Genomic DNA, 142,080 nt, shown 5'->3' with positions numbered 1-142,080 from the left:
GGTGCATGCCTAAGTTATTGCTTATGCAAACACATAAACACACTTTGTCAGGACCAGCCTCTCACCCCGAGGCCATATCATATCATTAATAGTGTTAAAATTCTAAACAATGACTTTCCTATTTGGGAGCTGTCACAGCAGTCAGTATCCCTTCATTTCAACACAAGCAGTTGTCAAAACACTGTGCAATTCTCCTTCTTTTGCTTTCTTCTGCAGTTGGAAGGAGTTTACTGAGTCTAATCCCTCCAGACAAGCTCCACATAAAAAAGGACAGATGAAGAAAAAGAGAATAAGCACAACGGGGATAATGTGCTTTTGCTGTTGCTGGTGTCACCATCTGACAACTGCTGAGCTCACAGTGTGGCGTCATGACACACTTGTCTTCGCCAGTCTTATTAGTGAAGCAGTTTGGAGGAGGAACTAGGTGCGAGTCAGTGTTTCTGCCAGGATTGTTTAGCGTGACGCACCACAGCTTGTTCCAGTGTTCTGCCCAAGGCAATGTTTAATTCATGTGTTTCCTAAAAGCTGGATGCAGACGTCTACAAGCCATTAGTGTCATCCTCTTGTGTCCGCTCAGCGTCATCCATCCATTTTCACTTCCTCTCTTTCAGTCACCATCTCAATTCACCAACTTTCAATCAGTCATTTTCTGGCCTTCCCTTCATGCTTTTCTTCTCCCTCAGTCCTCTTACCATACTTGATTTTCTTTACTTCTCTCATTCACCCATCTCCTTTCACCTCGTGCTTTTTTCCTCTGCACTTGCTCTCATTCATATAACGTACACTGGTGCCATCTCTCTTCCTCCAGTGAAACATAACACAAAAATATCTATCTCCCTCGCTACAACTTTTAGACCATGTTGAATTATTCACATTCACATATCTGCGCCAAATCCCTTCAACCTGAGAAAAGTGCTTTTATTTTCAACCCTAAGTAATGAAATCTGGATTGCCCTTTTCTACTCTCTCTGGCGTGGTCGTCTTGCAGAGGTGGGTTTAATGGAGCAGAGATGATCAGAGTTTCTGGAAGCTGCCCAGACGCAGGGAGGTGGATATCATGTCTTCCCTATATTGTGAGAAAGAAAGAGCAGTATAGTATGGTACAGTAAAGAGGTCAGGGCTGCAGAGAGTACAGTTTCTAAGAAGTTCAGTTCTGCTAAAGAAACAGCAATAGCCTTTCCTGCAATGGCCTGCATGCTAAAATAATGCATAACACATGTACATTGTGATGTTGTAATGCAATAGATGCAGTGAGTCAGTTAAAAAATGACTAAAAGTGGAAAATTGTTTACATTTTGGACTATCCAAAATCTTTTATATGCACTACGTGAAGTTACTCTTCTTTTCATGTGTCTGAACTATTATAGCAATATGGCTTCTTTTTTTTATTTCCACATCAACAGTTCTGCAATTGTGCTGTTTTATATCGGTTTGCCAGTTTGTTAGGTACACTTGTATCACAAAAGTACAAGAAGTTCTGATCAAATATTTGCATCTAACAATATATAAGAAGATAAGAACTGTGGCCTATCCATAGATTTACTGACTCATTGGACACTTAGTTAGGTATACTTGTCCGAATACTTGTTAAGGGAAATAACTAGTCAGCCAGTCACAGCAACTCAAAGCATTTAAGTATGTAGGTATAGTCATGACAACCTACTGCAGTTCAAAGCAAGCATCAGAATGAGAAATGAGATGTAAGTGACTCTAAATGAGGTTTGTGTGTTGTTGTCTGATGGGCTGGGGGTAGTATGTCAGAAACTCCTGATCGACTGGGCTTTTCTTGCCATCTTTAGGGTTTATACAGGATGGTCCAACAAAAACAAATATCCAGTGAGTGGAGTTTATTGAGCAAAAATTACTTATTGATGTCAGAGATCAGAGGAGAATTGCAAGACTGCTTCAACCTTATAGAAAGGCAACACTCACTCAAATAACCACTTGGTATAGCCATGTGCCACTCATGTTAGCTAAGAGAAGGAAATTGAGGGTTTTTACATGGCCTCACCAAAATTGGATGGTAGAAGATTGGAAAAACATTGCTTGGTCTGATGAGTCTCAGTTTCTGCTGAGACGTTCAGACGGTGTGGTAAGAATTTGCCCTAAATAACATGAAATTTTGACTCTATCCTAGTTTGTACCAATGGTTCAAGCGGCCAGTGATGTTAATGGTGTGGGGGATATTTTCTTGACACACTTTGTCTCCCTTAATGTCATATTAATGTCATTTAAATACCACAGCCTGCTTCAATACTCAGAAGATGGGTACATTTTGTGACATGGCACATTATCCTTCTGGAAATAACCATCAGAAGATGGGCACACTGTGGTCATAAGGTTCAAATGATCTCAAACTGGTTTCTTGAACATGACAGTGCATTTAAATAGCCTCCAGATTCACCAGACCTCCATCGAATTGAGCACTTTAGGAATATGATGGAGCTATATGTGGAGAAAACAAATCAGCAGCAACTGTGTGATAGTATCATGTCAACATCGAACAAAATCTCTGAGGAACCATTTCAGTACCTTTTCAAATTAAAGGCAGTTCAGAAGGCAAAGGCAGGGGCTCCAACCTGGTACTAGTAAGGTGTACCAAATAAAGTGTCAGTAAATGTATGTACAAATATTAAATAAGAATTAAAAAAGAATTTCTTGAAAGTGAACCCTTTTTTTATATTATGTTCAGCAATTTTTTCTGCATTCCTTAATTATCTCTTTATATAATCAGAATCAGAATATAGAAAGATACAGAATGTAGACTAAAGTAGATTTTGTTGAGACTGAAATCACAGTGCTGAAATATTCTGTGCAATTTTTAAAAAGCCCCATTATTTAGCGGTTTCCCATGAAATTGTGTTAAAGCTGAATTAAGTTACTTCTTGTGTGCAAACAGAACATTTCCTACTGCTGAAACAGACTTCCACACTGCTGCTGTGTAAATGAAATAAAACCAAAAAATGCCGCGTGAACAAACTTGTTCATGGTTGTTATCCTTAATTATTTCTAACCGATTTTTAAAAAAAAAATTATTCATGCAATCTTTTGCATCCTGTTTTATCTGAAACGTATAAAATAAATATACAAATGTTCAACTACATCAAGCGGTTTTAAGAAGATGTTTACCTGTAATCTATCAAAACAACTGGCTGCATCTTAATCAAATTTCACTACCAGTGCCAATGAAAGCAATCTCATATTCGAATAAAAGATTAAAGGCTTAATGCATACACCTACACATACCTACAAACGAACATCTGTTCATTTGTCTTCAGTCATTTGATTGACTTACACAGATGTAGAGCTTTACATGGTGAGTGTGCTGTTATGTAGCTGTGTGGTGTGTAATAGACCTGCATAGGGAGACTTCATGCCATCTGCAGAAGTCATACTGTATGCTGGAGCCAAACGTTTGCTGGACAGAAACATGTTCATACTCCTGTGGTTTTGTGCTGTTTTTGCAAAACTAATTTCCCCAAGGACAGTAAAATGTCATGTGGTCTGGTACATTATGTCAAAAAAAGGGGGTTGCATATACTGAGCGTAATTGCAGTGAATCAAATTAAGGGCAGTCATTTTTGCCCCAGTTTATCCATGTAAAAACTGAGCTTTCCAATTTAAAAGTGATATTCTTTCCACAGTGTGATACTCTTCAAGTGGGCACGCGTAAACACACACACACGTCTTTGTGTGATGGGATAACAGTTCAGAGAATGTAAACTGATTGGAACAAGTTTGAAATAAGTGTGGCAGCTCACCAGTTGGCCAACAATTTGAATGTTACAGCTTGTGATTGCGAAGAAAAAAGTATCTGACACTCACTTGTACTCAAGCCACAGGCAAGAGGAATGCTTAAACAAGCTCAAACCTCTGTTAGTACATCATAAGTGCTGTCTAACAGCACGGCACTCATTACCAACTGCAGAGCTGGGTATCTTTTATTCATCGCTGTGGCTGCAAAAGGGGATAGGAGTGTAATTAGAGCTCAAATGTACTGTCAACACTGGGGATGTTTTCATATGTGCTGGTTATCCAAAATGAACCGGAAAGCTAAAATTAAAACTTGGCTGCCAAGTACAGAGATGCAGACTGTGAAGTATCACGATGGATATGTCTTTTAAATATTCCGATTATGCTCTGGCATTTGTTCTAACACAGAACAACTGGGCGTCCAGTTTTCACCATGAATTTACTGCTCAGTGGGGTGTTTTCTGTGTTTGTGTCCTTTTGGTCATCTCCAGCCAGCACAACCATACTCACATGCACAACCACAAGCATGCAAGCTGACACATAGGCCGATCAAATATTGTGCGCTGCTGGAAGCGGGTTATCCGGTGCGACAAGCTGACTTAAGCCATCAAGCTTAGGATGCGATATGTAGTGGAGTCACAAAGACACAGAGAAAACACTAAAAATATTATACTGCAGGGTCATCTGGGAGTGACCCATTGTTGCACTGGCACAAGTTGATTGTGCTGGCTGTTCTCCAGCTAACATTTGCACTAAATTGTAGAATATGCTGCACTTGTGTACTGCAAAATTAATAATTCTAGCAGTACTGACTGTTTCATTTTCTTAAGTGTGACCAGTTGATTTGCAGCTCCACAGCAGTAAAGCCAAATTGTTAAATTAGTTTGCTGAACAGCACAACATACAGGTGCAAGCGTGCAAACACAGGAATTCACGCTGAAGGCTGGTTTCTGGCACACAGCTTGTCCCATGTTCTTAGCGATTTGGGCGTGTAGCGTGAAAAAGGACAGATAATTGGGTTTATCACCGGTGTATTTTTAGTTCCTATTTCTCCACACGCAATTTACAAAAGAATGAAAAAGGGTGGAGGAGGGCTCAGAGCAGAAATAGAGAGAGGGGAGGATAAGGAGGAGGGGGAGAAGAGGAATGGAGGTTAATAAATGGAAGTAGAAGAGACAGGGAGAAAACAGAGAGAAGGAATTGGCCACAAAGATGGAGTCTGGCATGTGTCCAAGTTTGGTGGAGTGTGTGTAAAGGAGCAGCGGCGTTTCCGCCTACAGGCACTAGTGCAGGTAGACAGAGCAGAACAAGCCCTCTGCATGACTACAAGGGGGCCTGACAAACCGTGCTTATTTAGGAGAGCAACCGGAGGAAACTTTGGCAACAGAGGGAGACAGATTTTCCACCGTGATGTAGACCTCAGCTAATACTGCCAAACATCACACGGCATAGAAGTGGAAATATGCTGGTCACTGCATGCTTTGAGACACCTCATCATAGATGAGATGATGAAGCAGGTAAAAGTAAATGCTGGAGATTTTTTTTCAAGAGATGTCCTGGATAAGAAAGGCGGAAAGAGAAAATATACAAAAAAATATTAATTTAAATTTTAACTATAGAATAACAGCATTGCTTAAAGTTTGTGTTAAGTAATAGGTACTAAGTAAGTAGTAATAGTAAGCTGCCAGTAACAGTCAACAGATCCTTCAGGTAGCCACAGGTGTGATTTGTATAAGATACCATAAAGTAAATTCCTTGCATGTTTAAATACTGAAAATATTGTTGCAATTTTATGTTGACGGACAGCTGTTGCTGTTGTGAGAAATGCATCTTACCAAATAAAAAAATGGACAAAAGGCTTGGCGTGTATGGGTGTGTGTGCTGGACAAAAAAAAAACTGCTGATCTGAAAAGCTGGCTTCACTTAAATCTGCTGTGGGCTAGCTCAGGACAGCTCAGGCCAGCTCTGCCAGCGAAGATGGGATAGGGTGAGCAGTGGCTGATGGAGAATGGCATGAAACGAAAGACATGGAATCAGTTCGGATAAAAGGCACTGTCCTGGGAAAGTGCTGGTCTGTTAAAAATAGTGATTCTGTTAAGAAGTCAGAGCAATAGCAGGAAGTGAAGTTCAAGGAAGAATTCAGCTCATATCATCCATGTCATGTATGTATAATAATTCATAATTACAGTTAAAAATGTCTCATTCTGTATAATTTCTTTTCTAATACATAAAATACATAAAATATGTATGTCAACATTGCGTGTTGGCCTTATTAAGCTCCAGAGTAGTTACATCAAATGAAATTCATTCATCTGAACTGTTTTCATATTTAAATTTCTACAAATAGATGTTTTTGTATAAATGACATCTACGGTTCCTCCCCCAGGGAAATTTTGAGCATCAGACCCTTCATTTCCTGCATTCTGGTGACTCGTTGTGCATCAGTTTGTTTCTCTTCTGCATCATTTCATGAAAGAAATGTTTAGTTATATTAAGGGAAACACAAAAATCAGGCGCCATAACAGCTGAAGATATGCTGGTGTATAACGCAATGGAAATCTCTGCAATTCTTTATTGTTTTCAAAGACGTATTCTTAACTATCTTAGCCCTATCCTATTTTTGCCTGATCCAGATGTTAGATCACATGCTCAGAGTCCTGTCTTTATTTCAGATTAGTTTTGGTCTGTTGCCAAACCAACATGATAATAGTTATCCTGACTGAAGCGGTGTTCTTGGTGTGTGTTCTGCGCTTTAGAAGCTGCAGTTCCAGCAGTCTAAAAGAGATTCACAGTTAGCAGTGCTGTAACTTTACGGCTGGGCATCATTTGTGATGTTAGCGAGGTACAGTCTAACAAATTGCACATATAAAATCAGAATCAGAATCAGAATCAGAATACTTTATTGATCCCTGGGGGAAATTATTTTTTGTTACAGTGCTCCATTTTAAACCAACATTAAGACAAAACAGACAATACGCTAACTAAGAAACTCATTCCCCTGACAGAGAATTTATATTGCTTAAAACATGCTGGAAATAAAAGAATCAGTAAAAATGTGACCCTTCCAGCATCAGCATAGGCTACTACGGTTATTTAGCCAGAAATGAGAGATGCTTTCATGATACTGAAGGCTCTGGCTTTAAGTTTGACATAGCTCACTAAACTACGAATCTTGCATCATAGTTTAGCCCTCAAGAAATGTGAAAAAAAGTCATAAAAAGGAACCAAAAACAAAGACAAAGAAGGAAGCACAGCCGACCAAACACTAAAACTCCAGAAAAACTATAAAAATGAAACAGCACCAGTCTCCCAGGCACAGTTTACACAGTTACTGCATTTCATGCCAATCATCTGGATAAGCCACAGATGTTCTGGAAAAAAAAATAGGTGTGGACAAATTTATGTAAGCATTAAGGCATATTTAGGAAAAAGGTAATAAAATCTTTAAAAAAAAAAAAAAAAAGAAGTGTGTTGAAAAGATGTTTGCATGTGGTGTTGTGTTATTACCAGTGGTACAGGAACATCTACGGGGATAGAGAGTAGACAGGATTCCACTAAATCTGGATGCAAATGTCATGCAGTCAGTTAATGTGGAGCTAAAAAGAGCATCTCTGCAACCTCAAAATCCACAATGAACTTTTAAATGGCACTTACAGCCCTCAGATTTGTGTAGGCAAGACTTGTCTGCTTTCTTATGAAATATGTAGCCTAACGTGCTTTTTACTCTTGCTGTAATGGTTTTGCAGACTGTGTAAATGATAAAATCTTTTGAAAGGCAAGCCATTTCATTTAGGCTGAAGGAGCAAAAACACAAAATCCAAAACAAAGTCAAAACGAAATAAAACCACAAAATCCACAGGGCTACACAAAGGAACTGTACCAGAGAGGATAAGAGATGCTGCAATAAACAAGAGGAGAAGACAGGTTTCAGGAATGGCAATCACAATCACATAAACTCACAATACACTGGAATAAAAAAAACCAGGGATTCAAAGGCTCCACAAAGAAAAACATCTAAAGTTTAAAACACCAGTGAAACAGAAACCCAAAGTTAAATATTAAGTAAGAATACAAAATTACACTGAATCCATCTATTTGTTTGGTTGTTGCTTTTTAACCACAATACAATACCCTCTTCTTTTCTATTGATTTGTTTCCATTTTCTGCCACTTATCCAGATCCAGGTTGCAGGGGCAACAGTCTAATCCAGAGGTAGGCAACTCCAGGCCTCGAGGGCCAGTGTCCTGCAGGTTTTAGATGTGTCCTTGATCCAGATGACAGATGATTTAAATGGCTAAATGACCTCCTCAACATGTCTTGGAGTTCTCCAGAGGCCTGGTAATGAACTAATCATTTGATTCAGGTGTATTGACCCAGAGTGAGATCTAAAACCTGCAAGACACCGACATTCGAGGCCTGAAGTTGCCTACCCCTGGTCTAAGCAGTGATACCGTGACCTCCTTGTCCCCAGCCACTCCTCCGAGGGACAGTAAGGCATTCCCAAGCCAGCCAAGAGACATAATCTCTCAAGTGTGTCCTGAGCCTACCCCAGAGTATATTCCCAGTTGGACATGCCCAGAAGACCTAACCGAGGAGGCATCCAAGAGGCATCCTAGTTATGTTCCAAAACTGCCTCTAGTGCAGGGGTGTTGAACTCCAGGTCTCGAGGGCCAGTGTCCTGCAGGTTTTAGATCTCACCTTGGGTCAGCACACCTGAATTAAATGATTAGTTCATAACCAGGCCTTTGGAGAACTTCAAGACATGTTGAGGAGGTCATTTAACCATTTAAATCAGCTGTGCTGGATCAAGGACACATCTAAAACCTGCAGGACACCGTCCCTCGAGGTCTGGAGTTCGACACTCCTGCTCTAGTGTGTGGGTATGCAACTCCAGGCCTCAAGGGCCTTTTGTTATTGAGGAGTAGAAGCTCTACTCTGACTGAGTTCCACGCTGGGCAACAACACACAATACTTAAACATACTGAAGAGTAAAAGTTTTCATATTCACTAATAAAATCCTAAAACATGACCACTTCATTACATTTCCATTTACAGCACATTTATTAAATTGCACTGAGCATCATTACATTACACAGTCGAAATCTATAGAATGACTGCTGGCCTGCTCCATCCTTGTTTTTGTTTATCACACGTCTGTCACCGTCATGCTCCAGTCAACCACATATAGGTATTGCTTAAACACACATAGGCGCACGCACAAAAACACACAAACCAGAGAGGCAGAGTAAATATGTGTTTTGTCGATAACTGTCCACCAGAGCAGACTCACAGCATTGCTGATGTGCTGACTTCAGGACTTCAGTGCTTCACTTTTGCTGAGATAAAGAATTTGGGCCAGTTAAATCTTATCGTTGTCTATTATGTGTGTGTGTGTCAGTGTGTGTGTTCATTCATGTTGTAGCGCACTAAGAGTGACTGCGCACGCTGTCTTCAGAGGCTCCTGGTTGTTAGCTGGTTATGTTATTTTTACCTGATATTACCTTTTTGTTGCCAGATGTTGTTCACAAATTTAGGCATATGCTGTCAGCAACACACACATACACGCACACCCTCAGCAGAACAAAAGCACATTAGTGTATTAGCAAAGCAGCTTTTCTCTTTTTTCAGGCTGAGGAAGGCGGTGCACTCTAATACACAACAATCAGAATGTCCATTAACAGGATGTGATCCTGCATGTGGATTCACTTACGGTTTGAGCTAAGTTTTAAAAAGGGTTTTAACTCAAGTAATTGTGTATTTGTGTGTGGATATGCACAAAAAATGTCACAGTGGTTTGCTTTATATCAGCAGTGATACAGAATAAAAATAATCAAGTCTTAAAGAGAAAATTGGTCTGAATATGTATTTTTCACATAGACACAGAAGACTGCTGTCCTCTGGCACTGTTTGATCAAAACATGAAGAAAACAAGTTTGAGAAAATGTTCACCACATTAGTGTCACTGTAGCAACTTTTGAAATGTATAAAAATACTTGGGCCACTTTCTGTCAACCTTGCCTGCCCCCTTTCTGAGTACAGAAAACCTCCTTTTATGTTATACTGTCAGGGCTCTGCTTGAGAATGTCAGCCATCCCATCTACAAAAGCAAAGAAAACCCACTGTTTTTCACCTCCGCTCTCTTACGTTGAGTGCTTCTATTACTTTTACCCTGAAGTGCAAAGCTCCTGCTGTCAGTTTTCAGCTCAGAAGAAGTCTGGACAGGCAGCTGAATCCTGTTCTGTAAAGTAAAGCCTTGGTTATGATATGAAGGTTATGAAAGACTCAGTGTAAAATGATGTTTGGACATATTTTCACAGCTTGTGGTTATATTATACCTTTACCTGCAAGGTAACATATGACATACTAATGTACATGGGTGTAAATAATATTTGTGTAAATGAGTTACTGTCAGGCATGAAGGCATTTTACATTATTTAAACTGCAGGTGGGGTCATAATAGAAAAAAGGTACTTTGTGTTTTGTGTTGCCCAACTAATTCAGCAGGCAAACATGGTGTTACACGCGATTTGATAGGCCAATGTGCAAGTAGGGGTGAAATGTCAGCAGGCACAGAGAGAATGTCTCCTGTAAGGGTTTGTATATTGTTGTACTCTGTTGTGAACATGGAAGTACAGCTCAAATCCAGCTCAAAATTCCCAGAGCTCGTCAATCACAGCGTGAAGGCGGTGTGATTTTAGTTTAAGTTCTGATGACATTTCTAACAGCATACATTAGACTACTGGCTTTAACAACAAACCAAGTCCATACAGATTTTTATTTGTTTGTATTTTTTATTCTCTGACATTTCCTTCCCTGACACCATGACAAGGAAAGAATGAAATCTGAAATCTCCTAAACCAAATTACAGTTTTTATCAGTAAATTTAACCAAACTACAGTAAATATCTGATGAAGTGAGAGTGGAAAACTTATCCCAATTAAGTGTAAATATCATTGTTCTCGTGTGAGATCTGACCAATGTGAGTGACTTACAGAAAATAAACCAAATATGAATAATAACCGAAAATGAAAGTCATACTTACTATATTTGCATCCAATGTATTTTGACTTCTAACCATCACATTTTGAAATGTCTTCTACTAGAAAAGCCAATCTAAGAAGTGACCTTCTAGCAAATGGATGAGGAAACAGCACAGGTCAAACTAAAGTTGACAGCATTTTTTATTCAACATATTGAATTTGAATACAGTCAGTGTCAGATCATTAACATATAACATGGTGCAGCTACAGGTTTTTAATCTTCTGGTGTCCAACAAAGGTTTAAGGCAGTTAAAAAGTGAAGGGTGGAAATGAGCTGTTGGACAGGGAAACAGACACACAACTAGAATTAATGTTGTCTTTTCATATGAAATAAAATGCGTGATGTGTACAGCACTCGCTCCATCTGTCACATCTATTTGAAATTTCATCCATATTTTCAAGACTTCTATCAATATTTCTCAAACTCTGTCAGGCCTTGTGATTGTGGAATAGAAAGACAGACAAGAAGAGAATACACAAGCATGTGAGAAAAAACACAATGAGAGAAACCAAGAGCAGAACACACATTTCTCAAAATAAGACACTGCATTAGAGTTACAACGTTACTTGGGAGGTGGATTGTGGAAATGAAACACAGTGCTCTGAAGTGGAACAGGAAAAAGACAGAAAGAGAAATGGTGCGTTAATACTTCCACAAAGACAAAAGGTGGGCAGAACAAAATCCTCTTCCTATTACAGTAAAGGCTGATGTAGAGAAAAAAGAAATTATGTTCCGCTTTTGTACCACTGTTATAAATGTTCATACAATTTTCATATCAGCGATGCTGGAGAGGAGAGGCCTCATTGGAGCAGCAACATGGGAGAAAAACAGTCACAGTTAAAACCTTAAACACTTTCATCAGCAGTGCAGTCAGTCCAAAATGAAACAGGGACTGCAAATCATCTATCATTTTCATCACCTTTGTGTTTTTTACATTGTACAATTTTCTGGAACAACTGTCCACAGGCACTGTCTTCATCATCTTGGCAGAAACTGCTCGACTTTGAGGGGTAGAGTTTCTTCGATGAAGGTGGGGAAACGCACAGGCAAACATTAAGCAACTGGTTTGATTCCATGTTCATTTGAAGTTCATCACCGGATGGTTATGTGTCAGATTTAATCATTAGGAGTAGATCACAGCCAGACATTGTAATGCTTCTCAAAGTTGCAGTCACAGAAAACCTAGAAATCTCCATATCTACAGGGAGAAAAACACACAAAGTAAAGCAAGTGTAGATGAAGATATACCTGAATCCTACAAATCACCCGGTGCATGAATGCTGTGCTGTGCGTGAACTATCCTTTATGTTTGTGTGTGTGTGTGTATGGGTTCTTACTATCTTGGTGGAGACCAAATGTGAAATTTACTATACTGATGGGGACCAAAATCCAGGTGCCCACGGGGTTGAAGGCATTTTTCACACTCAAAATGTGGTTTTAGTGTCACGAAATTGTTATGTCAATGGGATGTCCCCATGAGAATAGGAAACCAGACATGTGTGTGTGTCAATGAGTGTGTGTGTGATAGAAAAAAGCATGTCACACAAATAAAAAAAGGGGGGGATGGGACATTTCTGGTATGTAAAGAAAACTGACAGTTTCTTTTATTTTTAGAATTTTAAATACGAGCCCATGCCAGGCTCAAACATGTGTTGCTCTGTATGTTAATGTGTATTTCACAGTGTGTATGACTCACTCTGTCTCATCAGCAGTGGGCGTGTTATAGCTCTGGAACAGTGGCTGCATGAAGAGTCCCAGAGTTCCCACCACACACACCAAGATGAAGATCCACAGAAACAGACGGTCTATCACCATTGCTACGTACTTCCAGTCTTCTATGATCTAGAACCACATTAACAGATTCAGACCTTTGCGGTTAAGGTTTGTATGTTTGGGTCAAAAGAAAATCAGCTTGTTAAATCTACCTTTTGGCAGTTCAGTGTTTGTCACACCTAAACACTGTAAAGCAGGAATGTCAAACTCATTTTACATTTAAGCCACATACAGACCACTTAAGGCCAGTGAAACTCCCATTTCCGTCAGTGTAAACTTTTAATCCCTGAAATATTTCAATGCAGGAAAAAGAAGTGCAACTTCAACTACACAATAAAGAAATGCTGTTCTCTTTCATGAAATAAATCTTTCACCACAACTCTTTGTGCTTAAATTGTAAAAAATAAATGTAAAATGACAGAAGACGTTCTGGTAGCTCATGACACAGACTGTCCTGTAATTATAAAGCAGAATGTTTTTGTTAATTTCCTATTTTATTTCATTATTTTACCATTGACATGGTGTGTAAAAAAACAAAGTTTCTATGGTAGCTAGTTGAAAAAACAAGAACTTTTCTGTCATTTATTTGTCTTTTACTTCATTACTTTGGTGTAGTATGAATGGCTGTGGGGTGGTTTTTATCACTAGGACTGTAAAATGTGTGGAAATAAAACCTATGCTCTCCTTCACATCACTAGACATCTAGTGGGCTGGATTGGAGTCTTTGACTGGCCGATTCTGGCCCCCGGGCCTTATGTTTGACACCCCCTGGAGCTATGGGTTAGCATGTCATTCAGAAAGAGTACAATTACAGATGCTAAGCATGTTTGTAATATTTATTAAATCTGTGAGGTTTATGATTTGTGCTTCAGTCAGTGTGTGTTTTACACAAAAGTATGTGGAGAGCTTTCTGATGACATTAGAAATGTCTATAGTAAAATATATAGCTGACAGATTCCAATTGTATGACAAGAGAACAAAAGCAAACACTGAGATATGGCTCGTCTCACATCTGATTTTGCCCTGGTAATCTTTCCTTTCCACCTTGTCGCTTGTCTGACATCATGCATCTCCATAATCTGTTTTTGTATGGCTTTCCTTTCCTCTTTATGTCTCTGCAAGAATATATTTTATCTTCTATTCCTTTCAATTTTTTGGTGTCGCCCTATCTCCCCTATTCATCATTACCTATCAATTTTTTTCTTACCCCTTCATCATCGTCTTCTGTCTTCATGTGCTCAGCTATGTATCTCACTCCATCCACTGCCTCCTCCAGATCTGCATCTAACTGATTGGCCAAAGGCCTCTGGAAGTCTGAAAAGCCACCGCCACCATCCGGGATGTCACCAGCCGTCCAGCAACACCGCTGCGCCAAATCCTCATTCACGTAGAAAGCGTCGGCGTCGGTTCTGATCCCACCGAGTCTGATGTTTGAGTACTGCTTTTTGTTTGTGCTGCTTTGGGTGTTATTTTTACAGACAATACTCCGACTGGTGTATTTCCGGCGCAGTTTATCACGAACATTGGAAGAGCCTGGACGCCTCATGAGGAGGAAGGTAGGTAGACGGACTAAGAAGAGCCGTTTGACCCAGTCAGGCATGTAGTGAGTGGACGGTGAGCGATGGTGCACGTTGAGGACGCAGACGGTGCTTACAATCGAGAACGTGACCAGCACCATGGTGAACATTAAGTATTTACCTTTAACAGAATGAGACACAGAAAAATGATCAGATGTTGTCATTTACCAACACTACTTCATGTCAGTCATGTGTTATTCAATAATCAAATAATAGCTGGGTCTCAAATAACAACCAGCAGCATCTCTAACACGTTTTTAATAAAGACTGTTTTAAAAGGCTAACTGGAAGGTGTTAATATGCAATACTAAGCAATTTTAAATTCAAAATGATGAAAGAATATATTAGAAATTAAAATGGTTTATAGCTAGAATAAAAGTACATCAAATATAATTTAAGAAAAAGAGAAAATAGAATAATAAAACCAATTTAAAAATAGTAAGGTTTGATCAGTCCAGTCATTGAAAACAAATAAATTAAATAATGTAATGCTAAGTAAAAAACTACAATTTTAAAATGGTTATAAAAGTAGATATTATTTAAAACAAAGAGTGGTGATAGCTTTCACTTTCATTTGCACCAAAGCAGGTGAAATACATTTGCATGACACTGGGGTGTGCTTCCCAGATCGTGTTATACTATTACAATTAACCATTTCCTTCATTTTTTTGAATGGCGCAGTACTCTGCTAGAATGAAGTATATTTCATCACTTTCAGCTGTTTGGTTTCCCTTATACTGTTCCATTAGTGTTCCTACTGAAATCTCCAAAAGCAGTATATTAATGTTAAGCGCAGGTACACGTATAACACTAGTAATTTAATGGGTTGAACTTAAACATTTATTATCTGGTGAGTCTTCGTGTTCACCGGAGTGAAACTGTCCATAATCTGAGCAGCTGCCTCTTCAGGCAGCTATAATATTTTTCACTTTTTTTTAATTTCCTTGTGTTGACTTTGTGCTGAGGTTGTAAACAGCATAATAAAAAATTAGGTGAAGGGCAAGCAGAAAAAGGACTGACCTGTCATAAAGCACATTTACAAATCATATATGAAAAATGAAATGTGAAGACCCATCATTTATATAAGACTATTTCAAATGCGGTGTAGCGCTTTCAGTTGTAAATAAATGGCATTAATCCATAATTGAAAAACTACTTTTTTCTTGTTTTATGTTTTCTTACACACATCACCAAACTATTATATTTATATAAAGTGTCTGTACATATAGTAAAAACCCAAATATTCGTTGCCCTAGGCTACAAACTGTTGCAAATAGACAAATATGGATATGACTAACCTATGAGTGGCACTGCTAGAGAGGTAGGTGGCACTATCTTTGATATGAGCAGCAGGAACACAGTGAGTGCCAGCAGCACTGAGATGCAAAGCGTCATTTTCTCCCCACAGTCTGACGGCAGGTAGAACACCAGGATAGCTAATGATGTGATCAGCACACAGGGGATAATCAGATTGATGGTATAGAAAAGAGGCTTCCTCTTGATGACAAAATCATAGGTGATGTCCAGATAGGTTATGTCGTTGGGGTCCTCGTTTTTGCGTGCTGGGAGCGAGACGATGTCCCACTCTCCACTTGGAGTAAAGTCGTCACGGCTGGCGAAATCACTGGTGAGGATAAGATCTACTTCTGTGTGGTCGTAGGTCCAAGAGCGGAACTTGAGAGTGCAGTTCTGCTGGTCAAAGGGGAAGTTCTGCACCTCGATGGCACAGGCTGACTTGTAGATTGCTGGAGGGAGCCAGAAGATGTCCCCGGTGCTTGAGACCACAGCATTGCAATAGAAGGAAACCTCGTACACACCGTCAGCACTATAGGAGGTTTAGAAATAAAGGATTAAAGAGCGTTAAGCACATCAAATGAAGAGGAAAGAAAAATTAGAGTCTGACCAATACAGGATTTTTTTTAAACCAATACGAATACTAATATTTAAAAATCTAATAAATGGGACAACATTTATTTGTACTTTCTAGCATTTGTTATGTGTAGTTATTTAGGAGTGCCAAATAACTGTAAAATGTCAATTCTTGTAAGATGGTTCCTGGGGTGCTTCTTCCATTTATTCTTTACTTGTTTCATTTTCATTAATTTCCTAATAAATTAATATTGTTTGCGATACTTGTATATCAAAAAATAGCAAATATTTGCCCAGACAGTAAATTAGTTGGGCTCAAATTATTAAATGTTGCTTGGCATGTGGTAGAAGAGTTCTATGATAGCACAGGTCATGCTATTATTGTCATCAGCACTGGAATTATTCACATAACTCTATCCTACTAGCAATCATAACTATACACATGAAATTGCTAACTTCCCACAACGAGAGTCAAACCCGGGCCGCCTGGGTGAAAACCAGGAATCCTAGCCACTAGACCATATGGGAATGTTAATATAAAACACTAATAATAAAGAGAAACTGGGTTTGTGGAAATTGTTAATTACACAGCTCCCACTGAAATACTTAGCATTTTAGTAACAACGTGTAAAACATGAGTGGTAATGATCAAAAACCTCATAATATTAAGAACGGTTTAATAAAATAATGGTTTAGTCCATTCATACAAGGCCTCCACAGGAATTAGTTTTCCTGCTTTAAATTGATTTTTTTTATAGTAAAAAAAATGTACAAATCACATAAATTAAACTCAGAAAAGCAGCCAAGTCTCTCTCGGTTGGGATCAAATTTGCATACTTACTTGTTATAGAGCACTATATCAGGAAGCCAGATAAGTTTGGAGGGTATTCGCAATTTCTTGATGCCTTCATATTTCTCAGGATCCCATCTCAACCTGTAGTCATTCCATTCCTGCAGAGGAGCCTTTGTTATTGTAACTGTAGCTATGACCAAAAAGACCAAATACTGACCATACAAGGTACTGTATAAGAACTGGGCAGCAGAGAAAAGACTGTAGGTACCTGAAACAGCCACAGGTTGGTCGTCATTATCTGTTCTCTCTCATTCTAAAAGCAAAGATCAGTCAGCTGTTAAAACTACATAATACTTTCCATAATGCTATTTTTATTTTGAGTAAAGGTCAAAGCAATAAATCAATACACACCTTTAATGAGTGCATGAAATAACACTAACATTTTGGAGCAAAAAACATTTATTTTTAAAGCCTGTTTTACAAATGCCTCAAAGGAAGGACTTACTGTGATACTAAGGTTAGCCTGTTTACTGGCTTGTCTTGAGATGAATGGAAAGGTTAGAATCAAAGTTGTCTGAGACAAATGGTGTTTTAAACCCTCTGGTGAGGCGCACGCAGCCATGGAGCCTAACATGATCATTAGTGAATATGATGAAAATAATGGCTTTAAAACCATATTCTGCAACACTTCAGTGGCTTAGGTGTTGTTCAAGCCGAGGAGCAGAAAGTAGTGCATTAAGTAATGTGAATAAGAAGCTTTTAGAAGCCCATGTCACGAGGTGAAGACCTTAAGTAAAGCTTAGTTGCAGTGACTTATAATAATAGTTCTGTGAAACAGAACAACAGGTGATCAAAAATTCTAAAAACTGAAATAATCCAGAAATGAATTATTCAGGTCACTTATTAACATTTTACAATCCAACCATAAAGAAATATATCCAAATGGTAAAACAAATAGTTTGGAGAAGAGAAGCATAAAACATCACTTGTCGAGCACAGGGCTAACTCAAAGAGACAGATAAATTGATTCAGACCTTCACAATTACAGGCAATTTAAAGTTGCCACTTCTATTCTACAACCTAGAAGCCTCTGAACTGTGACAGTGTCATGAATTATTATTAAGTTATTATTATTACATTATAATGTCAAATTAATTCTGCTCTTTTCTTTAATATTTATGTCGCTATTTTCCTTCTTAAAGGAGACTAACGGAGCATTAAAGCACTACTTAATGGTTACATAGTCACCACATAATAATTATAAAAACTTCTGTAATGCAATTAAAGGTAGAGTTTGGTGTTTAAACAAAAAGATGAATACTCCTAAAAGAGAAAAGAGGAGAGAAACAAAAGACTGCACATCCATACAGGTGCTCTAGCTGATTTCAAGACATAAATAGTTTAGAATAATCCTTTTTTGTGACACATGTATATAAAGGGATGCATGACGGCTGATTTTGGATTCAGAGTCCTGGTACTGTGTACATACAGACTCATATTCATAGCTTCTTGAGACATATAAATAGAACAGATGCTTTATTAGCCTTTATGTCTTTAGCAAGCACCTGTGTAAATGATCCCCTGTGAAAAGCCCTACTGAATCAATACGTGGGAACATATGATGTCACAAAGCTCTACAAACTAATAAAGATCATGCCGTAATCAAGCTGCCACCTCCGTAGCAGGGATATGGTGAAATGCAAACTCCTCAATTCAAATAATCCAGAAGTGAGTCAATCCCCATGTTAACACTTCACTTGAATCACATCAAATACGAACTGCCAGTAATGGGTTTTGATTGCGTCAAATTAAATCGTCACAAGCCCAATTTTTCATTTATTTCAGGTAACGGTGTTTGAGCCCAGTACACTCTGATGCATGATAATCTGGATGCAGTTTGTGTGTACTCACCACACTGATGAGCTGAGACAAAGACACCTGTATGGAGACGGTGACCTGCTGGCTCTTATTGACAGCAGGTCTGATTAGTTTATTGTAGTGCTCTGGACCTAAAAGGTAGTTTACCAGGCGCTCCTCTGCATTCTCTGCCCAGCTGCCTGCAGAGAAAATACAGAATATTGAAAGAAATCCAATTAATCAAAGTGCTTTAAACATAAAATGAATCTATTTAAAATATGTAATATTATAGACATGATTACATGGAACTCCACTGCCTGAAAAGGCAGAGGCAATAACTAATGTCATTCATAAAGGCCATGTGTTTGCCCTGTGGCGATTCACAGCCACTGGTAGGTGTGTAGTGTATCTTTGTATCCTGGGTGTGCAAGTGTCTGTTTCTGAAAACAATGTCTGTTAACAAAGTAAATTTACCAGGGGGCATTACAGCTGAATCACGTGTTATCGGTTAAGTGTGAGCATGTGTACATCTTGCAGTCTGACACTTTACTGCAGGGTTTTAGAGCACAGAAACACACAAGGCTCCAGTCAAGCATCCCGGTGAGACAGCCCTGAAGCTTTATGTTTCCTGAGCCCTAAATTATTGGTTATATAAAAGTAATTGTATGAATAAATCAGAAGCAAAATGCTCCAGCTGCCATTATATCCACATTGTCAAACAAACTGACAACAGCGCAGTGAGGATTGGTTATCTGGACCGCTTCCCTCCCTGTAGCACATGAGTTGTCTGTTTTTGCAAGATTGCATGCAGTGCAGGCTGTGTGAGCATGGATGTTCTTTTTTTTAGCAGCACCCTGCTGCTTCAAGTTTTCATGTCAGAGTGAACATCAGTGGTTTCAGCTGAAGAGAGGCAAGTGAGTCTCTTAGAACTAAATGAGAAATCTTTAGCTCTCAGTTTATTTTAACTTCAGAGGATAAATGGTCTGCCATCAAGTAAGAACCTCAAGTATCTCTTTATGTAAGAGGAAAGCTATTTGTTAAAATGAAAGCTAAACCGCTTGAAGGAAATTGCCTTCCCGGGTTTCCTCCGTGGCGTGAGCGATAAGCAGAGTTCTGTCCTTTCCTTCTAAGATTCCTAATTATTTAAAGTAACACTCAGGTATGCCATTCAGCGTGTTAGTACGAGCTCGGGAGCAGCTTGGGAGAACAAGAAAACAGAGACTGCTTTAGGTTGCCTTCCCAATCGACTCAAAGGTTTATTTGATACACAGCAGTTTATATAGATGAAAAAAAAAGGTTCGTGTGTCAGCTTTCCCAGTTCAAACCGGTACAGACCAAATAAGGAAACGTCTTCCTGCCTTCTGAGCAAAGTATCCCTTGTGTAGTTTATCAGTTCAGCTACAATTTATGATCATCCCAGCAAAATACACTCCTAGACATAGAATACAGAGTTCTTTCATCAGTGAATTCTGAAACAAACCACCTAGCCTTTAACGAGCCTTTTCCAGGAGATAAAGAAAAAGGGAGGATGGGAGTAAGGAAGTGGTCTCATCTCTGTGGTGTTTTCGACCTTCTGGTACCAGCCTGTGAGTCCTACACATTAATTCTTGGGTCACAGAGAAAGAGAAAAACAACTAGTAGATCGGCCTTATTGAGTAACAGTTTTCCTGTATAAAACAATATCCTGTAAATGCTTACCGTGGTATCAAAATATCATAACACCGCTTAATCACATTTATATTTCTTCTGAAGTGGCCCCAGCAGAGTTCAATACGATGTGTTAAATGTATGAACGTGCATAGAAATGTTTAGATTATACGCCCAGCAAATTAGGCTGTCATTAAAGTAGCTATACGAGAACAAATACTGTATGTAAATATAAATCAAGTCGATACCAAGTTTTTCATTTTAACAGAAGATTTGAATAGAAGTTAAAAGGAAAAAAGCAGTAAATGTATTAATATTGCAGTGCTGCTCTGGTATTATTTAACAACTTATTGTCAAAAGTTACCACATGTAAATCTCAACAATAAATATGGAGCTTTAACAAAAGGTCACCTTGCTCAGGTTTGCATGAAGAAAAGGGAAAACAAAGGAAAACGTCTATCAAAAGACACCAAAATGCAGCAGCACCCTGAAGCTCATTTTGTTTAATCTGTTTTACAAGGTATTCCCTGACTGTTTTATGGATATTTCAAAAATGGAAAACTCCTACTCTTTGAACCTCTGGCAAGCGATATAGCTCAATTTTCAGATTTTTTTTTTTTTTTGCACGATTGCAATGGAATACCTCTCTGTAAGTACTGGAGATGTTATGCATCATGATCCACTTTATGGTGCTGGCATTTTGATTTCATGCATCTAACAAGTAGCAGAGAATTTCTTGCCGTGGCAAACTGATAGCATTCATAATCGACCACCGAAACCAGCTGGAATTTGTTACAGATGCTTCTGTCTTGATTTAACCATATTCCCAACATCTGTTGTAGTTACTATCATTTGGAACGGGAACCATTGAGGTAGGATGACTTATTGTAAATCCTAAATTGACACACATTAGCGGAATGCTAGTGTTGTATGGGCAAAATGGGTTTCCCTAAAAGAAAACGTATGTCTGCTAAAACTGTAACAGGATATGAGCATTTGTTTTGAAACAGGTGCTAATCATTTTTAGTAATTTAGATTCACTGAATCTAATTAGTTGAGGAACTCACAAGCACTCTCTGGCCAAATTGCAGCCAATTTCAGCATAATGACATAAGTAGGAAGTGAAAAGGCTCTCCACGGATGGGGTCTCACCAGGATCATTAACTTCCTGGAGTCTCTGACAGGATTTAGTGGGCAACATGCATTTTTTTATGCATGCACGATCAATTGTTGGGGTAATAAGAGTGAGATAATAGCTGCTGCATTCACTAGTATTTACTGTGGTACTGTACTTGTGCAACATTGCTATTCAAACTGAAGCAACAGAGATATTCTTTGTTTCAAGACGTTTCACTTTCCTGTCAAAGGATGGCAGATCAAGAGGATGATACTAGATGTAAGTGACTAAAGCCTCAAACCTATTATGGAGCAATAAACTCTTCTCAGTTTCCTTTTATAAAAAATATTTCAAACATCTAGTATGTTAAAAGTGGGACTGACTCGTGAAATTAGACTTGCGATTATGGCAGCATTAGAGTTTTCACATTCACAAGTATGGAAGGCTTTACTTCAAGGGGGTAGCAGTGACTTATCACTCAAGAGTAACCCCCCCCCCCCTCCCCTTTGTTGATACCTTTTATATTAAGAACAGCTTAGCTACCAGTAATCTGCAGTGATGAGACTCATTAAGATTAAAACACTGACGCTGTGATGGAAGACTGGTGCCACATATCATTGCATAGTACAAGTCCAAGTCAAATCTTTAGGCCTTCAGAGAAATGCAACCACTCACAACAACATGGTGGAAGACACAGAGAAGTGCTATGCCGCTTCTCGATGTTTTACAGCCTTTAAATCAGTTAAAGCTCAATTCCAGGGTCTCCTGCCTTCTCTTGATGGATGCTGCAGACTAATCCTTGACTATGTTACATGCCACAGCTGATCTTTGTCAGAGTTTGTAAGAGAAAATCTACAGATTGATGGCTCAGCTTTTTGGTTGTCTTCATTCTTTTTGGAAAACATTATTGTATTTTAGGTCTAGCTTAAACGGTAAAGCGTAACCTACAAGCTTAACCAGTTTTACATGTATCCAATGCACCACTCTCTGAAATAAAAGCTAAAATCAAGGTCAGGTAAGTAAGAGGAAGTTTTTCTTTTAAGGCAGTGAGAGATCCACATTTTGCCTAAAAAACAGTAGATGGTGCTTTCTTGGTGGTAGACAAAACATGGCTCTTATTTAATTATTCAAGGGCACATCTGCTTTTACTTATGGATATTTTAAGAGTATGAACACCACCCACACTTTCTCAGGACGTTCTTGCAGAGTGCTGTTGTGGTTGCTTTAAATTCCTGTACTCAGAAACACAAATACACATCAAATACACCTCTTCTTCTTCTTCAGTTTTATAGAATCCAAATACAGAAAAGACAGATAATGTAAGATAATTGTAACTGTACCTTTCCAGGGAGGATGATCTGTTGATTATAGATACAGTATATGGACAATATAAGTAGAAAACCCTATACTTTGGGTTGCAGCTACTACTCTACTACTACTACTATTAATATTCTACCTTTAAGAGTGGGGAGGTGGGAGTAGAAGTTTGAGGAAGAGTTTAAATCATACAAATACATACAAATTAGAAAAATGACGTTAGTCAAGTCTGAGCTGGATTATTTGGGATTTTTTTTATTAAATGAAGAAGAAAAAAATTCTGTCATGTGAAGAATGGTTTGAAATATTATTTTAATATTTGCAAAGACTATGGACTTCCAAATACTGACTTTGGTAATATATAAAAGTCTAAAAGCTTTGAATACATTACTATAAAGTGAAATAATAGCATTTATTTGATTAAGCTGAAGTGAAATACAGAAATATGAAGTTTAGTTCTTCAGGATTTTATTTTATGAATCCCTTTGAATAAAAAAAAAACATGTAGATAACTCTCACAACTACCAAAATGTTACATTTAATATAGGTGAGTAGTGGTATTGCACTAATTACATGATAATAAATAGAGAAGTATCAACTAGAAAAGCATCTCTTCTTTTAATTTGTCTTTTAAAAGATTTTCCACACTTTGAAGCACAATCATTTGGATTGTACCCCTGAGATTTGATTTACAGTTAATATAAGATTCTCTTGTGGCACCATTAATGTTATCCTTTGCTACAGGACACCTGAGTCTTCAATCAGGTCAGTTATCTCCTCTGCAGTTCAATGAAACGTGATTAAATCGACTTCTCTGGAAGAGTATCGCGCCTATTTTCAGGCCATAATCACTACCTAAGAGGGTGTGTGTGTGTGTGTGTGTGTGTGTGTGTGTGTGTGTGTGTGTGTGTGTGTGAGAGAGAGAGAGAGAGAGAGAGAGAGAGAGATCAACACCATAGACTTGGACATCTGTTCTTAGCAGTAAACTTCTCACAGGAAATGTTTCCATATTCGTACCAGTTTGGGATATTTAAAAGATAATAACTTACTTGTTAGAGAGAGAATGAGGAGCACAAGAGCAGTGCTGGTAGTCATCTCCTTTCCGCTTCACTACGCTAAGTTGCTTCTTTGTAATGCCTGTCCTCTAAAAAATGTTTTAAATCAAATAAAAAAAAGACCAGAAATATCTTGAATGTCAAAAGTGACAATTTAGCCCAACCTCGCGGCTTTCCCTATTACTTTTGTCCACACAGGTGCTTCAGGTGTTTTCTCCTTTGCTGGAAAACACGCAGAAACTTTGGCTGTTATGGTTTAAAAAATATATATATCACGTGTAAAAAAGTGTCTATTTGCCAAAGGCAACATGATGGTCCTTTACTTCACAGCATCCTGCGGGAGTTGGGCAGCCCATTTTGCGCAGCCGCCTCAGCAAGCAACTCTCGATCCAAATCCAGTAGACTAGTCCACGATGGTGTCCAAAAAAAATCCACATTAAACTTGTTTTCTTTTTTAACTTAATCACCAATATTTGCCTTAAGTTTCTTTTGATGAAGCGCCGATAACTTGAAATTGGCGCAGTTGATGAGACTAGCGCGCATGCAGGCGGGACGCTTGCGCTACATTGACTCCTCGGGGTTAAACCTTGCAGTCAAAGTCCACAAAAAAATCAAGAGCGTTTTTTCCATCAAACTTCGAGGAGAAGCTACGATGAAAAAGCAGGAGGTCGGGGCTCGGAGGGGGAGGTGCGTGTCTCTCTGCTTGTGTGCTCCTCGCGCCTCGGACCGGAGCAGATACACACGTCACGGCGTGGACTGTTGTGCATCTGCCAGTCTCATCTAGATGGGCTCTTTTTCAGCCAGTGGCGCTTCCACAGCCTACTTTTCACAACACTGTGACTAACTAAACTTAAAGCGTTTAAAACCGTAAATCACCGCAAAGTGGCGACTGTAGACCCCATGTTAAAGAATCAAAGATGCAAATTTAAATGAGAAAATGCCATTCAAGTCAGATGAGCTCTGTCATTGTTTTGTACTGGCACACAGTCAGAGTGTAGACTAAACTCACAACCTGATATAGGTCAGACTGATGGAAGAAGACAGTCTACATGTAACGAAGCTAGTGTTGCAGATAATCCAGCATTTAAGCTTCCTCTTTAGGTGGTCTGTAATGTATATAATAGTGTAGACATGGAGATCCTGGTCCTTTTAATCTAAGACAATATACATGTTAGGGTTTTATAACCATGATAATGTGTTACTAAAACGTGTCAGTATAGTCTGCAGCAGAAACACATTAGCACTGCAAATTATTTCTCACTGCAGCTTTGACATATGGCTGTGTAAAGACTTTCTTATCGACTCATAAATTCAAGTTAACATTATTTTACTTTAATTTTGCCTGTCCAAAAGGGGTTACCATGAGTTACAATGTTCTGGTGTTAAACAGACCATAATCATTTGTTTGATGGATGAATGTGACATTTTTAAAAAATAATATGGGATATAATGAGGAGAGTAATATAACCTGATGATTCAAGCTGATTTTGTAACTCAAAGAGGAGATAAGCCATTCCAGCTGACAGCACACCAGTGTGACTACACCACATCTTGATTTCTGCTGTGACATTCAGATGATAGATCGAAAGAAACACGTGGAGTAAACAAGCATGTTCCCTCTGACAGTTTTGACAGGTAGGATGATGGAAACTCTAGGTCCCCTTGCCACATTTTCTAAATCTTATGTCAGGAACCTTGGGATAACTTTTGACTCAGCTCTCACATTGCATGATCACGTTAGACTTGTGATTCTTGCTTTTATAAGAAACATTATTAGTCATGCTTTTGCTTCATCATTTACTTTTCTTAACAAAACCTCTTTGGAGCATCTGCAAGATATTCATAACGATCCTGCAAGGTTTTTAAAAGTCTTCTACTCACATGTCACACTGTTGCTAATTTAGTTGCACTGGCTCCCCATTAACTTAAGGCTCTACTTTTAAGATTCTGGATTTGACTTTTCGAGCTCTGAATGGACAAGCACCAGCATACATCAGCAAGCTTTTACACTGATACATCCCCAGCAGGTCCTGAGGTCATGTGGTCAGGATCTGCTGGGCATCATACAAGGTTGAGAACTAAAGGAGACGGACCTTTTGCAACAGTGGTCGCCAGACTCTGGAATCCTCCCCGTCTTTTTAAAAAATTTGATATTCTAGCATTTTTGTTATGAAGCACTTTGTGATATTTCGATTGAAAGCTGCTAGATAAATACAATTGTGTTTAATTCTATCAATAATTCAGGCTGATGGTGAATGGTTATTTTTTTCCTTTGTTTGCTTGCTTGTTTTACTGTTGATAGTTTTGTTGCTTTGTACCTGTGTGCCACATTTAATTTAAGTTGACTTTTGGACTGACATTTTGAATTTAGACTTCTGCATTAGTAAAATAAAGACTGGTATTTCTGGTACTCTCACACTCAGGTTTTGCCGGAGGTTTCTTCCTGTTAAAAAGGATGTTTTTTTTCTTCCCACTATTTAAACAAGTGCTTGCTCAAATGGGAGCCCATGTCTGTGGTTAACCTTAATGTCTGACCTCAGATAATACTCACATGTTAGTTTAGTACACGTGAATGTATTTTTATTGTTCATGTATTGTTCATGTGGCTATCACAGTAAAAGAATAATCACGTTGCAGCAATATTTAAAACAATGAAAGCCCGGGGTGGGAAAACAATCATATGAAGAAGTCATTAACATTCTGCTCCTCCTTTAGAAATGTATGCTTGTGTCTCATAAATAAACCACTGCAGATTCAGTGATTAACAACGTTATGATTGTTAATCACTGACTTGTCGTGGCGATTCTGGTAGTTTTTTTCCTTTTTGTATCTTTTTATAATCTCGAATTTTCAGCTAAGTTTGATACAAAGCATATGATTTTCTGAGTCCATAGTCCTTCCCACAATCCAGAAATATTCACGTTAAAAATAAAATGGAGAGATTTATCCAAGGTCTATCATTGATGCAGTTAGCATGTGCATAAATCCATCACAGCACAGGCCATATAACTAACACATTACTCCCTTACACGGCCCAGTGGAGATTTCAATCTGCTATAATGGAGGTGACTGTCTGCTTCAGTCAAGTTAACTGGCACAAGAGTGCCACGTTTTACAGCAATTCATAACATCCTTCCTCCCATGCTCTGCTGCTCCATCACTGCTTCTGTCTTACACAGGCAGATTTTAGGGTCATAAAAGTGCTAATAAGATATCTGAAAAAAATGATGTATTTACAGTAAAAGCACAATATTTATTAGAGGCAAAAATAAATCAAAATATTACACAAAGAATGAGTTACACTGTTAGTTTTACATTTTTATTCTTGGTTACTGTATGAGTGCACTGGGAAAGGATCTTCATATTCGTAAACAGACATCTGAGTGACGGCGAAGTTAGCCAGTGAAGAAACTAGTCAGACCATCAGTTTTAACCACTGATTAATAGGTTTATAATTATTTATTAACCAATAAGCTTTTTTCCTGTAATGACACCTTCTGGCCCATGTTAAATATCCCTTGGCGCCTCAGAACATATGAGACTCTAAACTGGACCAGTGATCAAAGGGAGCCTATATTGTGGTTATGATAACAAGAGAACAAGCAGAAAGGGGACTGTAAATACCTCCAGAGGTGTTTCCAAGTATATAACACTGACAAGATCCTAAAATAAAGTGGCTGTGGGAATGTGTTGTAGTACTATGAATGTTGTGTTCAGGAAAGAATCCATTTTCATAAAAGTGCGTCTGAGAGCCTTGGATGGAAGAGAAAAGTAGATTTGCTGAAATAACAATAATCAAACAAAGGTGAAAAGCCAATGAGTCTGGGACTGAGGTCTGAGGAAAGTAGGGTGTGGTTGTCTGGTTCACGGTCAAAACATTAGACCATTGTTTCTTGATGATTTTGTAATTTTTATGTCTACTAACACAAATGTTGTGTCTGAATATTACTGGACTGGTAGTTTTAGAGTTCAGTTCTCAATTGTGAGGAAGATGTTATTGGTGTCTTGCTGTTTTGTCACTAAATTTCTACATGGTGTCCAGATTCTTGATGTTTAAATCAATATTTTTAAAAAAGCAATAAAATAGAGAAATACTAATGTTATGTGAACATTTAAAAATCCAAAGAGACATGCATTATACATGCATTAATATGCTAATAATGCACAGCATGCTTAGACGTGATGGTATAAATTATGGGCAAGCACAACTATGAACACAATAAGAGTGAAAGCCCTGATATGTAACAAATATCACACAGCTTTGGTGTAAAGAAGGACATCAGATGCTTTTGTTTTTGTCCTTTTTAAATATGTGCTTACGTTAAACCTGATCCCACAAAATGTAATCAGCCCATTTGTATTTGATGAGATTTAAAGGCACATTCTTAAAATGTATCTATTTTCTTTACTGGCATGAAAGAGAAGGCGAAGAAGAAGAAGAAGATCCCAACAGTTCAAATATGAGAAAATAAACAAGAGGTTTGTTAAGCTATTTCATAAAACATCTATTAAAGATAAAAGAAAACATTCATCAAAAAAGAGAGTGTTGAAAATAGGCATACAAATTTGCATGCTTGTTTTGAGTGGGATATTTGTATTATTGATGTAATGAGCTACACCTGGGACTTAGGGGTAAATACCTATACATTTTAAATTATCTCACTTTAGTTGAAAGTAACTGTAAAAATAGAGAACCCAAATGATGTGTGCTCAAAGAAAACATCAAGCATTCTTTATTTGCCACATCAGCAAAACGTCATTATGCACCTTTGATAGAAACTTCCATAACCAGCCATTGTAAAACAGTAAGTTTAATGGAGTAAATGGACATCAAACTATAAAACTTTAATTGTAAGCTTTAGTTAGGCCCAATTTTTTTGTTTGTTTTGGAATATCTGTCATCATATGTGGAACTTTTTCTTAAAAAACAATACTTCTGTTTTCCTTAAAATAATTTGCATTGCCACACAATCTAAACCAGCGAACATCACACAGTATTTTCTAGGTGTGGCTCCAGTGTCCTGTTCGGAAGCTTGCAATTTTTACCACCACTAGATGGCAATAGAGACTCAATAGATACTACAAAAACATTTAACGTGGAAATCCTGTAGTGTAAAGGGAAATCGTGTCATGTGACAAATGAGTCAATAATAAACATTTATTTCTGAGTTTCCCATAACAACAGTGTTACCCATAACAAGTCTACTAATTTATATGGAGGCTCATGTTAAGATTAACCTGCTTTACTGTGCAGTCCATGCTGTGGTACAAGAAAGGTAGTAACTTCTACAGGTATACCACCAGAGATCACAGAGTGGACTTTCAGAGGCCATTAGATTAGAGATTTAAAATTATTGCAAGTTTGTTCCAAAAACACACAACCTGTTTGTTTTATTATCCGATTCATCATTATTATATCATTATTTGTTGACATATTATGACATTTCACACATTTGTTGTTCCAGATGGTTTGCAAGGGAAAAAACGTTTTTAAAAGTTATTTTAAAATTCATAAATGTCCTAATATATCAATGTAATCAGAGAACAATACTTTTGTTTTTTAAATTTTTATATAGATATTTATTGAGATCAGCTGAAAACTATAGTAAATCAAGACAACACCTTCTATAAGAAATAAATGCCAATATGCGCATATATCTATCTATCTCTATCTATCTATCTATCTATCTATCTATCTATCTATCTATCTATCTATATATTTTTTTTAAGGGATGTTCTTAAAATGTATAGATTATTATTATTTTTTATTTATATATATATATATAAATAAGAATAATTAACATAATTAATAAATAACCATGAATATCTGATTGTCTGCTTGGTGTAAGTAATAAAACATACATGTTTAAAGCTTGACAGAACCAGGTTTTTTGGCACCATATTTCTGAAAAAGAGTCAAGAAAACAACCATCATAGAAGATAAAAGCTATTAGTTGGTGTTTAGTGTTGAAGCACTTAAAAGAGAAAAGTGGTGCTTTAAAGTTATAATCTAAACCTTTGTTAAACATTAACACATATGTTACTTAAAAGAAAGCCTCACATATAGCTGCTTATGCAACTTAGAGTCACTGCAGGTTGGAGCCAAACAAATTTATTATTGCCAATAATAAACTGCCATTTATTATTGGATTATTGCCATGAGTTTTTTTTGTTGTTGTTTTTTTTAACAATACTGCATATAATGTTTATATAAAACTATGCGAAGGGAGAAAGGGCAAAAGTCCGCGAGAGTAGTTTTCTCCAACAGAAAACAGAAACTGCTTCAAATTTTAACTCTGAAATGTCTCAGGCACAAGCAAAGCATGACAAACTTTAGGACTGAGACATTTCAGAGTCAGGAGTTAACTTTCAGGAGTCTCAAACCCTTACAGCATCTGAGAAAAATATGGGCTTTTATTCTTAGTGGCAATGCTACCAAAACAATATGAAAACTATTACTAATGTTAACATATTAGAGAAGAAATGTGACTAACATTTCTAATCAGCAGATTTGATAGTATTTCCATAGATTCTGCTAAAACTCAATGCTGAGGTACAATGTCAATGTAATTTTATTTATAAATCACCAACTCAGAGCAAGAGTAATCTTAAATTGCTTTATAAAGACCTTATAATATTAGCAACATTAGAGAAAATCCCCTATAAGCAAAGACTTGGCAATGGTGGGAAAAAAAGAACTCCCTTTTAATAGGCCTGCAGCAAAACCAGGCTCAAGGAGGGTGAGTTGTCTGCCTAAACTGTTTGGGGGGTCAGAAGAAAGAAAAGAGAAGAGAGATGTGTTGTTGTGTGATGCTGTGTTTTCATTCCATCTCCTGTGCGACAGTGCAGCTCAACTTTCTTAGGATTGTCTGACGCTACACACACAACGCAAATAATGTTAGAAATGGTAACAACATTCCATTACACCAATATAATGTGGAATTATATAATGTAGCAGTTTCTTCCGTTTCTGTTCCTGGATCTATTGTGCGCCACGAAACACAGATTAAATTTGATTTTTTATTTCCATTATAGCTAGGCCAGCTGACCAATCACAACAGACTCCCCATTTCATCAAAGATGAGCAAAAACCAGTTGTTTCAGACAGAGGGTGAAAATGAGAGCTGCAGCAATGCACATTAAGAGAAAATTTATATTTGTTTGTTTTTATAAAGTTAAAGAAGTTTTTCTCAGATTAAAGGATTTGACTGACTGATCTAAATCATGCTAAACTGGAAAATGACACCTAAATAAATGCAAGAAAAGTAAGAGTTAGGAAGGATTCTGAGAAAACAAATTTTCTTCTTACCTTATTAGATCCAACAAGACATCCACTGTTGAGAAGGCTTCATCATCGTCATCATCAAAAACAGCAACAAAAACAACGCACTCTGCTTAAGCAGGTCTAAATTTATTAGTTTTGCCTCTGTAGACTATCATAGTGGATTGTAAATGAAACAATCAATATGGTGATCAATTACCTTATCTCAACCCAAAAGACCATGCTCTTCCATGACCATGTACAAAAACAGATATAACTTTTTACCTTTTGTAAAATTGATTGTTTGATTTATAATCCCCTGTGGTGGTGAACAGAGGCAAAAAAAATGTGTCATTGTCCCAAACATTATGGAGTGCACAGATATACAGATAATATTTTTGGGAAGTCTAATGCTTTAACATAGAAAAACAAAGGTCTTAAAAGATAAGCAAAGATTCCTGAAGCTAAAACCAAATTTCTCTTACCTACACCTACAGACAAAACAGTGGTTGAGACAAAGTATATTATCGCTCGTGCAGTGATTCTTCTGGATATGCCAACACTTACACCACAAACTCCTGTTAAAGACATGGTATAAAAATAATACAAAGAAAAAAAACAGTCAAATTACTTTACAATACGGCTAAAGAAAATACAAACCATATAATACCTAAAAGAAGAAAAATAATACATTTTCCTGATCATAAATCTTTCTGTGTTGCGTCCACATTGAAACCACTGCAGTTTGTTTGATCAGTGAGCTGTGGAGTGATGTGTCTCAGACAACTGTCAAAATGTAGCTTTGTTAAAAATTTCATATAGGATTGTCATTATGTCAGTTTTCATTGTTAAATTTAAAACCGCAAGGAGAATTATTCTTAGATATATTTATTATTGATTTTTATCAGACATTTGACGAACAACCACTTTGGTCATTTAAAATCCAGGTGTAGAAAATGTGGGAGTTAATGTAATAGTTGGTAGGAAAAGTACTCATGGCTTATCCATAATCACACTTGACACAATGAGAGGAACAGTGACCAACTGAAGCATCCGCATCAGTATTTCTCCTGAGAAACCGATATACACTCAACAAAAATATAAACGCAACACCTTTGTTACTGCTCCCATTCCCCATGGGATGGACGTAGAGACCTAAAATTCATTCCAGATACACAATATAACCATCCCTCCCAAACAGTGGTCACAAATCAGTCCAAATGTGTGGTAGTGGGCACATCTGCTATATTGAGATAATCCATCCCACCTCACAGGTGTGCCACATCAGGATGCTGATCTGACATCATGAGTAGTGCACAGGTGTACCTCAGACTGCCCACAACAAAAGGCCACCCTGGAATGTGCAGTTTTGTCTCACAGCAAAAAGCCACAGATGCCACAAGCAATGAGGGAGCGTGCAATTGGCATGCTGACAGCAGGAATGTCAACCAGATCTGTCGCCCGTGCATTGAATGTTCATTTCTCAACCATAAGCCGTCTCCACAGGCGTTTCAGAGAATATGGCAGCACATCCAACCGGCCTCACAACCGCAGACCTCGTGTAACCACACCAGCCCAGGACCTCCACATCCAGCAGGTTCACCTCCAAGATCGTCTGAGACCAGCCACCCAGACAGCTGCTGGAACAATTGGTTTGCACAACCAAACAATTTCTGCACAAACTGTCAGAAACCGTCTCAGGGACGCTCAACTGCATGCCCGTCGTCCTCATCGGGGTCTTGACCTGACTCCAGCTCGTCGCCGTAACAGACTTGTGTGGGCAAATGCTCACATTCGATGGCGTCCGGCACGTTGGAGAGGTGTGCACTTCACGGATGAATCATGGTTCACATTGTTCAGGGCAGATGGCAGCTGAGAATGTCCCAGTTCTTGCATGGCCAGCATACTCACCGGACATGTCACCCATTGAGCATGTTCGGGATGTGCTTGACCGGCGTATACGACAGCGTGTACCAGTTCCCACGAATATCCAACAACCTCGCACAGCCATTGAAGTGGAGTGGACCAACATTCAACAGGCCACAATTGACAATCTGATAGACTCCATGCGACGATGTGTTGCACTGCATGAGGCAAATGGTGGCCACACCAGATACTGACCGGTTCTGGGTCCCCAGACCCCCAATAGCGCAAAAGACTGCACATTCCAAGGTGGCCTTTTGTTGTGGGCAGTCTGAGGTACACCTGTGCACTACTCATGATGTCAGATCAGCATCCTGATGTGGCACACCTGTGAGGTGGGATGGATTATCTCAATATAGCAGATGTGCCCACTACCACACATTTGGACTGATTTGTGACCACTGTTTGGGAGGGATGGTTATATTGTGTATCTGGAATGAATTTTAGGTCTCTACGTCCATCCCATGGGGAATGGGAGCAGTAACAAAGGTGTTGCGTTTATATTTTTGTTGAGTGTAGATTCTTTGAAACTTTGTCAGCTTGGCGTAGGTCCTCAAAATTGCACCCATACCTACACCTTTGAGATACAGCAATACAGTTGGATCCATAAGCAATTGGACAATGTCACAATTTTTGTAATTGTCTCTTTATATAACACAACACTGAATTTTAAATCAAACAACCAAAATTCAGAGTTTCAGATTTAAATCAATAGGTTTCAGAAAGTTTTTTTTTTAATTCATTAACTAGGAATTACAGTAAGTTTTATACGTAGCCCCCATTTTCAGAGGCTCAAACATAATTGAATATTTGACTGAAAAGCTGTTTTCATGGTCAGGTGAGGCCTGTTCCCATATTATCCCATGAAAAATTAATCATATAAAAGATCTGGAGTTGATTCCAAGTGGTTACTTTGTATTTGGTATTTTTTCACTTGAACTCTCAATACAAGGTCCAAAGAGATGCCGATGCAAGTGAAGGAGGTCATCACTAGGTTTATAACCCAAATGAAATTAAAGAGGTAGCAAAAACTTTATAAAGTGAGATAAAGAAACTGTTTATTCTTTAATGGCCAAGTCAGTCAGCCAATCTCCACCCACCCAGTTAATGAAGGCAAAACTAAAGGGAGAGAGATCCACAAACAAGCAGCAACTGAAAGGCCTGCAGTAAAGGCCTGGCAGACCTCAGGGATACATTAGCTACATCATCCAAGTAAAAAAAAAAGTCTTTATATTTGTAGTTATGTTCATTTGTGGACAGCATGGTGTTGTGGGGGTTAGCACTGTTGCCTTATAGCACAAAAGCGCTGAGTTCGACGCCAGTATCTGTATGGAGTTTGCATGCTCTCCCTATGTTTGTGTGGGTCCTCTCCAGGTACCCCAGTTTCTTCCAAAAAACTTGCTGTTTGTGGGGTTAGGTTAACTGGTGATTCTAAATTGCCCATAGGTGTGGATCTCAGTGTAAATTGTTTCCCGCCTCTCTGTGTTAGCATTGCATCAGATTGGCAGGGTTTATGCTGCATTTTGTCCTATGGTAGCTGGGGAAGGCTCCAACCCCTGTGACCCTGATAAGGATAAGTGGAAGAGAATGAAGTGGTGTTAGTTTTTCCAACTTTTTATTTTACTTCTGATGCTCTGAGAATAAGAGATTTTCTTTAAAACTGCCTGTAATTCCTAAATAGTTAAAGCTTTTCTAAAAGCTGTTTGTTTGTTACAAATCAGACTTTTTCAGTCTTTGGTATAATATGATGGATAAAAATCAGGCACAATCCACGATTTCATCAATTTGAATGTCCGAACCTCCGCTGTACTTTAAAGCTAGCAGGTAGACACACATTGTTGTACCTCTCTCCTGGCCTCTATCATACATACTGACAAAAATTAATCCAAAACCTCACATTTTGATTCATACCACCATACAACCTGTTGTCACAAAGTTTCTGTTCAGTTCTTGTGTAATTTGGCATAAATTAACTTTTTGTCCCATGTTCCTTCCCTTAATAATGAGTTGTTTACAACCACCATTTCTGAAGAGACCTTGGCACACAGTATTTTTGCTTCTTCAGAACATAATGTTCAGATGCTGTTAATTTGCTGTAAATAGCTGCACCAACTATCTTTTCCCCTCCACTTCTACAGTTTTCAGTTTATTGATCATCCACATAATGGCTCTAGTTTTCTAAAGTCATCAATGTAGCTCATACAGGTTCATAAAGCTTGGGTTTTATTCAATGACTGAAGAAAACAGAATAATGTCATCATGGGCTATGTGCACGTTAAAGTGTCACAATTTTTGCTGCTTACACTGATTTGGTGGTCACAACCAAATCCTAAGCTATGTAGATCTTTTGAGTTTCACAAGAAATGTGTGGCTACAAAACAAAATGTGATCATTTATGTAAGCCTCCTTACTAAACCTATGATTGCAAGATAGAACACCAGGTGAAAAAATTAGATAGAGAGAAAAGGTGAATACATAAATCCACAAGAACGAATTCTAGCTTTGTTTTACACCCTTATTATGGTATTTACAATAAAGGAACTGTGTTCGTTGCACTCAAATAGCCCTTAACATGCCAAATGCCACATTTGTCATCTGCAGTCTCCTGTGTTCATTTTTTTAAAGTTTTATATTCTTATTAAAACGTAAATTCTCATAGCATTAACCCCCTGCATATATAAAGAGCCCACACAATCTTGCTCATCATCCCACATTTAATGGGTTGAAGTTTGATTAGCTTAATTCACTGTTAGTTAACAGTTAACACCCATAACTTCCAAAATCAACTTCAAATCAAGGAATGAACTAAATCCACTCTAAAAGAATTTAAGGTGCATTAAAACCCAAAGCCTGTTTGAAATATTTTTAAGCCCCCGTTTTCTTCCTGCTAAGGCTATACATTATTACTGTTTTAGTAAAATTTAACAAGTACCAAAATTAGCATTATATTAGCCCAATTGCTAACTGCTTTATTACTTGTATTTAAAAGTACTGTTAAAGTTTTTTTGCTAGTGTTCTCAAAATAACTTCAACCGGAATGTTCAAATTCAGTTCGGCTTTAATTATTTATTTTATAAAGCCAGTGTATAGAAGTGACCTCAAGATACTTCATATCATAAGTCAAAGACCCATTATAAACTTCGGGATTTAGCATACTGTAGGAAAATTAATAGCCAGCTAGCATTAGCTTTGTCCATGTACAGTTTATGGCCATAAATGGTCAACAGCTGTCGCTATCATTAATTGCAGTAATTAAATAACCGTTTTCACTTACCCAGGAAAACACCTGTCAGACTTAAAAGGGTTAACACATTTCTTCTGTGGATACAAGAATGCCAGCACTTTCCGCAAAAGCTTAGGATGCACTCCATTTTCTTATTTTTTGTAAAGAGGAAACAAATCAGCCAAAATAGTCAACTGATGTCACACCAAACAGGAGCGTAGATGGTGAAAGTACTTGAGTTACTTTGACCACCCTTCAAATAAGCTGTGTACAGCTAGTGCAGCTAGTTTGAAGCTAGTGCTCACAAATATGTAGACCTTATAGCCGTTATAAGGTGTTCAGATGTTCATTAGATCCGGAGGTTTTTGTTTTTTGCTGTCGTTGTTTCTTTGTTTTTTAAATCCTCAAATTACTTGTGACTATAGGGAGCAGTGGCGGTCCTAGCCTGTTTGGCGCCAGAGGAACACTCCCTCTTTTGCTCGTTTCTCCTCCTCTTCTTTTCTATTTTTTCTAAACTGAGCACCTGATGGCTTTGAACTTTTCTTGTCCATCTTCCATTGGTTTTAATTTTGGACTCCAGTATGAACACAAATCCCCCAACTCGAGGATCACCACAACATAACCTAATAGACCTACACCTTAGTTCACAGATTCACTTTGTCTTAGGTGTATTTCTGGGATTTCACACAACCCATGATTCAAATCATGAATACATAATGGGCTTGGATTTACAACATTAAGAACCCGTTCCACGCGTTGTCTATGAGACATTAAATCATCAAAATATAAATTTTAAATTGTTATTGATCCCTTTACCCCGAGTCCTAAAGTGTATATTTATTTTCTTACTCTTCTTATATTTATTGTTTGGTTACTTGCACTGCTGTAACTGGAGCCTCGTCGTCTCTCTATATACTGGACTGTATGTAGCGGAGATGACAATAAAGTTTACTTTGACTTCAGCAGCAAGCAGGCGCAACGAGGGCTCTCGCGCTCACTTTTCGCATATAGAATTTCGAAAAAAAATCGGTCCAAATTGTAAGTGTGTATCATAATGTCTGGTGTTTTCTTGTTTGTTGTTTTGTTTTTATTTTGTTTTATTTTGAGAGTTAGTTATTAGATGCTGCTCCAGCCAGCCACAGAATCCCCCGCAGCCCTGCCCTCTCCTCCCTGTGCCGAAAGCAGCAGGCGCACCTCGCAAACGGAGGGCGCCCTTACTCCCAGGAAATGGGCAATAGAAAACCGATCGGTGCCTATGCCATTCCCAATATGCACTGGCTGATGTCGGGGCAGCATGAGTACGAGCAATTTTTTTATTTTTTTTTGCCGATGCCCGTGATGCCGCCCCCCACCACGATGCCGCCTCGGGCAACCGCCCGTGTCGCCCGTATCAAAAACCACTACTGCTAGGGAGACTCTTATAAAAGCAAAGAAATACAATTTTAAAAACCGTAGAAAAAGAAAAGAAATGTTTGTTGTTAATCCCAGGACCCTAGGACCAGATCCTTGCCCAAGCAAAGGTTTAAATTAACCCCCTGAAAAAAAGAAACTAACATTTCCAAGGCCAAGAAAGCACCGTCTATGGTAAATGTGAGAAGTCACGTGGCTCAGGCAGGAGGATTACCTGGATTGCAGAACTGCACTGCCACCAAGAGGATTGTTGTAAAAAGCACTTCACTTATGTGGACAGTTCATTGGAGATGATAATTTACAGGATGAAGGAAACAAAATGCTGAGGAAAGAGTAATGATACCACAGTGTTTTAGAAGAGCATGTTATACATTTATTATTGAACCAGCTTTTGAAATCCAAAAGACAGGGTAAGGGATTAAAAAAAAAATCATTGCACTACTTAATAAAGTATTACTAGTAACAACTCTCATACAAAATGTACAAATGTTTGTTAAAAATTTCATTATCATCATCAACAGACCTTCAAACGATTTTGGTTACAGATATAATACATAATGAAACTACTATGACACCGCTTTAATGAAAGTTTCATAGAGTTTAAAGGAATATATATCAAACAACCCAACAAATTGCATGGAAAATGAACAGATGCACACTAAGCATACTGGTTGTGCCATTTTCTGAAAAGACATAAATAGTGGGACTGAGGTAATTGCTAGTGTATCAAGCAACGAAAAACTGTCCAACAAAAAACGATTCTAAGACACAAAAGGGATGCGTACAGAAATGAAGAAGAAAAACATTGATTCCCATTGTTTAAATAAGAGTTGTTGTCTTTTTAAAAACGTCTGATAACACTAAAGAAGTGTTTTGGATAAACCAATGTTCTTTCCAGATTCTGGAAAGCAGAAATCCACTTTGAATTAATGTTTCCATCTGATGTGGCAACAGTGAAGAAATACGAGTTCTACCAGGAGAAAATCAGATTGGATAAAAAGGCATGTCAGATGGAAGACACTGCAGGTGCCGCACTGAACTTCCTCTTTACTTTTTATGGCCCATGTTAGCTTGTCATCTTAAAAATATTGACCATTCGGGATTTACATTTGAAAGCCTGATTTGTGCTTGAGGTTTATTAGTTATATCATGACTGATGATCATTATTAAGATACCGAGAATGAACACCTTTGGAAATAAACTGTGGGAATTTGAAAGAACTGATATATTGAGGGTGTAGTAAATACTGGAAAATGATGTTTGAAGAACATCTGTATTTTTTTATGCATTAATGCTTCTTTTTCTTAGAAAAGAGTGTGTATAGGTCATAAATCTACATATTAAAGTGCTGAAGTGAAAAATCCACCAGTGAACCAAAGTAGATTTAACGGTGACCTTATAAGACTCTTTAAACTTCTTCCCCGTGAGTGATGGGGAAAACACTGGAATCGCTACCTGCCAAAAGTATAGAAAGGTACCAAAAACAGACAGTCACATTTTAAATACCATATTCCCATTAAAATTATAATATACTGAGGATTGATGAAATTGTTGAGTTTTAATTAATTCAACCATATTTATCAAATATGTCTTGGAGGAGGAGCTTACTGAGCATGTTGAGATGTTGATAAATATATTTTCTGTTTTTTAAGGGGAAAAAACTAAACCTATACTTGTTTTAGAGAGGAAGGAACAGATGTAGATTCAAAGGTCTAATGTGTGGTTTAAAAAAGAAAGACGCACTGTCAGCTTCCCAAGAACCTTGGTTGTGAAGATCTGAAGTTACCCTTGACCTTCACTGGGTCTAAATCAATCTGAAGTAGAGTGGAAACAATTTAGGAAGTAAATGCACTGTACCACATAGGCTGCATAAATTCTACAGGAGGTGTAAAACTCACATCCCCACAAGTGAAAAGGCTCACACTGCTGAAAAAACACTCGCGCACAGACACTCGGATAGAGAAAATAAAGTGTATTTTTTCACTGTTCCAAAGTAGCTCACTCTTTGTCACACAGTGTACAGTATCTTTGTTTCACCCTATACAGACTGCTCAGAAACCAAGGAATGCAAGAATACACACAGAGAAATTAAACTGGCTCATTCTGCTGCACAATTATAATGAGTCTAGTTAAAAAGGTCAGTCTCTGCACACCAAAAGTGGGACTGCTTAATTATAACCAGAAGAACAATAACGAAAATATAATCTTTGGACTGCCAATTTCCCCCCTCAGTGTTTGTTAGTACAACTATACAGGTGGTTTTCAAATAAGCCTGTTCTTCTCTCCACTACCAGAACTTAACAGTTCACAATTCAGAAGGGTTCATAATGCCTTTTTTTTTTTTTTTAAAATACATACATATATGTCCACCTGCACATGACACTGTGTTGTGGGTGTGTTTTTAAAGGCCATTTATAGTGAGCGTTAACCATCAGAAGAAGGCAGGGTAGCAGGGTCTAATAGTCCAAAAACGGAAGGCCTATGAAGTCCAGTGATGAAGTAAGCACGAGTCAGCAAAAAGTCTCCACACTTCTATAAATGCTGATCCCAGGTGAGAATTACCATTCAGTGTCTGGTGGGATAGAGTGAAGGATTAATGAGCACTGGTCCCAGTTATGTGTAAGCAAAGGCTTGTGGTAAAGGGGTAAGGAAGTTCACTGATTGGTTGGTGGATCCAACAGGGAGTCAGGGATTGTGGATATTTATAGGAGGTCACTCAGAGTCCCGTTGTACCTCAGAGGCATCGGCTCGACAGATAGGACAGGTCCTGTTAGCCTGGGAGAAAATTAAATAAAGAACCTAAATTATTAATGTACCAAATACAAACAGCGCAGCAAATAAAGTGTGTAATTTTTCTGTTTACTGAAGTGATTTACAAGTCAGGAGAATGCAGGCTGCTAGATATAAACACGAGTGAGGCAATATCTGTTTGGAAGTTCAGTTGTCAGTTATTTGCTGTGCCATGACTGCCCTGCCTGAGCTTCACAACCTCAGTGGAATTTATTACCGTTATCCTAATAAAAGAATGTCATCACTCACCTTAAGCCACTTGTCTACACACTTGGTGTGGAACTCGTGATTACAGGGTAATACTCTCAGAAGCTGGCGTGACTCGAAGTCACACATGCACACCACACACCTGAAAGACAAATGTTAGGAGCGTTTTTTACACATGGTCTTGGGCTAACATTTTAAATTGCGCAAACACCTGCAACTGCTCACAAAACAAAAGAAAATCCACGCAAAAAGGTACTCACAGTGTTTGCTCAGATTGATGGTTGTTGGGGTTGAACCTGTATGATGGAAGCTGTTCTATATCTGCTTTAGTTAGACCTCTGGGCTTGGCCTCTCCCAGACGCTCTGCGAGGTTCAACAGGGCCTGAAGATTTCGAAGATAAAGGACATGTTTACAAAAAAAAACAGTCATCATATTAACTGTCGCTTGATTCTACGATGCAGTATTTTCAAACAAAATGAAAAATGTGACAGCTCGACAGCAGTTTGTTCTACCTCGTAGTTCTCCACCTCTCCATCATCCACATCCAGTTCTAGACTGATAGCAGGGGCCACATTTGGAGGCATAGGAAGCACAGACCTATGGTGGATGAAGAGCATGAAGAAGTTTAATACACTGCATTCATTACCATCCTGAGGTACACTCAAATCTCTTGCAAATTCAGCCACGTAGTTCCAACAGAATTTTTTTTAAGAAGGAACTTACAAGAAGTAAGGCAGGAAGCTGGGGTGGTAGGGAGACGGGGGTACTGCCTGTTGAGAACGGTAACGCCGGCTTGTGAATCGCCGAGGCATAAAGTGAGGATAGGGCTAAGACACAGCAAAAGAGATGGAAAAAATGTATTACACTATGGTTAAAATTTTCATGTTACAAAAATCCTACATTGTAACATAAATGAACATCTGATTTGACAAATCTACTCACCACTGTAAAAAGCTCCTGTGACAGGGGGTCGTGGTGTGAAAGGAACTGGAGCGGTGTTGAAGGCGCCAGAGCAGAGGGCGGCTGGTGGTGATGGTGGTGATGGTGGGCATAGCTGAAACCTCCACCCACTGAAAGCTGCTCTCCCAGAAGCTCAACCTCATTTTCAATCCTCTGTAAGGGCTGTGATTAAATGACGAAAGCATGCCAGGCGTTATGGCGGGTTAGACATGTTTGCTGTCCTATTTTTTTTTTCTTTGGAGATTTCAGCAAAATCACAAAACAGCATATTTTAATAACACAATTTATAACTGATGGCTTGACAGTTTAATTAATATTAAAAGTTGTAACTCCAATAATTCGACTACTCTTAAAGAGACACATTAAGACATGTAACATGTAAAATCTTAATATTTGTAACTTGAAGAAAAAAATAAAATGTACACGTCTTGTAATGTGGAATAAGAAACAGAAAAGAACACCAATTTACTCTATAACTTCTCATCTGTAGCTAAATAAAACACTTGGACAAATTAAACAAATATACTGGTCTAGTTTTAGCAACATTTCTTGTATTCTACCTTTAGTATAACAAACAGCAACAGCAACTTTGGGCAAATAACACACCTGTGTTTGACTAGCACTGACACTGTTTAAAGTCTTTATAAAACCGGATATAAGTCACTGCATGTATTGCACACAGCGATATAGGTCATTGCCAGTAAAGCTGATCACGTACCGAACGCGGCTGTTGTGTCTGGAAAGGCAGGAACTGTCCGGGTGTGGCGAGGTGGGGCGGGTGGTGAGACATGTGAGGTGGAGGGTGAAGCAGGAACTGAGGATCACTGGATAGCAGTGAGGGAAAGGCATAGGGCACCGGCAAATGTTGCACTGAACATGCCTGTATCATCTGGAAGAGAGTGGAAGAGAAGAGAGAAATAAAATGGTGGTCACTGTAATATGTAGTCTCACCACAAGGTGGCAGCCACAACTGAGAAAACTAACTAGTTTCCTCAAACAGGAAAGGTTTTGGCACACTTTTGTTGCTCACTTTAGTTTTCTTTTAAAGAAACTGCACAGAACAAAGTGTTTTATTTTTCAAATCAACAAAGAAACCCACACACTCCTACTAACTTTTACACTGTTTTATGCCTCTCACCGGGTGGTAGTGTTGTCCAGTGCTGAAGACCACGCTGCAGGCAGGGACCTGTTGTTGTGAGGAGCAGGTAGGTGGAAGATGCTGACTGCTACACAAAGGCGCTGTGAGACCGTGAGTAGGGACTGGGGTCACCGTGTAGGAGACAGGTACAGTGCCCTGCTGCAGCTGATGAGAAATCACACCAAAGTTGAAGTACAGCCTCTCTCTCTCTCTCTCACACACACACACACACACACACACACACACACACACACACACACGCAGCTTTCTATCATTTTCCACAGAAAATAAAATATTTGCAGACTGACCTGTTCATGCAAATCCATTACCATGGCTCCTTGTTGCTGTTGCGTTGAATGATGCTGTTGCTGATGATGGTGGTGGTGATGGTGGTGAGTGGCCGGGTGCAGTAGTCGCGATGATAGGCTGGGGGGATGGAAAGCTCGAGGTTCCTCTGAACCTACTCCTCCACCCCCAGACGTAGGAGGCTGACTGTAGGCGCTGGGAGTGTGTGTTGGGTATGTCTGCGGAGTGGATGGATGGGGGTTGTGGTGGTAGTTTTCATCCTGGAGCTCGGATGGTGACAGACGAGATATGGGGCCTTGGGTGGGGGGGTGGTGATGAGGAGGCAGGTGGCGAGAGGGTCTGGAGAGACGGCCACGCTGACGTCTTGCTGGTGGACTAAAAAAGGGATAAATAACAGTTTTATATCACAGACCCTGAGGTAAGTTGTAATAGTGGAAGTGTAAAAATAAATAAATAAATAAATAAAAATCTGGAAACTGCCACCTTACCTGCGTCTGTGCCGGGCTGGAGTGAGGCATCTCTCTTGGTGGTAATGTGAGTGAGGATGAGACTGTCTCCGACTTTGGGGTCCTGATTCCCAGGGGCGGATGGGAGGAGAAGGGGTGGATGGTGGGGGTGCAGATGAGGTTAGCTGTTCCAAGACGGACTGACTGGACAGCCTCTGGCGCTTTGGACTGGGGCTTTCCTCACTCTGTAGAGGGAGGGGTGAAACACGGAGGAGGAAAGGGGAGAGGGGAGAAGAGGAGAGAGGGAATGGATATTGTGGTCAGTGACCCATGGAACTCATATCAAATAAATCAATTTCACCATGCTTTTCAGTCCCTCTAGCCTACAATCCATACCATCACATTAGACATTATGTTCCTTTGTGACTAACGGTACTTCCTGTATATTCCATGCGAGCTTACATACTTTGCATGCGTGCATCTGTGAAAGAAAGCATATTACACCACCAGCTCTCGAAGGCCCTGAGGGTTGAAAGTCACTTCCTCTTGGCGCGAGGAAATGCAAACAAAACAAGCACTCACAAGCCCATGTGCGAATTACGAGAACACTCCCTAAATTGGATAGCTTGACAAATTCTTTCTTGCGAAGTCAAAAAAAGTCAACGATACATACACAAAAACAGAGACATAGCTCAGTTTATTAGTCATCCAGGTTTAGACTGACTAATAAGTTATACACCGCTTCAATCCTACCAACTCATCTGTGAGTCACTTCACTTACTGTCAAACAGTGACTCGCACGCTTAGCACTTGGTGAGGCAAGAACACACACATATCCATGTGTCAGTTCTTAGTCACTCTTTTACGAGGACCTTTGCTGTGCTCTGAAGAACACATGGATTCTTTAAGAAACACCACACACACACACACACACACACACACACACTTCCCCATAGTTACCCTCTCAATGCTCCCCCCCTTTCTACTTATTTGATCCCTGCTTCCAGCTCCCCTCTTCGTGGGAGAGACACGTTGTTAAAGTGTGATAAAAATGACTCAGCGGCTGTGACTTTTTAGCACACATACACACAGACACACACATACACAGCTCAGCAACCTTGAGAGCAGTGTGATAGCTAACAGGAAACAGCTGGAGAGCAGACTGCAGAAACTCACACACACACACGCACACAGTTATGGAAACGCCTGCAGACATGCGCAAATTCACATTCACACATGGGCAGCTGCCACCGTTTGAGTTCTACAGCCTATAAAGAACAATAGCTTCTGAAGTTCTTTAGAGGCAAACTCTGCTGTTCAAGAAAGAAAAAAAATGTTCAAAATGTATTCTGACTGCAGGCCCAAACAGAGTATACACTAATGGCTTGCCCATAATATTGAATGTGACCTGGGCTTGACAAGTTTATGGGAAAGGCAAACAATAACTACTACCAGGCAACAAGAATAACAAAACAGTCATCTCCATACATCTCCATATGTTTAACAGAAATGGTGATGCAGGCCGCAGTTTTGAACTTAAATAGTTTGACCATAAATACAAATACCTTTAAAAAACAACAGTTTATTGGTCAGCTCCCTTTCATTAATCAGAATGTTGGTGATTCAACTCCTAGTCTGCATTAGGACTGCCACGATTAGTCAACTAGTCACGATTACGTGGACTATCAAAATCGTCGAAGACTAATTTAATAGTCGACGCGTCGTTTGAAGCTTTGTAAGGTCCCAAAAGACGCAGGAATAAGTAGTAGGATTTAGGAGTGTAATAACAGACTGAAACAGAAGATGGCAGCACTGCATGTACAAGGATGCCAGCTGCCGTTAAACCCCGAAGAAGGAGAAGCGGTGTCCGGTATCGTAGCTGTGTCAGGAACCGCATCCTCTTGTGCCCGCATTTGTAGGCCGATTACGTTACAGCGACACGACGAAGACTGTCCAAATTTGAAGACTCCGACAAATGAGCCCTTCATTTCCCCAGATTTGAAGGATGGGTCCGGGTGTATACTTCGTGGCCCAACCTATCCCAGAATTCATAGCACGGCCCAGCTTACTTTCCAACAATGGCGGCAGCTAGTTAGTTTTAATATTACTCTTGTTATACTTTCTGTGTCACAAAATAAACGTATGACATATTTTCAGGTGAGAATGTAGCTGTGTAAACTGCTCAGTTTATCAAGACACCACATATTTTCAAAAGCGCTCCAACGTTTTCGGAGACGTCTGTTACGATAGCTAGCCGGGGTTCAAGGTTCATCAGAGCCGGTGAGAACACCGGACTCCTGGCAAATCGTTTTCAAACCCACCGCCGTCTTTTGCTACTCAGGTTAAACATGATATATAAGTCACTTACATAACTTAAAAATGTTATTGTTTGGCTTTTTTCAGTATTGTATTTGTTCCTGAGTAAATCGGTTTGGCTGAGATTAAAGTTATAGTTTTTACACAGCTGAATAAACGTCAAGCAGACAACTGATTATCAGAAGTGTGAGATGCTCGAGAATATACTCCGGTGTCCTGTTATATTTTAGATAGCAAGGAGCAGACGGCTGAGTTTATTAAACTCCACCGAAACAATCGGCAAATTTCATTAAAATTTAATAAACTAACATCTTGTCTTTATGTGTGTTTGAATGCATCTTCTATAATCAATAAGACTAGAAAAGCACCATTTAAATGCCAGTAAATTTTTATGAAATAGTGTGCAGGCGTGATTACTTTACTGTAATCACGCCTGGTAAAGTTAGTTCTTTACCATCCCTAGTTACAACAGTGTTTACAACAGTGTTTCTGCCTTTCATCACTGGAGGGCTGGTCTGTACAGTAAAAGCTGGTTAGCAGCTAGAAGCCAGGCTAGAGTAAACTTGTGCACACCGTCATGTTCAAATGCAGTCAATTGAAATCACATGTAGATGGTAACCTGTGTAATCTCCCCATTAAGCATATTTGTTATTTAGAATAGTCATTTCTTGAATATTACATAAACTGGTACCAATATATCAAAATTTTCTATTCTGCCCAGCCCCAACACTAACTATGGTTTCTTTAGTATTGCATGTACAATATTATATCAGCGGACTGGAAAGAAGGAAGGATATTTGATGAAAAAATATAGAAATAAAAAATAGAAATACAGAAATGAGTGTGACTTTGGTATTTGAATCTGTCCAATCAAAGGACTAGAGCAACGTGAGAGAATCAGGGCCCCAAATGAGTGAAAAAATGTGGATTTGGGTGTGCCTCTTCAATTTTTTATATGTCATGTGACTCACCATACACCTTATCATTTGGGTCCAAGATAAACAGAATACAAGCAAGTATGTTGTAACTTCTTTTGAAGCCATGTGATAGCTGAGCAAATCCTTTCCGCCTTATCCCCTGTTAAAATTCATTCAGAACTCTATTTTTAAGGGTTTTCTTCAACAGGTAAGGTGGAATGAACCAAACATTTTGAAAAATAAATACATGAATAAAATGGACAAGGTGCTTTGAGATGGCTTTTGCTTCAGTCTTGTTTTTGTATTACCGTACTACTCTGTAAGTCGTTTTCTAGAACACATCTCGTATTCGGTGCTGTAATGAATTCAGTTTATCTTCAAAGTACGAAATTTTCTTTCGTCAAACAGGCGAACTCGAAACAAACTAAACAAATAAAAATATGAGCCTTGACATGACGAGAAGACTAAGACTTCAGTCACACAAATATGTTTTCATTTTAAAACAAATCTCTGTACATACAAGCAGTGTTTTAGAGTTTTACAAATAATCTCTTGTCTGTACTAACAAGGCTATGAAGGCATATTAAAATGACGACACACATGCATGCTGGGCATGATTGTGACACTGTAAACAAGACAAAAGGGATTTTGGCTTATAGAAAAAACTACAATGAACGAAAAGCAAAAGGTACAAGAAGAAAGGACCTGGACCAAAGATGAGGAGTCGCAAAGCAAATATGACAATCTATTAAAGCAGTACCATAAGCATCATAAATTGGTACAGGAAGAAATGGCAATGGGGGGGAAAAATGCCCACACAAGAAGGATGAAATGCCTAGCTATAATGTTTTGACCCAATTTAATTAGCAAACAAAGCTCAAACAGAAACGTAAGTCTTTTCTGCCTGCTGTCCAGGCTAAAACATAATCCCAGACTGTTTTTGAAACTAAAATCTGTGTTTTTAAATTCTTTTTTAGGATGGACACTTGGCATATATGAAGTACACATTAACAAATTAAACTTATTCCCACTGCTTTGCTTTTGAAACACATTTTTAATCACATTTAAAAGTCAGCAGATTCTTTCGGGAGACGCAACACAACATATGTTGAAGTTCAAGTTGGAATCGGAGTGAAACAGTGAGGATAGGTTATTTGTTACACAAGAAATGAAAAATAAGCTTTTCTCCATTTCATTTTATCAAAACCAGCAGAAGATACTACAATACACCCATTACGGCATTGGATGGAGGGCACTAGTGGTCCACCCCCACCCCACTTTGAGACACTAAGCTCCTCTCTTCCAACCCAACACCCCACAACCTCTCTACCAGCCTCGCCCCAACCCCAAAACCCTAGGGACATCTACTGTGCCCATTTTCATATCTAAGCCAGTCTCCTCTACTCCCCACCCTTCCGAATAACCTCCTACCATCCCCCCTTTCCTTCCATCAGATAATCTAAACCAATCTATGATCCTCTTCATGTGCCCCCTGCTTTTTCCCTGTCTGCCTGCCCTGTCCAAGACCCTTGCTTAAAACATGAGGCCAAAAAAGGTTCTTAGACAGGACATACACATCTTAACAAATGCAGACTATTGCCCATTACTATGAAAGTTTGATGGGCCTGTCTACCCACGTTAGAGGGAGGGGAGCACTGCCAGACAAAGGAGTGTGTGTGTGTGTGTGTGTGTGTGTGTGTGTGTGTGTGTGTGTGTGTGTGTGTGTGTGTGTCCTAAAGCAATGTGTTATAATGTGTCCTCATGTTCTAATTGAGTGCCCGAACTTGTGAACTTATACACAGACACACACATCTGGTCCAAAAACTAAAGCTAGAAAATATGAGAAGAAAACATTCTGACACAAACAAACTGACACACTGTGACAAACTGTGAATCCATCTATGGCTCACACACCCTCATATTCCTTCTCACAGCATCCACAGCATGTTCACAGACCAGAGTGGACAGACATCCTGAAGCAGAAGTGCAGACACACCCTTCCACATTCTCTTTCACCATGTCTACATTTGGGGTATGCATGTATCCACTCTCACCCACATACACATAGCAACTCTGGCCAACAGCTGTTATGGCTTCACTGTCTTTGCTGAGAACCAAAATAAAAGAGAGGCCCAGAGACTGCATGAAAATACAAACCTAAAAAAAATACAATAGAGACCGGGTTTCTCTTTCCTGCCATGAGAGTCTGTTCACGAATTTGCACACTGAGCAAATATGGTCATTTGCTTTTACAGATTCATTAATATTTTGCAGACATGCTCCCACTAGCACTCAAACACTTCTCCCTCCCCCACTTATTTTCTTTCCATCAACAAGATTTCAAAGCCCATTTTGTTTCCTCTGCCACTGTTCCTCCCTTCCTTCCCCTCCTTTCGCTTCTCTCACTCCAACCAAGTTCCACAGCTGGAGGTGAAATCATTAGCAATACCCCCTCCCTGTTTTTGGCCTCGCCTCTCTCCCTCCCCTCTTTTCCTCCAAGCTTTCTGCAACACCTTCCTCAGCATCCTGTCTCGCCTCTCCTCCTTTTTTTTACCCGTTTTCCACTTCATCTGTTAGCTTTTAACACACAACTTCACTTGTGATGATGACTATCATTTACTCAAGTACACTTGTATACTGAAATATTATCAGTAGCACACACACAAACACACAAGGTTTTTGTTTTGTTTTTTTAAACTGGTAGCGCAAACATATAGTTTCTGAAACAAAAAGGATACGCACCCTTAGCAGAAAAGGGAAACTGTTTTTAGTGAAAACACTGCAAATAACGGAAAGAGGCTAAATGCAATATCCAGTAATCAGATTAATCTGCTGTAAACAACTGGACATCAGCTGGTTATTCAAAAGCATGGTATGGTATGCTTCATTACACAAAAGTAAACAACAAATACATGAAACGATGACAGCCTAACTATTTGTAAAGAATAAACTTAAACAACAATCTGCAGTCCTCTCTCACAGATGTATAATGTGCATACAGTTATGTACCACCTCTTAACATACTTTGGCATTTATGAAATGTAAAGCAGAGGCACTGCTGTTTGAGTTTCTCAAGGAGGCAATTGGAGGCAAATGTCTACACAAGAAGCCTCATTGCCTGCTGCTGAATACTAAACACCATCAAGCACTTCTCAGAGCTAAAGCTTCATCTCTGGGAGAGGGGTCATTAAACCAGTACATTTTAAAAGTTTTTCCATTTTCCAGAAATTCTGTGAAAACTTTAATAAATGTCTTTCTTACCTTATCGCTCTCCTCTCCATACGCATGGTCTGGGTGGCAGTGGTAGGACCCGCCAGAGGCTCCTGTACAAAGAAGGAAAGAACATGTAAGGCTTGCTACAAACCTTTCGAAATGAGTAGTTTTTCCTTATTATACCACTTTCAAGTCCATTTGAAGGTCACAATTGATGCCCCTGCATGGTCACAACAAATGGAGGGCACTCAGACATCCTTACTAAGCCATCTCTACACTCCTACGACTCTTTTTCCCCACTCAGACCCTCTTGGATGCAAAAAAAACTACAGCAAAAAGTCTTAAATTGCCCAGAAATCGCCATCATCTCCGCTTGGTAAGTTTAACAAAATTGTATTTGAACAAGCATTATCAGGCCAGGCTAAAAAGTTTCTCTATGTATTTCTCATCCAAAAATACAGAAGCAGCTCATTTCCCTAAAAATACAACGCAAATAGGCATCAGTTTTTCTTATGTACACGGCCATGAAAGTTATTTTTTTCTGTGGTGTACTGTGTATCATTTTACAATATAAACTACAACATAAAAGGAATACCTTTTGGCGTCATTGACATTATAGCCATCATTGTTTGGAGACCTCTATTATCTCCATTTAATCCCTTTGTTGTTATTATTCTAACCCAACTTAAGGCTTTATACACAGCAGCAAAAAACAATGACAACATGTTTGTTTGTGAGAACGCTTGCTGACCGTGTCTACGGCAAAAAAGTGACTGAAACACATATGGCATACTCTTGTCTCACATCAGAGGCAGTAGATGTAGGCACACATGCAAAAACACACACACAAAATAAACACAGTAATCCTGGATTAGAGAAGCTTTCTGATGATACCGCCGCTTCCATCACAGCTAAGACTTTTACTCTTTTGTTTTTCAACAATCCTTTCATCTTTTTATTGTCTTTCCTATTTATTCTGGCTTTTATTTTTCCTTTGTCGTGGGGACGTCTCTCGTCTGAGACGTCCTCACCACAGATGGTGGCAGTGGTATACACACCAAGGGTAAGCACTCCCAAGGGCACTCCAGACAAGACTACCTTTTCAATAAAAATGAACGAATCAAAAGTAAAAAGAAATAGATGCACAAAAAAAAATTACAAAGGTGTTTAAAAAGAGAATTTTTCACCTATCGGCTGTTTGTTTGTGGGATTTTTCCTGCTTACAGCCAGCCTCTTTGAAGAGAAGCTATGACTGACAACAAAGGGGGGAAGAGACAGAAAGAGGCAGAGTGAGGTTTTCACAACTGAATTCCTCAGTCCTTAAAAAGCATTTCCTTTCATACTTCAATCCCTAGAGCAGGACAAATAAATGGATTGAAAAGGTTGAAGTAAGTAAAGCTTATATTAGTGTAGTGAAAACCAGGCTAAAAGGCTATTTCCACTGAGATGATTTGGGACAGAATACTGGTGAAGTATATTCAGGGAGCTCGCCGGCTGCATAGCGGCTCGTCTCTGCAACACTCATTCACTGATCACAATAGGCAAAAATCCAGCTCCCTCCCTGAATGTGGTCTCACTTGCACATTGTCAGAATCCTGTAAATTGACTCAGAAACGAGTCATTCAGTTAGAGTCACTCTATAGAGCACAACACAGAAGCTACAGAGCAGGTTTAAAATGTTGCAGTAACATCGTGTTCACTGTTGGACTAACAGACTGTGCACAATCTTGGTTCTGCTGTTAGGGCACCGAGAAAAGCCGAATGGTGGGATTTGCAGTATGAATTACAATGTGCGAGGAAATGGCAAATTCTTCGACAATATCTAGGACGTTTTAGACAGTACAAAATGGATTTCATGGACACTGAACTACTGTACGAAGGACTTTGTCACATGAACCTTCATTGGCAAGCCACGGACTCTGCAAAGGATGTGACCTTCTTGAATCACCTTTTCCGTGTCTTCAGTCATTTTCGCAAATCCAATGAAGTCCCCAACTTTTCTTGGCATGTGAGGAAGCAGTGGGGTTGAACGTTAAACTGTCTTTGCCCCACCAAGTAAAAAGTCTATGACAAAGAAATGAGTAATATAATCAGCTGCTACTCAAGTAAGTCTCCCATTATAAATAAAGATATAGATAAAGTCCAATTTTACTGTTTTGGACTACAGTTGGTGATGGTTAGTCTTATTCTGCTGTGGAGACTTCAATGAGATTGTTGCAGCAGCACATGAACCAGTTCTTCACCTGGTTTGAGTGGCCCTCCCAGCTCACAGCAATTTTCCAGGGTAAAACAGCACCAGTCCAAGATAGCAGAGTTGGTAGTCAGTTGGTGACAATGAGCATCTTCGGAGAATAATAATATCTTGGACTAAAACAAAAGCAGTCTGGCCAATGAAGCAGTCAGTGTACAACTACAAGAGGCTAGGGTTAGCTGGAAAAACAGCTAACCTGGTTAAAAGCATAATGAACCAGTATTTGTGAAGTAACATTTACATACATGTGGGAAAACAGCAATAGGCTGCAAAGTTTTCTAAACTTAACTTTCAGGTGATTTTGTGTTTAAAAGTGAATTTTGCATAGCTATCTGAACAAGAGGAAGTCGGACACAGTAAGATATTTTGTTGCTAGAATAATAAGTTCAACACACTGCATCATGATGGAGAATTGGGTTTTTTTGACAATTAAATATCCGCCGTGTGAAGCAGATGATATGAAAAACTATGACTCATAATACTAAAGACACAAAGTACTGCTTTAGAGCACCACAATTCATCTCTTGTCTCTTTGAAAGTCACAAAACAAACTTTTGAAAAAACTTTTAAAAAATGAACTGAGTGTGCAGTAACCATTTCCTGCTGTGTGAAATTTAAAAAGGTCTTATCTAAATGAAGGAAAAATGATTGCAAGCAATGCCAGCTTAAGTAACTATGTGGAGAATGAATAGTTTGCAGGCCCCGCCTTCCCCGTGGCTGCAGAAAATTGCCATCGACTTTAGTTGTTTGTTTCACGAAACCAGCACAACAATGTTGGCAGGAGAGGGTGAAGGAGGAGAGAGAACGAGAGAGAGAGAGAAGTGTGGGTGACAAGAAGAGGGCAAAAGGGAGGTGCAGAAGAAGAGGACAGGGCTGGAAACATGCATGAAAAGGTGAGACCACTGAGGAGGAAAGGGAGACAGGAACAGACACGGAGTGGAAGAAAAACGAGTGGAGGGAGAGAGAGAAAGAGAGAAGAGCCAGAGAGAGGGAACAGGGTGGGGGTTGTGGCTTCCCCTCTTGACTGCTATTGATTTTCTGTAAGCCTCAGAGTGCATCAGCTATTTCTATCCATTTCCTTCACCTCTCCCTCCCCTTCTCATCCCTCCCTCCCCCCCCTGCACTCAGCTCAGACACCCTCCTTACACATCCTCCTCCTCCTCACACTCTCCATCACTTCATCACCATCCCTCCCAGCCACCGATCTATTTCCCTATCTGCCGGCCTGTCTCCCTCCCATATATTCCTGAAGCTTTATCGCACGGCACCCACATTTCCTCTTCTTGCCCTATCGCACCATCTCTATCCATGATCTCCATCAGCCTCTCTCTTACAGTCTATCTTTATTCAACTACATCTTCCCGTTTCATGTCCAAATGGAAAAACACAGGAGAGAGTGGGTGAACAGAAATGATAGATGAAAGGATAGATGATAGATAAGCAAAAGGTTTACTTAACAAATCACCAGCTCAACAGTAACAACCAGCCACAGAAGGCTTGCTGCAGAACTTGTATGCATTTACATAGCATTCACAGAAAGTAAGCAAAACTGAACATATGTATATCACACACATACACACGCATATACACACCTCTCACATCACCCCGCCTCCTGAACACATGTCAGAGCACACTTCACACCCTAGCGCAAAGCAGTCAAGTAACAAGCTGATATCCAAGCTTAAAATAGGCGGGCATGTAACGCTTGCCCAACCATTACCTGCTTCACATGCGCTTCATGGCAAAAGAGTGTGTCACGTATAGAAATGGGACTGATTCTACCGTTCTCCCACTTCATTGTCCTCCTACATTTCCTTCCTCATTATCTTTCTCATTATCTTTTTTTGTGTGTTCTGCTGCAGTCCTCGAGGTTGCTCCTCCATCCTGCATTTCTTCTCAAGCCTGAAAATTTACATCCCACAGTCTGCAAGCGTGTGCAGGTGGTTGCACATAACATACTTGAGTGCGAACTTGTTGTGAATATGGGCAACAGTGAGTAACTCACACGTCTATGTTCTTTTTTGAAACCTCATCTCTGCATGCCTACATCAGAATATTATGTCGTGTATGTATAATAAATAGTGTTTGCTGAAGCATCTTTCAATGTTTTTGGATTTAAACTTTTGCCATGGTGAAGTTTGCATGCCTTTGTGTGTGTGTGTGTGTGTGTGTGTGTGTGTGTGTGTGTGTGTGTGTGTGTGTGTGTGTGTGTGTGTGTGTGTTTTACCAAAAGTCCAAAATAGCCACAAAAAAAGCCCAAAACAGTTTAGAAGTTTAGAAGCATGTTTCTTTCAAATTAAGAGTCACTGAGTTCAAATATTAATGTAATCCATTCAAAAATCAACATTGTTTATTCATATTTATTACATACAGGTTAACACACAGATATTTTTTTGCATTGTTTAACTAAAGGGGAGGTTTCTCCATGCTCACCTTAAATAATAAGTGACTAATTTCATGGCAGCTACTTTCTAAACCAGTACATTGCTAGTAAACATAGTTCCTGTCAAAGGCAAGTCTGGTATTTTTGTGAGTATGCCTGTCCCAGTACTGTCTACGTGAGCTCAAATACAGGCTAAGTTTAAACATGAGCACAGTCCAAGAAATGGCCTATGGCTTCTTCCGACATGACAAAATGTTTAAAACTGGATGTGTAAATGTATAAAGTACATTCTTTATGACGAGGCTGGTATTGTTTTGACCTTCTGCATCTTTCAACATAATAGCAAAATGTGGATCTGCAGACACACAGAAACTTTACTGTGCTATGCCATTTGGGTATCTTAACACCCACTGAAGTATACTTTGCAACTGACTTTCATTTCATTATACTACAATACAGGTCAGACTCAAACCCGAGCCACTGAACTCCATGCGGCATGTGGTCGCCTGCTCACCTACTGAGCTAAAGTGGTGCTCCACTACTACACTTTTTTTCTTTTTTGTTAAATCCGTCTCCCTGAACTATTACATCCATTAATTTTCTTGCTCTTGCTTTTAAAGTTTTCTGCTAACCAACTAGCACCAATACTCCCTGTACTCATACCAGCTTGCCCCGTGTCCCTTGTTCTTCTAAACAGAGCCCGCACGACTCTGAGTACTGGTTCAGGAGCCATAATGTCGATATAACCACATCCACAGAACAGAGGACAGTACTACCGCCAGCAGGTTCAATCCAGTGGAGTTGAGAGTCCATTCGCAGGGTACGAGACTCACTGGAAATGAACCTGGTCACACCGCTCCAGTATGCTGCTCTTCTATTATGTATTTGTGACACAAAAAATTTCAAAATTTAAATATTTGCAGAGGAGTTTTATTTCATAATTGATTTAAGAAAGCGCATGCGTTAGAAATAGTGGTCTAAGAACTCAATAGCGTTGCGGCTGATATGAAGCTGGTCTCTAGCTCGACTGTGACGTCATCCTGTCTGTATGCACATGTTTCTAACAGTCCCATTCCTGCTCCCAGCCCACCCAGGCAGCAAGTAAATAAGGCGTGTGCACTGACGCACCAAGTCAGTCGAGTTCATAAAAATACAAAATGCACACAGCGAACCGCTCTTTCACACTCGTTTTCTTTTCTCACTCTACCTTCTGTCTTCAGTCTTCCTCTCCACATTCCCCTCAGTGAAAGACAGAAGCCATCTGAGCAACAGCATTAGGACAAGGAAAGTAATGGGCAGAAAAGGAGAGTGCTAACTGTCTTAATTCTCTACTTTCCATCATAAATTTTGACACTAGTGCCACAAAGTGAGCTCTCAACTATTTGAACTACATTCTGAGGAGCCCATTGGAAATAGCTACTAATAAAATGTGCTTGCTCTCTGTCTTTGGGGCAACTAACACATCATTTATAAGCCAGGATCAAGAGTGTACCCTGGCTCTCTACTTATTAGAGCTGGGATCTGCTCCAATCCCTAACTTAAGTGAAACTAAGCCTCCTGGACATCTTTTATCTCAAATGAAAAGAAAGAAAGTGTAATATTATTTCATAAGCTGGAAGGTATAAATCTCACAGCCCCCAAAAAACCTCCAACTAGATACTGAGTAAATAAATAAGTAAATGAAATTATCTTCACATTCTGACCAATAAAACACCCTAAGTGCAATTAAAATATATATATATTTATACCAAAAACAAAACCCAATTTCCCATTTTTTTAAAGTTTTTTTTTTTCACCCCTGAGAGCTTGAGAGGTGGCAGGAAAGGCTATCAAAACAAACACAGACAGAAGCTTATAGTTCACTGAAATATCTTAATGACTCTTCTCTACCATCCCTACAGCGTGTTCCACCTCTCTGCTGCCCATCTGTATGCACAGTATGTTTAAACAGTTCCTGTTTGCCAAAATACAGCTCCATGAAGCGCTGAATTTTCAATGGATGTAGCCTTTTAGCCATATGTTGGCAAAAGGATGAATGTTTGGAAAACACTCAGCATATGTGTGGACAGCAGAGAAGTGGATTATCCTGCACATGAGGTTTGGGGGTGGGAAGGGTTTTCTTACAGTTACACTTTACAAAACATCCAAAGCAAACTTACTACTTCAATCTACAACTATGCAGATTAAAATATTCAGTTCATGTAAATGAGCAGTCTTGGTTAAAGCAGTGAAAACAAAAGACAAACAGAGGTGGAAAGGGAGAAGGACACATTGAGGGGTAGTGTTGAAATGATCAACAAAGATAAGGATACTCAACTGTTGAGGCACAGAATTGCAACAGAAGCTATTTGAGATTAAAAAGAAATTTCCAAAGGCGAGAATAAGAAAATATAAATCATGAAGTTGTATTACACCCAAATTTCCCTTTGTAGGACAATTAAAGGATTATTCTATTCTGTATGAAGTTGGCTGGGTTTATACTTGTGCTAAGGGTTAATGGTGGCCCTATCATAGTACTTAAAAAGTACAACTTGACATAATATGCCATTTCCCAGCAGCTTACTGAGAAAGGGTTACATGAGCAGGAAAAGAATTTTACAAAAGAGGATATTTCTCGCAACAAAAGGGGAAACACAGGCTTGCAGCCATGATATAACAAAAAGGTACATCCAGAGGACATATGCAATTAAACTGAAAGCAACAGAAGGCCAACATGCAAACACCAGGAGCAAAGTATGCCTCCCTCCCATCCTCCTCCTTAATTCACTCACCATCCATTCCTTTCTGACACATACCTTTACCCACATTCCCAAAGTTAGTGCTTGTCTTGACTTCAGTCAACTGTTCTGGCCTCTTCATGCCTCCAACACTTTTTCAGTATCCACACCTCCTCTCAGGTTGCACACAACTGCTTTGTGCAAGAAAGACATGCTTCCTGTCTATGCTTTGCTTATGGCCGCACCCCTGACGTGCTACGTTTCTTCAACAGCCCTCTTCCTTATATTTGTTCACATCTTCCTTTTGTTATCACTGCCTGGTCTCAGCCTAATCATCTTCCCGTTCCTCATCCCCTGCCTGCAACTGACCTTCCTAAAACTCGTTCACTGTACTTGCTTAATGCAGTCCTATGACTACAAATTCCCACCACTGACTTGTTTTTTAACCAGCTATTGCAGTTTTTGCTCACTCATTGGCTTCCTTCTTCTCTCCTCATACTGACCTTTCTTCAGGAGTTAAGTGACCCTTTGGCATTCTCTCTTACACTTAGTCTCAGAAGCACCTTTTTTCCAAACCAGATCAGAGCCCTTTCCCTTAGATTCTGAGCTAATTTAAGGTCACTTTCCCCTATTCCAAGGATCCTCTCTTGCTGACCAAAGTGACTGCTTTGTTGTTTATTTGGAGTGACAGAGTAGCAGGGAACCCCTGCTACTTGGTCAATCCAAGTGAAAGAGTTTCTCTTCAAACTAGAGGGGGTTGCCTGGGCGACAAGACAAAGGAAAGCAAAAAAAACAGAGTGCATGTTTCCACTTCTGTTACAGACAGAAGGATGGAGAGGACAGGAGTGGAGTGGAGGGGTAGAGGTAGAGTGGCAGGATTGTCCACCTCTCTGCTGCTTTGGGCAATCCATTAAAACGATCCCTCCATTAGACAAATGTGAAGGAGGAAGCCGAAGAAAATGGACCGGAGGGGTACAGAAAGGGTTGACTGATTCAGACGGGAGGGAGAAGTGAATGTGAGTAACAGGACAGACTGTGACAGAGGTGGGTCGCAATCAGGGTAAGATATCAGCTGCTACAAAGGATGTTTTTATCAACTCTGACCAATTGGCAGCAGTCTTAAACATTTTGAGAGCTTTTCTGTGCTTCTCTTTTGCAACCTCAAGTCTTAGTTTTGCAGACATCAGCTCTCTTAAGTCTGAAAACATAATGATTTCCTAAAAAGTCATGTGAACTTTATGACAGATAAAAAAAAAAAGAGGAAAATACCCTTTGCACTGTGTACAATATGAAACAAGTATGAAAGAACAACACATAAAGAGGAAAATGGGAGCAAAATAATTACAACGGGGGACTAGGAGAGTAGAGGAGATGAGTGGAGAAAAGGGGAGAGGAGAGGAGAGTAGGGAGGGGACTGAAGAGTACAGGATATCATTATCTTTCATGTCCAACGCAGGTGACTAGCAGTGGAAGAATGGATTAAGTATCCCTCCTCTCTCCCAGCAAGCAAATCCCATTCTGAGAATGGAAAGAGGGTTTAATAAGAGGTGTGTAGTGGTGGGAAAGGTCCAGCTAGCCAGCTGCTTTACTCTTGTAGGAGTACGTTTAACTATAAAAGTACACCCCCACCCCACCCCCTGCTTCCTGCAGTTAACAATGTAAACAGCACTCAATTAAAAATACATAGAAATAAAACAATAACTTACATTATATTTAAACTGCAATATCTACTAAATGAAAGAAACTTTTATATGTGTGCATTTGTTCTACTGTTAGACTCATCATCTACCTACACAAATGCAGGAGAGAGTAAAGTACAAACACAAATGTGTACATCCACCTGTAGCCTTTCTGAGTATCTGTTCTTTTGTGGGTGTCAGGTTGTGTTGAAATTTGTCTGAACAACAAGTTGGTAAATTTATAGAATTTCTACCCAGGTCCTCCTCCTCTAAATCAAAATCAATTTGGATGGAAATACAATAAAGTCATTCCATTCATTGATTTGAGCTATCCATTTCACAGCGAAGCTACTATGATAGAGTACAGGCAGCAAGTCTCAGTGGGTCGATAAACTCTGAAGATAACTAGAAGCAGTTTGGTGAGACACTGTGACTTGGCAAACTAGTCTATATTTTTATTCTTATTCATATTAATTTGTCTTGGTTCTTCGTTCCTTCCTAAGAACAACATACAGAGACACAACTTTATTTCCTTGGAACTCAACACAAAGGCATACAAGTAACACACACACACTGCTTTGACAACCTAATGACTGAGTGTTCAAAAGAGGCCTCTCTTTGTTTATGTGGGTTCAGCTGTGTTCTTGCTCTCAGTCTTCCAAACAGGTAAATCCAGTCTCTCTAAAGACCTGCTCAGTTTTTTGTGTACACAGATATGCAAACACCTACTGTTTAAAATGTGACAGTTTTTTTGTTTTGTTTTTTTAAGTCATCATCATCTTCATCATTATTACTCTTATATATAACTCAAGCCATGGACTTCAATAGTTTCATTTCACTGTGTATCTCGATGGTGTACCCAAGTGAGGACATATTTCGAAGAGGTGAGCAGAAGTAAGTACCTCCACAAAAAAAAAAAAAACTAGGCCGTCTGTCATATATGAGTTGCTTAGTGAGAGAAATGACTGCAGTCTTAGACATATCCCAAGAGGTAGAATCGGTATGAGTAATTTGTCTGCTGTAATGAGACCAAACCTAAACCCTGCTTTTCCCAGAGTCCTTACATTTTAATGTCAATGACTCAAATTAATTTGCAAAATAAAAACTTTATAAAGCAAAAGTTCCACTACATAACGTCTGTATAAAAAGGGGATTTTGTTTTAGAATGTTCCAATGTTTCTTTAAAATAATAATAATAATAATAATGATAACTAGTAAAATGTTTCCACAACACCCGTGGATACTACCAACTGCAGAAGCATTTTCAAACCTGTGAAGCCAGTTAGGTGTGCTATTAGCTTTAGTGAAAGGAAAACTTTCCCATAGCCTCAGTGAATGTGAAACTCTAGCTGTGCTGCTTCTATGTTATGAAGTTCACAACACTGCACTCACTGTGTTGTGTGAGAGTGCCCTCACATGTATTTAACACCCAACACCAGTCCACACATACTCTAACCAAGTTTGCTTTGCAATGGAGCAAAAACGTCACAGCAGAGGTTACCCAGGTAGCTGTGAATTAAAAAGAAAAGAACATTTGAAACGGAATACAACCTCAGACGGAAACCAAATATCTGTTAAAACAGAGGCCATGGCTAAGATTGTTTACCACTTTGCTCAGCTGATTCTCTGTCATAAGCACGTTTTTTGTATGTGTATGTGCATTTATAACAGTAAATGCTGACTAAATATTGATCTATTCAATATCATAATATATGAGTAATATATGAGGATATTTTAACTCTTGTTCACAACTTCACAACAAGTTGGGTTATCTAGCTACAATTGTCCCTCTAAGAAGCTTTGAAAAAGAACAGACCATACGTAGTTTAGTCAAAGGTTTTGCCTGTACACATTATAAGGCTTGTTACCTAGCTACATCAATATTTGTGTAATTGACTAAAAGTAGACATGCCACAGTGCCTAAAGAAATGCAGTCTGGTTAACTAACTATGCACAGCAGTTCAACTGGCTTGAGGCTACCCCAGTCCAGAGCACAGGCTGCTGTTTTTCATTTGCCTACTGTATGTGCTAACTGTGTATCACATCCACACTATAGCTAAGTGGCAAGAACATAAAACACCCCATCTAATTAAAATACATCAAATGTGTTCACACATGCACAGACACTACAGTCATGCCAAGCCCAGGGCAGTCCCCTCCCTCTCTCTGTTAGCTTCTAAAGAAAGGTATTAGAACACCTCCGCTTATGTCCCTTCAACTCGCATACAGTGTGAAATTAAAAGTCTGAGTGGAGGTGTGACTCGCCTTTCCTTCTTGTTCTAAACCTACACAACCACATACACGTCCATTGACGATGACAAGTGGAGACGTTTACCTGCTGCTGGGATGCGGTGCGCTCCGGGAACAGAAGACAGCCTCTGAATGCCGGGAGAGGCGTTACTTCCTGGGGCTCGCTGCTGGTTCTCCGAGTGGATACTGTGAGTTCCAAGTGGTGCGCAAGCGGCACCGTTCTGCTGCTGTGGGTGTAGTTGCTGCTGCTGCTGCTGCTGCTGCTGATGGTGGTGGAGATGGTGGTGGTGGTTAGATACCATAACTGCGCTGCCGGTCATTCCATTGCCATTTCCAACACCGCACGACTGATAATATCCAGACCGTGAGCGAGATCGAGTCCTTGGAGGTTCCATGGTCATTTGGTGGGGGTGAAGGGGGTGGAAAAGAAAAGAGGAGGACGCTTCTGGGGACTGCGGCGGAGAGCCGTTGGTAGATCCGGGCTGTACAAAGCCCCTCGCGCCGCTCTGGCTGTAACTATAGCCCCCGAGTCCTCTGCCCCCCTCCGCGCCCCCGTACTCTATTCGCTCCGCAGACTCTGTCGCCCCCGCCTCGTCGAATAAATCAGCCCCTTTAGGGACAGGCTCCGGGGTGGAGGGCAGCCGGGGGCAAACTCGAGGCTCCTGAGTCGTTGGCTGTCCAGCGGCTGCGATTGGCATTTCCTTTCGGGGGATTTCCTTCGTTTCTTTTCCTTTTTTGTTCCCTGCGTTTTCCTCTCGTTCCCCTCACCGAAGCAGCTTTTACACACTGTTAAAATGACAAATTAAATGAGTTAGGAAGAGTTAAATCGAGTTGTGAGGTACTCTGTTAACACTGTACATCACAACATTCACCAAGCTGGACTACCTACACAAACAAGTCAAAGCCATCAGTTTCTTTTGACATGCACGTGTGTTGTAATTTTGAGTTAACTGGTAGTTTGGTACTAGAACTTTGCTATTTCATAAACTGGTTCATCAGCTTACATTGTGAATATTTAAGTTTTTAAGTTTCACTCGATTATACTGTTTGGGAATTAAAAATAATAATAATCTACAAGAATGTGACAGGGATACGATTCCTCTCCCGGCTCACCAGCAGCTTTAACTTCACAACAGCAAACGACCACGGCTCGCTAGCTGACGGGAAGCTAGCGTTTGGGGGCGATGCTAACATTAGTGCGCATAGCACGCTGTGGTAAAGGCGTTATGATGCTTCTTCTAACTATATAACTACAGTGTTACCACACCAGCTCGCTTTCTCGGAATCCCAATTATCCTCGAACCGACTTTAAAACAACTTTCGCCACTTTAACCCACATTTAAACTTGTTTAGCCAGCCTGCGTAATGTCGTTCGCTAGCTTGGCAAGCCATACCAACCCCTCCTCCTCTACCGACCAACACAGAGAAAAATCCCATAGCTAGCCACCCACGCCTCGAAGCGCTTTAAAATATTTGGTTAATAGTAAGAAAACAAAACGGTGTTGTGTATAAACTTATTCGTGTGATTTCGCTGCGTTGGGATGAGCCGGTAGAGCTTTCCCGGTTGTATGGAAGCAAACAGCAAAGCGCAGACAGAAACATTAAAAGTGGCCGGTCTAAAATTACAAAGAAAGAACCACGGCTAAAATTAACAGGATCTTAAGGAATGACCCCGCCTCTGTGTCTAACGCTGAAACCGGGTCTATTTCCCCTGCTCTGAGTATTTTTTTAACAACTTACCTTCAACGCGCTCTCCCCGACTGTACTCCCAACTCGGATCTGTCGATAATATTGCGAGCCCTGTCTGTGAGAGTGTATGAACGCGAGTGTGTGAGCCCAGTGTTCGCTCGGTGTCAGCGTGAAATGTGACAGACCGTCAACGCTCAAGTCGGATTTCACCAGACCGGATCAATCGACGACAGAAAACAGAGTGCATTTGTAGTTGCTTCCCCCAGACACAATGCTGGTTAAGTCACCGATGGCAAAAAAACACAGACAAATGACTAAAACTGTTAATGTTAGTTTGTTTTTATAAATACAATTTTAAAATCCGGACTTTACCGGTGAAACGAACCAGTTTAAGCTCGGCAATCTATTAGTAGGGCTGTTAAATCAGAAGCCGTGGATAGCAGAGAGGCAGACTAAAAGGGGCTTTAAATTATTTATTTACAAATACCAAGCCTACCCATTGCAGCTGTTTCCTTTGGAGTCGAAAGTTCGCTTTAAAATTAAGTATTTGCTGTGTTTGCAGAAGTTACTTGAGCTACAAAATTACAGTAGCGAGAAAAAAAATAACTAGAACGTTATTAAATAGTGACAAACATAGAAAAATGGCGGGGGGAGGGCAGATTATTCAGCCGTAATCTAAAATAAATTAGGCCACTAGGATAAATGAAGTGCCTGTGTTTATCAGATCTGGGCCAAAGTTTTCACGTTTAAAAAGGGGTTTTGCATGTTTTCTCATAAGCTGGAGAAAAATGTGATTGAATGTTAAAACAAACAAACAAACAAACAAACAAACAAACAAACAAACAAACAGCTGCAGAAGCTTGAGACCATTATACCTTTTTTTGAAAAATGTTCAATGGTGCCGTGTCAAAGGTCAAGAACATGCCCTGTTTGAAATATTTATGAAAACTACTGTTACTGTGTGTGTGTTGGGGAGGGGGGGGGGGGGGGGGGGGGTATGGGAGCAAGAAGAATGATATGTGAGAGGAAAACTGTACGTGGTTTCTGATTGTCCTCTCATTCTCAGACACACACACACACACACACACACACACACACACACACACACACACACACACACACACACACACACACACACACACATCTAACGCCATCTGAGTCTATCTTGCCTCCTATACCCTATTCCCTTGGTCTTGTTCTCTCATTTCACACATACTGAAGCCCAACCCATCAACAACAGGCCTAATACACACATACGCCCAACAGACACACACATATTCTCTCCTCATTACACTCCCTTTTCCTACTTTGATGATATGCAAATATCCCTCCTACCCTCCTTCCTCTCACTCCTCCCTTCCTCCCTCTGTGTCTCCCACAAGCAGCAAGCTTACACACACACACACACACACACACACACACATCACACGCAGGCTAATGCGCTGTGGCAGCGTCCACAGACAGGCGGGGAGGATCAATTTTTCACCCAGTGTGCTACCGATATTCATAAGATAAGGCCACAGTAGACAGAGAAGAGAAAGAGAGGGAGGGAGAAAGGTGGGGGAAAGAAGGGAAACAGAAGAGATGGGGATAATGAAAATGGCGAGTTGGTGTAATGACGGGGAGGGAGTATAGAAGAAAGGAAGGGTGTCCAGGAATAAGGGTGAGTGAGAAGAAAAGTGAAAGGAATGGAGAAGACGAGGACCATGGAGGTACTACGGAGGGTGAGAACGGGTGAGAAAGTGGAGAGGGTGGGGAAGTCTCATGGGTGTGTGGGAGGGTGGAGGCAGGATGAGTAAGTGGGTTAGGGGTGGTATGAAAGGGGGATGGGGTGTAGAGAGGGCTCTGGGGGATGGGATTGGAAATGGATAGGGTGGTAAGGGAAACCGAGGGATGGTGTGTGTGTCGGTGTGTGTGTCTGTGTGTGTGTGTGGGGGGGGGGGTATTTTGCTGACGTGCTCTCTTATTGGCTTGTTCAAAACCTGGGGGAGGGGCAGCCACAAACCATACTCTCACCAGCTGTAGGGAAGAGCAGAGAAACAAAGAGAGAGAGCGAGAGAAGGATGGAGGGGGGCAGATAGGTTTTAATGTTGATATTCTGGTCTAATTAGATTCCTGTCTGAGTGGCGGAATGAATGGTGCTGATCATATAGGAACAGAGCAGAGCAGAAGAGGAAGCAGGCTTTGTTTGAGTTGGCGAATTCTGTTTTTTGTACACACAAGGGGCTCTTGATCTATAATTGAGACGCAGAGAGGAGCAAATTGTCTACACTGCCTCTTTTGGATACATCCAAACTCTCTTGCAGTCATGTTGAAAAAAGACCAAATGTCTTCTGTAGAGCAACTAAATTTTAGATGACGCGTCATTGCATTTATCATATCAGTGTTACCTAAGCATTATGCAGTCAGCTTTTGAAGGTTAGACGTGACAACGACGATATTTAAAACGACCTGTGTATGAGAAACTCCCCAACCTGCCCGTCTACAGTGTAACATAAAGATACTTGACTGTTTTTAAACATGTCCATAAAATTAAAAGAAGATTAAACAGAAAGCTTTAAACAGCACGGAGAAAGAAATACCATTCCAGCACACACAAGAAGGCAGATTGAGTGCCATGTGTTTGTGGAGCCCAGCTGAACCCCGCCTGCTAAACCAGTCCGCTGGCTGTGACAGACTGTCAGGCAGGGAGAGAGGGTGGTGTGTGTGTGTGTGCGTCTGTGTGTGTCTGTGTGCATGTGTTTGAAGAGAACAAGACAAGAAAGAGGGGAGAAAATGAGACAAAAAGACAGACTGACCAGTATAGACAAACATGAAGGAAAGAGACGTAAGAGAGGAGGTATATTGACATACAAATAGAAAGAGAGAGGGGTACATATTGTAGTACATATGATGAGAATGGGAGACAGAGAGAGCAGAGTAGAGGAGGCCAGGCTTTCTGTGGCTTAGCCAGACTGGAGCGGTGGGACTTGGCTGGCTGTGGACCCTTGGCTTCACTATTAAAGCAAGAGGGAAAAAAATCACAGTCAAAAAATGAAAAGGGCAACAAGCTATGCCAAGAATGCACAGGCAAGAAGCAACACATTAGGTTCGTTCCTTCTGCCTGCCTTACTGTTTCCTAAAGCAGATCTAAACAATAGGTGGGACCAGCCTTGAGAACCAAGCACTGTGCAGTCAGAACCCTACTTAGTGACTGAGAGCTCATGGCAGCTTTTCCCTTTGGGGTATATAGGTACTCTATTCTATCTATTTCTAACAGTTTTCCTCTTTTTTGTGCTAATAGGTAGCCAGTCATCTTAGGCCACCTGCTCTGACTGGATCCACAGTCTTTATTTGTCAGCCAGGTGATATTTTTATGTGAAATGTTTAGAGCAAAGACGAACATGTTTGTCATGGTTCCAACATTAAATAGAAAAGAAATATCTAAAATATCTTCTGCATCATTGTAGAGGACATTTTCCTAAATGAAATCTGGCCTATTTTGTAACTTTGAAAAGCATCCAGTTTCCACTATAATTTAAACTGAATTCTGTAATCGTGAACAAAGCTTGGTTTCACAGTGCTGGCTCAGAAGCTGGACACAGTGGGTTTTTTTGTTTTGTTTTTTTACTACCGCTACTACAAAAGTTTCAAATGCTGGATGATTCATCAAACTGTCATGTTGTTGTAACAATACAAGACTAGAAGTTTAGGCATGCTAAAAGTTCTGTTAACCTGACACTACCCAGCAAACATGCCCACTCCAGGCCTGTGTGGGCCCCTGAGGGCAGACCTAAATGGCCCACAGTGGGTGCCTGTATGTGCCTCATTGGCATGGAGGGGCCAGTGAGGAATTTTTGTGCAAGCCTACAATAGGTTACCCACAGAAAACCTTTATGGGGACCTAAAAGGTAAAACCTTCTGTGGCCGCACACTGGTCTTCATTGTGGAAGTCCACAGTAGGCTTGCCCATAACCAATACTGGTGTCCCAAAGGCAAAACTGCCATGGGCCCCATGTGGGCACACTCAGTTTGGGCCTGTGTGGGATAAGTGTGGGTTTGCCCTGTCCACAAAGCCCTACAGTTCACCCACAGCTACTTACTGTGGGCCAACATGGGTATGTTTGCTGGGTAAATGTAATGTTTTATGGTAGTGGAAAACATTCTAAGCAGAGAGTACAGCACAGTCTGCTGGGAATGGGGATGGGGGGGGGGGGGGGGGGGGGGGGGGTGTGTCAGGTATTTAGTTATGAACCAAATTTAGGTGCACATTAGAAAATTTTCTGAATTATTATTATTATTATTATGGGACCAGAGGAAAAATCTGACCATTCACCCTGAGATGGATATAAATATCTGCACCAAAATTTGTCTAAATCCATCGACCAGTTGTATTATTTTAGCTAGGCTATGATGGGACTAGAGAAAAAGCCAGCAAAGATATGTAAAGAAAAATAATAAAATAGAATAGAATAGCCCTTTATTGTCATTGTATGTGTACAACAAAATTGTAGTTGTACATGTAATCACAAACAAAATCATAAGCCATTCAACATTTATTGGGATATCTTAGGTTTATTTAAACAAAACGAGGAGGATCAATCAACTGACTGACCAACTTGTCGCTTACAAAGAAGAACATCATAAAAATCTGTTCACTCCAGTTTGTTAAACAGCTCTTGAAGTTTGCTATCACAACAGTTTTTGCTGTCTTGTGCATCATGTTCAGTTTTTGGTGAGTGTGTGTGTGTTAGTACTCAGTCTGTTGCATGTGCGGGGATGGCATTTTGGAAGCGACATTAGACATTTGGGGGACTGGTATTGTTTATAAGCCCTATGGAGAATTGAAAGCCTAAGCAATACTGGCATCTGTTTAATTTACTGTTCATGCACACACACACACACACACACACACACACACACACACACACACACACACACACACACACACACACACACACACACACAGAGGTTGTCACGAGCCCATGAATTCAGAGGACATTATAATGACTTTCTTTAACATTAACCACAACTACTACTTTCCTATCCTCAACTCACTTTATACTCACCTTAAAACTACATTATGGAGATTTTAAACGTGCACACATTATGGTACCATAATATAAGTCAGTCGCTGATGTACACACAACAAAGACTCATGTACAAAAAAGAAAAACAACAGAATGAAAACTGACTGACCCAGCCACTCACATCTACTAATCATGTAGTAATAGTTGCCATTTATAATCATATCACTGCATAGAGGCATGAAGGGACTTATGGGCTTTGCCAGATTATGAGTGAAAAACAAGGACTTATTTTTCGGACTTTTCCATCCACTCGTACCCTTAGTAGAGGATTATAGCCTTTAGATTGTTTGACTCCATGAAGACTGTCACAGAGGGGGATATTTGTGAAAAACACACCCCAGGAATGGCTTACCACACCACAGTGCAAGCAACCAAAATATCCATCTGACTGTTCCAAATGCACACCAGAAAGGCTTGTAACAGCAAAGGGTGAGAGACTTAGTTTTGGCTTGGTTACAAAGGCGTGAGCTGTTTCCCTTTCTTTAACAATCTAGTGATTATCAAAGAGGCAAAGAAAATTCATCTTGAAAACTGATATTTATACATCAACAATGAAAAGAGGCAAGTTCAAAAACAAAAAGGCATTCTCTGCACCTCAAAGAGTTACCACCAACTAAATCACCATGTGGTCCTTTGGTTATCTTCATTTGTCAAATGTTTGAAATGCTGCTTGATTTTCTTTGCCATATGTCTTGTACTGTGAGGCTGACTATGTGTATGCAGTTGAGATGCAACCCTAAAGCCATGTCATATTCTGGGCTTTGAGGAGAAAGAAGGATGCCAAGAGCTGAAACGTGATGACTAGTGGGTGTGTGAGAGTGAGTGGGGAAAAAGGAATCCTTCCAAAGGCTCTTTTTGGCTGTGTATATGTGTGACTGTACGTTCATGTGTACGCACATGTGATCAAGAGTGCATTTATGTGTGGGAAGAAGGAATCCTTCCAGCCGTTTTCTTTCCTGAGCCTCTTCCTGTGTCCCCTCCACCCCTCTGCATACAATTCTCAAAGCTGGCGTCGGAGGGTTTGGCCTATACAAGATCCAACCCACCAGAGGACACAGAGGAGAGAAGCCAGTGTTTCTCTACCTCTCTCTCTGTGTCTTCCCAAGCTCTGTCTCTTTCCACCACTCACTGAATGTTACTGTAAATCCTTCACTTCATACACACCATATTCCCACATCTCTCCATCCAGTGTGTTGGTGTATCTCATATGACTTGGCAGAAGTGAACCATGCATATGTGCTTGCCAGTACGGGAATGTGTCTGTTAAGAGTTTTGGCAGTTTTCTCAGCATAGCCTCACCAAGAGATCCACTGGGAAATGTGGTTTTAACGCCTCCTCTCTTCTTTCCACTTCTTTCCTTTCTTTTCCTTAGTTCACAATTACATTACTTCTGTTTCTCCATGCTCCACTTCTGTTTTCTTCCTAATTCTATCCCCTTTCCTTCAGTATTCAATTTTCTGCAATTTCAACCTGTGGAAATCTTTTGCTTCTTCTTGCTTTAATGACAACGGTCTCTCTTTCTTTCTGCATATTCAAAATCTGCTCTCTATTAAAAGCACATCATCATTTGCATCAAAAAACACTGCATGCATACAGGCCTCTAATTCAGGATGTAGCTCTCCAAGCACTGTCCACACACAATGAATGCTGATGGAGAGACATGATAGGTTATCCTGTAGGGAAAGCTGGTCAGATGAAATACCTACTTGGTATTCCATCCCTCTGCAAAGCATGACACACAGGAGAGGGATGCCGGTAAATATGCAAATGATGAAATACATATATTCCATGGTTTTCAGAAGTTCATCAGCTGCAGTAATGATTTGCAGATGTTTTCGGCACGTCTAAAGGCTGAAAAAGAAACACTTACTGTAAAACATTGACTATGTATTGAAAATACATATGAATGCATGTGTCTATATACTATTTACTCTTGCATTATATTCCAAATATAGGACTTTTTTAATCCACAACATTTTTCTATCATCTAAATTGTGAATGTAGGGTAGAAAAGATGTGTTTTTGTCAAAATTATTGCAGAAGAACAACCGCAAACATATCTTACAATGCAACTTAACAGTGAACAGTTGTTGACTGTTAAGTTGAATGTGATATTTGGCCCTTTTAGCAGCTGCACATGTATGTATTATTGAACGGGGAGTAGGAGTGCGCTGCACAAAACACCCTTTTTTCTGACTTTGCACCTGCACTTTTTAATTTTCAATTTAAAGATATCACTGGAGAGAATTTGTCACATTTCAGTTGCTCACTCTAGAGCTACAAAAAGCATCACTAAACTTTTTCATATGTAGCAGCACCCCCTAAGACCTTAAATAGATTTTCATGTGTATGCTGGTGGAATTCCCCTTAAGGATTAGAAACAACTAGTCAGTTTTATGGCATAATGCTCCCCGTGTCTGAAACATTTAGCTTTTAATTATTCCTAATTAACTTTTACTTAAGTAAAAAGTACATGGAGTTATTTTGCTCTGAAGTACTCTTAATTAACTAAACCATCTGAATAAGTCTTCCATCACCATAGTTTCCTGGATACTCCTTGATTCAGTTCAAGATTGAAGATTCAAGAGCTTTATTGTCAATACAACAGTATACACAGTATACACAGTATACAACGTAGCGAAATGCTGTTTCACCCCAAGCCCCTCAAGGTGCATTTATAAGTATATAAAAGATATATCTCCAAGAGATATAAAACTAAGAATTACAAATAAATAACATGCTAAATTTTGGTAAAATTAAGGGATAAAAAGGTACTAATTACTAACTATACAATACTATAGTAGTAACTATACAATGCTATAATGATAACTATAAACAAAGACAGTCCAGAGACAACACAAAGTGTATTGTGCAGTAGGTATTGAATACCAGGTTGAAGTTATTGTCATGATATTGTAGACAAGACAGGGCGAAGACATGTGCAAGATGGAAAATGTGCAAATATAATATAATTTAGATATGTGTTCAGCAACTATGAGACTGAGTGTAAAAATAAGCATATTGTTCCCAGGTCCAGTTTGTAGTGGATTAGCGGAAGTTTTTGTTGTTTTTGAGTCTTTTGGTGAGTATTGTAAGGTGTTTGCAGAGGTGTATGTGTATATCAGTCCTTTGGTGATAGTGAGTGGACTGCTTGGGGGAAGAAGCTCTTGCAGAGTCTGGTCTTTGGTCCTTGATGCTGCTAAACATCTATTTCAGCCATGTATAAGCCCAGACAGTGATAGCAATCGAACCACACAGACATTTGCCTGTCTTCCACAGTGACTTCAGTGGCCTTGTTCTGCACTCAACAAAGTTCATCACAGTTCATCGTCTTTGTCCCCGCTGAGCTGTAGTTGGCTACTGTCTCCAACCTTGTCTCGCTCATCTCTCCTCACCCCTGTCCCTCCCGAGGTCTGCTTCCATCACCTATCCCTAGGGGATAACTGCCTCCGCTGCCCAGCCCCATCTGTCCCTCCACTAGACCAGCCTCACCCTGACTCTCCCTCCGCACTTTGGCTGCAGCCTCTTTATGTGATGTCACTGAGCAGAAGGATGGCCTTTTTGGTGAGTGCATGTGTGTGTGTAAATGGGTGTATGGTGTCTGTGTGAGTCAGTGAGCGGGAGGTGTGTGTGAGTATTTGACACACACACAGAGGGAGAGAGAGAGAGAGAGAAAGAAGACAGACAGAAAGAAAGAAGAAAAGAAAGGCACAAGTGTCAAGTTTCCCTTTTCAGTTCAGGAGCTCAAATCCTTGTTTTTAATCTAGAAAAGAGGGTGAAAAGAGCACGAAAAGGGAGAAGGTAGCTGGGAATTTGAGCTGGTGACAGATGTTTTTTGTTCCTTCTTTCTTTCTCTCTTTACAGTGTTATAGATGAGTGCGCAAAACATTATATGAAGATATGAAAAGTTCACTGTAAAATAATGTGATTTAAAATATGTAAAATGATCAAATTATATACACACACACACACACACACACACACATATATATGAAAGAGACAAACTACCTGTCTCTAGTTTTTCCACTGATGACACCATTTACTGCTCAAATCTCAAAGTTTACTCTCTTCCTGTGACGTCTCACCACATCCTGGTTTTGACTGCACAAGATGCTGAGATGTCTACAGTTTAACGGTTTTCCTGTCACTTTTCAGTTCACACCCGTATTCACGCGATTTCGCTCATAGGACACTGTGGACTAAAAAGGTGCACACATAAACGCATATACTGATAAATAATTAGATACTATCATGGTAGGCTACTGTCCAATTTGCGGGAAGCCTGTCTACTTTGGTAAGTCTGACCTGTTTAATTTTTAAACTCGATGCAATTGTCTTCCTCTTTCTGTCTGGCACTTGCTTTACACGCTCTTTATCTGTCTGTCTACCATCTCTGTGGCAGATCAGTTTGGCATTGTCATAAAACTTGAAATCTGAAATAAAGCACAAATAATGAACAGGTGAAACCAGGTGTAATAAAATTAATAAAGGGCATTTTTTGGAGTTAACATAAGATTGAGGTTCACCTTGTGTTTTGTTTTCTTTCTGCAAAGTCTTATTATCTACATTAGACAAAGTGCAATGATATCAATATGTTCCTTAAATGCAAAATTGTTATCTATTTTCTTTTTAGAGGACAAAAAAAGGCATTTCACTCTTTCTTTTTAAGGCTTTTGGCTTTATTTGAACCACACATGCACACAAATGCACACACTCGTATCCATGATAACAACAGGATGTGGGTCTAGCCAAACGAGCATGCACTGCTCTTTGGGTTTCCTCCCTACCTCCCCTCTCTTTTAAACAAGTCCTTTTCCACATTCAGGCCTAGCCATTAGATCCACAAAATGACTCAAACCACCAGTTAGATTCCTCTTTGGTTGTTATTTTTGCTGTTAGTTTTTCTCGCCTGTTCATGCACCAGCTAAGTTCAAATTCTCTGATGTGACCTGCCCTACTTTTAGTTCAACATCACAGTCTCTGGCCTACTTGCACTGATGAGGCTAATAGTCTGTAACTTCTGAACCAGACACATGAAATCCAGACATTGTGTTATCAGAAATTGTATGAGATGCAAAATCCTTTTGACTTTTTAATTAAATATTAATAAAAATATCCGATCCTGCCTCTCATTAAGCTAGTCCATCTCTTCCTTTGGTGCAGGTGAGAAGAAGAGGTCCTTAGGGAGAGACTACCATCCTCTGTGTCTGAAGTGTCAGAAGTGTAACAGACAGCTCACCCCTGGACAACATGCTGAGGTATATAAGGACAACAACTGAGTCAATTAAGTATTCAAGGAAAGTAATATGAATGCAGTTTACTGAATGAGTAGGATGATGCTATAAATATGTATTACTCGTTGTGTTTCAGTATGATGAGAAGCCATACTGTACACACTGCTATCTGAAGATGTTTGGACCGAGAGGTATACTGCCATCTCAATATGAAAACACAAACACGCACAACTGGCCAACCACACGCTATTTCTGAATGCCTTTTCTCTGTGTAAATCTTTCTTAACAGGTAACAGGTAACTGACGTCGGTGTGGCACAGTATATCCCCTCAACAAAAGCCAGGATGAGGCAAAAATGAACAAATGCTGACATTTAAAAGATCCGGTTTATATAAGGCAAAAGATAAAGGAGTGAATAAATAATAATGAAGGACCGGAATATACTGTAAACCTTATAGGACAGAGTGAGCTCTCTTTGTTCCCTTTTGACGAATTAAAATATTTATAAATGTGGTAGAACTAGGCAATGCTATGTATATGTGACTGTTCACTTTTGTAATGTAAATTAATTTGGATGTAGAAAAGTGTGAGTCAGTGCAAATAAATACATTTTTTGAATGTTGCAGCATCAAATTCTGGTAGATGTCTAAGTTTTTAAGACTTTGCAATCAGGGGCTTACACTTTTAGATTTCTGGGCATGCGGCATGATTGTGTTCCCTCACAAACTAATAAAAACTCTAATCACCAACAATACAGATGCATGTAAAAAATTAGTTGGGCTAGAGGGTTCTCCCTCTCTCCCCCATCAAGCCGCCAGGGGAAAGGAGCAGGAATGGATAAGAGTGGTTGCTGTTGGCAGGGTAAACTAGATCTTCTGCCAGCAGAATCTACTGGAATGGGTGCTACAGTGAGGCAAACATGGGGCTCTCTCTGTCAAACACACACACACACACACACACACACGTGCACGTGCAAGCAGTGCGTCTGCAGTGTGCCTTCACTGCTGCAGGAGCTTGTCACCCAGTGGTGGGTGAAGTGCACAGTTTCGATGCACACGCTCTCGCTCTCTTTTTTTCAAACACACACTGGCACGCATATGAAAAAACAAAACAAAACAGAGATGTGGTTGATGCGTTTTCCTGTTGAGTGTCATGTGTCACTCCAGTGACATTTCAGGTGTTTGCTCTTGAAGGTGAGATGGATATTGAAATAAAGGGTGAAGAGGCTGAAAAAGAAATAGTATCGAGAGAGGAGATGGACAAAGGGAGAGAGGGTTTATTATGACATCTAGCAAAGAGTAAGCAGAGATATACCTGTCTAGCCTTCAGTGTGCCTTTAAAACTGTCCATCTCCTTCTCCTTTTTCCAGATCCATATTCTATCCCAAGCACACCAAGCCTCTCTCACCTTCCATGTCTCCTTCACCCTCTAACCCCCTACCTTGATAGATCACATGACTGCTGTGTTACCAGCTGGCTGACTGTTCATTTGCAAGTGTTTCAGCTACACTCCCTTATTAGAGAGACGGGTGGTGGTGGAAGGGCAGAATTATAGGTGGAAGGAGGGCAGAGGGATGAGTGGGTGCTATGCAGACCACTGGGTGATTGAGGGGCACTGACAGAACTGAAAGAAAAGAGAGGGAGCTTGAATTTATAGGCGAGACAGGAAGAGAGAGAGGGGAAAGTAAAACAGAGGGATGAAAAATTACCATATTAAGCCTTGCTAAGTTAATGCAGAGGTTATTCAATTTGCATTAATTCACCTTGGGTCGAAACTGGAAAATTGAGCTAAATAAAAAATGTCATTATCTTACCATGAGGTGGCAGCGGGAAAGGCCCATGTGTGGATCCAATATTAACTTCAGAGGCATTCTAAACCAGTAACTATGCTTGCCACACTTCAAACAATGACACTTGATGACGACTTGAAAATAGTATTTAAGTATTTTACAGTAACTTTTAAAAAATGTATAAAGACTAGACAATTTTTGCTTGTGAGGCGATGCGTTGCAACCATTTTCATTTATGTAATATTGTTGACATCTAGTGGCCGTGAATAAAACTGCTGGACTGCGTCGAGTCAGTTGAAAAGCCTGCACAGTAACCACTACAGTAACCACCAGAGTATTTTTGTATTAATAGCTTAGAAAATGCATTTTAATAAAACAAAAGAAATACTAACGTAGCCCTATCATGTGCCAATAATTCTAACTCAGTTCATGAATTTGAAATTCTTCAAGCACCGGAGAAGAAGACAGAAAGGACAAAACTATGAATATATTTGTTTTGCAAATAAATAAATAAATAAATGCCAGGTCAGAAAAGGATATCTTGATAGCAGGTCTACTTAACATAGCTAATCTCTAATAAATAGCGTAGGAAGATACGTGTTTATAGACCGACATGTTCTACAGCCTAATTTGTATTTTTTTTGTTTCTGTTTCTGACTTTGCAAATTGACAACTACGTTAGTCACACGGTAATAACAGAAGTAATGATGTAAAGCTCTCGAGTGTACTTGTCAACCGGGAATTTGAAACACGGGGGCTCGCTCACGTCTTTGAATTTCTTCGGCTTTTCCAAGCTGTACTTGAAGGCAACTCATAGCCAGCAGCGTCGTTTTGTGTGGCGCATGCGCATCTAGCTAACTAGGAAGCAGAGGAGACGGTCTCCATGGATTATGTGGACATATCGTTGAGTGAAAGCAGTAGCTGTTTGATTTGGATACATGCCGTGTTCTTACAATGAAAAGCTGACAGCTCGAAACGAAGTTGAGTCAATACGATATATATTTAACTGTATGTATTAGGGCCTGAGTCAGAATGATGTCAGAATGCGACCTGACAGAGACAGAGACCGGCGAGCCAGTGCTGGACACGGGGGAAAGAGCGGTGCCAGTGCTGGAGTCTAACTTTCACTCCATAGACCCTCCAAAGGTGTTATTTGACAGGAACCGGATAGGTCTGACAACTGGGGCGAACCCCGGTGGTGCCATACGTATTTCGGACTCTTGTGAAAGCGTGTTGACCGAACTAGAGACAGAGGGCTCCGGCGAAGAGGCGCTGCTGTTACCGTGCTTAGCAGGAAGCTCGTCGTCTCCGAGAGGTGTAAAAGAAAAGCGAAGCAGGCGGTACAGGCACAGCTCGTCTTCGGATAAAGATGCTTTAGCCTCCCCGGGTAAGTGTTTCAAATCACGGCCTTTGAAATGGTTGTATATGAAACTAATAAATAGACAGCCACACTCAGATACTCATAGGGGTTATGTCTTTTCTGACATTTTGTTATTTGATGCATATGGCTCTGGAAAAATTCTGCCTACTCAGGCTGATTACGGTTGTGATAACAGGTAATGCAACGTGGTCAAATAGATATGTTATGTAAGCTCTCTGAAGTGAGCATTTCACGCGGCTTTTTAATGTTTGGGTCTCTCTTAAGGTCTGTTGAGGCTGTTGGAGAACCAACACTTTGGTTATTATTAGAATTTTAAAAAAGCACAAACTTGGTGTCACATTACATAAAAAAGTACCCGGTTTCTCCACAGCACTTGGTGAACTGAAGGCTTGGTGTGCAGTCTGTATCGTGTCTGTATTTTCTGCTCAATTTGTCATCACCCATATTTTAGTCTGACAATCAAGACAGAATCAAGGCTACAAATATGATGACAAAAAAGTTTTTAAAACAACAACAACAACAAACAAACAGTTTATAATACTTCCAGGATAATAAATAAGTCTGCCTCATCCATTGAACTCTTGCCCACCTGGTTGACATCATTGCCTCCTTCATCCAAATTATCTTTGTTCCTCAAGCTAGGAGGTTTTTGAACATTCTGGTCTGTTGTAAGATGTTTGTTGTGATAAAATTATTTGAGGCTATGCTGTGAACTAGATTGTCCAGCAGGAACAACTAAAGTTTCTGTCAGATTTGTTTTGGATGATGAGAAGGGGGGTGGGGGATGCAGGGAAAGACCAAGAAAAAGGTGACCTAGTCGCTATGGAAGCGGCATAATCTGACTTAAATGCTCACTGGATTTAACAACACTCCCCCTCATACCGCCCACCTTTTGTTTTTTCCTTTTTTCCCTCTGCAAAACAAATTCTGAGCATTTGTATTCATTTCTGTTATTCAGCCTCTCCCAACAGAGATCTATTGTTCAGATCCATGTCCTATTATGGCCAGAAATCTAGGCCACAGGTAGAGTCTGAGCCTTAAATGGCAAGTGTTGGCATCCCATTACTTGTGGCCTTTGTAGAACAATAATCTTCTCCTCTAAAATTACAAAACTGTTTTACAGATTATTGTTAGAATACTGACTAAGAGCCGTTTCTCTTGCACTTTGTGCCATTTAAAAATATCATGTAAATTAATTGTGAATTGTAGCTCTTAAATTCTGCTTTACGTGTCATGGGAAATATTAACCAAATAGCAATAGTGCTTTTTTTTTTTTTAACAAAGTAATTGGTAAAAATTTGCATGCGTCCATAAATGTATTCTATTTTTCATCACGTATGCCATCTTTTGCTGCCTTCTTTGTCACCAGTCCAAAGAGCCTAGAAACAGCACGCAGGGTTTATTTATAGTTATAGTCTTTATGTAAAGTTCATTTTGATAAACTTGAGTAAGTTGAAGCATTTTATCATGTAACTGTCAAAACTCGAGGGAAACAGTTTTAGCGTTTAAGACAAATTGTATCAATTTTATGCGCTTGCTGTAACTTAAATATATAGTTATAGAACACTTTTCACAGTCCAGTGTTGTGCCATGTCACACACTTTGTGCTCTGCATGTCTATTGGAGGTCTCTGAAGTTATAAGTGAGGTACACTCCTGCTGTGTGTGCCCCATTAGTTGACCAGGACATCTGAGAGGCTGATATTAAATATGCATAATGCCCCTGTGCTAGCAGACACACTTTGTAGTCCAGTACAGTGTTTGAAGATGATGAAGACGGAAATTGAGAGAAAGGAAGTACTATATGCGCATATACTATTACTTTGGCTTTCTACAGGTTGAAGCTAATGGGAAGTGGAAGACATACAAGGCCCATTACTGCCATCTGCAGCAATACACCACAGTGATCTTATCACAGACTATAAGCACCAGGGTTGCGCACAGGAAGCGTAGATCTGTCATCATACAAGATGATAGATTGAGCACACTTTGACCTGTTGTTGGGAATTAAATGAAGATAAAATATTGCATCACACAGAACTGGATTACAAACTCCTTACAGTAAATCAGAGATTTACTGTTTTAGAGCACAATCTAAAACTATGTTAAGATTTTTATACTAAAGTCAAAATGGAGCTATTTTTAAGTCATTACTTTTGGACAGCTTTTCCAGAGATCAGAGTTACCTTTATGGCCAGACATCTTGTCCCAGTGTGGTCCACATCCACAAAAACCACTCAGAGCTTAGCCTTCAGAGATTGTGCACGTACAGCATGATCAGAAATTTATGGGAGTATTTACCCAATAAAATTGCTTAATATTTGCAGCACAGTTTAAATTCTTTTTAAAGTAGGATGTTTGCTTTGCAGGTACCAAATGGAGCATGAAACACAGGTGCAGCCTAGCTTAAACCTCTGTTTCAAATAATTCAGTTTTAGTTATATAGCACCAAATCACAACAACAGTTGTCTCAAGTTGTTTTATTTTGCAAGGTAAAGACTACAGTAATGCGGAGAAAACCCCAAGAATCCGATGACCCGCAGAGTGGTATATAAACGCAGAGTGAAACTTTGCAGCATTTATTGAGAAGATACAAGGAAAAGATCAGTCTGTCTAAATTCTTCTTATTATTGAATTATTGAGTTATCTTACAGCCACAACATGATAAACACCTACCTAATCAGAATACTTTATTAGTAATGCTTTTTGGTAATCTCAGTCTCTAACTGAACGTGCTCCTGTGACTGACCAGCATGTCATGGAGTGGGTGGGAGGAATTATCCAACATTGTCTTCATCTTAATGTTGGATAGCTCCCCACTGTATCACCAAAATACCTTTGACGCATCAAAGTAATGCATAGTATGCTACCGGAACATTAACAGATAATTGGCTGCAGGGTGCGAGTACTGTGCTGTAATGAGGAGGTCTTGGTTAGTCACTTTACTTTCTGAACCTCCCCATCCATCCATTCGCTTATTCTTTTCAGGGTCGCGGGGGGGGCGCTGGAGCCTATCCCAGCTGTCATAGGGCGAGAGGCGGGGTACACCCTGGACAGGTCGCCAGTCTGTCGCAGGGCCAACACACAGGGACAGACAACCATTCGCACTCACATTCACTCGCACATTCACACCTAATGGCAATTTGGATTTTCCAATTAACCTATCCTCTCAAGCTGCATGTCTTTGGATGGTGGGAGGAAGCCGGAGTACCCGGAGAGAACCCACGCAAACACAGAAAGACCCCGGCCTGATGTTGGAATTGAACTCAGGACCTTCTTGCTGTGCGGCAACAGTGCTAACCACCGTGCCACCGTGCTTGCTTCTGAACCTCCCCGTTAAGTTAAATTGAGTTTGACTTTTAACATATGATTCTGGGTACTTTTCATGTATTTGTTCAGGAGTAATTGGGCCATACTAGGTCAGACTAGGTTTGACAAGTATTCACTGTTTTAAACAATCCAGATTAATTATGTAACGTTTGCTTATCACTCTTTCTTTTCTTCCTCGTGTTAATTAGGTTCTCTTGGGCCCTACAGTTAAACTAGCTTTGAAGCTACCTTTGTTACTCCTTATCGGTCACCCTTGGCATGTTGACTGTCCTGTCCCTGTTTTTATAGCACCTACCACATGTCTGTGACTTCATCTCTCCTTGCATCCCACTGTGACTTTAGTGCGACTGATACAGAGCATGGGTCTCTGTCAGCTGATCGTTCTGCCCTGTGCAAGGAGGAGAACTTATGATCTGCCATGTCATGTGTTTGGACCTTTATCAAAATAATAATTGGCACTATTCACCAGAGAGCAGTGATTTCAAGAGAATGACGTTTGATCTGCAAGGCAGTAGAAAATGCCAGATTTTAACAAGTGGCGGAATCACTGGTTTAGACCAATTTTTTTTTTAAGTTTAGTTGGTAAATTCTCTGTGATAGTGTACACACAGTCAAAATATGGGCATGCGATTTGGAATTCCTCTTAAATGTGTGTTTGTGTATTCCTTTGTGGGTGATTCCTGTGATAGACTTGGCCACCTGTTTTATCCCACCCTTTGCACAGTGTGCAATGGGAACACTTCCAGTTTCCCACTGCCTAGAACAGAATAATCAGGAGGTGAGATGGGTGAGGTAACGGACAGTTTACAGTAGTCTCTGTGAGGGAGATTGCAATTATTATTTTTTACCACTGATTTTTCAGCATGTATAATGTAAATAACTCATTCATGATCATTTCAAAGGTATCTGATGGTCCTAAACACCAAAACATAACACCCATGCAGAGAAACCTCTTGATGTTTACTTAATGCCATATTTTGCAATGGACATGTAATTGTAAATGCAATCTTATTGTTCTAGTTCTTAAGAAAATACATTTGTTTAATTGTAGCAAGTTCTGGTTGTATACAATGTAAAAATAAATCAAAGTAATCTTGAGTTATTCCCCTTCTAGGTACCAACAGTGGAGATTTCAACCATTTCCCTGACGACCCCGAGTTTGCCGATATTATCCAAAGGGCAGAGCAAGCCATTGAGAGTGGCGTCTTTCCAGAGAGGATTTCCCAGGGCTCAAGTGGGAGTTACTTTGTCAAAGACCCAAAAGGGGTACGTTTGGTACAAATGACACAGATTCATGACAAGCGAAGGAAGGTTCATGGGCTAAACTTGGAGGAAGAATATAAATCAGTAGCTTAGCAACATTTCCAAACATTTATCTTTTCTTTTTTCAAAACATTAATTGCTTTAATCATAAGAGTTTGTAAATTAGGAAGAAGGAATATGGAAATCCACAGGATTATGATTCTTGTTTAATTATTCAAAAAGCAATGGTTCAGCTGATAACAGCAGATCACTGGCATCTACAGGTAATTACTGGGAAGATGGTGAGCCCAAGATGTCAGACGCATTCCTCACGCTTTACATTTGTTGCTTATAGTTACACTATTAGTCTTTGGCTTTTTAATTGTGTTTGTAAGGAGCTTGAAGCAACACTAATATGCGTGGTAAAATTAGTTCTCACGCTTTCTGTTTTCTGACCTGGGCTGTATGTCAGATTGCAAGTTTAGAAAAAAACAAATGTATCACTCTGTTTTGTTTTTTATTTACAGAAAATCATTGGTGTTTTTAAACCAAAGTCAGAGGAACCTTATGGTCATCTGAATCCAAAATGGACCAAATACTTTCACAAGGTACTTTCTGTCACATGTATCACCTTTTTTAAACATCTGAAAAGTTATTAAGATATATATTGTCATTCATTTTACTTTAATGGCTGCACACAGTGAGTAAGATTAAAAAAAAAAAAAAAGTAGGGTAATATTAACACCTCATCTGTAAAACTTCCCCCATGTCTGTCTCTGTTGTTAGCTTTGCTGTCCATGTTGTTTTGGCCGAGGGTGCTTGTTACCTAACCAGGGTTATCTGTCAGAGGCTGCTGCTTCACTGGTTGACACCAAACTCTGTCTTGGTGTGGTGCCAAAAACCAAGGTGTGTGCTTTTTTTTTTTTCTCTGTAGAGTTTTTGAATTAATAACATGTAATCTCCAAAACCCAGTATAAGTAAACACTTGAATTAATCTGGATTTGATTAGGGTCTCTGTGCTCTTCTTTCTGTTCAGCAGTGGTCACAGTTTCAAAGTAAACCAGTGTTATCTAAATTTTATCAGGTGGTGTATTTGGCCAGTGAGACATTCCACTACAACGCCATAGACAGAGCAAAGTCCAGGGGGAAGAAGTACGCCCTAGAGAAAGTCCCCAAAGTGGGGCGACGCTTCCACAGAGTGGGCCTCCCACCCAAGGTACCAAAGACTTTTAAACCGTCACAGTCTAACGTCACCATTTGTTTACTATAAGCAATTCATGAGGAGCTTGGAATCTTGACCTTTCTCTTGTTCATTCCTGTGTCGTTTCCTCCTCTTGCTTCCTTGCTTTCTCTTTGTATTTGTGCAAAAACACAGCCACATGCAGGAAAACCTATACTCATACTGGTTAAAACAAATTCTAATCTTCTTGTTTCAATATTTGTTAATAGGTTCTTTGTCAGATTTGTTCTATTCATATGTACACTGACTGCTTCTCTATAACATACAAGAGTTGTTGCATCAGTGAGTGGAGGGCTGAGAATAGCCACTGATGGTAGAGAACGGTAAAAGGAATCATGCCACACTATTTTTGTGTTGAAGAAGAACAATGTGTTTAGATAAAAGGCCATCAGAACCATAAATGTTGTTTCTGCTTTAAGCCATGTTCTTTTTCAGGAGCTGTAATACTTACTGGATATATTTATCTCTTGTATTGTGAACTGTAATCGTATATCAGTTTTGTCTTTTAATCAAAAACATGTATAACAGGTATTTCATTCCTGGCTGTTTATTACGTGAGACAGTCTTGTGGGTGATCTAAAGATATGTGGATGTTAAGATGATGTGAAAACATAGCTGAAGTGTCTTCGAGGAAGTAAATATGAGGAAACTGACTGCATATTTTCAACTGTCAGGCACAGCTGACATTTCAGCCTTTCGACATTACAGCTTCACTTGTAATATCACTGCACACCACATCATTTCCATTTAAACTGTCTACATACTGTTCTCAGAGCAGTGAACATTGCTATACAGTGTTTTGTTTTAATGGGTATGTTAGTTGCATTCATGCCATATACTGCATTTCGTTGCCCTGTACCTGTGCATGTGCAATGACAATAAAGTTGAATTCTATTCTATTCTATTCTATTCATATGCGCCTCTGTGTGTTACCAGGTGGGCTCATTTCAGCTGTTTGTGGAGGGTTATCGTGAAGCCGACTACTGGCTGCGACGCTTTGAGGCAGAACCACTGCCAGAGAATATCAGGAAGCAGCTGCAGTCGCAGTTTGAGCGGCTGGTGGTGCTGGACTATGTTATCAGAAACACAGGTAGGCGTGCACGTGTTAACATTTCGATAAATGGTTTAAATTGAAGTGATCCGTCATTGTAGTCTCATTACAGTGTTGGCAGCTTTATTTCGATTTAGTTATACACTGGTTATGATAAAAATTCCTTTGATCTTCATATTTATTTTAAGTTAGTATATGCTTGCGCACAACAGCTGTTTGCTATCTTTGACATCGCTCTGTCTTCCCTCTCATTTCTGCGTATCAAAACTTGTTTCTGTTTGTTTTCCTTGTTAGATCGAGGGAATGACAACTGGTTGATCAAGTACGAGACACCAGGAGAAGGAGAGGGAGAAGAACAAAAGGTGAGGTAATTTACCACATGACAGAGGTGTGTTCAGACTGTTCACCAAGCACGCATTCACCTCGCTTAACTCTGTTGAAACACATGAACACTTATAGTCAAAGGAGCTTGCAAAAGAAAAGCGTCTGGACTTCTTTAAGTTGCTTGAAGACATTTCACCTCTCATCCGAGAAGCTTCCTCAGTTCTAAGGTCAAATGGTGGAGAGTCCCAGATATAAACCTAGTGGGAGTAACCCCCCAGAGAGGGACAAAAGGACCCCCTGATGATCCTCTAATCGCCTGAGCCAAGGTGTGAAAATGGGTGTGGGTCCCAATCAGCCAGAGTTTCGGGTGAGTTCATTGTGAAACCTGGCCCCACCTTATCACAACACAGAAGAGCCACCTCCACAGGACAAGACTCAGCAGTCCATCTGCATCTTTAGGATAAAGGACACTCTTTCGAGGATGCCGATGTTCACATTTTGGACAGAGAGGACAGATGGTTTGAAAGAGGAGTGAAAGAAGCCATCTATGTCCACTGTGAGCGACCATCTTTGAACAGAGGCGGTGGTTTACGACACCAACTGTCTGCCATCTATAATCCAGTTTTGAGATCCCTTCCCAGACGCCTTAACGCCCACTCACATCCTGGGCCATCTGATCTCAGGAATTCGCATGATAAGGTGGGGCCATGTTTCACAATGAACACACCCGAAACTCTGGCTGATTGGGACCCACACCCATTTTCACACCTTGGCTCAGGCGATTAGAGGATCATCAGGGGGGTCCTTTTGTCCCTCTGTGGGGGGTTACTCCCACTAGGTTTATATCTGGGACTCTCCACCATTTGACCTTAGAACTGAAGAAGCTTCTCGGATGAGAGGTGAAACGTCTTCAAGCAACTTAAAGAAGTCCAGACGCTTTTCTTTTGCAAGTTCCTTTGACTACGATGACCTGGATGACTGAGAACCTTCACAGACATGAACACTTATATATTTTTAAACCAGAACACACCTTATGTTGGTTTTGCTTCTGTGTATGTGCAAACTAGACTCACAAATGCATGGAACAAACTTGATGTACGTCTTTGTTACCTATCATCAATCCTTATTTTCGATTTGCCGATAAATGACAAAAGTTGTCATTTATGTGTGGCAGTAATCACCCCTCAATCAATAACCAACTTGGTCATCAGTCATTAATAATTTACTCACTTAATGAATTCGAGGTCTTTAATCTTTTTCTCCCTCATGCTGCAGGATGCAGAATGGACAGAGAACATTCAGGACTCCTGCATCAAGATTGCAGCAATTGACAACGGCCTGGCCTTCCCCTTTAAACACCCGGATGAATGGAGAGCCTGTATGTTTATCACTTATTTCACTTTTGCTCACCATCTCTGTCAGTGACAGTAATGAGAGGGCCCCTTTACATGTGCGATTTCATGTAAAGACTCATTAAAAAGACTCATTGCACTTGTAGGAAAGGGTATTGTCAACATAACCTTCTGAAAAACACAAAGTGAAAAGGCACTTTTATTTGAGTGTTTAAAGTATCTTTCTGTGCCACAGTGATTGATGGTTGACCCGGCTCTTTGTTCATGTGGGCTTTAGGAGATCTCTCTTGCAAAATGTGTCACAGCTAAAAGTCTTACTCTCATTACAAATCAGAACCAGGCACTGTGACTGCATGCAGTTTAGACTTGTGCTGTGTACTGAGTGATGCACAAATGCATTTATATTGCACCACAAGTTTCATTGTACTTGAAGACAAAACATTGAGATACCATGAAATTACTGGAGGGGACTGCATGTCTGAAAGGGGATTTATTTGCATACTTTTTGAGATGTATACTACTTTTAGACCCGCTGTCCAGATTAGACAATACAATTAGCTTATCTTAGTACCAAGGTTGTAAATAGGAGGAATTTACTAGCTTGGCTTTTTCCAGATGTAAAACTAACGTAAGAGCTTGTAAAATTGTACTAATCTGTGAACTTGATAAAGTGTTGCAATTAGTAAGTTGTAGATGTGATGGTATGATTTTTACCTTTGGACACTGCCACAGACAGTTCCTTTAATTTTCTGATAATCTCATTGCTATTGGATGATTTCAGTCCTTTTCTTCTTATGGTAGAATCTTGTCATCTGTGTTCTGGCAAGAATTAAAGAATTTTTTACAATAAAAAAAAAAAAAACTGTAAAGAAAAATTAGGCCACTAAACAATCCTACATGTGGCCTTATTATCAAATACAATGATAGTTATAGGTTCAGTGACAGTGAAAGGCTATACAGACGGAAACATTTGTGTTGTCCCCCTAACAGATCCATTCCACTGGGCATGGCTTCCTCAGGCCAAGGTACCCTTCTCCCAGGAGACCAGAGACCTTGTGCTGTCCCGCCTCTCTGACATGAACTTTGTTCAGGATCTCTGTGAGGACCTCTATGAGATGTTCAAGGTATGAGATGTTCTCATAAGCTTTCCTTTTTAATCTGTTTCTAGATTTTTGAATTCTTAATTGCAGGATATCAGCTAATATCAGTCGTTTTCTGTTTTCAGACAGATAAAGGCTTTGACAAAACCATGTTTGAGAGACAGATGTCCGTCATGAGAGGACAGGTGAGCTTTTGTAATTTATTTTTTATTTTTAATGAGTACTTTAATGTTCCTCTAGTCATTTTTTTTAACTTTGTACTGTTCTGTCCTCTATTTTATTTTTTTCTGCCTGTTCCTTTTATATCCTACCTTGTTCTCCTTTCTCCTCTCATGGCCTACTTTCTGTCACTTTGTATGCTCTGTAACGTCTTCACCACACATTTTACCCTAATTTTGCATCTGCAGCCACTGTCCTGTCTCACCTTTCAGTCTTTCTATTCTTCTCTCAGCAAGCAGTTAATAATAAAAACATGTTATATTAGTGAACAATACTGTGCAGGATTTGAGTCATTCTCAATTCTTTGTATTTTTGTTCTCCTTCCCTATTGGAATTCTTTAATATGGTTTAAAGTGCTTAAAGTCATGTCCTTAAGAAAAATGAATAAATCCAACAAAGGCATAACACAGGACCCAAGGACCTGAGATAAACATCTGACCCGTCAATTGATCCATCTACTGTTGTAAAGATGCCCTTCTTAAAGAAGGGAAAGAGGGTGAAAAGGCAGAGTTATGCTAAGTTACACAAGAACTGGACTTTTGTACAACAACCTGTTGTGAATAACGGGTCTTGTGAATTTTGAATGTAAATTTAACATTTTAAGTTCTAGTCAGTGTCGTTGGAGTGTTATGGAGGACATCAGTAGAGAGGTACAGCAGTGAATGTGTGCAGCATCTGTTAAATGTGGTAGAGGCTCTGTCATAGTTTGGTGCTGAATTTCCGTCAGTGGTGTGGGGGATCTTGTCAGAATTGATGGAATTATAAACGCAGAAAAGTACTGTGCAGTACCATCTGGAAAGCGCCTTGATTGGCAGTAGCTTATTTGCAGCATTACATTGACCTCAAACACACTGCCAGTGCAGTGAAAGCACACCTGGGTAGAAAACGCATAATAGAATGCTATCAGTTATGGATTGGTATCCTCAGAGCCTGGACCTCAATATTATTGAAGTAGTGTGAGACAGAGGCAGGAAACAAATGGATGAAAATCAGGTAACGTCCAGATTAGAGCTTCAATGTTAAGAAGCCTGGAGAATTATTCCTGAAAACTACTAAAATAGAGCCTGTTTTGAAGAATAAAGGTGCTTGTACTAAATTTGCAAGCTTGTCAGAATTTCACCATTTCTGTGTTTGCTTCATGTGCTATTTCCACACATGTTTGCACATTTCACTGATCACTGCACTTATTTCCCATTTTCCAAGCAAAATATAACAAAATGAGGGATGGCTCAAGACTTTGTCCTGTAGTGCAGTTGTTTTGTAATTTATTTATTTATTTTAACTTTTAGTTAATTATTTAACTTTTGTCAGATATTAAAATGACCTGGCTGTGGAGAAAGTAGCTAATAATAACTGCAGTTTTTATGTATTACTGTCCTTTATCAAAGCCATGTCACATGCATAATATGTAAGCACAGACTGTTTCATATTTCCAATAAGTTGTTTGCATATTCTCTAAAAACTTCGAGTTGCTTTTGCACAACTAATGCACCGTCTTTTCCCAGGTGTTGAACCTGACCCAGGCGTTGAAGGACGGGAAGAGCCCCCTCCAACTGGTTCAGATGCCTCGGGTGGTAGTGGAGCGCAGCCGCTCAGGTGGCCAAGGTCGTGTGGTCACTTTGGGGAATGCGTTTACACAAACCTTCCACTGCAAGCGGCCATTCTTTTCCTCCTGGTAGTCAGAGAAGGATGACGAGGGGAGCAGAGGAGAAGCATCTGCTTTTTGTCCACACATCACTCCTGACGTAAAGAAAGTGAGAGAGAAGCTTACACTGGAAACTGTTCATATTTGTCCTCGGCAGGAAGGAAGTGAAGAAGGATACGGTGATGATGGAAAATAAGATGAGAAATATTTTGTGAGGAAATTGACTTGAGGCCAATTCCTCATTTGAGGAGAGTGCAGGGAACCGTGGGAGCTGGAGAGATTAGCATACCGCCGTCTCCTAGAGAGACCTTGGGGCTGTTTGTGGTTACTATGGCAACTTGATTAGATAATCAGCTTTTTCACAGAGGTGGGCTTTGTTTATTGTTAGGAAGCTGAAAGTTGTTTTTTTTTCTTTTTTTTTTCCAAACCACTCAAGCTACCTACTGAAGGTCTCTCGATAATATAGTGCGTTGATGGCCAAAGAGCAAGCACCTAAATACCACAAGCTAACAGCACAGTGGTCCTGGTAGTGTTTGGGAATCTTAAAGAAGTTTCTCTTGGTCGACATTATTCCTCATCTGGGATAAAGTCCAAAATATTTGCTTTGCCTTATAGGATTACTTAGTGAAATATAGATGTGCACTTACACTGCTGGAAGTGTTTGACCAGTTCCACCCAGCTGGGCCAAAACACACTTTACCCAGCTTTAAAACCACGTGTTAAACAAAGACAGTGTCTTCAATTCTCAGTGCTGCCAAAGTCTTTGTTGAAGGAATATTGAAGAGCTTCAAGACAAGAAAATTGTTGAAACTTGAATTTGTAGGAAGTGGAGGACTGCGAATAAACACTTCGCTTGAATGTAATCTGTTTACCGTTTATACACAGAATTTTGCTCCTAAACATTTCAGTACAAGAGAATTCTGTAAGAAATAGACTTCTCATTACTATGAATGTATTTGTTGTTTGACTTGTATTTAATTGCTGGTAAGCAGCTTTCTCTTGAATCTTCTGGCATGGGGGGGGGTCGCAACTCTCCTTGCTTTTTATATTGTACTCTGTGAAGAGGAAAAACTAAATTGAGGAGACTTGCTTGATGCCATTCTGTTTTCTTATGTATGCATCTTGAAGTTTTTATTCCAACTCTGCAACTATATGGGATAAGTTGTATATTTAACAGATTAAAAAAAACAATAAAATTTGGCAAAATCAAGTATTTTGTAGTTGTCACTAGTACATGTTCTAGTTTATAGGAAAAGGCTAATTTGAAGGCATAAAGAATGAAGTGCACCAAGCTGGAGTTCAGCAGTGACAAAGGTATGTTCAGCAGAGCTCTATCTGCAGGATGACAGTTCTCATGCACCTGATTAATGCCTATTGACTTTAAGATTAAAGATGTCAACAGTAATTCCCACCCAACCTGCTAAAGCCCAAAGATATCCAGGTAATAAGGATGAAAACAAAAACAACAGATCTTCACACGCAAAATATTGAAATCAGTGAATTTTTAGCTTGAGAAATTATTAAAAAGGTTATCAGCAATTAAAGGTTATCTGAGAGAAACTTTGCCGATTGCAAAGGTACAAGATCTAAACCAGAGCCATGGAAAATGTTTAATAGTGTGAAAGTGACAAAGGGAGCGGTTTAAGATTACAAGCTAATGGGGCCTTTTGTAAAGCAAAAAAACAAAAAGGTGCCCGGGTTCATCTGACCAATCGAGAATGTCAGTGATGTCATTCAAAGGACAAACAGAATATTTCCTACAGGTGTGCCTTGAAATTGTGGCGTGTGTTCTTTGTATAGCAGAGGTTTTCAAACCAATATACACCAAGGTGGTGGTAGATGTGAAGCACAGCTGAATAAGGTCACCACACATTCTCGCTAAGAAGCGACACACATCTGGAGAGGAAATAAAATGTGAAAAGAGCTGTTGCAATACTACCAGGATGTCTCGTCATCTTAGCAGTAGTGTGACACGGAGCCTTGCACAACAGTGCCCTCATGTGGAAAGTTTTCTTTATAACCTCAGGTTAATGGGTTCAAGTCACCACAAAAAAAATAGGCAGTCTTCTAAAATAGAGTACCAGGTCTTTTAAAACACTATAATAACCAAACGTATGATTCTGTACTCTGCTTGTGTGTATATATAGCTGTGGTCAAAGGTTTACATACACTCTTCATGGGCATGCATGTCCTGGTAATTTGGGGCTTTTTTAAACGGCTCTTTATCCACGGTGGAATGATTGTACAGCATACACCTTTACTTACTTCAAAAGTCAAGTTTGAGTTTATTTTTTATTTTAATCTGATCCATACTGGGTCAAATATATACACACAACCCACTATTTGGTTAAATGTTCCTTAGCAAGTCGCTCTTGGTTGCAATCAACAAACTTCTGACATAATTTTGGCTGGATATTTGGTCGGTTTCCTGGAATAGACTTGGTGTTTAAGCATAATCCATACATTTTCAATTGGCTTTAAGTTGAAGCTTTGGGAGGGCCATCCCAGAAGCTTGATGTTCACCTGTTTTATCCATTCTAAAACTAGTTTGATGTCTGTTCAGGGTTATTTTTCTGCTGGAACACTCAACTCTGTCCAAGTTAGATTTCTCTAAGTGTTGATTTGAGGTGAAGCTGAAGAATTTGAAGAATTCCCCCCGGAGCATGATGCTGCCACCATCATGTTTGAGGGTTGGTACAGTGTCTTAGGTTTGTAAGCCCCACCTTTACCCCTACAAACATGCCTCTTGTCATAGTGACCAAACAGCCCAATCTTTGTTTCATCTGAACATAAAACTTTCCTCTAGAAGGCATTAGGCTCATGCCTGTGGTGGGAAAGTGAAAATATCAGTGATGACGTGTCGATTTTGAAGCAGGGGCTTTTTTTTCTGGGTTGGCAGTCTCTCGTTCCATGGGGATGTAAAACTTGCTTTACTGTGGACAGTGATGTTGGAGTTTCAACAGTTTCCAGTTCACGCTTTAACCTTGACGGTTCCTGGGCTGTTCCAGAACATCCTAACCAGTTTATTCTCATCCCAGGATGACAGTTTGGATCTTCTTCCAGATCCTGGCAATGCGGTGACACGTCTCACTAACTCATACATAGATACAGTAACTTGAGCTAATGGTTTTGTAATCTGCAGTTTTTTCGTAATGGCCCTGAAAGACCTTCCTAAGTTGTGTAAATCTACAATTCCGCTTCTTAAATTGTCACTGAATTTCTTGGGCTTTCCTGTTGTTCGAAGTATTGCTCAATCCAGTGAGTACTGGCAAAGGAAAAACAACCAAGTAATCAATCATGAACACTAATGAAAATTTAACAGGACTTTCATTTGTCAAGTAAAAGTATAATGTAGAACCTTCAGCACTGCTTATTAAAATATTTAAATAAATGTACGTCTATATCTGAGCCTGTATCTACACTTTGTGACTTTGCAAGAACTGGAGAAAATGCAAAATTAAAAAAAATAAAGTGCACCCAGTTCTTGGTTTTTTGAAGATAAAGACCGTTTCAAAGGAATCAGAAGCCCAAACTACCAGGACATTCATGCCCATGATGAGTGTATGTAAATTTCTGACGTGTACAAGCTTCCCTGCAGTTATGTCTGTTATGAGCTTTTGTTTCCACTAGATGGCGCGCAGTATCTGTTTTATTTTAGTTGCCTGCCGTCGGAAGTGCACTTCAAGGCGATGAGTTTACACCACTTTTGAGAACGACTAAAGTCACAAGGCTGTAAAAATATGCAGACATAGACGGCTTGGCTTGTAGTCCTTTTTAGCCAGAAGAGCCACGGGAGATTGTACTTAGATTACTTTTTAGTTCTTAAAGAAGCAACCCCAATGTTTTCAATGTAGTAATTTAATATGATTTTGTGAGGGCATATATATATCTATATCATATTTATTTAAGCTTTCTGGCACTATTGACATGATGCAGCTCTTTATATTTGTGGCTGCGTTTTTCTTTGCGCACGAAATCACCGAAGCCATTCGCTCTGACAAGTGCACCTCCCGGTGCGATGTGAGCTCGTGCCCGAGCCCCAGCTGTCCCGGTGGCTACGTTCCGGACAGATGTAACTGCTGCCTGGTGTGTTCCCCGCGTGAAGGAGACCCCTGCGGCCGCAAAGACGACCTGCCCTGCGGGGATGGATTGGAGTGCAAGTTATTCGCTGCGGGGAAGCGGCGAGGCTCCAAAGGGGTCTGTCGGTGTAAGATGGACCATGAAGTGTGTGGGAGCGACGGGAAAACGTATGGAAATGTGTGTAAGATGAGAGCAGCCAGTCGGAAAACTCTACTCAAGGGGAGACCCGCGGTCAGCCAAGCGCACAAAGGACCCTGTTCGCCTTTAGGAGCAGGTAGGGTTGCTTTAAGGTCGCCACAAACCTAGAATGTACAGGGTAGAATAGTTTTTTTTCCCGGATTTGGTATATATGTGTATATGTATGTAGGGGAGACCGGGGATAGTTGTAACGTGGGTCAGTTGTAACACTTCCAATTTCTCCAATCAGGGCTAAGTTTCAAATGATGTGACTCATCCTGTGCATGCCCAATTCAGTTCTGCTATCACATGTGAAAAATCAGCACATTTTGTCAAACACAGACAATTTAACATGAAAAAAAGTAATTTGTATACCAAAAAGTAAGTTTTTCTACTTTATTTCAATGTTTAATAGCATTATCTGCTTTGCAGTTAAACTCATCAAATTTAAATTATGTTATTTGTATGTCTATGGGGATATATTCTGTGTAAGTCTTTAGTGCTAGTGTTTTAGCCGTTGGCTGTAATGTAAGCTAGTTCATGGCTATAGGAGTCTGGGTCAGTTGTAACAGCAACAGTCTGGGTTAGTTGTAACAATAATGCAGATGTTACAACTTGCCACACTATTACTTTAACTTATATTAAACAAGTTGGGGCAACGACATCAGCAGAGAGAGCTTCACTGGTCGCTTTTGTATATGCGGTTAATGCCATTGGCAACACAATTCCTCCACTGTTTGTGTTCCCACACATACATTATGCAGACCACTGTGTCAGAGATGGACCAGTAGGAAGTACTGGTAGTGGAAATAAGTCAGGATGGGTGCAAGAAACAGATTTCCTCATCTTTCTGAAGCACTTTGCAAACCACACTTGGTGTGGTTTGCAAAGCCATGGTAAGCCATGGTAAAAAGTAATGGAATTGCGATGCTGGTGCACAACTACATTTTTTCAGCTTCATTGTTATGTTCAAAATTGGTGCAAGAGCTGTAGTTTATAATGCCCACTGTGCCAATGAGGCCAAACTCAAGGAAGACCAACCAAAATTAATGAAATATTCAGTTGCAGAAAATTCCATAATTTGTCTTTTTTGGGGGGTTGGAATATGTTCAAAAGCTAGATTTCTGCATTCTGTCACACACACACACAGCTATATAAATGGCTCTAAGTGCATTCATGTGTTGAATAAACAAAGATTACATGTTAATATTTTGTCAGTACCCTTATTTCATTGTGTTACATTTTACCCCAGGATATGTTACAACTAGATTAGATTAGATTAGATTAGATTAGATTAGATTAGATAGAACTTTATTAATCCCTCGGGTGGGTTCCTCTGGGAAATTCGATTTCCAAAAAAAGCACAGCACCGACAGAAGTTACAGAGTTACAGAATATTATATATATATATATATATATATATATATATATACACACACACACACACTCACACATATATAAATACAGAGACAATATAAATAAAATATACGAAGGGGATAAATAGAATAAATAGGAATAGAAATAAAAATACAAGTGAATTGCACATTTCAAGTATTGAGTCTATTGCACCGTTGACTATTTACAAAAGTATTGCACAAAAGGTATTGTACAGTGAGGTGAAGAGGCACTACAGCTTAGTTGTTCCCCCCTCCTTTGTCCTCCTGTTTCCCCTCCCTCTCCCCTCCAGAGAGGAGTTAAACAGTCTGATGGCGTGTGGGACAAAGGAGTTTTTAAGTCTGTTAGTTCTTGTCTTGGGGAGAAGCAACCTGTCACTGAACAGACTCTTCTGGTTGTTAATGGCCGTGTGCAGAGGATGCCCAGCATTGTCCATAATGTCCATCAGTTTCTTTAGTGTCCTTTTCTCTGCCACTGTCACCAGAGTGTCCAGCTTCATGCCGACCACAGAGCTAGCCCTCCTGATCAGTTTCTCCAGCCTGGATGAGTCCTTCTTTGCTGTGCTGCTCCCCCAGCACACCACAGCATAGAAAAGTACTCCAGCAACCACTGACTGGTAAAACATCCTCAGGAGCTTCCTGCAGATGTTAAAAGACCTCAGCCTCCTGAGGAAGTACAGTCGGCTTTGGGCTTTTTTATACAGGTTCTCTGTGTTGCTAACTAACCCAGACTATGGGGTTAACTGTAACATTTCACTCTTTGTGTTTGAGACCATACCATGCAATGGGTAATTGTGCTGCAGAGAAAATAGCTGCACTATTTAATAGCAGAGACATGTAAATACTTTGCATTACATTTTGAATCCACTACCTTAAAAGAGCTTCAATTTACAGACAGAAATGTCAAAAATGTTACAACTATCCCCGGTCTCCCCTATATATGGGTATATATACACATATATGTGTATATGTGTATATTTGTGTACACATATTTGTGTACTCATATTTGTGTACGCATATTTGTGTACGCATATTTGTGTACGCATATTTGTGTGCGCATACGTGTGCGCATTCGTGTGCGCATACGTGTGTATAAAATATCTAGATTAGGGGCACTGAGGCAAGGTTGGTTTTTTATTTTTTGTTTACTGAAACATATTCCAATTATAGTTATATAATGGACATAATGTGTAGGCTCTCAGCTTTCGTTTGAGGATATCACATTCAGGTTGGATGAGGGTTTTAGGAGTTTCGGCTCCTTAACATATGCCACCCTCTTTTTAACGGGACCAAAAGTAATTGGAAAATTGATTCAAAGGAAGGTGTGGGCAATTCCTTCATTATGTCATTATTAGTTAAGCAGATAAAAGTCCTGGAATTGATTTGAGGTGTGCTGCCTGCATTGGGAAGATTTTTCTTTGAACAGACAACATGCAATCAAAGGAGCGCTCCATGCAGGTGAGACAAGCCATCTGTAAGCTGTGAAAACAGAAAAAAAAACATCAGAGACATTGCTACAATATTAGAAGTGGCAAAACCTACACTGCTGAACTCAGCAATGCAAAAAGACCTGGATGTCCAGAGAAGACAGCAGTGGTGGATGATCGCAGAATCATTTTCATGGTGAAGAGAAACCCCTTCACAACAGCCAGCCGAGTGAGCAAGACTCTCCAGGAGGAAGTTGTAATCATAAACCTCAAGAATAAAAAGGTTGGACAAGCTAAAAAAAAAAAAAATTCTAAAAAAGCCAGCAAAGGTCTGGAAGAACAGTCTTTCAACAGATGAAACCAAGATCAACCTCTACCAGAAAGATGGCAAGAAAAAAGTATGGCGAAGCAAACCACATCATCTGTAAAACATGGCGGAGGCAGTGTGATGGCTTGAGCGTGCATGGCTGCCAGTGGCGGACAGGGACACTAATGTTTATTGAAGATGTATCTGCTCAAATCCAGCTAAACTGAGTCACATTGATTGGCCGGTGTTTCATAATAAAAATAAACAATGAACCAAAACATACAGCCAAAGCAAACCAGGAGTTTATTAAAGCAAAGAAGTGCAATATCCTTGTGTTGCCAAATCAGTCACCTGATCTTAACCCAACTGAGCATGCATTTCACTTGTTCACGATTAAACTGTGGACAGAAAGGTCCACAACAGTAACTGAAAGCTGCTGCAGTGAAGGCCTGGCAGAGCATTAAAAAGGAGGAAACCCAGCATCTGGTGATGTCCATGAGTTCAAGACTTCAGGCTGTCATTGCTAGCAAAGGGTTTTCAACCAAGTATGGGAAATTAACATTTTATTTTCAGTAATTTAATTTGTCCAATTACTTTTGAGTCCCCTGGGATGAAGGGATTGTGTTACAAAAATGCTTTAGTTTCTCACATTTTTATGCATCTTTTTTGTTCAACCCACTAAATTAAAGCTGAAAGTGTGAGTTGTTTCAAAAGTTGACTCTGTCCAAATATTTATGGACCTAACTGTAGCTATAGATAGATTGATTGCTGTCTGTATTAATGTTTTGGTGGGGTTTTCTTGTCAGTATAGGTCGTACCCTGATTCGTCTCAGCAGCCCTCGATACAAGTTCAACTTCATTGCTGATGTCGTGGAGAAAATAGCCCCTGCTGTCGTCCACATTGAGCTGTTCTTAAGGTTTGGATTGTGTATGTGTATAAAAATAACAAAAATTGCTTATTTATATTGTTTTATAGCATAATGGCTTGATTTGTCTGCTTTGATCTCAAGTAAGAAAAAACGAGTGCAACCTGTTTCCTCAACAGGCTGTTTTAGGGATATTGGGCCCAATCAAGTGCTGTTTGCCTGCTATTATAAGTAGCATAAAATTACATTCAAATTTAAGCTTAAAATTAAAATAAAATTCAAATCATGCATAAAATTAAGCATACAATTTAGTCCAAAGCACATCACATTAAGGCATAAAACTCTCCAAGCTGCCAAAATTACTTCTATATAGGGCAACCAGAATGTGAAATATATGCAAGAAAAGCACATTTTAATTATTATTGTTATTATTAATCATGTTCGCTTTAATAATTTTTCATTTACCCTCTGTTTCCAGGCATCCTCTTTTAGGTCGCCACATGCGGCTCTCCAGTGGCTCTGGGTTCATCGTGTCCCACTCAGGTGTGATTGTGACCAACGCTCATGTGGTAACCACAGCTGCCTTGGTGACAGGCAGGCCACAGCTGCGTGTTCAGCTCCACGACGGAGATGCATATGAAGCCGTGGTGAAAGACATAGACAGGAAGGCAGACATTGCTACAATCAAGGTCAATCCACAGGTAAGGGCACAAGCCCTGACATGCTATCATCATAAGCTTCTCTACCCTCTTCTCCTTTTCAAATATAAACACATGAATCTTTAGATTTTTTTACATCCATAAATCTTAAATGAGCCCACATAAACCACACAGCCCCACATCCTGACACATTTCTTTGTCAACATCTGACAGTTTTCTGCTAGACATTAATAAGACTTTCATAAACACTAGCTCCGTGAGTCACAGACAGAGCGCTGATGTGTGTAATCTCACACCCCTGTCTGAAATACCTGGAGAGTTTTGTAAGCTTTCAACTATTCCTCTTCCTCTAAATGTCTTTTCTTCTTTTCATCTGTGTTGCTCTGACATACTCGCGTTTTCGCCTGTGTGCTGGTATTTTTTGAGTGGGTTTTTTTTGTGCTTGTTGTAGCAGAAGAAACTTCGCGTGCTGTCTCTGGGCAGTTCGGCTGATCTGAGGCCAGGAGAGTTTGTGGTTGCCATTGGCAGCCCTTTCGCCCTGCAGAACACTGTCACCACCGGCATCGTCAGCACTACACAAAGAGATGGCAAAGAGCTGGGCATAAAGGACTCAGACATGGACTACATCCAAACTGATGCTATTATTAACGTGAAACATTTTTAAATATCTCCATCTATACACATTGATTGCATTATTGAACTACATAATTGTCTTTTAATATTCCCATATGTGTAAGAATTACTGTTGTGCTTGTTTCTATTTTATATCTTCCATACTTGTGTCAAGTACGGCAATTCGGGAGGACCTCTTGTTAACTTGGTAAGTGGTGTTCTCTAAGGTACAGTAGATGATCCATTTGATTTTGGAGTGTTTTCAGTTTGGCCTCAAACAAAGAACGGAGTTTTCACCAACGCAGCATAAACAGTTATGAGTCACCAAATTGTCATATGAGCCTGAATATCACAAACGTATTATTCGCCAAAGCACAGAGGGAGCTTAAGTGTGATATACACTACAGACATTATACCTGATTTTGTTGTATGTATTGCAGCACATTTAAAGAAACTATTAACTGTCACAAATAGCTTTGTAGATGTGTGCATAACAAGGCACAGAATGCAAACAAAATGTGAGCTTTACCAGCTGAACAGTACTCCAAGAAGCACAAAGTTAAGAGTCACGAAAACCCAAAGAATCTAGAAAGAAGAACAAAGAACCAGGTTAATTCCAAAGAAAATAAACTGGACAGCATGAAAGGGAAGTGGAGGAGCACACACAGGAAATTCCAAAGATCAACAGTAAAAAGGGACGACAGGATTATAATTACGGAAAAATTATTATTGATGAAAACAGTAGGGAGAGGAGCACAGGAAGCAAAACTGACGCAAGACACAAAAGAAAGCAAACCTTCAAAGTAAAACACTAACAATTAACAAACGAACACACATGGAAACTCTTGCTAATATCAAAACACAAGATATCATAAAAAAATAAAACTCACGCTCTACGAGAACAAGAAATGAAAACAGGAAATCCAGATGTTCAACAAACACAAAATCAGAATCAAAACACTTTACTAATCCCTAAGAAAATTATGTGGTCACAGTTGCTCCAAAATAACAAAAAGAGTAACTATCTAAACTAGTGAAATAATACAGTGTATTGCAAGGCTGAAAAATATAGCAAACGAGCACTAATAAATAGAAACGGCTCTATTTCATAAATATAATTCAGTATATTACACATATTAAATATATATGGTTGAAAAAAAAATCTAAACTTCAAACATTAGAAAAATAAAACATGACTAAGACTCAAAAATACTAAGAAACCAGAATGCAGAACCAAAGCACAAAAACCTGCGATATGATACAGTCTTTGCTTGTTTTATAAACCCTCTTGTGTCCCATGAACTATGAACTCAAAATGGCTCAAAATTGATTTACAGATTTGTTCAAGCATATTTTCTTGTGGCCAGTGATTAACGGCTATAGCTGTTACTCCAATTCTGGAGTTCTACTAATATTAATTATAAAAAAGCTCAAAGTAGAAACGTGCAGTTTATTTTTATTGACTGCAGTAACACTGGGACACAATCGTGACACATCATGCGTCACATGCTTTAAAGTGTTCTGTGTAATGACACATTTATAACGCCATAAACGAGTGCACGTTTAAAAAGGCACATGCATTGTGTTTTTATCAATATATCATAGCAACTGTAGTTGTGCCACATGCTCGGCTCTACATACCAACTGATGCAGTTTTTTTTTCTGAAAATCTTGACATATTTTTCTCAGTTCTTACTGGCTGATATTTATGTCAGCATCAAGTCCTTTTTGGCAGCCATCATGTTGTGTTTGTCTTTCAACATGTGTTTGTGTTTCCTTCAGGATGGTGAGGTGATTGGAATCAACACTCTTAAAGTGACAGCAGGAATTTCCTTCGCTATACCGGCAGACCGCATCAGCCGCTTTCTTTCAGAGTCACAGATTAAACACAAGAAAGATGGTGACTTTTTTTTGTGAAGTTTATCATCTTATTATCTAAAATATCTTTAAATGACTATTTCCCCCCAGTATATGTCTCTAATTTTCATTACCTACTACTCTGACTGGTTTTTGTTGTGACAGAAAAGAGACAGCAGAAAAGAAAAATGGACAAACCACAGTCTGATGCAGGTGAGAGACAAGACGTTTTTGTGCAAATATTATAACTATTTACATATATGGCAAAACATGCAGTTAAGAGTGTAGACTAAAAGTTAATAGATCTTTAATAACAAATGAAATCCTCAGGATTTGGACTATAATTTTAATGGCTACATTTATATTTTAATATGTGTTTAATAAAATAGTTATTAACTGTCTCCTCAGCTCATCTTTCCCCGTCAGCCCAACTTAGCCTTTGCATGAGGCTGTGTTTAAATTATGGTTATATTGTTGTGCTTTCAGACGCGTCCCTAGTTAAGAGACATTTTTTAGGCATCTGGATGGTCACCATCACCAAAGCGTAAGTTGTTACAAAGTCACACACATATTAGACTGTAAGGAGAAAATAAATTTTGCACTAATGTTCTTTAATACACTTCCTACTACAGATAAAGGTGGCATACCCAAATAATACTAAGAGCAACATTTGTTTTGTGAATAAATCATTTAACAAACAAACCGACAAATTCTGTGTTATTCTATGGGAAACATAAGTTGGCTTCAGGAGCTGGTATTGCTGCTTGTCTACTTTGTCTGTAGCCAAACAACTTTACCTTTGATTTGTCAGCAGGAGCTGTTTCATAGAAAATCAAATGTTTGCATGTCTGAGTATGTCCGAAAAGGGAATTAGTTTTATGTGATGCACTTCCTTTTTTTACATAATTGAAATGATAATGTGTAAAAATGTGTTAATAGCATTAATATTGTGTCCTACGTGTGCCACAGTCTTGTAGAAGAGTTGCGACTTCATAACCCAGACTTCCCCGACATCAGTAGTGGAGTTTTGGTGCGGCAGGTCATACCTAACACTCCAGCAGAAAAGTATGCTCACACACACCTGCAAAAAGTACACACACACACACACACACACACACACACACACACACACACACACACACATTTCAAATGATATCACCCTGTTTCATACTTCCAGAAAGTGATTGCAGATTTATGGACAATGATGTCATTATAAGTCTGAATCTTCTTTTTCTCTTTCTGGCACACTTGTAGTAAACGGTTGACTCGAGCTTCTTTTCTTTTCCATGTCTTAGAGGAGGGATTAGGGAAGGTGACGTTATAGTGAAGTTGAATGCAAAGCCAGTCAGGACCACTGAAGACATCCATGAGGTGTTGCAGAGCGACCAGCCACTCCTACTTGAGATTCGCAGAGGGAACGATGACTTACTCTTCAATATCCACCCACAGCTTTTGGTACATTGAAAACTGGGAGAATTGATATCTTTTAGTTGTGAAGAGGCAGGACTCAATATGTCCAGTACTGATTTCTTATTAAAACAAGAGAACGGAAAAGAGCAGTTCCTTTCCCAACTAGCCTGATGATGTATGCTTTGGTAGAGTTTGAAATACTGTAGTTTAACACAGACTTCAAAATACAGCTCAGTAGAATCCATTGCACTGTATATTTAAGGCGCTTTAGAATAAAAGCTTAGAAGAAGGATCTGTGCAGTTGTGTGTTTTTCTGTCTAGTCTGTTCAGCAGCTGCTTTCCAGAAGGCAGCTTCCATTCCTTTGTTTATGTCTTCTCATCCCTCCTCCATCCTCTCTCTTGGAAAGACTTTCTCCTAATTTAAACAAACCTAAGTCAGCACCTCCACATACGGAACACAGGCACTATGAGTAAAATCCTGTTACAGGGAACAGCTGGTTGTATTCTTTCCTGTTTTGGAAATGAAAAATCTTCAGTCATAACATAACCTGAATCTTAAAGTCGCACACCCTGAAGTAGCCTGAAAGTACTTATACAAAAGCCAAATTAAATCAAGATGGCAGAAAAATATCTTTCAGTAGCTTGACATTTTGCACATACTACATACAGCGGGGAAAATAAGTATTTGACACATCAGCATTTTTATCAGTAAGGGGATTTCCAAGTGGACTATTGACACAACATTTCCACCAGATGTTGCCATCAAGCCAAATATTGACGTCATACAAACAAATCAGAACATATAAGTATACAAGTTAAACCACAATAAATAAAGTGAAATGACACAGGGAATAAGTATTGAATACATGGAGATAACAAGGGGCAAAATGACATAGAAAGCCAGGAGATCACCTGAAATCTGTCAGTATTGATAGAGAAATCCTGTCCCCTATCAGTACTAATTGATATCAGCTGCTTTAGTCCTAATTGATGGCCTATAAAGGCTCCTCATTACCCAGAAGGCACACAGGAAAGACTTCATGATGGGTAAAAGCAAAGAACTCTCTCAAGATCTTCGTAATCTTATCGTTGAAAAGCATTTTGATGGGAATGGTTATAGGTGCATTTCCAGAATGCTGAATGTTCCTGTGAGCACTGTGGGGGCCATTATCCGGAAATGGAAAGTGCATCAGTTCACCATAAACCTGCCACGATCAGGTGCTCCACGCAAGATCCCTGTCCGAGGAGTCCAAAGAATAATCAGGAGGGTTCTCCAAGAGCCAAGAACCACTCGGACAGAACTTCAGGAAGACCTTGCATCAGCAGGTACTGTTGTTTCAAAGAAAACTATAAGCAATGCACTGAACCGCCATGGCATCCATGCACGCTCACCACGCAAGACTCCATTGCTGAACAAAAAGCATGTCAAGGCTCGGTTAAAATTTGCGCAACAGCATTTGGAGAAGCCTGTGGATTATTGGACGACTATAGTATGGTCAGATGAAAGCAAAATTGAACTTTTTGGCAGTCATTCTACACACCATGTTTGGAGAAGAAATGGCACTGCTCACCACCCCAAGAACACCATACCAACAGTCAAGTTTGGGGGTGGAAGCATCATGGTTTGGGGCTGCTTTTCAGCAAGGGGTACTGGCAGACTTCATATTATTGAAGGCAGGATGAATGGAGAGATGTACCGGGACATTCTGGATAAAAATCTGCTGCCATCTACCAGGAAGCTAAAAATGAAAAGAGGGTGGACATTTCAGCAAGACAATGATCCCAAACACAAGGCCAAGGAAACAATGAAGTGGTTTCAAAGAAAGAAAATCAAGTTGCTTGAATGGCCCAGTCAATCACCTGACCTAAATCCCATAGAAAATCTATGGAGAGAACTGAAGATTAAAGTTCATAAAAGAGGCCCAAGGAACCTTCAAGATTTAAAAACCGTTTGTGTGGAAGAATGGGCCAGAATCACTCCTGAGCAATGCAGACGACTGGTCTATCCATACAAGAGGCGTCTAGAAGCTGTAATCACCAACAAAGGCTTTTCTACAAAGTATTGAATAAAGTGTGTTCAATACTTATTCCCTGTGTCATTTCACTTTATTTATTATGGTTTAACTTGTATACTTATATGTTCTGATTTGATTGTATGACTTCAATATTTGGCTTGATGGCAACATCTGGTGGAAATGTTGTGTCAATAGTCCACTTGGAAATCCCCTTACTGATAAAAATGCTGATGTGTCAAATACTTATTTTCCCCGCTGTATATGCTTATACTTTTGAATAGTGTTGTTTTGGTTTATTTATCATTCTAAAAGCCTTCCTCCATGCTGAAATGACCTCAGAAATGACCTTGTAACCCACTTGAACTCCCTGTAAGTCCACACATCATAAACTGAGCCCAGACAGAAAACCCTTCCTGTTTATTTAAACATAGACTCTGTCTGGTTACTGTTGGCTGGAACAAGCAGAGGCCAAGGAAGCAAAGACAAACTGGAAGAACAAAAAGGAAAGACTGGCTGCTGGGCTCACAAACAGGAAAAACAGGGAGGAAATGTAGCTAATAAGTGACTCCTGCTGTGAACAAATAACTACCATTTCAGCCGGTCCTCGCAGACTGATTTTAATATGGTTCTCTGTGCTGCACTCAGCGTGTGACTTGATGGAGCAGTTGTTGGAGTGTGGGTGGTGTTTTCTAGTCTTGCCAAGACAGATTGTTATAGCTGAGCGCCAGACTACTTCAGTAAGGCAGACAGAGGACACAGCTGTGTCCACACTAAAACAATATATCTAAGCCCACACTAAATATAAACTTTCACTCAACAACAAAGGCCATGTGTTTTTACAGTAAAGCCAGAGTTTTACAGATATCTCTGCATGCATATAAAGCACAACATATACTCTTCTGTACACTGTTTGTACTTTAGATTAGTGCATTCCCTATGCAACCCAGTCAGTGTGTTGCCATCTAGAGGCCAAATATAGTTTAGTTTGAAATAAACACAATTTATGATTCCCAAAGAATCCACTAGATGGCAGGTGGAGAATAAAGAATTTCCTCCCAACGTGGCAATTGCTCAAACGCTCATCTTGAAGGACTGCTGCACTATAGAAGTCTATATATAGCTCTGGTTTCTGATTGCATCCTTTTGCACTTAAAGCAGAAGAGACAGTTAAACATTTCAACAGCATGTAAGACTGTCAGAGAGACAATCGTGCAGGTGGAACTACACAGATGGAACTATTTTATTTATTGATTTTTTATATATAAGGTTTTCATAATATACAACCTGGATATCTCTAGGTGTATATTACCTCTCGCCCTGTGACACTTGGGATAGGCTAGGGATAAGAAAATAAGTAAATGGAAGGATAGATGAATTCCAAGTGCTAATCATAGTGCTAAAAACAATATAGGGATAATGTCTCATTTGCTATAAACAAAAAGAATTCTTTATTAACTCTGAGACATCACATGGGTGTAAAACATCCCATTTTTCCTCTATCCAATCCAAAGATTGTGCTTTTAAGATGTGGAAAAAATTGTTGATGTTGAAGATTTTTAAACACAACACTCTTGCATTATTCCAGATTTTGATATTCTTTATAACGCCTTGTATCTTAAACGTCAAACTTTCATGTATTGATCTGTACTGTTGCTGTATCTTTTCACTTTTATTTGTTGTTAAATAATTTCTCAACCACTTTCTTAATAAGATCAATTGTACACAGATGGAACTATTTTATTTATTGATTTTTTTATATATATATAAGGTTTTCATAATATACAACCTGGATATCTCTAGGTAGTATGTTACCTCTCGCCCTGTGACACTTTAAGAAAATGGAAGGTGTTGGGATTAAATAATTTACAGTGCCTCAGTAATGCTATGCTTTTTTATTAATAAGTGTTATAAAGTTATATAGTGTAGTATTAAGTGGACACAGCCCTGAAAAATAAAGGCATGAGACCATGTGTCCTTAGGGAGTAGAAAGCTGTAGACTCTCGCTCACGCTTGCTTGGGAAAATGTAGATAAGAGGGGACCATCTCTAGTGGAAAGTTACTGAGACACTGTTGTTTAGACTAGAATGAGCTTCTGTAATAAAACTGTTAGGGCCACACCACCATTTTGAGATCCGTGGCAACGTGTCATGAAGGACGCATGTCCCTTCTAGAAGTAATAAAGTGTTAAATGGTCTACTGAGCAGTGTTTTGTCTTCCATTGGATGCCTCTGAGGAATCAAAAGAACTCGGTGAAGTGTTGATATTTACAAAGGATAGATGGATTTCCATATTTGTGCTTTTGTCTGTGGTCTTCTGTTTTCTATGACTCAGCCGTCATCAGCATTTGAATCACAGTCTGATGACACGTGTGATGTAATGTTACCAAGGTGCTGTCAATCTAATCTGATATCTTGGTGTTGAAGTGAAATAAATAACAACCTCTCTTTTTTTTTCCAGCCATCTCACTGCTGCACATTTAACACGGGATATTTCACATCTTGGAGAAATTCTTAAATTTTCAAGGACTTTTTCAGGGATCTTCATCCTTGCCTCTTTTACTCTTTTTCCGCTCATTCCACACCAGGGTTTCATTCAAAGCCACCCACACTTTAGCTCCCATCTGTCAGTGTTCAGTTTATGGTAAGAGTCCAGGGTAAAGGCCCAGAGACAGAGACCTTAGACGTCCAGGAGAGGCAGCCAGGGGGAAAAATGGACCGTCAGCTCAATTACATGTTCACAGAAAAATGGTGATGATGCTTATGATGCTTTGTGAGTTAAGGGCTAACAGATATTCATATTAGGCTTTAATCATAACGTCCCTTATAATGTCAAACTGTGAGTCATCAGTGACCTCAGAACCTGATGGCATTTTGAGTCCCATCAGCAGCACTTAATGGAAGCTGAGCAACATCATCTCCTCAATGCTTGAAAACACACACAGGACCTTTATGTGCCACTCGGAATATCCAGGGATGAATTTATCTGTTCGTAGGGAATGTAACTGTTTAATTAATGATCTAATAATAAAAAGAAAAGAAAACCCTTCTGATTTTGGATTTGTGCATATCTGTGGGTTTTCGTCCAATCGAGGAAGTGAACTGGAGACGTCCGTAACACTAAACACTTGACAGTATTAGGTTTGACCTGTGTTACTGGCAACCTCTAGCAAGAGACTGCGTTTATAGTAAACTTTTATATTTAGAGGAAGTTTAAGGGTCAAGACCACAGATTGGAGCATTTGGCATAGACAGCTTGCACTGGCTTAAAAAAAAGAAACCCTGTTAAATTGTGGTGTTACAGAAGTACAGGCCCTAACTACACCCATCTGTCTCAAATCCTACTCTCTATGACTCATGGCTTACTGATCACTACTAACGTGGGCAATTTACTCTAAAAAGACAAAAAGACAAAGCTACCAGACTTTTACAGAGTGAATCTGTTAGTCTTTCAACCTACCTCCCACACAGGCACACAAACATCCTCAGCATGGATGATAACACAGCAATACACCACATTTTTCACACAGTGATGCTCCACAACTGGACAATTAGTGTTAGAAAAAAGTTAAATACACCCATGTGCTGTTGTGTTGAGCGTTTTGCTGAAAATAGACTTCTTGTTTCCTCTTCTGCAAACATATTAAGTTGGTTTATCACACAGTGAAGTGCAAAGCTATTCTTGGAATGACGTGCACTTCAGGACACTTCAGATTATATTTCCCAGAGGTCGGTTTTCTAAAATTTAATGAGAGCTTAAATTCCAAGCATTCCTCTCAAAGTATGGCCTGTTTTTATTGAAATCTTTTTTGGAAATAGTCCACAGTCACTTCAGAGTTGGCTTTTTCAGAGTGACAGGAGATGAGTTCTCACTTGTTTTTCTCTTTGTCTTGCTACACATACGTCCTATCAACCCATTTTAACAGTGGTTCCACGTGGGTTTAGTAAATGACAGATGTGCTGCTTTTGATTATACTAAAGGGGAAAGAGTGAATACACATTTACTTTCATTATTTCATGCATTTAACATATGCACATATGCCAGAGCTGCTGATGCCCTCCCTGTAACTCTTCTTTCTTTGACTTCTAGTTTGTTTTTCAGAAGGAAAATTAGTCACCAGTGTCTATTTTTCAGATGCATAGCCCTTAGGCACTAACTGCAGAGCTTATAAAACACTTGGAAACTGTGTAGGAGACACGGTGCCCTTTTCTGGAAGACCTCTCATTTAATATTTCTGGTTGTGAATGTGCTTGGCATTCCTACTGTTTGATATTGCAGTATTTATAAATATTCACTAAGCTTAAAACTTATGCAAGAATTGTTTTAATATCAGACACTCATGATAGCGGATCTGATATTGTCTGTATTTTGAACTCCCACTGTCAACATTTCAAGTTATCAACAGCTCCCAAAACTGGTATGTGAAAGGTTAGCTTGTAGTAAGGAGTTACATATGGACAGTAAAAGAACCAAGTATGCAGCATCTTATCTGCTCTATAACATTTTATGGTCTTTCCTGCTCATTGTTCTGGTTTTCAGACTGCGGCCACTATTTTTAGTTTGCTTTATCCTCTGTCATCAGTTACCCACACATGTTCTGTGTTGGGAAGGTTACTTTTAAAATGTATTCAACTACAGATTACAGAATACATGCCCCCAAACGTAATTCGTGATGCATTCTGTTGAGTTACTCAATGAGAGTAATGTATTCTGAATACTTTGGATTACTTAATATATTATCAAGCTTTTTACAACTACATGAATGTACTATTGTGTGATTTATTACTATTACTGAAGGCTACAAATACCAACTAGATTTTTTTTTTTTTTTGTGTCCCTTTAGGATCTTTAGCCATCAGAATTGTTGTCTTAAGGCCAAGAAAGATGCCAAGCGGATTTATTTTACCAAGTGGATCATCATGGCCTTGCCATATTGGTCCATTTGATTGACCTTTATTATAATTATGAATTTATTTTATTTTCAGTTGCGACAAACGGGACAGACATGACTGGGGGATAGGACAGGGAGAAAGAATGAAAGAAAGAGAGGGAGAGAAAGAAAACCAAAGGGGAGAAGAGACGGTGAGAAGGGGGGGAAGAAAGAAAAAACAAAACAAACAAACACCTGGATCACCTGTATGGAGAAAAAAAACAGAAGAGAAAGCAAACAACAAAGAGCAACATAATAAAAAAAACCCCAAAAAAACAGCACCATCACAAAAAATTAGCTAGCAGTAGATAACAGTAGATACTAAATAATAAACGATATTGTGCAGCACGCAAGATAGACAGCGCACAATGTGCTTTGAGGCAGCAGCCAAGAAAGGTGTAGTCCACGTCTGTGAACACCCGTGTGTACACCTGTGTGCATACCTGTGTGGATCAGCATGCTTGTATTCCAAAAGGTTTACATGGTTACTAGATTTTTAAATCTTAATATAAAATGAGTAACAGTAGGGTGAACATAAGGTAAGGCTGCACTTTTTAAACTATTTCTGTATCAGTAATATGTTTCTTTCTGTCTGCTTTCAGGACTGCACGTGATTATTTGCAGCTAGCAGGTTGTTAATGCTATCCATCAAGTCTAACAGTTTGCACATATATGAACTAACCTCAGCTAACGCCAGCTAACAATGTTAGCTCGGTGCCGAGTGGCCTTCAGTAATAGTAATAAATCACAAATCGTACATCGAAGATACTGTGTGAAGTGGCAATAAACCAGGTAGCTACAACAACTAAAACAAGGTAGTTGCAGCAGGCTAATATTAGGTTTGTTTGTTTTTTTGTTGTTTTTTTTTAAAAAAGAACTTACTTCCAGATGTTGGAGGTGGAGTCTTTTGACGCTGAGAGCAGATTGGTTGCTGGCAAACAGAGTTTGCGTTGCACTGTCAGATTTCTCCCAACCCTTTCTTCTTTAAATATTTATTCATTCATTTATTTATTTATTTAGTTTCACACATGGTACAGCAGTAATTCATTTCCTATACACAACCTTCCTTTCAATTAAAGTATAAAGTGGTGTCGGAATTTCTAAGTAGGAAATGCATTCCTGCCCGTGCGTTGCTGGTTTTGATGTCCTGGCTCCGGGTCCATTGTGTAACTGACACTACCAACATTAACAGGACACTAACATTAGAGCCTCTCATTGCATGTTTTATTTGGGTTTCCACCAGTGTGGAATTTCCAAAATTAGAGAGGGGATAGCCTAACATATGAAACAGGAAAACGCTACCGTGTAATCTATTTATTTCAACAAAGTAACTTTGTTCTAATTATCACCTATTTAACCAGTAGCTGTAACAGAATACAGTTACTTATATTTTGTATTTTAAATACATAACACCGGTACATGTATTCCCAACAGTAAATGCAGACTGTGTCGGTAGTTGCTTGATTTTATAAACATGTAACAATGGGACTGAAAACACCTGACAAAGAGGTGTGACTCAGTGCCTTTTTCCATGTAGCGTTCAGGTTTAGGTGATAATTATTATCAAAACCAACACTTATAGCATTGTTACAGTGTTTTCACTTTATAATTCACTGTTATTTTTTTTAAAGAAAGAAAAATAACATAGACACTTCAGTGTTGCCATTACTGTGAAGCTGCCTCTTTTATAATATCTATATTTCCACACATGAATGTGTTAAAAGCTACACATTGTGCTTTTTCTGCTTCATTTTCATGCTATGCTAGGCTAACCCGCTTTCTGGGTGTGGCTGAATATTTGTGACTACGATGCGTTTTTTTCTACAATGTTGAATTGTCTCTTTAAGGCTACTACAAGTTACAATTTCACTTCATGCTTGTAAGAAAAAATATTTTAAAAGAAATATAGAAGGAAATATTTGCCTATGTTTAATAGACTTTGCTCACAAACAGACTGCCGCACACACAAACACTGAGTTACGCTCATTTGTAACCCAACCATACTATTACTTGACTTTGTCTCATTGTACCCTAATTGAAACCAAAAATTCATCCTAAAATCAAAAGAAATTGTCCCAGTATGAAGGCTGGTCTCCAAAATGTGACCGTGTAGCACACTGAGGTCCCCACAACATAAGCAATACAAGTACGCATAAACAAAACAGCCACAGTAAAGTGAGCGTTTTGTCAGCACTCCAGTGAGAGCTAAATCCTCTGAGCTCTTTTTATGTCTCTCAACTCCTGTTTTCTGGCAGACTGCTGACTCATGCATCTCCCCCTCTCGTTCTCTTTTTGTGTGTTTATCTGTCTTTCTTTGTTTCTTTGTAAATCTAGTCGGTGGACTTTTCCCTTGTCTCCTCTTGCACAAGCATTTCTCTGGATTTTGAATAATTCAGCTACATTTCCACATCTTGCATCCTCTGTGTGGGTGTGAGTGTGCGCTTTCATACTGGCAATGTATGTGGTGGTTAATGCCATGTGGTATCTTTATGTGTGTAATCAGTCGTTGTGTTCCTGCGTCATGCTGTAGCTGGATAGTTGGTTAAATCGCTTAATGAGAGTAATGCCTGCTGTGTTTGGGCACAGAGTTCAGTGGGTAAAGTTGGTGTACATACCTAAGGCAACATTTTACTGCTGTTTGAAAATAAAATCCTCTAAACTGAATGTTTAGCTTTTAGCATGGTCATTCTGTTATAGGTGTTTATCATCTGTGAAGCATCACTGATGTTGTTGACAAGATGCACAGTAATGAAGTAAATTTTTGGATGCAGCATCTAGAAATCCCCTTTCCAAATAAGAAACATCTGGAGTGTATCTTTGTGAAAATAAACTACTAGTCAGCCAAGGAAAACGGGAACTATAATCTTGCATAACTGCAAAGAAGAGAAACATATGCTCTCTAATGGTCTGGGATTCAAATAGAGTTTTCATAGCTAACCCTTGGCAGAGTGTTAGCAGAGAGAAATCAGAAAATGTGCTCAGTGTACACTCAACAAGAGGACACAAATTGACTTTATCTCTACCATGGGCCTGACACGTTTAGTTTTCTGGAAGCCAAAACAGCACTGTTTGACTTTATCACAACCTAAACCTACAGGGTGATGCCAAGTCGAAAGACCCATCAAGTTGTCAGTTTTCCTGTCAGAGTTTTTTGGTGCCTGGCAAGAAATGCAAACACTGTGCAGATGGCAATGATTGAAAGCAATTAAAATCTTTCCTCAATGACACTTTCGAGGAACTAAGTCTGTAAATATAAGCATACAAACAGTTTTTGTACACACATTAAAATTATACAGAATTCTAACATGACTTGGGATGACTCAAGATACCCCAAAAATAATCTAATGACATAAAGGCAGTGAGTCAAAGTGCCAGTAGAGAGAAAATATATACAATTAGGGCTTTGAAAAACGGCACAACTTTTGTTTTGCCTCTCTAAACCACCACAGTAGATTCTTCTTTTAAATGTTTTCTAGCAATGACTAATCTGGTCTTTTCTTGCGTGTAACCAGACGTATCCACCGTGTTGTGAATTTGCAGCGCATGTTCTTGACTGTGACAGCGATATGCTTTTCTCCTTGACGGTGTTTTTGACTTGTCAAGATGTTGTGAAGCTGTTTTTCTTAATCCCGGAAAGAATTCACTATCAGCTACTGTAGTTGTCTTCTGTGGTCTTTCAGACCTTTTGGCATTACTGAATTTATCAGCGCATTCCTTCTTTTTAAGAAAGTAACATATTGTTGATTTGACCACTCCTAAAGTTTTTGTTATTGTCTTGGTCCCCGTGTCTTCCTGGCTGACCTAGTTTTGGGCCATATGTTTGCATTGTTATTGTTTTCTCTCTCTCTCTCTCCTTCCTCTCCTCTGTCTGCCTGAGCAGAGCTCATGTTGGGCTCCGGCCCTTGGCCCACGCACCTGGCATAATCAACCTGCCGCTGACCTGTGTGATTGCCGAGCCACTATTTAAAACAGTGGCTCAGTGCGCTTCTTAGCTGGATCATTGAGTAACCTTAGTAATCGTTGTTTCTGCAACCCTACAGTGGTTTCTGATTGTGCTCTATTTATGAATAGATTCCCAGACCTGTTCCTGTTTCCTGTCCTGTCCCCGAGTCTGGCAGTGTGGCGTGGAGTTTATTGGAGCGTAAGTGCCCGAAGAAGAGTTTGGAACAAAGTGTGGAGAGTGTGGGAGTGGAGTGTGTTTTGTGGACTCCTTTCCTTTCCTTCCCTGGACTTCCTGACCCGTCGCACTGTATATGTCTTCACCTGGTGTTTCTGTATAAATAAACTATAGACTTTTTTATTCTGAACGAGCTATGCTCCAGAGAAAAAAGGTTAAAAATACTTAATCAACTTAAAAACCTACAGGCAGACTGTTTTATTACAAGAGACTCATGGGCCTGTAACAGGTTTGAATGATGTTTCCTAATGTGTTTTCAGCCTGTTATAATTCTTGACAAAGGGGAGTAGCAATTTTAATACATAAAAATATTAATTTCACAATACTCGACACAGTTATAGATCCAGAGGGCGGATTCCTAATCGTTAAACTATCTATACTTAACGAAAAGCTATGTATTGTGAGTATAAATGGTCCAAATGTTGATGACCCCTCATTCTTCCACTGATTTTTTAGTACACTCTCTGAACACTTAGATTGCACAATCGTTCTTGGGGGTGACTTCAACCTGGGGCTAAATGGAAAAATTGATAGGCTCAATGCAGCAGGAACTCAGTGCAATTGGCAGTCCACAAATATAATCAAGCAGTATATGAGCGACTTTGGTCTTTGCGATGCTTGGCACTCCCTTCACCCCTGCAGTAAGGAATATACAACAGACTTAAACTTAATTATGATAGTGCAAAACATGAACAAAAATTGAGGAAGGCAAGGACTAAACTGGGAGAAAAACTAGAAACAAGTAAAAAAAGAAAGCAGACGCCTAAGATGTGAGGAATGCCGCAAATGACACACAGATGATTCAGCAACAAACAGAGGAAGACAAAGGGCTTAAATACACAGAGGGATAATCAGGGAATGAGACACAGGAGGAGAGCACAGCTGGGAGCAATCACACACAACGACACCGATAAGAAGCAAAACTGAAAACACTAACATGGGACATGAGACCGTCAAAGCAAAACAGGAAACAGTAGACAGCCACAGAAACACGGACTTGACGCTGAAACAAGGAGAAGCACAGACATGAAAACATAACTTGACTAGACGTGACACAAGGAACACACGGGAGGCACAGAGACAGAAACCTAAAGACCAGTCGCAACTGGTCGCAGCAGATGTCCGCCCCTCTCAGAACCAACCAGGGAGTTTTTCCTTCTCGCTGTCGCCAAAGTGCTTGCTCATAGGAGGTTATTTGATTGTTGGGTTTTTCTCTGTATGTGTTATTGTAGGGTCTACCTTACAATATAAAATGCCTTGAGGCGACTGTTGTTGTGATTTGGCGCTATATAAATCAAATCGAATTGAATTGAATTATAAATAAGCAGAAAACAATAGTGAGAATAAAAACCATGAGAAACAACAAATCCAAGAATATAAATTGATCAAAAAACACTGAGTCCCAGACCCAGTACTGTGACATGATGGCCCCTTTCACTTGCATTGACATCTTTTTGCACCTCATATCGATATTTCTAGTGAACTGCTCTAAAATGCTAATTCAACACTCAAAATCGACTCCAGATTGATCTTTAATCTCTTTAATTTTTTTTACAATACAATACAATGATGAATGATCATGTTGGTCATTTGTCATTACTTTTGAGCCACTGAACATGGGGAACCATACATAGAAGGACTGCAATTCAATAGTTTTTTAAAACCTTCTGAATTAAAGCTGAAAACTTGCATTGCAATCACCTCACAACTTTATTTATTATTTACTGTAATGATATACAGAGTCATATGAAAATTTAGCCTGTTATTAGTTTTATTTCATTTATGTCTATTTGTAAACAGTGGCTTTCAGATTGAATGGGGATGCTTGGCTTGAATATGTGCTTGCTGCACCAGAAGCCTTTAAAATTGCCTTTGGCCCCCTGAGGCTGCATCACTATATTAGCTGATGTGTTGCCAGATTGCACATTTATTTAACTGTGCTACTGACTTGTTGTTTATTGTAGACTGTACTATTTTTTTGCTCTTAATTATGATGCTACAACACAACAGTTTCCCTTGTAGAATCAATAAAGTATCAATCTGTCTATCATCTATCTGTTGGGTGAAATCTAAAAACAACAAATAAATAAATATCTGCATCATTTTTACACTTATGTATGAATACATAGATCATAGATTTCACCTGAGTCTGTATGCTCTGACCTGGATACACATCATTAGAAGTAGTTTCACTCCTGTCCCCTCCTTTCATTAACAAGTGTAAAAAGAGTGACACCTTTAACAGTATCGTAGAGTCACTGTTAACATGTGACTCAGAGTGAAATAAATAGGAAGGTAGAAGAAGGAAGGAACAGGAAGACTGACAGAGAACCTTGGAGAAACTGATGGCCTGTGTGTATCTGGACATGTGAGTGTCTGAGTGAGTTAGTGTTTGTGATTGTTCTGTAGCTCAAAGGGTCACGACCTGTTCATTCACCCAGAATCTCACACTCCAGAAACAGTCACCCTGACATTTGGTTACAGTCTTTGTCTTCTTGGCAGCCCATCTCTTTTTCTCCTCTCATGACCATCAGCATCATTGCTGAAAAGTTATCACAAAGCAGGGGCATGCTACCAACACCACCACAGAGCGCCTTCCTTAGTCTTTCTAATGTAGAACTGATTTTAATAGAGCAGACAGATCAGGGTCATAGCTGTCAAAAAGGAGCAATCTTCTTCTCTCTGTCACTAGCAGCCTATAGTACTACACCAAACATAGTGGAATAAGCATGTATAAAAACCAATGGGTTTCATTTTAAAATAGGCCAAGTACACCTACAAGGATCCATATATCAGAATGATGGAACCTAACATAAGAGATAAGAGACTGTCCTTAAACCACTGTCACGGCATCACAATGAAATTTACTCGTACTCAAACAAAAAAGCGAAAACTCTTAAATAATATAAATACAAACTCTCAAACACTTGAATAAAAAATATTAAAAGGAATACATACCTCATATATACAAAAGACTTGTGTGCAGTAGTAATAATGAAGGCTACATTAACAGATGGATGCATGGACAGAAACTAAAAATATTGTCATATTTTATGGGGAATTAATAAAGATGAAGTTAAGGTGAAGAGAGAGCTCTGTATTATGTTGTTGACTGTGGGAACTGTGATGTTACGTAATGGCGCAGATACTCACAGCATCTCTCTCTCTCTCTCTCTCTCTCTCTCTATATATATATATATATATATATATATATATATATATATATATACATAGCAGCCAGAGGCAGTGGCTCAAGGTTGAGTGGGATGCCTGCCAGTGGGACTTCTTAAGTGCTTCCCCATCACTATTCTGATACTGGCATAACAGCTTCGCCATCCACAGAAGCCCAGTGAGAATATGAGATCACTTAGAGGGTTGTTTCTGAAGGTAATTTCTCCTTCTTTCTCTTCTGCTATTTCTCCCGATATTTCTTCCTTCTTCTTAGCAACTGAGAGGTGCTGGTTTTTCTTCACAGCAGTTTAGCCATTCGATTACACACTCAATAACAATAATACCACTGAAAGCAGCATGACAAAACACCAAAAGAAGAAAAAGTACATCACTGGGGCTATTGCAGCACATACTGTAAATATGATCTTCTAGAAACCTGTTAATAATTGAATATAAATGTAGCCTTTGGGGACACAGAGGATGAAACACATGAAGAAAATAGGAAATAAAATACAGCCCACTTGCATGCCCTAAGATAACATAAACTGAATAATGTGTGCATAATGAGGAAAAAGATGTCCATCAGTCACACTCACAAGCCCGCGCATGTTTTTAGGCTTCAAACACATTGTGTTTGAACTGTGCTTGAACTAACTGTGCAGGCATTAGATTTTACATGTGACAGGAATTATCCATGTAACCTTAAATCAATGTTAGCACAGAAAACAGAATACTGCAGTTCAGTGCAACAGACCTGTCAATACTGCACTTAAAGCACTGTTATTGGTTTTCACTGAAGTGAAAAGGGCTTTTTTCTATGTCAAGATGGAGACATGTCATTATTGCCAAAATGAGAACAAACTAAGCCCCAGTTACAGCCTCTGAGTAGGAATATGTAACACTGAAAAGTTAACATCAGGCACAGTAATGTAACGTCAAGCTTATTTCCACCAACTCGTTAAAGGGGTAATATTTTTCTGTTTTTACTGATGATTAAAATCTATCAAAGAGTTCAAATGGAAATACACTGCCCGTAAAGGCAATCTGAAACTGCACTGTGTATATAAAACAACAACCAGCATCTTTTTTTCTTCATTTCTCCCACACGTGTTCCTCCTCCCCCTCAATCCAGTTTCCCTTCAGCTTTTCAGGTTCCATCCGTCTTCTCTTAATTTGCCAGCTCTTCTGTCCTTTCAACCTGCCTTTGTAATCCATATGATCCGTAACACAGCATATGATGCTTTCAAGAAGTGTACTTAAATGAACATGCGGTGGCAAATGACTTCTTGAAGGTATTTGAGGACAAATCAAAAACAAATCAGTGCTAAGTAAGATGAAGTTCAAAGAGTGATGAAGACACCAGAGATCTTCTGTTGCTATGGAGATATGTGTGTGTGTGTGTGTGTGTGTGTGTGTGTGTGTGTGTGTGTGTGTGTGTGTGTGTGTGTGTGTGTGTGTGTGTGTGTGTGTGGTCCCGATATTACTCATGTTATGGGGACCCAAATCTGCTTTCACAGTTACATCATGGTGACAAAGGGTTGTTTGCTGAGGCAGGTCATTCGATTATAAGGTGAGTATGTGCTTCATATCTAGAATAAAAGGTTAGAGTAAGGCATGAAGCAGCTGTGGTTAGGATGAGTCAAGCTTTTCACACACACACACACGCGCACACACACACGAAAAGCTCTGCTCTCCTTCCATAGTTACAGACAGCACAGCTGAGCTTTTCTTTTGGGATAAAAACTTAGAGCTGGATGCAAACACAACATCCTCATCTCTCACATTAACTCTTGCCCGCATGGATATTGTTCAAGCGTCACATGAGCCAGTCACCGACCGCACGTGCAGGGCGCACGGCATTGCCAGTGAGAGAGGAGGCGCCGGATAGTGCGCATGATCGCGAGTAAGCGCTGAGACCACCCGGCAATCTCGTGTTATCCTTTGCTCAGCTCTTCAATTTGGACTAAACTACTGTCATTAGTGGAGAAATCGGCGCGATCAGTAGTATTTGAGTTCCTAGAAATCTTAAACAACTTTTAAGTTATTTATCTCAACACTGACGTGAAGGTTTGTTGAGGCATTTCAGCACCGGACAGCGCTTTCTCTCTGCTTGGCTCACAAGTGCGCGTCTGGCACGTGGCAATGACTATCCGTCATAGCTGGTGGGGGGCAAAAGGAGAGAGCATGGCGGACTCTCCATAACATCCTCCCCACAGCTGCTGCTAACACGAACCACGAGATATGAGCATACCGGAGTTCCTTCTGGAAGTGTCCATTGTGATAATAGCTGTTGTTTCTCTGCTGACCAACTTGTCGGTACTGCTATGTTTCGTTCAGAGCAGCGATTTAAGAGCCCATGTACCAGGAATCTTTATGATAAATCTCTCTTTATCTAACATCCTCCTCAGTATTATCAACATGCCTGCCACTTTTCTGGGGGTGGTCAGTGGCGCAAACCCCTTGGGGGACTTGTTCTGCCACGTCGTCAGCTTTGCCGAGACTTTTATCACCAGTAATGCCATGCTGAGCATGGCGGCGCTGAGCATGGACAGGTGGATAGCGGTAGTATTTCCTCTGAGATACTCCAGCAAGATGCGCTACAGGGACGCTTTTCTGATCGTGGCCTACTCCTGGCTTCACTCTCTCATCTTTTCTCTCACTCAGCTGATGATGAACTGGGGAGGCTACAGCTACACTTACGCCTCATGCACAGTTCACCTGGACTTGGACCAGGTGTCTCAGCTGGGAATCTACGCCACCTTCACAGCGCTGTTCCACGGTAGCAGCTTTGCGCTCTGCCTCCTCGTCTTGTGCTTCGCTTACCTGAAAGTTTTGAGAGTGGCTAAGTCACACTGCAAGAGGATAGATGTAATTACAGTGCAGACTTTGCTTCTGTTGGTTGATATCCACCCCAGGTAGAGTGTTTTCTTTGAAAAAAAAAAAGTTTGACATGCCTCTGATTTCAAAACAGCTTAATTGGATAAAATAAATCTCTACCAGTTACGCCATACTGAAAAAAACGGTTGCGTAATATTAGGTAACATGTTAATGAGTTTATTAATTATTAATGTCAGAAATTAATGTGGTTTTTTTTATCAGTGTGAAGGAGAGGTGCCTAGCGCAACGGAAGAAGAGAAAGCAGCGCGCCACTAAAAAGATCTGCGTCTTCATTGGCTCCTTCATCCTCTGCTTTTCACCATATGTTATCACCAGGTAAGCCTTCCAGTGTAGTTAAGTGGAATGGCAGCATGGCACCAAGTCCGTTGTGACATTTGACTGAACTTTGTTTTAAAATGTGAATGTCTTCTATATTTTATAATATTAAGTCGCGAATATATCTAGAATGTATACATCTTCCTTAAAGTTGAGTCATTACTTCTGTAACACAGCATCATAATTAGCCCTAATAAGGTTTCATTCATTGTATGAATGTTGCAGTGGATTGCATTAGACCCTTTATTTGAACAGTAAAAATATAAAACAACTTGCCTCTGAACCAATATAACAGGGGAAGAACCCCCATGAAGGCAACAGATGCCTTTTGTTGTTTCCATAACTTTCCATGCTATAAATACACATCCGGGGAAGTGGAATTTACTTTTTCTGTCTTACTCCCACAGGTTGGTGGAGTTGTTGCCCTCTGTGCGCATCCCTCGTTACTGGGGCATTGCCACCAAATGCTTGTTCTATGCCAAGGCTTCCAGTGACCCATTCGTCTACTGTCTTCTGCGGCAGCAGTACAGGAAGGTCCTGGTTAGTATTATCAGCCGAGTTGTAGGAAAAGATCACTACTTACTGTCTGTGACCAGTGCAAGCAGCACATTTGACACCACAGATGACAGCTGTCTTGCCAGGATTACTTGAGCTTGATGTGGTCATTTTTAAATGATTTAATGCTTTGATCTTTTTTGTAAAAGGTCACAGTCTTTAAAGTCAAAAAGGTCAGCAGATTGAAAGAAGTCAATGCCTTGCTCAAGGACTTTTTAACAAAGAACTGTGTCATGTGACTGTTAAAGGAACATTATTTTCCACTGGGAGAGCTGTGAAGGACACATAACAATTCATACTGAACGGCACCTCTCACGTCCGATGTGTGCCGAAGCCTTTTCAGCCTCTACAGATTGCTGTTTCCATAGGGCTCATTAGTTTGCCTGGAGATGCACAACCACATGAAAACTGCAACATGTTTAGTACTGTGGAAATGTATCTATAAAGTGTGATAACACTGGATTTGTCCATTTGCTCATTTATTATTGTTTTATGCTTACATTTTGTTTGTGTTAATGACTGAAATAGAGTGCAAAAATAGATACAAAGAAGATGTGTGAAATTGTTATATCAGAGCACTTTCAAAAATAAACTCCACTGCCACAGATGAAAATCGAGTCTTCTATTTGAGTACTTAAAGTGAGTGTATACTGCAATACTGCATCAGTCTAGACTAGTGAGTCAAATATTATGATCGTGATCTTTTATTAACTGATATGAACTGAACATATTTTAAACTTATATTTCCACGTGTCTCTGTTCATGCATAAAAATCAAGAAGTATCCAATATTGAACGGTTAAACGAAAAAATTAGAAACCTGTGATCTAGAATCTTGTGAAGCTATCATACTTATTTTTGAATCTTTTGCTGCTACCTCTTAAGCCCATGGAAACTGCTGCTAAGCACTTTAAATCCCTGTTACAGCTTGGTAATGGCTTATTATTCTTACCAAAGCCGGGAATACGAAGGTCGGTGAAGATTTTCAGATACCCTAATGGTGCAAATCTATCCATACACTGGTGTGTGAACAGCCTCTGCAGCGCTATTATGTCAAATAATAGGCAGAGACACAAACTTTTCTTACTCCCACCCCCACAAGCCACGTTTCTTCCTCGTGCCCACACCCCACATACACACACATACGCGCACAGCACTCTGTGCAGTGAAATATGATCGGCACAGCCGCGCTCCTGGTTCGCCTCAGTTTTTACAGGTCAGGGATGCACCGATAAAACAAAGGAAGGAGGTTTCCGTCCTGTGGGTGGTAATTATCATCCAGCATAGAAAACGAAAAGTGGCAGCTTCAAACACACACTGCCACATCACACACCGAATTTTCTGGCAGCGCAAAGCACTCCAACATGCAGCTAGGACTTTTGGTAATGTTTCTTTTCTGGGCGAAAACTTCGTTGTGCGTCCCGCAGCAGAATTGCCATCCAGGAGACGAGTATTTAGGTAAGGTCATCTGGTCCAAACAAATACGCGTACCGTGCAAACCCAAACCTGTGATGCATGCTTAGAGTCCGTGGGAGTTAAACCATGTAACTTAACGTCCACACGGTTTAGCTGATAGACTGCTTTCGACTTCCGATGTTAAGTTACCCGGATACTAATTCAAATAATTTTAAGGCCTACCTATTCATTTTAATTCTCTGCTTCGAGACAGCTAATAGGCGCTTTTTTAGTCTGCATATTTCTCAGTTTTATTACATAATAGCCAAATTAGACTCTGCAGAGACGTGTAAGGGAGATTTAAGAATAAATGTGTGTGACAGACTCATGGCCAGCTGCTGTTTGTTTCTGAATAAACGGTGATTTTAAATGGAGTTTCTTCTTTGGATTGTTGTTACGATGTCTCCATCTAGCGTTCAATGAGCGATGTTTATATATTTTTGAGTTTGTATTATTTATTTTTTTCACAGGAAGATGCAGCAACAGTGCATATGAAGAAAAACGTATGTGAATTTTTTTTTTACTGGACAAATTTTTAACTGCATGGATTGAATAACGATTGGGTAAACCTAGCCGTGGAGCATGGCCTGACCTTTGAGTCAGGTAAAACAGAAGAGCTGTACCTAGAAGATGCAGCATGCATCTGCTCCAGATAGATGAGACAGATCTGTAATCTCTGACATAAAGAAAAAAAAATGCAGTACCAAGGCTCAGCCTGTATGGGAGGATTTGTGCTTGTCTATTCTGTGATGAGGTACTATATCAGACAAATTAGCAGTTTTCCCACAAAATCTTATAAAAGCAAATGGTGCTTGCCCCCCCCCCCCCCCCCCCCCCCCCCAAAAAAAAAAAGTGAGTCCCATTGACTCTCATCCAAGAGACAGTGAACAAGTCATAACAAGTCAGGGCTAATGGCACATAATCATACAACATCAGAGCTCTGAAGGCTGGTGAAAAACTCAAACCATGTAATCCATATGAACTGTATCCAAAGAGATAAGGCATTATCTTCAAACTACTTGTAAATATGTGATTTACAGTATAGTCTTTATATTTGAGCACTGGCGGGGAAAAAAACATGTAAAGAATACTTAAAAATAATGATTTAGTCAAACCATGTGTGTCCTCTTTTTGACTCCTTATCTTTCTTTACATCTATTCTGCTCCAACAGCTAAATGCACAGAGCTGAACCTGGGCTATTGTAATGATATGGAATACTCTAGGTAAGTAACAGGGCTTGGCCAAGAAATCTGTGCCAACAAAAACTGTAACTACACAACGGTCTCATAAGGTGCTGTTTTTTTTTTTGTTTGTTTTTTTGTTTTTATTGTTTTACATGTTGATGTAAATCATGCTGTTAAAAATCATGTATACATTATATCCAGAACCATATTCCCTAACATCCTTGGTCATCGGACTCGTTTGGAGGCAGAGTCAGGGGCAGAGTACCTCCTCCTAAGTGTCATCCATGGCCTTTTGAATGGGGAGTGCTCCCCTGAGATTCGTCTTGTAGGTTGCTCAGTACTGGCCTCACCCTGCAGAGATGACAAGATGGTCAAACCCTGCCGGAGCACATGTGAGGCACTGAGGAAGGACTGCACACATGCCTTTGAGGCCATTGAGATGGCCTGGCCTTATTTCCTGGATTGTGACCGCTTCTTTGCCAGTGACCAAGAAGGCTGCTTTGATCCTCTGGCAGGGCTGAAAGGTAAAGGTCATGTTAATGCACTGTATACTGCCTGAGTAAGTCTGACGCTCTTTTGAAGCACTCTTCTTGGCTTCCCCTAAATCTTGGTGTCCCTCCTCCAGCCAGACAGGAGCAAGCACTGTCCAGTCTCTCTCCTCAGGAGCCCAGTACTATCATTCAGTTCACCTACACCTCCAATGCACAGATGTACAGCATCCTGAAGAGAACAGCAGCCAAGTGCTCTCATATCTCCCACGTCTACAGCATTGGACGGAGCACTGAGGGCAGGGATCTACTGGTGATTGAGTTCACCAACAACCCAGGACAACATGAGCTATGTGAGTAAGGAAGGTTAATGCAAATGTATGATGTTATTTAAAAAAAAAAGGTTTTACCTCTCTAAGACTTGGGGAAAACAAATGGTCAGATATTTTACATACAGCATTGCTATTTGTGATCTTATCAGCGAATAGCACCTCCTATCAGCTCTGCAGGGTTTTACCATTATTTAGCTTGATGTCTTAAATGCAAGATCCCTTACTCATCTTTATTCGTTTGGCTTTATATTAGCCCTCTTAAAATTGTTTCTAGCTTTATATTTTCTACACTAAATATATATATTCTCAATATAGTGTCAGCTAACAAGCCAGGTGCTTTCTTTAAAAGTAGATAATTGACACAAACATACCTGAAAGGTTATTTTGACCCCCTCCCCTCCTAGGTTGTTTAAACATACACACACATTTATTAAATTCATCAGAACAACTACCTAAATACATAATTTGATTTGTGTTTATTGCTTGTTCTGCTCAAAATGGCAAAAGTTTAAAAAAATAAATAAGAGAATGCAGATTTAATGATTTGCACTTCTGTCCATGAACTGTAGTAGAGCCAGAGATCAAGTTGGTGGGCAACATGCATGGCAACGAAGTGCTGGGCCGCCAGCTGCTCATCTATTTGGCCCAGTACCTGTGTTCGGAATATATCCTGGGAAACCAAAGAATTCAGACCATCATCAACACCACTCGCATCCATATTCTAGCCTCCATGAACCCCGATGGCTATGAGCTAGCCGCCTCAGAGGTAGAGGATAACAATGACCCGGAGCTCATCAACCATGAAGTAAATATTGTTAACAGAAAAAAGACAAACTGTCATTATCCGATCTCAATTTATTAATTGATCTTGGTCTATTTAGTCTGCTCAGCTTCAGGTGTGAAGGTGGAAGAGTGGGTCAATCTGCTAAGAACAGCTAATGCACAGAGCTTTTCAATGTGGATTGTGGACTGTGAAATTTGAAACCTAAGAGGAAACTTTTAACTATTTAATACATAACCGTGTAAGCACAGAAGCTCTACGAAATGACTCCAGGCTTCCACCTCCTACCTCTTTCTCTGTCAGCCTGTCTGCTTGTCTGTCTACATAGTCTTGTTGCCCAGGGCAAGTCCACCTACTCCCAGACAAATGCATAAACTTTGATTTGAATTTGCCAGGGTTTCAACATTTCTGAAATTAAGTGTGCATACATATCATAGCTGGCAGTGGGAAATCTGCATGTACCTTGCTTCACTTATCTAGCCCGTTGAGTAGTTGTAGAAGTCTCTGAGCTCTGTTTATTCTGGCATGCATTATGCTGGATTCTCAAACATGGCGAGACTTCTGTGCTGGCATCTCTTAATGAATACTCGGAATAACAACACTGGTGGTGGAACATTTATTTGAAATGTTGCATAGGCATGCAGCCTTGATGTTGTGCCTCTGCATAAAAAGAATACACTGACTGTCTCCATGCTTTAATGTGTGTATCATCTGTTTGATACAGGATTGATAAAAAGATTATGAAGTCCACTGTTAGAACTGCCATTGTCATTGCATGTACTGTGCAGTAATTTAAATACAGCAGCACCCACAAACACATTTACTGCTCTGAGTGATTTATCCAGAGAGCATGATTTAAATACAAATGACAGTTTAGAGTGTATCACACATTTTATATCAATATGACCATATTTTAAATGTTATGTACTGCATGTAGTGTGGTAACTTTCCATTTGTATTTATTTAAAAAAGAGAGAGAGAGAGTTAAAACAGAATGTTGAAATATGTGTTCTGTATATGGACACATATACATAAATGTTTACAGCATGTAACAATTTAAATAATCCAAAAAAATAACTTTGTTGATTATTTGGATGAGATAAAGAAATAGTTGTGCTCATTCCAATTTTATTGCATGGTTGTGCTTACAATGACAATAATGCTTATCTCATCTCATCTTATGTTTAAGACTTAATGGTTTCTGCTTCTATTCGCTACTCTTTCTCTTGACGGATATATGATTTTGTCTTCATGTTAACAATAGAATTAACAGTCATAGTCTAACATGTTCCTTCTTGGATTCCTGACTAATAATCATAATATCTTGCTCTTAATATAGTCACGGCACCTACTAATGTCTGGACATGACATCGTTACAGTTAATGTTGTCATCAGTCTCAGCAGCCTTACACATTTTAATGCTTTTAGTGTGAATCTAAATGTTTCAGGGTCACTTGTTGAATGGTTGGACCAATGGTCGAACCAATGCCCAGAATATTGACCTGAACCGGAACTTTCCGGACCTTACGTCTGTCTTGTACCGGAATCGACGCAGCAGGCACTACCGTACTGACCACATCCCGATTCCCGACGCATACTGGTTTGGGAAGGTAAGAAGGCAGTACCAGAAAGTTGACTCTGTTCCTCTGGACGTAGAGATTTTTCAGTGGCAGAAACGTTTTGTCAGTCATCCAAATGACTTCTTCAGTCCCAGCGGACTGCAGGTTTCCCCAAACTTATTACCAGAACATTTGCATAATGACTGAAACTAGCAGTTTTAGTTTCTCACACTGAAAATGCTACATCCAGATGACCAGAAGCAACTTTTTAGGATTTCTGTACATGGATGATTGAGCATGCATCAAGACTTAAGAAGGTAGTACTAATTTACTAACAATTACCAGAAATAATCTCCAGCAGTTATTTCATATTGGCTTCCAAAAATGATTCAATCTTTTCTTTTTACTGTAGGTGGCACCAGAGACTTACGCAGTGATGAAGTGGGTCAGGTCTCTGCCTTTCGTTCAGTCTGCCAGCCTCCACGGAGGGGATCTGGTGATCTCCTATCCATTTGACTACTCTAGACATCCTCTTGAGGAGCGGATGTTCTCCCCCACTCCAGATGAACAGGTAGGGGAGTGGAATTTTATAGATAGCAGATTTCTAATAACAATCAATGTCTACCTTGGCCAATAATCTGCCAATGCTCAGGTCTTCAAGCAGCTGGCTCGCACATATGCCGATGCTCATGCCACTATGTCAAACAATGACACAGAGAGGTGTGGTGCCTCCTTTTATCGAACTCGGGGGATTATCAATGGGGCACTGTGGTACAGTTTTGCTGGTGGTGAGATACTTTTAACTCCACTCCTTAATTCTCACAGCAAAAGACATAAATCAAACTTCTTTGCGTAAATTTTTTTCCCCCAAGTTTCCCACAATGTGTGCACCTCTCCTACTTTTTGCAGGTATGTCAGACTTTAATTATTTACACACTAACTGTCTTGAGATAACCGTGGAGCTTGGATGCGACAAATTCCCCTCAGAGGCTGAGCTTTACCCAGAATGGAAGAGGAATAAAGAAGCTCTCCTCAGTTTTCTTGAATCTGTAAGTGCCACTTTTTTTTTCTTAACTGTGAATAAAAAGAAATATCTGTTCAAATAATAATATTTCAAAGTTAAACAAGATATAGTAGTATGTTCATAATCTATATATATATATATATATATATATATATATATATATATATATATATATATATACATATATATATACTATACTATACTATACTATACTATAAATCATCGATGGTAAGTGAATTGCTAAATTATAATGTTGAACGCATGGATAATTACTCTGTTCAGGAAAAAACTACGCTTGACAAATCTTGCCATTGTATTCCTTTTCTCTAAACAGGTCCACAGAGGAATAAAGGGAATAGTTAAGGATGGTAATGGTAATGGAATAAAAGATGCAACAATTTCCATCAGGGGTGTTAGAAAAGATGTCACCACAGGTATACATAACTATGTCAGTATTTGATGTGTTGGAGTCTTACTTTTGTAAATGTGTAAATTAACCTTAGACAATACACATTTTACTGATTTTCTTCTTTTAACTTTCTTCACTTTCCCTCCCACCGTTCTGCGTCTACTTATTGCCTTTCTTCCAGCTGAAGATGGAGACTATTGGAGGTTGCTTAACCCTGGAACTCACATCGTGACAGCCACAGCCAAAGGATACTCCAAGGTCAGCAAGAGAGTTTATTTGCCTCACACCATGAGCAAGGCTGGACGTGTTGACTTTGTCCTGCAGAAGGTTTGTCTTCAAAGTCCCGCTGTACCCTCTGTACCACCTTCTTTTAAATATTACCTCCTTCCTCACCTCTGCTCTAACATTTTCACTCATGTCCTGCATCCAGGTTCCCGTGGAGCCCGATATTGATGACCACCTCTTCCCCACATCAGACACATGGGATCGATTTGACCCCTACAACCAGTTTGAGCAATACAGGGATCCAGATGTGGGTGATAGTGGGAGAGAGAGGGAGGAAAAACCATGGTGGTGGAACTACTTCTCCCAGTCTGGTATCTCACCTCCAACCTGGCTGCTGAGAAATGTGTAGACACATTTGGGACAATAAAGATCCTGATTACCACCTCCACCACATAAGGAGACTGGTGAAGGACCATTTTACATCCAGTCCCACTGGTGTTCTCAGAGGTGTTTATGTAGCAGGAGCTGTGACACTAACCAGCAGTAACTGAACACATTGCAGTACTTCCTGTAAGGATGTGAATTAGCATTTTTTCCAAGGGGCAACACATTTAATTTTGGGCTGTGAGTGAGATTTGGGGGCAGCATTGCTTTGAAGCAGCATTTACTGAATAATGAATGAAATATGGATGCCACAATCATCCCCTAAAACCTCATCACAATAGAGAACACAATAGAAGAAATGGGACTTGATATTTTGCTTACAGTTTTACAACACTGCATCTGCACACATTTGTGTACATTAAAAAATGAGTTGGGATTTGTTATGTTTATTTTTTTATGGGCATGTACAAGTAAATTTCTTGTAACATTTATCCATATTTCATACAATACACAAAAAATGTAAGCCCACTGGATCAGTAACAGCATGTGACATAGAGCTTGGATTAGCAGCAACACTGTGCCATCTCAAAACTGTAGAAAGCCTTGCTTTTCCCCCACAAGCATAACAAATAAACAGTGAATATTTCTGGCACTCATTTGTTTCAATGAATCAACTTCGGGGAGTGGTTTTCGCATTATGTCACTAGAGGGCGCAAGAGAACATATAATGTCATTTTCGTCGACTTCAACAATGAATTCTCTAATTAGCGTAAAGTCCATTTGTATTCTTCATTAAAGAGTTTATACATTTATTTATCCTAGTGTTTAGTAATTTGTTAAATGTTAGAAAAACATTTCACAGTTCAATTAAATTTCCACACTTTGATTTTTCTGATTTTTCTGCGTTGAGTTAAAGCTCCATGCGAATCTCAGGAATACCCAGAAGAGAGGATAAGCTGTCACAGTGAAGTTGTTTTTATTCTTATGTTTTTAAGCTATCCAGCGGAAGAACATGTAGCGCTGGTGTGCAAGTGCGTCCTGTATCCTTGCGCCTTATCCAGGTGCTCTGTTGTGATTTTTAGCATTGAACGACAGTTGTTTTGCTAACAAACTCCGTAGTCATATATGTAGTACCACAGTTAATGCTGCCAGCTGCTCCGTTCATTATTACTCTTTGCGTTTCTGAAAGGAGAATGTGAACTGACAGTTGGCAAGTTATTGACTTGTATCTGCGAGAAAAGCCCAGCGCAACAATGCTATTTTTCAGTTTGACACATGACTTTCCTTCAGGTGCAAACTTTAAGGTGATATAGGCTATGTTCACACAGAGGTAAGTTGCGCAATTCCTAACAATTTGTAGGCATATTTAATTCAAAACAGATTTAATTCTCCCCTTTCCAGGTTAAATGCTTTTCACCTCTGGGTAGTTTGGTTGAAGTATTGTGGGTTTTGTGGGAAGAGTTGTTTAAGCGTGCACTTCCCCTCCATTGCTCTTCTGTTCGGGCCTATAGCCTATAAAGTAGAAATAGTAAGTACTAGTGATACTAATACAGTGAAGCAACCTGAGTTGGGCTGTGTAGATTTTAGAAACACTCTTCTTCTGAGTCCTCACTGAACCGTGCTGCTGATATTAAAGCAAGAACACGGTTATACTAGATGTAGGTTTTCTTTTTGAAAAGGCCATATTTGCATCATGCTATAATTATCTTTTTTTTCTCTTTTTCCAAGGCGGTGTGTTCCCAGATGCCTCCTCCTTATGTTCCTGGAGTGAGTTTCCAGCTGGCAGTCTTCCACTAAGGTCTCTGGCCCTCTCTCTTTCTCTGGCTTTCCCAGTGCACCATGTAGTCACTTTCAATCTGACTGCATCAGTTTCTTCAACATAACACTTTTTAACACTCTGCATATATAATGCAAATGCCAAACCACTTTGCTCTGAGCTTCCTCTATCCTGCTCTCGTCCTCGCCTTCCTTTCCCTCTGCGTCAGTCAGTCTTTCATTCCTATAGCTATCTAGCTCCTATGCCCCAGGAGTAGAGGCCTGCTCAATGTGGCAGAGATGATTTGTTTGCTTTGCAATTATTTTCCGTCAGTGGAGACAAATGGATTCATACTGCATAGACAAATGCACGCAGACGGGGCTGGAGTGACGAATACCATGGAACATACTAATATGTATAGCCCAAAGATAAAGAGGTGAGATGAGGAGTATAGGGATCCTTGGGTAAACTTTATAGACATATTGAGGGACCAAAAATATCTCACTTCCTTAAGACTGTGCTGTGTGTTGAAATGCATAACTGTGAGCCGCAACAAGTAAATGCACTATAATGTTTTAAAGTGACAGGTTGCTGTGCTATTCTAAATCATAGTTTGTAACCCCAAAATGCAATGTGTATATAAGTTTACCAGCAGTACTAATTTGGATTGAAGCTCTTTTTATTTAAATGTAGGCTTTTGTATCTACACGTAACTTTGTTAAAAATATATTATTGCACTGCTCATATGCAATTAAAAATAATTTTTAATGAAAAGTAATGCCTCCTGGATGATCTTTTTACAAATGTTGAAAAAACCCCATAGAATTAAGTGATATTTCAAATGAATTTGATTCTAATTATTGTTTTTGATACAGATGAAGTTTGAACTTTATGAAGATTAATGTCTGTAGTGAGCCAAGCTGAAACACAAGTAACCATGCTACACACACAAGACTCAGTCTGCAAGTCACTGGACACAAAAAGGCCCTGTAGCGCATTTCTTTACTTACTTGGTTGAAAGAACTGGTTAGTGGTAAGCTTGGTGTGATACAATTGGTAACAGACAAAAATTTTCAGGCGATTTTTAGTAATGTGTTAAACAAACAGTTGTAGAAACAAGGGAACATTACCAAATTTACCAAAAAACCCCCCCCAATTTAGGCTATAGGCAGATGGTAGTGCTGTCACATTTGACACTGAGACTGTTAAGGATCTTTTGTCTTTTCTCACAGTCTCTGTTCTATGTTGATGGTTTTTTAAAAAAACAAAAAACCCAAAACATTTCTATCACAAGCGATTACATGATTTAAGTTTTAAAAAGATAAATATAATATTTTCAAACCAAAGTCTAAAACAAAGACTGTTCAAATACTTTTAATCTTTTATCAATTTTGTTATCTATGTTTTTTCTTTATTTTTGATTTTTGTGAACATGTAAATATGAAAAAACAAGCACTTTAAAAAAATAAGTTTTGAGGTATACCAGCATTCACTAGATAAGCAGTTAAGAAAATGGGGGGGGAAGAGATGTTTAAGTTCTTCTTAATAATTTTCCCAGTAGGCATCACTGGGAAAATTTTCTTATTTAACCATGGTCACCCATGGTTAAATAAGAAAAATTGTCAACAAAGCTTTGTTGTAGCATCTCTACAATTCTCCCAAAGTAAAATATCAACAGTTAAGTAAACAGTAAAGTTTGAACATTCAGTGAAGAATCAAGCAGTCCGTGCTTGAAGTAGCTTTGTAAAGTCAGGTATCCAGCAATTGTTTCCAGTTTGGTTAGTCTGAAAACACATGCCTGTTGTTCTGTATTGCTTAATGAGACTAAATAGCCAAAAAGGTTTAGCTCATACAGAACAATGATAACATAGCGATATATAAACAACAGAAAGAAGAGTTTTATTTTGCTGGCTTGGTGAAATACGCCAAAAATACGAATAAATGCCAATAAAATTGGTGGCAGTCTTGCTTTAGCACTGTTAAAGCTCTAATAAACAAATGAGAAAACATGATTTCTGTAACTATTTATTAGACAGTATGTAGTTATAGAATACACTGGAAATGTTTGGTCTCCTCTTATGCCCCCAATATAGGACACACACAACTGGGCTGCAGACTTTTGTGTGTCTGATGAACTTTCAAACTATCCACAGTAAAAGAGATTAACCTTTTCCTCCCAGCTCATGTCTTCTTGGGTTTTCTTTTCTTTTGCCTTCTGTCTTCCTTTCTTTCATATGACCTTGTCTCCCCTTTTCTAGTGTCTCCGTTGACTATCGCTTGTCCTGTCCCCCCCTCCTCTTCTTGTCTCTCCTTTACCCTCCTTTTATATGAAGGGCAAGTTCAGGGGTCACCAATTACTCTGAGAGGGCTGAGAAAGTTGTATGGGCTTTGCCCTCGGGGCTGCCATGTTGCATTATCATCAGGGAGATTGCAGGTACGCAGCAGCCACTGGCTGCTGGCACAACCGCCACAACGTCAGCCCTAGAACCAGGCCATATAGACTTAGCCAAGTTCAAGCTGTCCTTATGCCTGAATGGCTGGCTGGCTTCTAGTCGTTCCCCCTCACTTACTGATCTGCTGGGCAGAACTAATATGTATGTCTAGGACCCCTCTACCAAATTGTTTTGGCTAGCTTTGCTGATAGGCTTACTTTTGTGCTGCATTGTGGCTTGTGCAGATTTGTGCCTTGAAGAAAATCTTCTAGTATAGTTAGTTTTATATCAAGTATCTCCAGGGTTTCTAGTTTAACACTTTCACTTGTGCTACTAAGTCTGCAGTGTTATAACATCTGTCTGTCAGCAGTCAAGTACCACATTTGCTTAAAGGTTTTGAGAACAAAAATACATGTCCCGGTTTTACTATCCTTTCAGATTGACAGGAAACGGTTATTTGCTGCAATGCGGGACACATTACCTGTTACGAACTTGTCGCAGATGCATCAGAACACATCGTTCTGGTTCACCATCCATCATCGTGATTGTTTACGCTTGTATTTTGTGCTTTCTGCTCATGAGTGGATCAAGGGACAGGTGTTTTGTAGCTTGATGTCTCTACCAAATCAGTAATGATGAATTATACTGTATCGTAGGGAGCAGAGGTGCCAAAAGTACAGACATTCTGTACTTGAGTAGAAGCACAGATATTAGTGTTAAAGTCTGGATTTGACTTCTTTACTTAAGTAAAAGTCAAAAAGTACCGGCTCTGAAATGTATTCAAAGTAAGAAAGCAAAAGAAGCTCCTTGAAGAACATTCCTACCACTTATTTATATGCAAAGGCAACTGAACCTAGTGCTATATTAATGTAATACTAAAATATTATTTGTAGATAGAAATACAAACTTCATTTTAGCCTACATTTTTATTTTAATAAAGGTATTTGGCTTATATCAGTAGAACATGAGCAGAGAAAAATAAGGAAAATAAAATAACAGCTCTCTTTTCTGTTGCCTACATTGTAGAGTGTGACTTTGCCTCTAAACAGGAAAATGTGTAGGGAAGAGGTCAAAGTGAGAGTCAGCAGGTGGGGAACCCTAAAATTAGTTGTAATGTCTCAGTGTGGGTAAAATAATCATAATGCACAATAATTTCTATTGAAAGCTTCAGGTTTTCTTAATGTACAGGCTGTGAACAGCTGATCGAAATCCATCACAGTGCAGCAAACTAACCTGTTTGTCCTGCACTCACCTGCAGAGTATTCTTCATGCAACCTTTAACACAGTTAGTCTACCTCAGATTGTTTTGCAGCACATTTCACAATATGAAAAATAATGAAATGTATGAAACATAGATGTCACATGTTATAGAGACCTGGAAATTCTACTCAAGTACAGTAACAAAGTATTTTTGTACTTAGTTACTTCCCACTTCTTGTAGGGAGTGACTGATTAAAGTGACCTTCAGAGGTGCTGGGCATCTATTTACTACATTTTCCAAGTCATTTTCCAAAAGCCAAAAGTATTTTTAATTGACAAATAAAAGGCAAAGCAAAAAAAAATAAATAAATAAAGAAGAAGATTTATTTATTATTGTGTAGTTTTTCTTCTGTTACATCAGTTATTGCCCAACATATAAAACAACACTTTAGTGCAAATAAGAGGTTGGTAGATGGGTAGAATAGAGGTTCAGTGCTCCTATTCTGAAGTATTTTTCATAATTCTGTGTGGTTCTGCCTGCCTGCCCTTTTGGTGCTATCTCATAGATAAAAATGTAAGAAAACTCAGATCAAGTCACACTAAAGCAAATAAACAAAACAACTACAGGAGTTCACCCATAAGTGCTTTCCAGTCAAAGGGTAGATCCAATAGGATAACCAAATAAACACAATGTAAAACAAATTCAAGTTCATATTCTTCAAAATGTGTTTCCCCAGAACAGATTTTCAGGCCCGCACAGAGGCCCAGCCCAGTGCTGTTTAGGCCGGGGCCAACAGAAGCTGTGCAGCCAGTTGGAGTTGAAATGGCTTCTGAATAGAGAATCCCAGAGTCTGATTCAGCGTGTTCAGCCAAATCCTCAGTAATTGCAAAAACAGCACTTGGTCCACTAATAATGGGTGCGTGTCATCTCCAATCCCCAGTTCGCCTGTCTGTCCACGCCACAGAGGCAGCAATTACAGACTCGGGCCTGCCACTGCACACTGCAAGGGAAGAGGAACAGTTGTGTGTGTGTGTGTGTGTGTGTGTGTGTGTGTGTGTGTGTGTGTGTGTGTGTGTGTGTGTGTGTGTGTGTGTGTGTGTGTGTGTGTGTGTGTGTGTGTGTGTGTGGTAGGTTACAGAGAAGCTCGAATTAAAAGCTGCATAAATTATTACAAACTTTGAAAAAACAGTTCAGACTTGAACTGGCAGCTCCTCAGTTTACAAAAACAGCGATGATGTAATAGGAAGTGTTAGTAAGTGATTCATTCTTTGTTGAATCCAAGTGTAATGCATAAATATGCTCACAGCATTTGCTGTTGCTGTGACTGTCATTTTCCATTCTATTCAAGATTACTGTATCACCTGATGCCATAAAAATTACACGGCAGGACTTATCCATGTCTTGCAGTGAAAGGAAACTGCTGTAGTGGTATTAACTGAAACATCCTATTAACGTGTCTGTTTTCTCCCTCAAGTCAAAACCTGTTTTGTGTGACAACCAAGACCTTGTTTGAGCAGCACTCGTTTAGAGATTTCTCTGAGTCACTTCCTTTACAAAACACTCTCATGGCTACCCATCTGTGACCTCAACAATGCCCGTCACACGGATTTACTAAAACATCAACTGATCTTTCCTGTTGGACTGCTATTATTTTATTTGATTTTTTCCACAGAAGCATGACGAGTTGGTGTTGTGGCAGACAATAGAACAGACTCGGGGTCTGACCCCAAAACTAATTTGCCAGCTTACGCTCGCTGAACAAGTGGCAGTTTCAGTACTAGTCAGTTTGTTTACCCCTCATTCTTCTCTTTATATGTTATGATTTTGTTCACTGTTATGAACACAGCTATAAAAGGGAAAAGCTAAAAGGATGGAATTAAAAAAAACAAAAAGTTTCTGGGCTTCCCCCATCATCTGCTTTCTCAAACCACTCTCATTAAATCTGTCCTGTATTTGGAAGTTGAGATTATATCTTAAACCTTCCTGTGATTTCAAACCATTAATATGACAAGATAAAAATTACAGTGTATGATTGTGACAATTCCAGTATTGTACATTCATTTAGTAAATTGAGACGCTGGTTTTCCTTGTAAAAATCTCGCGTGTTCCTCGGAAACTTGGCTTTCATTGCTCAAGATTTGTTAAGAGACAGTATCTGCTTTTCATTTTCCTATAATACTTTTGTTGTAGAATTATACCATAACAACCAGTGTCTTGTTTCTCAGGGGTCAGAGGTTGGGGCGGTGTAGCCGTAAGCAGCAACAATATGTGTGAAACGTGACACAGCTATGCACCATTTGTTTGTGATTATGTCGATTTCCTAGGGCAACTTCTGTCGGCAACTTCTCACAGACCGATAGCATGCACAATTACGAATTTATGATGTGAGAAAAAGCTGTGTGCTCACATCTGACTTTATACTATGAAATAGATAAATATTTGTTGTGACGACTAGGTTTTTCATGCTGTAAAATTAAAGATACTCAAACTTTTAGTTAGAAGTAATTCCAGAAATTCAGCTTATACAGTTACATTACATTAATCTGCTTTTTGATGCTGGACAGGCAGTGCAAGTTTGTTAATCAGAGCTGAAAGTGGCTTACAGTAAAAAGTGAAACTTTATGGCAGGGTGGTAATTCTCTGAATTCTCTGCCGTTTAACTCCCGAGTGATAACTTTCACACTACAAGAGGTCATCTGATCCATTGCTGATGTAAAAGAATGTTCATTTGCAGAACTTTAACAAATTAGAAGGTTTACTAAACTGGGCCATGAACTAAACACAATGCCCTGCTCTGAAGTGTTGAGGAACAACACATACCATTACACTTACCATTACCAAAGGATGCTGGGCAGAAGATAAGACAGATGTGAAGACAGAATTTCCCCAAACTATTCCTACTCTAACTGTTTCTCTGTCAGGAAAATGCCCTAAAGCTACACAAACACAGAGACAAATATAAAAGCGGAAGATGCAACCCTATGGAAAGCTGCATTTTTAGAATTACTCATCATGATTCAGGGTAGAAGTGAGCAAAGCTAATGAGGAGAAAAAAAGGTCAATGCAATTATTTTTCACTTCAATGCATTCAAAATCAAGGTGATTTTTTTTTGTGTATTTGAGAGTTTATGGAGGTAAAATTGTCTGACCATTCATCCGGCTAATGGGATTATTTATTGTGGAGTTCTTACAGTGTCTAAAATGTCCTCATGGATGATCAGTCAAAAGATTCACTCGAGATATTTTAAAATATGTCTGATTCACTGTCTGATGTTGAATCGGGGCGATGAAGTCAAATGCTAAAGTTGAAATGTCATTCAAAATTAATGTCAGTACTTGAACTAAACATTTGAGACTGTTCAGTGGGCAGAGACATCTTTTGTATCTCTCCTTTCAGGGAGTGCTGAGAACTGGCCTTTGCACCATTCAGGTAAAACAGTTTTTTTTCCCTCTTTCATCTTTTTTTCAAAACCAAAAACTAAAGGTTAGTTTTTGGTTTTGTGGGAAGTAGTGAAGTAAAATGCAGTTGAATTAAGTGGTTGTTAACCCGAGGCCTCTGGTGTTCCTTTTCTTCCTCTGCTCAAGTGGTTGTCCCATTTATTCCTTATGCAATGTTGAGATGTAGACCATGCGGTATTTTTTGCTATTATTATACATTGCTGTAAAATAGTAAACCCAAGCGTGTTTACTGAAAAAACATTTGATTTAATACAATCAACAGTGTAACAAAATCGTTAGAACCTGGTAAAGACCCTAATCTGGTCTTTGCCAAGTTTCTAAAATTATTTAAATGCAACCACATATGTATTTAAACAATACATCTCTGATATTATTTAAATACATCAGTTTAAACACATATTACACTGAATTGTTATTTATTTAATAAAATCTATGCCAGCGCAAAAGCACTGTTTGAACAACTAAGTGCCCCCATCATTCAAGAACCACCTTTAGCTGCAATGACTTGAAATAGAACTTTTCTAGCTTTATTTGTCTCTAATATCGTTGTAGAAGAATCCTGTTCCACTTTCGTTTATAACGTTACTTTAGTTTGTTGAGGTTTGCAGGCATTTACTCAGTCAGATTAAAGTCTAAACTTTGACTGAACCATCACAACACCTTGTTTCTGCTCAGCATTTATAGCTAAACATCTCCACTTTGATCTTCTCCATCCAAAGAAAAGAAGTACCAGAAGTGTTGTGGTGTGTACATATCCAACTTCATAAATTTATGCTATTCTGCAATGCTCTTTTTAGAGAGAATAGGCTTTCTCCTGGCAAAGCTTTCAACAAACCATACCTTCTTGCAGATTTTCTAATTGTGTTGTCATGGATTTGAATATTTAACACACAAACTGAGGCCTATAAAGTCTGAGACGTAGCTTTTGGGAGATTTCTCTGAGCACTGCACAGTCTGACCTTGAGGTGTATTTGCTGGGACGTCCACTCCTGGGAAGATTGGTAGCTGTCTTGATTGGTTTTCCACTTGTGAATGTCCTGATTAATTCAGAATTTCGATTTTTTTCGACTTTCTTTTTCACATCTATGCAGCTTTTTTTTGCCTTATTTCACAAAAGGAACTCGGGGTATAATGGTTTAAACCTCTGCCTCACTTATTCTCAACCCAACCTGACTTTTACTGAATGACATGTAAACTGGCCAAAGCCTTTGGCAGGGCCATGATAACGCACTAAACAGACACTAAGATCATTGGCCTTGCTCTCTCTAAAGCTAGGCTTTGTTGATCATATTTCCTCGGGGAGAACGAAACAGAAAAACACTTTAAAAGTCAGCTAGAAAGAGGCAGAGAAAGAGGAAAAGCCCTAAAGGCAAATGGCAGGAAACATCAGTGCCGTTAGACGGAGCTACTTTAGCTGTCATGCAAGAGTATGTGAACGCACCACTGAACGCACATAGTCAGCATCACTGAGCACACAAATAGCCCTGGTGGCGGTGATGATGCCAAGCTATTTCCTATGTTTAAATTAGCTTTATTACACTTAGAATAAACCTACTACTATACTACGCTACGACGCTATTTAAAACGTATCGAAAAGAAAAGGAGTTGCACAAATAAAAATAAAATGTGCAGCTGGGCTTATCCAGTGTACAGTTTATCAAATCAGCTTTAACCTCCTAGGACCTGGCGTCCACATATGTGAACATCACATTTTGGGTTATTTAGACCAAAATACTCAATTTTGCTCTACAAGGGCCTGATATCCACTTACGAGGACATTATACTGCTACTGTTCTATCACAATTTTAAACGAATATCCTCATATGTGGCTCTTATTTTTCTTAAAAACAAAAATAAGGTAAAAAAAAAAATCTGGTAATTCTTTGTTTTAACATTCATCGGGCCCCAATATGCCCAAATATCAAAGAGAAATTAAAAATGCATGCTGTGGAAGAGTTCGGGTCCTAGGAGGTTAAACCTTTACACTTTTAACGTTACCTGTTATAGATCCTCTAGAAGTATGTTTGAAGATCTAGACAGATGACAAATTAAATAAAAAAAATTAAATTGGTTTGCAAAGTCTTGGGCCACAGTGTTTCTTTGGATCCTTCAAGTCTCTGGAGATCTTCCAAACTTTTAAAAATAGTTTTTCCAAAGTATAGTCACTCATTTAGTGTGTGCACCATCACGCATTGGTTCAAAATCTCCTGAAAGTGTTCATTAGGGTTGGGATTTGATAACTGTACAGCTACAGCATGCAATTGACACAATTTTGATACTAATGAAACCATTCAGTAAACCTTAATTCCCTATGGATAGGACAGTATCATCCTGGAAGATACCACTCCCATCAAGATACCACTCCCATCACTTAGAACAACCTCGCACTGATTTTCAGTGACCATTTCCTTTTCCTACACAAATGTGTAATATGTTTTGTCTATCCAGAGTTCATTTGTGTAGGTAGAGTCCCAAAAATAACATCTACAAGGCTGTCCTCATTTAAGAGTTCAGGATATATGAACACACAAACTTCGCAGAAGAACAAAGGAAATTTGTGTTTGGTCAGTTATTTCTTTTTGCTTTATTGGGAATAATTCTTATACCCCACTGCCTTTTTATTTCCCCTTTGAGAGGAAGTGGAGTTCCCCTGCATTTGTGGGTTGAGCAGCACGGTTGAGTACATGAGTTGTGCTCACTAACAACTTGCCAAATCTTCAATGCCAATGCCAAATGGCTTATTCTGGAATTTACTTTTGATTGTTGTAGTTTATTGGATTGGATTATTGAAGTCTAAAAATACAAGACATAGTGGCAATTTAACATTTTATTCACTCAACAAACATGGGCCTTAGTAGTATGTTGAAGAAACATACACTGCCGATCACCAGCTTGGTCAATCACTGCTGTGGGATGGCATTCCATTCTTCAACCAGTGCTGTGTTGGTCACATAATAAGGTGTTTGGGATAGGCAGAGAAGATTTGGTAACCCAAATACTCAACTCTGCTGCTTAACCCACGAATGCATTTCCCATACAAATAGGTCACCATTTAAGGCTTTCCAGCAGTTTACTGCCAAACTGTACTGCCAAGAAATGTTGTTACAACAAAGACAAACAAATCTTTTTTTATTTTATTTGCATTTTTTCCAGCTTCATTTATTATTGTTATAATTTAATTCAGTATCACAAGGCTGTTAGAAAGCAACTGTAATTTGTTGCATAGTTAGAAGTCAACCAATGAGTCAAAGTGGTTTAAACTCCACAGATATTTGGTTTGTCTGAGCTGATTACACTCATGGAGGAAAAAGTAGGCACTGTGGGATAACACGTGGTGGCATTGAGTTGAGCCGTTGGCCTCAGCCTGTTTACTGGGCAATGTGTTAGGACAGGGAGAATGAAGCGGAGAACTCGTATGGGTGGAGATGATAATGGGCGATTTCTCACACACAAGCGTGTCTCTTTCTCATTGTATTCAATGACACTATCTGTTTGTTTTTGCAGCCAGCTCTTATTATCTGGTAGCTGTGTTTGCTTGTGCAGGCATGTGTGAATATTCAGTTTAAGTGTAATTGTAGACAAGTGCATTTATTGGAACAAGACACATGGTTGAAAGTTGCATATACGAGATTAAGAAGAGAGTATTTTTTTTCTGTATCTGTGTGGTGCAGCCAAACATGATGGAGCTTTTTGTCACAGATCATCACCCGGCGGGATCACACAACACGATGTGACAGTGCACAGTGCAGCTCAGCAAGTGGTGCTGGGATTTTAATTGATGTTAAAACCAGTACTTGAAGCGCTGATGAGTTATGTTACTTGAGGGCAGGATTCTTTTAAAGCAGACAGAAAAAATCTTAATTGATCGGGGTTTTTTTGTTGTTAAGATGAAAATACTTTTTTCTTTCTTTTACAGAAGTTTTAATAGAATATATTGATAGTCACTATTTACTTTTAACTGATTATTGCTTTTCAGAAGTTAAAATGAGCAAGGTATTATAACATTTAATATCCCAAATATGTGAATGTCTGTCTTGATATTATAATACTATTAAATATCTAGAAACTCTCAATCTGTTTGTATTCAGCTGTACTTGGAAGACATGCCATCACACAATTGATTCACATATTAGATGAAGTCAGTAAAGTTCTTTTTATGGAAAAACCAAACAAGTTCTACCATGGAATGTTTAGGAATCTGATAACAAAAGAGTTTAGTGTAGTGTGCCTCTAGATTTTGACTGAAAAACAATTGTGCAAATAAACAACTCGGACTAAAACTGAAAACTATGATTGTCTTCTCATGTAGGTCAGTTGTCACATATGGGCTTCAATTAGAACCGGACTACAGTAAAAACAGTAATTTTCTGAGAGTTGCTGTTATTATCTTACTTACTGGATTTAAGGTTACATATTTATGCTATAGAACAGGTGCTATACAGTTCAGCTCATTCAGTTGGTTAAGGAGTTATTATACTGAATGCAGCTAACAGTATTATGCTTGAATGAATAGTGGTATTGTAAAGCGCTTTGGGTGCCTTGAAAAGCGCTATATAAATCCAATCCATTATTATTATTATTATTGTAACCTTCCACTTAAGTTTTTCTTGATTTGTTCCCTTGAGACTTCAAACTAGTTGCAGCCAAATCCTCTGCATATGACCTTCCTTTAATCTTGTGTTAGACAAAAGTGATCCAGTGTTAGCTTGGTGCATTGAGCTCATTACACAGTGATGAATCCCTCACATTGCATTAAGTCATTTGGATGACAAAATACGTAGGTGTGCCCAGTGAAATTAGCATAGATTTAGCTTAGCCTACCACTGCTTTGCCCATAGCTATTGAAAAATGCACCTTTAGGCGGACAACAAAGCTAATATTAGCTTAGCATTAGCAAACAGGGGGCTTAATCAGGCTGCTGGGCTGTCAGAACGTATAACCACATGCTTCCAAGGGTCCCTTTGGAGTTATAATCCAGGGTCTCGGCAGGCGATGACCTCATGGGCTGGACTGGTGCCTGTGGGAGGATTGGGGAAATTGTGTGTCTAGCAGGCCACTCACTCAGATTTGTGCGTGTCTGTGTGTGTTCTTCGTGTTATGTGGGCGATTGTTTTATTGAGGCATACGACACAGAGAGCCCACTGACACTGGCGAGCTGAACTTTGGACAGATGCACAGAATAGAATTCCAGCTGTTTTGTTTGAGCATTTTTGTGTTGTATCTCATGGAGCTACACTGTATGCGTGCGTAGGCCCCGGGATATGAGAGCAATGATATTTCAATTGCCTCCATGCCACATTGTATTAGCAGTCTACATTGTTTTTCCTCATGGGTACGAGATAATTGAAAAGGTTAACCTGTCAGTTTTATCTTATGTTATTTGTCTGTCCTTAGACTAAAATAGTGGTTAATGACATCTGTGACTGCCAAGATGGCACACTCACATGAGTCCTCTGTGACCAAAAGGCCATCTTGTACACTCAGAAATGATGAGGATGTCTATAATGCCAGACTAAGACTTTATTTGGGAGTAGGTTACATTCGCCCTGCTATAAAGGAGTATTAGGGCCACATTAAGAAAAACAATATATTATTGATCATTTTGAGAATAAATAATTAAAGTTGGAAAAAATATTTCAAGTAAAAGTCGAAATACTCTTTTGAGAAAACAGTCAAAATGTGGAGACAACTGCCACGGGTGCTACATTCTCTACAAAATGCCTTATTTTTATGACATGGTGAAATCATACTTCAGAGTCCGTTTTAGTTATTAGGATGCATATGCACAATAGGACAGCAGATTGCTTTTTACTAACTCATCTACACAAAGTAATTTGTAGAGGGTATAGGACCTGTAGCAGTTGTTTGGCTTGAAACGATAACTCTAATCTCTAATTTTGACCTTTTTTTTTTTTTTTTTCAAACAACATTTTAAGTTTAATCTAAAAATTTAACTTGAACTTGTTTTTCGTAATGTTGCATGATGATGACACCAAAAAAAAAAAATCAATAAATGTATGTTTAAGTTGCACTTGATCTAGTTGAGACCCTAGACCCTAGACCACCCCTTTTACAAACCTAGCTCCAATATAAGTGGTGGGGGCTTGGGGTTAAAATAACTCTACATCTTCACACAGAAAGATGGAGATTGAAAATTAAAAGTCAGTTGACTGAGTTAAATGCACACACATGCATGTACAACACACACATACAGATGATGAATCTAGGACTCTAGTTGCAGACTGCTTTGCTGTCAGTATTAGGAAATGTCAATAGCTGCAGCCAGCCATGGACATTGTCAACCAGAAAAGACCCAGGACTCGCTGGCTCCACTGAGCATCGCAGCAGAGGTAACCTGTCAGTGTGATGCAGAAGGGTTCAGATCTGAGGACCAAAGACTCCTTATGAAACATAGTGTAATCATTAAGCTTTGCTGATGATTGGTAAGTAAAAAGGGGAAAAACTGGAAGTCACAACTTGATATCAAAATTACCTGCAGAGATCTATAAAAGTTAAATGTGTTAATTTTTTCCAGGGTTGTCTGTATCATAAAAATAATTTTGTTTAATTAAAAAAATCTGACAAAATATAATAAAATAGAGATGTGGTCTCAATCAGAAAAGTAAAAGAAATAACAGAGGCAACGTATGATTAGTACATAATAGATGCTAATAATACAGCTAATGCTAC

General features: G+C 39.5%; 7 protein-coding genes across 10 annotated transcripts; 5 read left to right on the top strand and 2 right to left on the bottom strand.

The window, feature by feature from the left end:
* Nucleotides 1–10,928: 10,928 nt before the first annotated feature.
* LOC101471024 (neuronal acetylcholine receptor subunit beta-2) lies at nucleotides 10,929–24,513 on the bottom strand. Its single transcript, XM_004538864.3, has 8 exons — nucleotides 23,794–24,513; nucleotides 18,718–18,863; nucleotides 17,075–17,119; nucleotides 16,855–16,964; nucleotides 15,443–15,969; nucleotides 13,775–14,265; nucleotides 12,491–12,636; nucleotides 10,929–11,992 (listed from the first exon to the last, which is right to left on the bottom strand). Exons 1-8 carry the CDS (start codon nucleotides 23,837–23,839, stop codon nucleotides 11,977–11,979), a joined length of 1,527 nt encoding a protein of 508 aa, XP_004538921.2. The 5' UTR covers nucleotides 23,840–24,513; the 3' UTR covers nucleotides 10,929–11,976.
* Nucleotides 24,514–37,966: 13,453 nt separating this feature from the next.
* rnf38 (ring finger protein 38) lies at nucleotides 37,967–63,079 on the bottom strand. Of its 2 annotated transcripts, XM_004538865.4 has the most exons (13): nucleotides 62,931–63,079; nucleotides 61,276–61,976; nucleotides 49,959–50,020; nucleotides 43,507–43,709; nucleotides 43,021–43,393; nucleotides 42,713–42,877; nucleotides 42,293–42,463; nucleotides 41,557–41,736; nucleotides 41,338–41,441; nucleotides 41,127–41,211; nucleotides 40,874–40,995; nucleotides 40,656–40,755; nucleotides 37,967–40,391 (listed from the first exon to the last, which is right to left on the bottom strand). In XM_004538865.4, exons 2-13 carry the CDS (start codon nucleotides 61,886–61,888, stop codon nucleotides 40,329–40,331), a joined length of 2,241 nt encoding a protein of 746 aa, XP_004538922.2. In that variant the 5' UTR covers nucleotides 61,889–61,976; nucleotides 62,931–63,079; the 3' UTR covers nucleotides 37,967–40,328. The 2 variants fall into 2 exon arrangements, with proteins under 2 accessions (XP_004538922.2, XP_076741323.1); XM_076885208.1 differs by lacking the exons at nucleotides 61,276–61,976; nucleotides 62,931–63,079 and adding an exon at nucleotides 55,752–58,764.
* An 8,870-nt stretch (nucleotides 63,080–71,949) lies between these two features.
* On the top strand, nucleotides 71,950–73,815 carry zgc:195282 (cysteine-rich protein 1). The gene is made up of 4 exons (XM_004538866.2): nucleotides 71,950–72,242; nucleotides 73,112–73,206; nucleotides 73,319–73,373; nucleotides 73,472–73,815. Exons 1-4 carry the CDS (start codon nucleotides 72,200–72,202, stop codon nucleotides 73,480–73,482), a joined length of 204 nt encoding a protein of 67 aa, XP_004538923.1. The 5' UTR covers nucleotides 71,950–72,199; the 3' UTR covers nucleotides 73,483–73,815.
* Nucleotides 73,816–75,804: 1,989 nt separating this feature from the next.
* Nucleotides 75,805–89,064, top strand: pi4k2b (phosphatidylinositol 4-kinase type 2 beta). The gene is made up of 11 exons (XM_004538867.3): nucleotides 75,805–76,358; nucleotides 80,796–80,947; nucleotides 81,451–81,531; nucleotides 81,710–81,829; nucleotides 82,008–82,139; nucleotides 83,100–83,253; nucleotides 83,509–83,576; nucleotides 84,814–84,916; nucleotides 85,881–86,014; nucleotides 86,116–86,175; nucleotides 87,715–89,064. The coding sequence occupies exons 1-11, from the start codon at nucleotides 76,004–76,006 to the stop codon at nucleotides 87,886–87,888; spliced, it is 1,533 nt and encodes a 510-aa protein (XP_004538924.1). The 5' UTR covers nucleotides 75,805–76,003; the 3' UTR covers nucleotides 87,889–89,064.
* Nucleotides 89,065–91,576: 2,512 nt separating this feature from the next.
* On the top strand, nucleotides 91,577–100,933 carry htra3a (HtrA serine peptidase 3a). 2 transcript variants are annotated; one of them, XM_004538869.3, is made up of 10 exons: nucleotides 91,577–92,208; nucleotides 96,051–96,156; nucleotides 96,584–96,806; nucleotides 97,219–97,413; nucleotides 97,552–97,584; nucleotides 99,159–99,276; nucleotides 99,399–99,446; nucleotides 99,720–99,777; nucleotides 100,203–100,298; nucleotides 100,529–100,933. In XM_004538869.3, exons 1-10 carry the CDS (start codon nucleotides 91,782–91,784, stop codon nucleotides 100,695–100,697), a joined length of 1,473 nt encoding a protein of 490 aa, XP_004538926.2. In that variant the 5' UTR covers nucleotides 91,577–91,781; the 3' UTR covers nucleotides 100,698–100,933. The 2 variants fall into 2 exon arrangements, with proteins under 2 accessions (XP_004538926.2, XP_004538925.2); XM_004538868.3 differs by having other exon boundaries at nucleotides 97,216–97,413.
* A 15,776-nt stretch (nucleotides 100,934–116,709) lies between these two features.
* Nucleotides 116,710–119,297, top strand: gpr78a (G protein-coupled receptor 78a). The gene is made up of 3 exons (XM_004538870.2): nucleotides 116,710–117,848; nucleotides 118,033–118,146; nucleotides 118,554–119,297. The coding sequence occupies exons 1-3, from the start codon at nucleotides 117,175–117,177 to the stop codon at nucleotides 118,795–118,797; spliced, it is 1,032 nt and encodes a 343-aa protein (XP_004538927.1). The 5' UTR covers nucleotides 116,710–117,174; the 3' UTR covers nucleotides 118,798–119,297.
* Nucleotides 119,298–119,856: 559 nt separating this feature from the next.
* Nucleotides 119,857–127,194, top strand: cpz (carboxypeptidase Z). Of its 2 annotated transcripts, none has more exons than XM_004538872.2 (13): nucleotides 119,857–120,158; nucleotides 120,626–120,658; nucleotides 121,328–121,379; nucleotides 121,542–121,864; nucleotides 121,966–122,181; nucleotides 122,730–122,926; nucleotides 124,390–124,551; nucleotides 124,913–125,071; nucleotides 125,153–125,288; nucleotides 125,410–125,549; nucleotides 125,859–125,958; nucleotides 126,115–126,260; nucleotides 126,364–127,194. In XM_004538872.2, exons 1-13 carry the CDS (start codon nucleotides 120,065–120,067, stop codon nucleotides 126,565–126,567), a joined length of 1,962 nt encoding a protein of 653 aa, XP_004538929.1. In that variant the 5' UTR covers nucleotides 119,857–120,064; the 3' UTR covers nucleotides 126,568–127,194. The 2 variants fall into 2 exon arrangements, with proteins under 2 accessions (XP_004538929.1, XP_004538928.1); XM_004538871.2 differs by having other exon boundaries at nucleotides 119,858–120,158; nucleotides 122,730–122,965.
* Nucleotides 127,195–142,080: the final 14,886 nt, after the last annotated feature.

Source organism: Maylandia zebra, linkage group LG6 (genome assembly GCF_041146795.1).
Source record: "Maylandia zebra isolate NMK-2024a linkage group LG6, Mzebra_GT3a, whole genome shotgun sequence".
Lineage (NCBI taxonomy): Eukaryota > Metazoa > Chordata > Actinopteri > Cichliformes > Cichlidae > Maylandia > Maylandia zebra.
The sequence above is the reverse complement of the archived record's forward strand: the minus strand, read 5'-3'. Positions and strand labels throughout refer to the sequence as shown.

Excerpts from the sequence above, each read along its gene's own strand:
- LOC101471024 (XM_004538864.3), bottom strand. The coding sequence starts at position 23,839 with ATGACTACCAGCACTGCTCTTGTGCTCCTCATTCTCTCTCTAACAA. Across the intron at positions 17,120-18,717 it reads TGTCTCAGCTCATCAGTGTG|AATGAGAGAGAACAGATAAT; the intron begins GTGAGTACACAC and ends CTTTGCTTTTAG. Across the intron at positions 16,965-17,074 it reads CCAACCTGTGGCTGTTTCAG|GAATGGAATGACTACAGGTT; the intron begins GTACCTACAGTC and ends GCTCCTCTGCAG.
- rnf38 (XM_004538865.4), bottom strand. The coding sequence starts at position 61,888 with ATGCCAATCGCAGCCGCTGGACAGCCAACGACTCAGGAGCCTCGAGTT. Across the intron at positions 43,710-49,958 it reads ATGGAGAGGAGAGCGATAAG|AGTGAGGAAAGCCCCAGTCC; the intron begins GTAAGAAAGACA and ends CTCCCTCTACAG. Across the intron at positions 42,464-42,712 it reads CTGGACAACACTACCACCCG|ATGATACAGGCATGTTCAGT; the intron begins GTGAGAGGCATA and ends ACTCTCTTCCAG.
- zgc:195282 (XM_004538866.2), top strand. The coding sequence starts at position 72,200 with ATGGTAGGCTACTGTCCAATTTGCGGGAAGCCTGTCTACTTTG. Across the intron at positions 72,243-73,111 it reads CGGGAAGCCTGTCTACTTTG|GTGAGAAGAAGAGGTCCTTA; the intron begins GTAAGTCTGACC and ends CCTTTGGTGCAG. Across the intron at positions 73,207-73,318 it reads CCCCTGGACAACATGCTGAG|TATGATGAGAAGCCATACTG; the intron begins GTATATAAGGAC and ends GTTGTGTTTCAG.
- pi4k2b (XM_004538867.3), top strand. The coding sequence starts at position 76,004 with ATGATGTCAGAATGCGACCTGACAGAGACAGAGACCGGCGAGCCAGTG. Across the intron at positions 81,532-81,709 it reads GGACCAAATACTTTCACAAG|CTTTGCTGTCCATGTTGTTT; the intron begins GTACTTTCTGTC and ends CTCTGTTGTTAG. Across the intron at positions 81,830-82,007 it reads GTGTGGTGCCAAAAACCAAG|GTGGTGTATTTGGCCAGTGA; the intron begins GTGTGTGCTTTT and ends AAATTTTATCAG.
- htra3a (XM_004538868.3), top strand. The coding sequence starts at position 91,782 with ATGATGCAGCTCTTTATATTTGTGGCTGCGTTTTTCTTTGCGCACGAA. Across the intron at positions 92,209-96,050 it reads CTGTTCGCCTTTAGGAGCAG|GTCGTACCCTGATTCGTCTC; the intron begins GTAGGGTTGCTT and ends TTGTCAGTATAG. Across the intron at positions 100,299-100,528 it reads CCTAACACTCCAGCAGAAAA|AGGAGGGATTAGGGAAGGTG; the intron begins GTATGCTCACAC and ends TCCATGTCTTAG.
- gpr78a (XM_004538870.2), top strand. The coding sequence starts at position 117,175 with ATGAGCATACCGGAGTTCCTTCTGGAAGTGTCCATTGTGATAATAGCT. Across the intron at positions 117,849-118,032 it reads TTGGTTGATATCCACCCCAG|TGTGAAGGAGAGGTGCCTAG; the intron begins GTAGAGTGTTTT and ends TTTTTTTATCAG. Across the intron at positions 118,147-118,553 it reads TCACCATATGTTATCACCAG|GTTGGTGGAGTTGTTGCCCT; the intron begins GTAAGCCTTCCA and ends TTACTCCCACAG.
- cpz (XM_004538871.2), top strand. The coding sequence starts at position 120,065 with ATGCAGCTAGGACTTTTGGTAATGTTTCTTTTCTGGGCGAAAACTTCG. Across the intron at positions 120,659-121,327 it reads CAGTGCATATGAAGAAAAAC|CTAAATGCACAGAGCTGAAC; the intron begins GTATGTGAATTT and ends CTGCTCCAACAG. Across the intron at positions 121,380-121,541 it reads AATGATATGGAATACTCTAG|AACCATATTCCCTAACATCC; the intron begins GTAAGTAACAGG and ends CATTATATCCAG.